We start from the raw sequence: 110,676 nt of genomic DNA, 5'->3' as shown, positions 1-110,676 counted from the left end.
CTCTTATTTAAAAACTGGCGACCGTTTCCATTTTAATCAGCAAAGGACACTTCCATGAATTGGTTTCTCCTAAGATGCAGGGGGAGTGAAAGACAGGTGGGAGATGATATACAAGAATGCAAAGAACTGCATGTAATTTTTTCCATTTGCTCTCCTCTTGTGTGTACCCCCTAGTTATTAATTTGGTTAAAAACATTAATAAGTTAGAGAGAACAGCCGGGAATCTGGCACTAGGCGGATTTAGCTTTTCTCGCTATAAATACATAACGCCGTCTCCTTGAAGTTGAGCAATTAGCTGCAATTTATTGAAAATCAGAATTACTTCAGCAAGTCTCATGTGCTGACTAAATCTCACCCGAGTTGTTTTCTTTAGTTATTGTTATATTTACTTCGGGGGTGGGGGGAAATCCACCGGACTTTAAGCAGAGCGACTAATCCGGAAAAGGATGCTTGATATCTGGGGCTGAAGGGGCTTCAACTTTACCGCCTCCCCTCCCCCCTCCTTCCCGAAGGCTTTACCCTGTCTTTTCCTCTCCTAGTAATATTCTCTCAGTGCTCTCGGAGCCTGGGGACATTTCGCTTTAAATTCCTTTAAAGGAACACTTTGTTGCTAGGGCTACAAGTTCTCATCCCAACCTACCATCTCCCTCCTTTCTTCCCTCCTCCAGACCCCTCGGACCCTGGGATACCAGGTGTGGGGGAGCTGAGGAAAATTTTGGGCCACCCTCGAGAGAGCTAGATCACCTGCTCTGCTTCAGCTCTCTCTCAGCAGTACCTTTTAGAGTACGTAGGTCCCACGACCCTCATGCTCCAACCCCTTCCACCATCCACTTTCTTCATGCCCTCCCCCAACCCCAGCCCCAATTGATACTTTTCCCGCACTCCCAGTGAATAGAGCGAAGGAGCCGCCCCGTCCAATAAAGATAAATTAAGTAGAAGAAACCCAGCCGCTGGATAGTTTGGACGCTCCGGTGGGGCATCAAACCGCCGTTTAACACATTTTTTCCACTCACTGTGCACAAACCCTAGACCTGTGTGGCTTCGAACACACACAAACACAATTAAAAAAAAGCCACCAAACTCCTAAGTTTAGAAGGGGAGAAGCTGTGGGTGTGGCGCTGTCCCAGAGTTTTTGAGGTTCCTTCTCAATTTGAAGGTCAACGATAAAACCCTTTCTTCTTCCCACTGAGAGTTCAGACCAAAGGATAGTCAAGTGTAACTTAGGTTTGCTTTGCTCCTCTTGCCTGTCTAGAGCTGCCTAGAAGGTGCATATTTCTCCTTAGGGACTAGCAGGAGTGGGGTGGAGTGCGGAGGCAGGGGACACTTTGAGAGTCCGTGTCCTCAATGACTAGTGTAATGTCAAGGAAGAAAAACTTTTAGAAGCTTGAAACTTAACCGAATTATTTGCTGCCAGCCAGGGAAAAGATTTTATTTAGACTCAGAGTTTAGACTGCTGGACACAGAACTTGTTAGGAAAGACATGCTCCCTTCTTCAGCCTGGTACAGATTATCCCGCCGCAAGGGAGCACAGAAAGTGCCCCCACACCTCCGCCTCCGTCCCCACCCCCAATGCTCTCAGTCCTAGGGCAACGTCCTGAAGGGCAATAGGAAAGTCCTATTTTGGCAAGGCTCTTCCAATGAAAATAAAAAGAGGGAATAAATTTACCTCAAACCAGCTAGTTGGGGTGTAGTAGTTTAGCAGGACTAATTGCAGACAATGGAGCTGAAATGACTTTTCCAATTAGCTGCTGGTTGGAGTTTAGTTGGAGGAACTGTCAGCTCCAACGATGGGTAATTGCTTTATTGCTCACAAAACTATCATCTATTTAGAACATATGTGCTAATTACTCTGGATGGGCGTCGAAAAAGAGACCATAAATCTATTAGCACTTTAAAAAGTCTATGGTGCTTGTAAGCAACACAACTCCCCTCCATATTATCGGATGCACAGGTTGGTGTGATGGATGGATGTCTTTCCGAAAAGCAAATATATTTTCCAACTGGAGGCAGTGAGAGGATGTAGTGGTCAAATTCCATCAAGGGAGGGGAGAGAGTCCTGCCCACTCATTTCACTCCGGCGATAAATCAGTGTCACCAAGCCCGCTTTAGTGGCATTGCGCTTTTTTTCTTTTGCAAAAGATTACTTTAGAAATCTTTTAATTGGATTACTCTGGAAAATTAATCTCTTTAGGCTTGACTAAATTTGTTGTACCCAACATTGAGAGTGAAACCCAAGGTCACCGAGGCAGTGGATACATTGATGAGCCTTCCTACACCTGCAAGGCCCGCCCTAGCCCAAACCCTTTTCTGAAGGTCAAAGAGCAGAGCTCTGCAACTCTCTTAGGGGGTCCTGACACTCGAAGTCCTCGATCCCTCCAGCAGCAGCTAATGGGGAGGGAATGGGTGTGGGTTTGCTGGATCAGGACCGTGGTTGGAAATAAGAATCGAGAAAGCTACAACAGGGGCGCTCACATCTTTTCTGGGGTGAATCCTCTTAATTTCGAGCTCCACTTTCCCCACATTCTTCCATTTACTTCTTAAGCAACTGCAGTCCTCTCAGCTTGCTCCAACCAGCACCCCCGAACCCCGTCCTACAACCCCCTTGCCTATGTCGAGTTTTTCTGGGGTCCCAGCCCTGCTTGCGGAGACTCAACTAACCTGGTAAGAAAAACAAGTTGAGGGCATAGAGTGGGCTAATATCCCAACTTCCTGTCTTTTTCACTAGTCGAATCCCCTAATTAAGGCAGCGGCAACCCTAGAGCACAGAAAGGACAAATCTGCACAACCCTTCCTCACCTAACTGCAGTTTCAAGCTCAACTTCTTGCGTAAAAACGCACAACTCTCTCGGAGTGTTCGGAGAACTTGCAGGGATATTTCCCTTTCGGGTGCCCATGGGCTCTCTGATCGGACCTTAGTCCAGTGCCTGTTTCACTAGCCTTCACAACTCAGCAGCCCCTAAAGACGTCGGCTTACTCAACCTCTCACCTCACCCAGAGTTGGTAACTGATCTCCCTGCGCACCAGTTCACTAGATCCCAGAAATTGGTTCTGAGGGAACCAGCATCCCTCCAGGGTAGTGAGTTCGGCCTGACCTCCAGTGTTTCTCTGGCTGTCTGCCGCGATTATCTGCGGGAGATTACAACATCTGTATGAAATGGGATACCTCACTTTTTAAGCTCAATTTAGCTCTTAATAGCAGCCCTGTGAGGTGTGGTTAATTGGCAGGGATAAAGGCATAATGACTTGACAAGGGAGACTACAATGATCCGTTAATGTACTTAAACAACAACAACAACAACAAACCCAAACAGTGGCGTTGTCATTTCTTGGGATGGGGTGGGGGGAGAAAGGGATCAAGCTATTCGGTGGGAAGCCAGAGCATTTGCAACTAGTACCTGATCCTGTCTTTCTGTTGGGAGTCCTGGCTCTGGTGGGCTCAGGCTCAGAGTATTCCAGTATCTTCCTGCCAAATCTTCTTCCCATAAGAAAAGGGGTTAAGGGAACCACAATGGGCTTTGGGGACAACCCTTGGGGAGTGTGGGGATGGGAAGAAGGTGATAGAGCTCAGGAAGAACAGGTGATTGTGCTGGCTGTGTGTTAGTGTGATGGGGGAAGGCGTGGGGAGCTGGAGTTTGGAGGGACAGGGCTGACTTTGGGGGAATAGCTATACTTTCAGAGGAGCTCGGATTCAACCATACTCCATTCCCTTCTTAAATCCCAAACCCTAGATTCCAAACAGATTTTATCCTTTAAATACAGAACCTCTTGAGTCGGGGTTTGGGCGGAGGAAGAAGTACGAACTTTGGATGGAAGCCTACTCTGTATTCAGATGTCACTAATTTGAAACATCGACATGGCTTTAGACCTATCACAACAGAAAGTATAGTACTTTACAGACAACCACAGAGACAAGTACGTGAATTGGTTAGAGCCCCCCCCCCCCCCCGGTGATGTGGCATAAGAGACCTTCCTGGAAACATAGAACTGTGATAAACCGCTTGAGGACGTAGACAGAGCTACACAAAGATTTCTTAGACCTCCATGAACATCGCAACTACAAAATAGTCATAAAGATTCACATTTTAAAAGTCACCTTTCCAATTCAACTCAAACTATAATTTAGGCCATCGATAATCAGGTCTCTCTCAGAGGAGATTAAAGCACTTAAGTACAGTGACTGGCACATAGTAGGTGTTTAAAATGCTTCTCTCTCTCTTTCTCTCTCTCCTCCCCTCCCTATTCTTCCTGCTTTTCTTTCTCTTCTCTTCTCCCAGTCCCCAACCCCTGTGCCCCAACTGCCCCAGAGTCACTTCCCAACCGCATGCCCTATTTTAGGTTGACATAAACACTAATTTAAAAAAATGCAACAGAATCTTACGGAAATCAGGATGTCCTTTCTGTGCGAAATGGTCAATACTCTCTGGGGTTAGGGCTGCAAGCTTCCCTTTCATGTTTTGCAGTGTCTCCTGTTGAAAATGTTTTACACTTTGGAGAATGCTAACCTTGATTTTTCAGGTTTGAGCTCCCTCTTGGAAGCGGAAAGAGAAATGACTTCACATTACTGTACATATTTTATTGCAATGATAGATCGCAGGTGTTTCAGCTGCTATTGTCTGCTTCCCTCTCAAAGCTCCCAACAAGAGAGATACAACTATAAGAAACTTAGTTTACTTGACCTTCTGAAGAGCTGAGGAGCATGAGGTATCAATGGTTCAAAAAGTTCTGGGAATCAAGAATTTTGAGATTAAAATGTTAAATTCCTCAGCTTTACCTACTTATTGATTGTCCATCCTTTAGCCTATCACTGTTACTGCCACCTCATCATTTGTTGTTTTTCAATGCTGGATCATTAAGAAATCAAGATTTAAATGATGGTTAACCCATGTGTGTTCTACCATCCCTGCAGTCTGAATTAGGAGAGGAAGGATGGCTTTAGAGGAATAGCCTACAAGGTATCTGATACATGTCAGTGCTAGATCATTCCTGTTTACAAAGGTCAGATCATCAGCACTTAGAGTTGACTCTGTTCCCTCACCTCATTCCCCCCACCCCCAACACTTAACATTTCCTGGCCATGGTTCCTTCATTAGGGCTATTCAAGAAGCCCCTTCTTATAATCAATCTGAAAAAAGCCAGAGGCAAGAAAGTCTTAAGTCTTTGATGGTCTTTAGCCTCAGAACCCCAGTATTTGTTTTCCTCTGTGTCCCAGCCCAGGCCATGAGATTGATTAGCAGGCAAGAGACCCCAAATGCCATCTTTTACTTTCATGTTTGCCTTACGAGGCATCATGGTCTAGTGGATGGAAAAAATCTCCTTGAATCCAGAAGACCTGAATTCTATTTTAGCCTCTGACACATATTGCCTGAGACTTTGCACATACAGTCACTTAATTTCCCAGAGCTCTAGGTAACGTTCTAAGACCATAAGTAGCAGAGAAGGTGCCCAAACAGCACTGGAAGAGAGCTCTTGCTCATCTGAGAGTTCTTTATCCTAATGAAATTACAGGTCTGATCTCTGTCACTCTCTCAAGTCACATACCATTGTCTTCTTCTATCTGCATAACTGAACAGGAGTTCCTTTATGAATGAATCACCAATTAACAGAAGTCTAAATCAAATCTTATTTGTAGGTTTCCCTCTGCCACTACCCTTATCTTTTTACTCTTGCTGGGGACTGAATTTTGGGAGGCAACCGTGGAGTACTTGAAACCCTAGGGGATATTAGGACTCTAGGAAGAAGGGAAAGGAGCCCCTGGGCTCTCTTTTCTGAGAAAGCATTGGTGTCATCTCCAGGATAGAAGTGTTGTGGAGTGCAAAATGGGCCATTGGTATCAGGTGAGAAGAAAATGATTAGGTCCAGCAAGAGACCACATTAGCTAGAGCAAAAAGTGGAATTTTCCTAGGATCCTGCAGCTACAGAGTGGGGGAGTAGGGACAGAAAAGACTGGGGGGTGGGGGGAGGGTGTGGAAACCTGGGTCATATTTTCTGCGAAAGGTAAGGATGGGATGAGTTTTTGGAGTAAAAACAACACGGAATCAGTGGGGTTGGTTAAGACCAAAAGGATCTTGGAAGTGGAACATGTGGGCAGAAAACTTGGGAAGTGGGCCAACTGGGCCTGGGTGAGGGGGCGAAACTCCCTTCTCATCCCTTCTCTAAGTACCATTGCCCTGAAGTAATAGCCCTATCAGTCCTAAGGTGTATGAGCTCCCAGAGCCTACTGCAACCAGCACAGGTAGACCTCTCTCTAGCTCTGGCAGTTCATCGGAGTCTCAGGGAGAGCGTCAGTCCTGCTTGACCGGTTCTGGTCCTCTCCTGTGTGCAGTTTGCCAGACGCAGTCAGGGATGCAACTTGGGATCCCCTATCTCCACCCCACCCCAGACTGCAAAGGTAGTGTGGTGAAAGATCGAAAGCGCAAAAACGGTGTCTGCATCTCCACCCTCCCCCTTCCCTATTCTCAATAGTTGAAATCTTTCTAGTGCTTCTCCGAAAAAAAAAATTTCATTTCAAAGGCCAGTAAACACCTAAGCAATCTGCTGCATGTAGTCAGCTGCAGCTTCAGCAGATGTTCATTTGGGAGTGTCGGGGAGAAGGTCCCAGAGCATGGAGCTTTCTAAGGTGATGAGCTTTTGGTTTTGAGTGGGTGCAAACTGTCGGAAAGCAACTTTGTTCGTACTCAAGTTCAAAAACATTCCTCTTCAAGGCGGTTCCAAAGCCGAGAAACTGCTGTGTGTGTGTGTTTTGCAGAAACGGGTCTTGAGAGAATACAGTCTAAGGAGTTTATCCAGAGATATTTGTAATCTCTCCAAATTATAGCGCTGGCATTGAAATCGCCACCAGATCACTGAATAGTATCTTCCTTCAGACAGGGATTGAGAAGAGGAAATACCACCACTGTGCAGCCAAACTGTGCTGAGGACTGATTGAAAGAAACTGCTGCTCCAGATGTTGCTCTAGCCAGCTTGCAAAGTGTGAGCAGGTAATTCCGGGAAGAGTGACATTGTTAACAGAAAGCATCTAATTAACAATGACTTCATTTGATTGGAAGGATGAAAAAGCCTTTTTAAATCAATCCAGATTGACTGGCCTGAACAGAGCCAATTTATGAATATGGAGGCCGAATGGGGTCTGCTTTCTTTCAAAGATGTCATTCGAGGGATAATAGCATAGGTGAAGTCATTTGGTTTACAGGGTGGGAAACTTTTATAGGGCCTTCCTTGGGAATTTAATTCAGTGCTTCTTCATTTTATTAGGAACAGACTGACTCCATCAACTGGGCTCTCCCAGTTTAGAGACAAGACTGCTTGAAGCAATTAGGTTCACCAATTAACATAGTTTTACTGACCGGGGCAACAGCAGCGCTGGCTCCTCAGATTATCCGATTCTTCAAAGTCCCGGGAAAACGGAGGAAAACATGCTTCCCAGGTGTGCCAGGCAGGAGACGATCCTACAAACAGGTTAGCCACTCTGGTTCTGACAAAGTTCGCCTCACAGTAGTGGTACTTGAGATACATGCTGCAGAAATATGTGGAGATTTCCTTCCCTTTCCTGACCAAGGACCTCATTCTAGTAGTTCCTCATTCTGATAGTCTCTTACCCCCATTCCCTTCCCCTACCCCCTCCACTTTGGTTGTTATGTTTGGGCAAAATCCTTTTCAGGAAGACACATTTCCTGTCCGTCTTCCCCCTGCCCCGATGGTTCTGTGGAAAAGGCCAGGGCCCAGGGATAATTTGCTGCCTTCCTGCTTGAAAGCATGTTAGACATCAAGGTAAGGGAGCATGTCTGGGACTGGTGGGACTTCCTGAGGCAAAGAAAGGTGGGCATGGGGGAGGGGGAGGGGGGGTTGGGTGGGGACTTAGCCCGGTTGTTACTCATTCTGATATGTCAGAAACTGTTAGTCTATGATGGTAGTCAGACCATTAGGCATTACTCTGAAGCCTAAAGGGGTTTCTGAAGGGCAGTGTACACACTAGACTGTCCTGTGGGCACCACCATGAATTCCAGAAAAAAAATCAGAAGGCCAAGTAGGCTGTCTAAAAAGCTTCATTTTAGAAGCAGTGGATATACTTTCAGTAGATCAGGAAAATTTCTGCTTCTGACCAGAATCTCCTTCAGGCAATTTTTTTTTTTTTTTTGCGGGGGCAATGGGGGTTAAGTGACTTGCCCAGGGTCACACAACTAGTACGTGTCAAGTGTCTGGGGCTGGATTTGAACTCAGGTCCTCCTGAATCCAGGGCCAATGCTTCATCCACTGTGCCACCTAGCTGCCCCCAGGCACCTTTTTAACTGAAAGGGGAGCTCATATGTTGGGATGCACTTTCTCCATTTTATATTAGTTGTTTCTCTCCCCGATGAATGCATATTCTTACCTAAGAATTTCACTAAATTAAATTTCTGACAGTTCATCAGTAGCAACTACTGTGAAATTCCCTTAACCTTATTAAATCATAAATGCCAGATCCATGCATTGAATTAAAAATGCATCAGCATGGCTAGGAATTGCAATCACATTGTGCTGGCCCATAGAATCAAATATGCTATCTAAGGAGTGTCCAGTTAGCATTATTTAGATTTCTCTTTCTTCTTTAGGCAGGACCTGGACAGCAAGAATGTCTAAAGCTTTGAAAAGTCTTTCCCTCTGATTACTATTTACATTGAACTTCACAAATGAAGTATATGTTTGACGACAGTGATACAATGTGGATCGTATATTTCTTGTCAATCACTGTTTTTTATCATGGGAATATACTGTCATTTAGAGCACATTGTTCTGTATAAAGCTAATCCTTGGGGGGTAGAATTGTACACATGTGCTCCAATAGACACACATGCAGATATTGCTATGATCTATGCTTATACACATGAATATGCACTGTATATACTTTGATGAAGCTGCATCGATAGTAATAGTTGTAACAATGTGGCAGTGTGTTCTCTCAGCAACAAAACAGATGAAAGGTTATCTATCAGTATTATTGAATGAATTAAAAAATTATAATTAAAAAAAGTTATTTGCTTATTGAGCTTAACTCCGTCAAAAGAATTTACACGGTGTATCAGGAATGACATTTTTTCAAGTCTTTAAACTTAGCACAGTACTTAGAAAGTCACACACTTTGAATTATTCTATCCTGTACATGAAAGGACATCTCAAAGGTGACTCATCAAAAGCTAGTCAGTTAAGTTGTGGTCTGGTGGGCAAATTTGCAGTTCGTCCTTACTGAAAGCTTTGAGTGTATTAAATGCTTGGAAATTGAATAGAAAAAATAACATCACATTTGTAGATATGTGCTCGTAGTTGCTAATGATGCTAATAATTTAAAAAAAATTCACACCCTATTGATGATGTCAGTCTCCAAAGCGGTACAGAATTCTGTAGATGTAGCCTTGGGTTCACAACATTATGCAAGAAAAATCTTTATTTGATGAAATAGGCAATCAACTGAAATCTATCCTCTTTAAATAAACTGATTCCCCCGTATTTTCCCAGTGTTGGTGTAAGTTGTTGTCTGTGATGTCCCTCAGGGCTCTTTCCTCTGCTCTCTGATTTGGTATATAAAAGCAGCTCTGAGTGATGGATTACTGTGCCACTGCAGCCTGTGAAGGATTAATTTGTTTCATTGATTTCTCTTTAGGCAGATTGCCAGAATTTGCTGCTTCCCACCTTTCCCCAAGACTTCCAGCAGTAATAGACAGTAATAGCCTAAGACAAATCAGCCCATTCTTATAAAAATAGAGCCACGACATCTGAGAGTCCCAGGAAAGCTATGACAAACTTCTTTATTGGTGTATTGGGAGCCCATGAGTTGCATCATTTATTATTATAAATATTTATTTTTAAACTCAAAAAAGAAACAATTTGAATTAACTTAAAAACCCCGTCATCTCCATATAACTTTAGGACATGTTTATATACGAACACTGATCATTAAGGAAAATAAAATCCCCATAATATCATCTCTCAAAATATTTAGGTTTTGGTTAGTGAAGAAAAAAGGGGGGCCACATCTGTCAGTCTTTGAATTCTCTGTTTATCTGTTTTATTGACCAAGAATCCATTTTTATGTCATATTTGAGGCCTTAAATGACATGTGAAGATAACTATTTTGAGTTAATTTGCCTCTAAGTATTTAATAGGATTTTTTATTCCAAAGGATTTTTAAGAATTCTGCACAAGCACTAGAAATGTCAGAGCAGAAAGTCCTCAATCAATCAATCAATATTTGTTAAACACCTATTGGTGCCAAGCACTGTCCTGGGGATCATTCTAATACATTCCGTGGGCACAGACTAGAGAATTCCTTTCTTCTCCTTGTGTACTAAAGCAACATTGGCTTAAAAAAAATACCGATTCTTTCAGAAGTGTTTTTCCCAACTACAGATGTGAAATAGGCCAGTATACAAATCTATTTGTTTCCCTTCTGTAGTGTTGAAAATTATATTGATTTAATGTTCTCAAGTTATACTTTTATGTAATTAGTGGTGTAGTAAAAACTAATATGTCATGTGCTAATGTCTTTTCTTCCCCCGTTGTTCTATGGAGCTGTTCCATGCAATATCAGCAAGTTTATACTTTTCTTGTGTTTTTCTGAAAGAGAAGAGGAACATCTGTTTCAATTATATATCTGCATCATAATTATAACAATTAAAGAGCTGCCTTGTAAGTATACAGTAAATATAGTTTGCTGAATGACCCATACGTTTGTACTTGGAAAACTTTAGTGATTTAGAGTCATTGAACCAAATATTTCTTCTTCTTCTTCTTCTTCTTCTCTTCTTCTTCTTCTTCTTCTTCTTCTTCTCTTCTTCTTCTTCTTCTTCTTCTTCTTCTTCTCCTTCTCCTTCTCCTTCTCCTCTCCTTCTCCTTCTCCTTCTTCTTCTTCTTCTTCTTCTTCTTCTTCTTCTTCTCCTTCTTCTTCTTCTTCTTCTTCTTCTTCTTCTTCTTCTTCTTCCTTCTCTTTCTTCTTCTTTATCATCTCCGTCATCATCATCACCACCAGCACCATCATCACCATCTTCTTCCTTCTTTCTTCTAACCTCCTCCTCCTCAATTTCATATACAGTTTTAGAAAAGTGATTCTTTGTCTTAGGAACAAGATACATAATGTTAGTTATATTCTATTTTATGTAAGACAAAGACCCAACAATGGAGATGGTATATATGCACATGTCAGATTGTTCAGTTTTATTCGTGAAAGTGTTTTTCCAAGGTAAGCACACTGAGATTCCAACTTCAATCATCAGATACATCCCCAAATTGACTTAATGATGTTAGAAGAACATAATGTTTATTAAAAAGAAAATCTAATTAATTTGATATTATGCTATTTATATAGTTTTTACATCTTGCTCAGCTGGAACATGGGAAAGACTCAGTTACATTGTTGTTTTATGATCACTTTCACTTTTTTGCTTTGTCTTAACACAACACTACTATGTTTTTGTTTTAAACAACCCAGGGCTATCTTGGAAGTCAAACAAAAGACTCTTTCCATTGATTGACTAAAATTCTGATAAACTTTAAAAAAAATTTCAGTTTTTGGCTAGGATGGTCAATTTTTCAAAGGGTCTATACATAGGACCTGAATATTGGCACTTTTAAAATAACATAGAAAATGGAATTTTAGAGCCAGCAGTGTCTCTAGTGAGTATTAGCCAGTCCATTCAGAGAAGATAAAACTGAAGCACTTGAGTTATAGCACTAGGACTAGAGCTCTGGTCTCTTGATTCTCAATCTGTTGTTCTCACTGCCTGTTTACTATAACTTTCTTGGGCTCCCTGTTATTTTTATATGCGGGTATAATAGACCCATATGATTTTGCAGCTAAGAAAGCTAGGAGAGAACTTTATCACTAACATATTTTTTCAGAAGGGACTTCCCCTTCCCCCCTTTTACACTATCACACAGGAAGTTGGTATAAAGGTCATGTAGATAAGGAATTTTATCCACATCCTGCCCATATCACATTTCCTGAGTTTTTCCTGGAAAGAATGAAAAGCTTTATCCTCTTTGGGACATTCTTGTCTTCTACTTAATTGTCTGGGGTCTTCAAACAAGCGAACCGAGGAGGTAGAGGCAGATAATATGGTAAATTAAAATGCTAGTTATTATAATAGTTTAAATACTATTATTTAGTTACTAAATAAATAGGTTATAGTTTAAAAATATTTTAATGGATCTGCAGCCTCATGAATATGGATGTTCGCCTCTTGGGGTGCAGGACACAAGTCATCCATGCCTTTTTCTTCTATGTGGATTTTTGTTTCTATTCTCATATTAATCCTCCATATACGATATTCTCAATATGCTGGAGGCTAATGTGGTAGCTCCAGGTATAAACTGTAGTTTATAATTTAATTTTGCAAACCACCTGCCCACTGCCTTTTCTGATCACAATTTCCTGGCTATCTTCTATGCCAATTTTTTTTGGTGTTCATTTAATTTTAATTTTATTTAAAAATTATCAAACATGTAATTTTTTCTCCCTCTGATCTCTTTACATTCATTCAAAAGAAAGGTCAGAAACTTGTATCACATAAGAACAGCCAAGTAAAACAAATCTCTACTGTGGTCACATCCATCACTGCATTTCTTATTCTGCATATTAAACCCTGGCCTCTCTCTTTCATAAGGTGGGTGCAAAATTATTTATACATTTTAAAAACATCAGGAAAAATGTTGGGAATCAAACAGAAATGTTTTCTGTGGACCTAGAAAAATAAGTTCTGTTTGTTATTTTCCCCAATACCCCCGATCAGAAGTGATCTCTGCATCAATAGTGCTTTGGTGCCTCTCAACTAGTTTCCCATCATGCTTTCTATATTATTTATTTGTAGAATTCGTTTGCATAATGCCAGAGTGGGAAGGGACCTTAACGGTCATTCAATCCAACCTGTATCTGTATGAGTCCCTTCCAAAACATCTCCAAAAGAGAGCTCATGCAGCTTTCACCTGAAGACCTCTAATGATGGAGAAGTCACTACTTCTAGAGACGATTCATTTAATTCTTGGATAGTTAGGGAATGTTTTCACATGTCAAACTTAACTCTACCTCTCTGAAACCCCTAGCTGGTGCTCACAGTTCTACCCTCTGGAGTACATCAAAACAAATCTAATTCCTCATCCTTCCCCCTACCCACCCCATTCCTCCTTCACATTTTAGCCCTTCAAATAAGAAATGAAAGCTATCGTATATCCCTCAGAGAGGGGATTCTTAACCATTTTTGTGCCATAGATCCCTTAGAAGTCTGATAAAAACCTATGACCCATTCTCAGTACAATGTTTTAAAATGCATAGAGTCAGATATGTAGGATTACAAAGGAAATCAATTACATTGAAATACTGTTATCAAAATATTTAAAAAAACCAAACAAGTTCACAAACCCCAGGTCAAGAACTTCTCCTCTAAGTCTTCACTCTTCCAGATGAAACATTCCTCAGCCATTCAACTGATTCTCATGTGACATTTTGGAATCTTTGACATCCTGGTCACCTTCCTCTGTAAAATCTCCAGGTTATCAATGTCCTTTTGAAAATGTAGTGCCGGGCAGCTAGGTGGCACAGTGGATAAAGCACCGGCCTTGGATTCAGGAGGACCTGCATTAAAATCTGGCCTCAGACACTTGACACTTACTAGCTCTGTGGACCTGGGCAAGTCACTTAACCCTCATTGCCCCACAAAAAAAATACAAAAAAAAAAAGAAAAAAGAGAAAATATAGTGCTTTGAATTGAACACAATATGATCAGAATACAGTTATCACCTTATAATCCTGAACACCATGTCTCTCAGTGTAATCTAAGGTTGCCCTAGCATTTTGAGGGCAGTCATATATTTGAACAAAGCTGGGGGAAGAGAGAGGCATTCCACTCTGAATTTTCCATCATTTGTTTGTTATTGTTCATCCTCAAATCTGTTAGGGTGTTAGGATTCTTGGTATCTTTTAGGATTGGTGCTAGTATGCCTACAAAACTTAATCACACAAACTACTTAGTGGGAATAATGAACACAGATCCACATATATACATATATGTACACAAGTGATTATACATGCATAAATATACATATATATGAATTATTAGCTCAGTAATGAACATACCAATTTATTACATATGGTCCCAATGTAATTAAAATAAAATCCTTAATAATAATATTATAAATATAAACCACACAATTATTTTTGTCTTTGTCTTTTTTTTTGTGGGGCAATGAGGGTTAAGTGACTTGCCCAGGATCACAGAGCTAGTAAGTGTCACATGTCTGAGGCTGGATTTGAACCCAGGTCCTCCTGAATCCAGGGCCAGTGCTTTATCCACTGTACCACCTAGCTGCCTCCCACACAATTATTTTGACAGAAATTGCAGTGTATTGTCCTCTCCTTTGCCCAGTGGGGAAAAACTTCCAATTTGACTTTTCTAGCAGAGATACTGAGAAAAAACATGAGAGAAAATTGGGAGAGCACAGCCAAATCTCCATTCCTTTGGCCAACCTGGAAGAAGGGAAAGTTGGGGCATCTTCTCTGGTTGAAATCCAGCAGGCAAGAGAGAAAGTTAGAGAGAAAAGATAGACCTTGCTGCTTCATTTTGGCTAATTAGAAGAGAAAAGAACCTTATCTCAACCTAGCAGCAATTCTGGTGATCTAGTTAGCAAGGAAGAGAAAGACAGAAGTCAAGAGTAAGACTTCCTACTACTGCAGGTCAAACAAAATGACATATTTCCAAGTCACGCATCTCTAAATCTCAGCTTCACCTTTGATGACTGCTTACATTGGAAGTTTTGACCAAAGAAGAAGGATAGTCTGACCTCATTATATGAATGGAACATCATTTCCTCCATTCTAGTTGCCATGAGTATTCAGGGGCCACATTTCTTTTTCAGGAAGATCCTATAAACGGAACAATGGAAAGTTGCTCCTTTAGCCCCATGATCTTTTCAGGAACAGTCCCATTGTTGGAGCTGAGTAGGAGGGCAGGCTATTCTATTTCTCTCACCCCCATTTAGATGGCCAAATGGTGTCGGCTGTCATATATGAAATTACTAAGTGTGGGCATAGCAGAAGGGAAAGCTATAGGATGTTGCTTCTTGGGAGTTTTTATTATGACAGCTTCAAGAAAAGTAGTGAATTAGGGGCAACTAGGTGGCACAGTGGATAGAGCACTGGCCCTGGATTCAGGAGGACCTGAGTTCAAATCCGGCCTCAGACACTTAACATTTACTAGCTGTGTGAGTCTGGGCAAGTCACTTAACCCCAATTGCCTCACCAAAAAAAAAAAAAAGAAGAAAAAAAGAAAAGTTGTGAATTGAGGATATTTGTGATAATATCACACTATTTACTAATGTTGAACTTTCAGTCCACTTAATTCCTCAAATAATTTTCAGACACCCTCCCCATCCTCCCATCTTGTATTTATGAATTTGCTTTTTGGGTTCTATTCTCATCTTCTAGATTTGGAGCTCAGGCTCCTTGAGCACACAGATAGAATCATCACAATAATGATCAGAGGAATAATTTATTCACATTGTTATAGCAATTTAATTTTACATGGGACTTTCCTCATAACAGTTCTGTAAAGTAGATCTTATTCATAGCCTTATAGCCTTCAGAATGCCTGGGACAATATATTTTTTGCACACAGTAGGTACTCAATAAACAATTTTGAATTGCATGAAATATAGATATATAAATCCAAATATATAAATCCATAATATATAACATATGTATACACATCTATCACTATGATGCAGGTTTAATTTCTGGTTAGGGAGTGTACACACACACATCCATAGTATGACGGCAAAAGAACACTGGCTTTGGAATCAGAGAACCTGGTTCACACTCCAGCCTTGCCACTGTCTAGTTCAGTGATCTTGGGTGAATCACACCATATTCCTGGGTCTCAATTTCCTGATCTGCCAAATGGAGGGGGAGTTGGACTAAATGATATTTATGGTCTCTTTCAGCTATAAGCCTGTTCAGTCTTATGTACTTACATATAACGAGTCAGGCGGGGGAAATAGTAGATTAAGTGTTGGAGTCAGAGTCAGGAAGACCTGGGTTTGAATCCTACTTATGATACTTATTAGCTGTATGACCATGTGCAAGTCATTTATCCTCTCTGAGTATCAGTTTCCTCATCTATAAAATAGGGATAATAATAACGATAGAGTTGTGAAGTTATCGAAATAGCGTGAGCAAAGACCATTTATTGTTCAGTTGTGTCTGACTTTTCATGACCCTGTGAACCATACTGTTCATGGAATTTTCTTGGCAAAGATACTGGAGTGGTTTGTCATTTCCTTCTCCAGTAGATTAAGGCAAACAGAGGTTGAGTGACTTGCCCAGGGTCACACAGCTAGTAAATTTCTGAGGCCAGATTTGAACTCAGGTCCTCCTGACTCCAGGCCCAGCACTCTATCCACTGAGTCATCTAGCTGCTTCATAAAGGGCTTTACCGACTTCAAAGAGCTTTATGTCAGTTTTTATTATATTACTCACATTTCTAGAGAGCTTTAAGATTTTGCAAAGGATCCTCTTTACAACAACCTCTATGAAGTAGATAGTATAGACATTATTCATCCTCTTCTACAGATGAGAAATTGAGGTTCTGTATGCTTAAATGATACTCCCATGTGATGGCTAGTGTGCATAAAAGCTTCAATTCAAACTATCTGATGACAAGTCCAGTGCTTTTGCCCTGTGACATGTGCATCTCTCTATGTATATCTCTATTTGTATATTTGTCAGTCAAATTAGTACCTCACCTCTTTCTCTTAAAAAAAATCCATGGTCAGATTATAAATGGCTTCTCATTGAACTAATTGTGTTTCTGTCAAATTTTATATTTAGCTACCGACTGTTATGGGAACATCCAAGTAAAGAGAATAGCTATGGAACAGTATGGCAATACATTCTTAAAAATCTCTCCAGAGAAAGGCCCCATTCTAAAAACAGCAACTTGGAATTACATGTGTGTACTTTCGCTTTCAGATTTTTACTCTGAAAAATTTAATTCATTCTTAGTCCAGATGAGTAAGCTTGAGTCATAATGTTCAAGCTGCACAATGGAGAAGGAACCCTGTCAGTGGAGGCAAGGGATTTACAAACCGCTGTAAAATCATGACTTCTCCCTAACTGATGTTTCAAGACCAGAGAATTGATTTGATAAATTAACTACTTGCGTACTTCTAAAAGCAGAGGCTTGGAAGACTATAAAGTAGAAATCCTTGTCTGCAGAAAAGATAAAGCTACTAAAGGTAACTTTATCAATGCTCTGAGTATTCTCTAGGTGCCTATATTCTAACTACCAAACCAGAGAATCAACTTTATTCTGAAGAATTCAGGCCAAATTATCTTATATGCTCAGTAGGACTAGCCTCAGGTAGAAAAATATCCATATAGTTCTAGGCAAGAAAGAAGGGCTATAAGGAAGATTAATCAGTTTCAGGGTTTCCATTCTCTCTTCATTTAGGCACATCCTTATTGGCTGACACAGTTTCCCCATTGGTTATATGTCCTTTTTCATCACTTTTCTATTTCTGTTTGGAAGGAATTCTCTCTCCCTCCCTCTCTCCCTCCCTCCCTCCCTCCCTCCCTCTCTCTTTCCCTGTCTGTCTGTCTCTCTTTCTCCCTTCCCCCACCTCTCTGTATGGAAACCTTGAAGGGAAAACTTTGCCTACTTTTCATCTTTGGAAAACATCTAAAGCCTATATATGAAGGAGTTTGTATCTTACAGAATTTTTATCATGTTCTCTGATTGGTTATATAGATGCTACTCAGTAATGTGAGTATACTTAAGACAAACTGGCCAGTGATGAATATATTTACTGCCCATTCAAAGGCTGAACAGAAAACATAATAGTGAGAAGTCAAGATCTGAACCATTAAACCAGCAGGGAAAAATAAAAGTAATTTTCAGTGGGGCTCTAGTGAGATTACATAAAGCTATTACAGGCTGTGATAGAGGTTCTTAACCCAGGATTCACAGATGCCCGAGATGTCTGTAGATAGATTCCAGGGCTTCCCTCCCCCTTGCTATGCTCTGTGATTGCCATTTCTTGAACAGAATTCTCCATATCCTGACTCTGGGCATTTTCACTGGATGTCCCTCATGGCCTGGAATGCTCTCCCTCCTCATGCTATCTTTTCTCATCTGAAATCCCACCTTCTACAGGAAACCTTTCCGAATCCTTCTTAATTCTAGTGCCTTCCCTCTGATGACTATTTCTAGTTAATCCTTTATATACTTTGTTGTATAGTGGTTTGCATGATCTCTCTGCCAATAGACTGTGACCTTTCTTTATATCCCCAGAATTTAACACAGTGCCCGGCACATAGTAGGTGCTTAATAAATGTTTATTGACTGACTAGATAAGAAAATTCCACCTTTACTTGCAATAACCTTAACAGAAATTTAGTATTTTCTTCAATTATGAATTTAAAAAAAAAAGCCATGATGCTGAGGAGTCCGTAGGTGTCATCAAATTGTCAAAAGGCATCCATGACATAGAAAAAAATTAATAAAAACTGGGCTATGTATTACCTCACTCTTCTAGTTTTCTTTTCTTTTCTTTTTTTTTTTGGGCAGGGCAACGGAGGTTAAGTGACTTGCCCAGGGACTCTTCTTGTTTTCATGACTAGCTTTTCACAAAGTTGGTACAGACTAAATAGGAATCACATTAGGATGTAGTAAAAAAAGATAATTTTCGCCACCAGATACTATCAGGATTATAACTTAAGAATCCTCATTATTTTAAATATATTTTTACTGACTTCACTTTAGACCAAGTGGGGTTTACATCATAAAAGGGGACATTGGCTTTTCATTTTCTATAGGTACAGACAGGACACAATTTTCACCTACTACTTTAGAACACATCTGCCTTTGGGTATAAGGAGAGAGTTTTTCCTCTGCCAATATTAGATTTTCACATAGTAAAAGCTTGATCATACTTTTTCTGTGTACTATTTTGAATCCCAATCTCTTCTTGTTTTGCTCATTGTGAAGAATCTATTATCAGGAGAAGCTTTTCTTCCCAGAAAATTAGGCTTATTCTTCTCTAGATGAAATAAATCAAGCAATCAATTAATATTTATTAAGTGACTATAATCACTGGACTAGATGTTATGGGGAATAGTCAAAGAAACAGTTATGTTTACTGTCAAGGACATTTAGAATGTAAGCTCCTTGATATTAAGTATTGTTTCATTCCTTGTACTTATATCCCTAATTCCTAGCATATAATAGGTGTCTAATAAATGATTGATTAATTAGCATAAACATTTAAAGCTGTACAGATATAACCATTTTAGATTGAACTAACTGGATATCTTTATCTAAATATGTGAATTCATATGCTTTTGACAATATGCCTGAATTAGGACTTTAAAAGAAAAAGAAAACACATCCAAACATCCCTTACTACACTACCAAATATTAGCACCTTCTTTCTTTCTTCATTGTATTAATTTAATTTTTCTTTTTTATCGTGAACTTAAACATCAACATGAACATTTCAATATAAAAAGAATAGAAAACAAGGACTGTATAAGAAACTATGAAATTCTGTTACATCTGTTTTGTTTTTTAAAATGTACAGTACATTGAACATGACAGTGATAGTACTGCTCCATTCATCTCTGTCCCCTTCTGAACTTTCTTGTACTTTCTTTTGTGTACTTGTTAAAAAAATAAATTACTTAAATGATGCTCTTTTTCTTTTTCTTTTTTTTTTTGGCTTCAGTATCACATAGCAATTCTCTTCCCAATTTATCTCCCTCCCCCATAGAAGACATCTATTTTAACAAATAAGTACAGGGAGCAAAATCATTCCTTAAGTTGGCTTCATCTCTATATCATCACCTCTCAGCCAAGACGTGAGAAGCATGTTCCGTTCTCAGTCTTCTGAAGTCATGTTTGGCCATAGCATTGCCTATAGCTCTTAAGTTTTTCAAGCTGTTTTCCTTTATGCTATTGTAATCATTCTTCTGCTTCTGCTCACTTCACAATGATCAATTATACTGGTCTTTTAAAGTTTCTTTGACTTTCTATGATTTAATTTCCTTTTCTCATTTCTTATATTCTATTAAATGTGCATGCTATATTTTGTTTAGCCATTCCCCAACTGATAGGACCCACTATATTTCCATTGTGTTTGTTTTTTGGGTATTTTTTTTTTTTTTGGTGAGGCAATTGGGGTTAAGTGACTTGCCCAGGGTCATGCAGCTAGTAAGTGTCAAGTGTCTGAGGCTGGATTTAAACTCAGGACCTCCTGAATCCAGAGCCGGTGCTCTACCCTCTGCATCACCTAGCTGCCCCTCCATTGTTTTGATACAACAGAAAGTGATGCTATAAATATTTTTTACATATGGTGCTTTTACTTTATCACTTAACTATCTCAAATTCTAACTGCAATGATTTTCCTTGTATGTGAACTTTTCAAATTTATGTACTCAAAACTGTCCATTTTATCTCCTGTGATCCTCTCTCCCTTGTGTGGTTAAGACCTCTTTCTCTTTTCTTAGTTGTAAAAATTATCTTCTATGATTCTTTAATTTGTTTACAATATGACCTTTTATTCTTGTACCCATTTGGAGCTTATTGTATTATATGGTATGAGATGTTGTTCTACGCCTAATTTCTGCCAAACTGCTTTCCAGTTTCCCCAACATATTGTATCTATTAGTGAGTCTGTACTCCTGTAGCAGAATTTTGGGTTTATTGAACATTACACTTCCATGTTTATTTTGTGAACATAATCTGTTCCACTGATCAACTTTTTCAGTACCAAAAAGTTTTGATTATTACTGCTTTGTAGTATATTGTTTATATTCTGGTGTTGCTAGGCCACCTTCCTTTGAACTTTTTTTTTCATTGTTACTATGAAATTCTTGAGTGGTGTTTTCCATATGAATTTTGTTTTTTTCCCCTAATTTTGTGAATTAACTTTTTGTTAGTTTGATTGGTATTATATGGAATGTGTAAATTTATTTTGATATTATTATCACTTTTATATTGGCATGATCTAATTGTGAACATGTAATATCTTTCCAATTGTTAGGGTCTGCATTTATTTCTTTAAAGTGTTTTAATAATTGCACCCATATAATTTCTGTATGTATCTTAATAACTGGATTCCCCAGTATTTCATATATTTTGTAATTTTATATATTTTATGGGAAATATCCCATGAAATAGCTTTTTCTATCCCTTTTTTGGGTTTTGTTGGTAATATATAAAGGTCAAAGAGTTTTATGGGTTTAATTTATATCTTGCTTCTTCACTGAAGATATTGTTTCAATATTTTAGTTGACTCAGTTTCTCCAAGGAAGCCATAATGCCATTTGCATTTGTTTTGCTTTTCCCTCTGTTTATTTCCTCAACTTCTTTTTCTTGTGTTATTGTGATAGCAAGCATTTCTTAGACAGTATTAAATAATAATTGTGACAATAGATACACTTTACCCTGATCTTATTGGAAAGACCTCTAACATTTTCCTACTATAATTGTAACTCTTGGTTTTAGGTAGAAAGAAAGGATAAGTCAATTAAGTGAGCATGAGACTGATGAAGAAAAAAGCAATTATTTAAACTAAACTTAAAAATGAAAATTTAGAAAATCAAAGAGGAATTAAACAAAATAGAAACAACAAAACCCTTTTTGAAACAATAAATTTAGGTGACGCTCTCAAGCACTGTCTATCTTCTGCTTCAGTGAGGCATTGACTGATTACCATCTCTAGCCCTAGAACATCTTCTGGGGACAAGACTTATTCCCGTCTCATTTTCCTCGTGGCCTTCTCCAAGGGAAGCAGGATACTCCTACCTCCTGACCAGGGTCCTATACCTTGACTTGCTCCTGCTTGCTCTGAGGTAGGTCTCCTTGGTCCAGGTTATACCTCTTGTGTTCTCTGTATGTGTTCTCCACTGGTAGGATGGTAATCTATGGGATTTTACCTCATATGTGCATGGGGGAGGGGATTTTTGTCACTTTTTTGCTATGCTGTTTGATTAAATGTTTTTTATTTTGAACAAATGCATCCTCTGATCCATAGGTAAATATATCTTTGGGAGCCTGGTAACATAGAGTGTTTTTTTTTTTGTTTTGTTTTGTTTTTTTTTGTGGGGCAATGGGGGTTAAGTGACTTTCCCAGGGTCACATAGCTAGTAAGTGTCAAGTGTCTGAGGCCAGATTTGAACTCAGGTCCTCCTGAATCCAGGGCAGGTGCTTTATCCACTGTGCTATATAGCCACCCCCAACATAGAGTTTTGAGTGGCTGACCCACAGATTATTTTTAATGTAGGGTAGTTTTTCTGATTACTCTCATGTGAGAAGGAGTATCTTGGGTGATACAGATCAATTCCAGCAAAACTTTCTGAAAACACCTCACTTGGTCTGCCTATGGTCAAGATGGAGAAATATAGGCTTTTTATTTTCAGGTTGATTTAATCAAAATTGAATAGATTGACCCAAAGAGTAGTCATTAATAAATTAATGTTAACTCCTGGTAAGATCTCCAGTGAAAGACTACAGGAAGCTATCCTTGACTCCATACTTTTCAATATTTTTACTGATGAGTAGTTTGAAGGAATACATAGTTTTCTTATTAGAGTTATGTGACTATAAAGCCAGGAGGAATAATTAACACATTATATAACAGGGTCAGGTTCCAAAATATTTTCAACAGTCTAGAATTGTGGTTTCCAATCTTTTTAGAGGCCTTAACCCACCAGTAAAAAATGATCTCATATACATGGGTATACACACACACATGCATATTTAGAAATGATATACATATACTTAACTATACTAATACATTTCATACACGTTAAAATGTACATTAAAATAAAAAAATAACAAAATTGAGACTGATATATAAAAATAAATTTTAATTTATTAATGGTACAAAGTCCTCATTAAACTATCATTATGACTTTTTTTTTGGTGAGGCAATTGGGGTTAAGTGACTTGTCCAGGGTTACACTGCTAGTAAGTGTCAAGCGTCTGAGGCTGGATTTGAACTCAGGTCCTCCTGACTCCAGGGCCAGTGCTCTATCCACTGCGCCACCTAGCTGCCCCTCATTATAACTTTTTGTTTTTGTTTTTGTTTTTTTTTTTAGTGAGGCAATTGGGGTTAAGTGACTTGCCCAGGGTCACACAGCTAATAAATGTTAAGTGTCTGAGGCTGGGTTTGAACTCAGGTACTCCTGACTCTAGGGCCGGTTCTCTATCCACTGCGCCATCTAGCTGCCCCCCTCATTTTGACTTTTTAAAAGCAAAAGCAAAGTGATTTCATTTGTTTCATTGTTTTAGAAAAACTTTGTTGAACACTTTGTGATACTGTGATTTGAAGGTCTTATTCTAAACTTATTCTCCATTGGTACTTGATTGTCATAGATGAAAAAGATACATGGATCCACTTGGAAAAAGTGTATCCCATATCTGAGTACACTTATTGGCCCATGACACTCATCTTTCTTTCTTTCTTCCTTCCTTCCTTCCTTCCTTCCTTCCTTCCTTCCTTCCTTCCTTCCTTCCTTCCTTCCTTCCTTTCTTTCTTTGTTTTTGGTGAAGCATTTGGGATTAAGTGACTTGCCCAGGGTCACACAGCTAGTAAGTGTTAAGTGTCTGAGGCTGGATTTGAACTCAGGTCCTCCTGAATCCAGGGCCGGTGCTCTATCCACTGTGCCACCTAGCTGCCCCATAACACTCATTTTTCAATCCCATCCACTACATATGCAAAGGTTTTTAACTGAAATTTGATTAGTAAGGTTCTATATTCATGGATTAGTTCTTGGAAATGAAGCAGATGGTGGGTTTTTTTATGTTTTCAACAAATGGGTTCAAAACCCACTTATTATTTTTGTTTGGAAAATTTATAAACAGGGAAAAAATTCTCTATCTACATTTTAAAGTGTGTAGATAAGAACAGTTTTATAGATGATGCACACATTTAAAAAGTTTTATTGATGTTTGTTTTTACATTATAAGCATTTACACATTATTCAGGGGGATTATACAGAGGTGCTATAGGTTATACAGAGATCTTTTTGTTACAAAGTAAAATAGTTAAGTAAAACTATTAAGCAACTTTATCTGAAAGTACTTGAACATTTCAAATGTGCAGTGCCCTCCACTGCTTTATTTAAAAATAATGAATAGAAATGTATTATTTCCCCCTCCCACTCTCTGCCCCATTGGGAAATAAGAAAACAAATTTCTTGTAACAAATATGATTAGCCAAGCAAAACAAATCCTCTCAATTGCCACTATATATATCTACATCTATATCCAAATATCATTCTGCATGCTAAATCTGTTATGTCTGTGTGGACCAACATTTCATCATTGATTCTCTGGAGTCATGAATGACATTTTATCATTCAGGTCTTACAGTTCTCAAAATTTTTTTGTTTATATATTATCGTTATTGTATAAATTTTCCTGCTCCTGTTCATTTCATTCATCAGTTTAAAAAAGCCCTCAAAATTGTTCATTTTTATGATATTGATATTAGCGCATACTTTTCTTCCAGTTCTGCTCACTTCACTGTGAATCAGTTCATATGTCTTTCCATGTTTTTTTTTTTTTTTTTTTTTTTTGTAAGGCAATTGGGGTTAAGTGACTTGCCCAGGGTCACACAGCTAGTAAGTGTCAAGTGTCTGAGATTGGACCCGAACTCAGGTCCTCCTGACTCCAGGGCTGGTGCTCTATCCACTGAGCCACCTAGCTGCCCCTCCATGTCTTTTTGTTTTTTGTTTTTTGTTTTTTTTTTAGTGAGGCAATTGGGGCCAAGTGACCTGCCTAGGGTCACACAGCTAGTAAGTGTTAAGTGTCTGAGGCCAGATTTGAACTCAGGTACTCCTGACTCCAGGGCCGGTGCTCTATCCACTGCGCCATCTAGCTGCCCCATGTCTTTTTGAAATCATTTATTTTCTCATGGTCTATAGCATAATAATACTCCATCATATTTACATATCACAATTTGTTCAGCCCTTTCTCAACTAATAGCCATCCTCTTAGTTTCTTTTTTTTTTTGCTATAACAAAGAGTTCCCATAAATTTTTTTGCATATATTTTTTCTTCTTTTTTCTTTTTTTGATGTCTTTTGGGTATCAGCCTAGATGGGTCAAAGGGCATTCAATATTTAGTAACTTTTTGTGTATACTTCCAGATTCTTTTCTAAAATTGTTGTACCCATTCACAGGCATATCAATGTGTTTGTTTTCCCATAACCCTCTCAACATTTATTATTTTCAGTTTTTGGTCATCTTTGCCATTCTGAAAGCTGTGAAGTAGAATCTCTGAATCATTTTAATTTGCATTTCTCTAATTAGTAATGATTTGGAACATTTTTTCCTATAGGTAGCCTGGGTGCTTACATTGTTTTTGGTGACAAAAACTTAGCTTTTGAATGTCATGTTAATTGTGATAGCTTCATGCTAACATTAGCTTATATCAGAATGCACAATATACATTTAGGACAAAGTTCATTGCCAATTATAGTGCATATAAATATAAACTTCAAATAATTCTCTTGATAATTTTGAATATTTTTTGTCTGTTTTCTTGTTAGATTTGATTAGGTCATAATTGGTTTTTTGTTTGTTTGTTTTGTTTTTTGGTGAGGCCATTGGGGTTAAGTGACTTGCCCAGGGTCACACAGCTAGTAAGTGTTAAGTGTCTGAGGCCGGATTTGAACTCAGGTCCTCCTGAATCCAGGGCTGGTGCTTTATCCACTGTGCCACCTAGCTGCCCTGTCATAATTATTTTTTAACAATGGCTAATGAAGGTCTTGTTTTAGGATCAGGAAGTATGTCAGCTTTCCTATTTTCTTGTTCTCTTTTGCATGCACTCTTAGTATCATATCTAATCCAAAGTTTCTTTGTAAGATTAAAAAAATTACATGTCCATTTAGGAAGGTTAGTTTGGTAAGAACTAGATGATATGATCTGTAAATACAACTAAGGACATGCACTGTCATACATTGATAGAGGAAAGCAAACACGCATTCATTAAGTGTCTAATATATACCAGACACTGTGCTAAGTGCTTTACAAATATCACCACACTTGTTCCTCAAAAGAAGCTTGTGAGGTAGGTGCTATTACTTCTGTTATATGGTTGAGGAAAGTGAGGCAGACAGAGGTTCAGTGACTTGACCAGAGTCACACAGCTAGTATGTATCTGAGGCCAGATTTGAATTGAGGTCTTCTTACCTTCATGCCCAGCCCTCTGTCCACTGTTCCACCTAGTTGGAAATTGTCTAGGTTTGTGCCACATGAGGACAGGATGAAGGAGATGGTAACATTTAGCCTGAAGGCTTAGGTTTGAGAGAATCATGGTAGCTCTCTTCTAGTATTTGAAGAATTGCCATGTGTAAAAGGGATGAGACCACAGAGAGAAAAACTAGGAGCAATGGGTAGATGCTTTAGAGTGTGATCAGATTACATATAAGGAAGAATTTCTTTTTCTTTTCTTTTTTTTTTCAGGGCAATGAGGGTTAAGTGACATTCCCAGGGTCACACAGCCAGTAAGTGTGAAGTGTCTGAGGCCAGATTTGAACTCAGGTACTCCTGAATCCAGGGCCAGTGCTCTATCCACTGCACCATCTAGCTGCCCCCCATAAAGAAGAATTTCATAAAATTAGAGCTAAAGTGGAATGAATTGCTTTGGGAAGGAGCAGATTCTCTTTTACTGGATATCTTTAACTGAAGGCTAGTTGACCAATTATTGGGGATATTGTAGAGGACATTCTAGCATCAATCACTCAATCTGCAAATACTGATTCAACTACTACTTTGGGCCAGGTACTATGCCAGATACAGAGTAAAAATAAATACATTAAGCTAGATCACCTCTGAGGTTCATCCTGTCTGAGATTTTGGTACAGGAGAAGGAACTGAGAGTTCTTAAATAGGAGATGTATGTGATCAGAGCTGTGCATTAGCAAAATTAATCTGATAATAAGGTATAGGGTGAATTGGAAGAGGAACAGCTCTCAGTAATGCTGAGGAATATACTAAATTCTCTTTCATACTGGGGCTGCCTGAAGCCAGTATAAATAAATTGGGAGAAGCAAGGCTTTCAATGATGGCTTTTGGAAACTAGCCCTTATACTGTATTGTACTTAGAAACAGAAGAGAGGTGATAGGTATGACTTTGTTACAGCAAAGTAGCATGATTTTAGGGGTTAGGTGTTCCTCTGTATTTGCTTTTTTCTATCTAGGCTAGTTCCTAATTGGGGGCAGGGATATTTCCCTGGTTCTCATGAACTTATGCCCTCAAGAAGTTTACATTCTATAAGTGTGTGTGAACAACAGTATGAACATAGATAAGCACAATTAAAACATTAAATGAGAGAGAAAACACTAGGAACTGGAGGAATCAGGGAAAGCTTTACCAAAGAGATGGTATTTGAGCTGATTCTTAGAGGAAGGATTTTGATATTGAAAAGCCAAGGAATAAATCATTTGCTGGTCTTGAAACATAGGTTTAACAGTGTCTTAATTATTGATATCTTTTCTTTTTATATCATTTTCATTTTCAAATATATCCTTTCCCCACACAGAAACCATTCTTTATAACAAAGACTAAAATGGATAGAAAAAAATTGATACAACTAACATCAATTGAGCCTGTCAGAATATGTGATGTTCTGCACCCATAGTCTACAAAGAGGTGAAGGAGGTACATTTTCTCATCTTTTCTCCAGGTTCAAATTTGCTTATAATTACAAAGCATTTTCGTATTTCATTTATTTTGTTGTAGCATTTTCCTGGTTTTGGTTAGTTCACTTTGGATCTGTCTTCTTAATCTTTTCAAGATTTTTTAATTTATTGTTTTTATGATACATTAAGTTCATGGACCACAATTCTAGGATAGTATGTTATACCTTATAGAGGCTTAATACATGTTTGGTGAATTGGCTCCTTCTGAACCCCAGCTTACTAAGCCTCAATTTCCTTTTCTGTTAAATGAAAGTATTGGACCACATGGTTTTTGAGGTCTCTTCCAGCTTTAGATCTAAGGTCTTATGACTCTATGTGGTTTCCATTTACCTAAAGGTATGTCTGTGTCAGGGTTTGGAAGAATTTGAAGCCATTCAGCTCTGAGATTATATGATCTTATGATTCCTTAGATATGGAAAACATTATGGAGGTAGAATCAATGTTAATTAATTTGACACTACCATTTATTTATTGGTCATGTGAGATGATGAAGAAGCATTGAACACGGGTGACACAGAATGCTGAGCTCAATGGAGGCCGCCATATTTTATTTTGGAAAAGTATTCTCATTCCCAAGAGAAGGGTTGGTAGAACCCTGATTTATGAATTTGCAAAATGTTCTATCTCTACCTTCGTGAACATTATTTGGGGCTTGTTCTTTAGCCAATTCTTATGGGCAGTAAAAACTCTAAGACACTACACCTCAGTTTACCATCCTTTTCTTATACTTTGGGTCAATCACAGCCTTGTATGTACAGAGTTATATATTTCTCTTACAAGATAATGGAAGTTCAATAAAGTTATGTATGAGTGTTCTCCAACATTATTGTTAAATAACTAGTTCTACTATGTGTGAATGGGTTATGGTTGGTGTGTCTAATAGGGTCAATGTGTGCAAGTAGGCTCCAAGTCTGTTCTTGGAGGAATAAAAGCTTATCTAGTATTTTTAATGGGTGCTATTCTAGTACTTAACTATTCAATATATTTTCCAATAAAAAAGGAAACAGGGATTAAAAGAAATTTATTTTATGGATGCCTAATACATGAAAAGCACTATTCTAAGTATTGGGGCAGATACAAAGATAATTAAATATAATTTCTGATCTCATGAAGTTTGTGTTATCATTGTGAGGATGTGGTACATACCTAAGTATACAGTAATGTATTTATCCTGTTTCCTTAATAGACATGGAGGACCATCATGTAGGATAAGGATGAAAAGGTTTTTGAAATTATTGAATACCAGGCAAAGAAGTTTGGATTTTATTTAGTAGACCATAGGGAGTCATTGAAGAGCTTTAAGCAGAGGATTCATATGATCATATTTGTGCTAAGGAAGATAGATTGGAGGGGGAAAATTGTAGGAAGAGAGAACAGGAGACTGTTGCAGTAATTCAGGGGGATGGCTATGAGAAGGGTCTGTCCCTGGGTAATCATGGTGGTAATGGCAAGAATGGCATAGATTTGAGAGGTATATCCAAGGTACACTTGATAAGTGATTGGACATGGAGGTGAAATAAACAGAAGAGTCAAAGACGATACTGAGGCCATAAGTAGGGGTGGTGAGGTTGACAGAAAAAAGGAATCAGAAGATTTGGGGAAAATTGTGAATTCCATTTGGGATATTTTGAGTTTTGGCCATTTTGTGGCTCCATTATTTCAATTATGTAGATATGCCTCTATATCAACATAGATGGCAATCCCTCTTAATAATTATAACATATGTATAGAGTTTTGAGGTTTATAAAGTGCTTTACTCACAACAAACTTGAGACATGTATAGTGAACATATTATTTTAATGAGGACTTTGCTCTTGTGTATACTCAGATCACTCCAAGTGGAGGCAATCATGTGGGAAATGTCAGGGATCTGCTTTTAGGAGAAGACATTAGGAATTTCCTTACTATGTGAGAGGTACTAGCCTCCAGGCTGCATCCTTAACACTATGAGACTGGAAACTTCTCACTCTCTCCCTCCATTGTCTAGACAGGGTAAAGGTACCATGAACTGAATTGGTGAGGGGGAAGGTCTACCTTCCCCTCTCCCCTTCCCCTTCTTCCCAGGAGGAGGAGCACTAACCATCTTACAGGGCTGTTGTAAGAATCAAATTAAATCTTATATACAAAGTACTTTAGTATCATAAAGTACCTGTGACCCTGAGAAACTGGTTTTTTTTTTTTTTGATCTGTGTTCTTTTCAATTATAGGTGAAGGTGGTGGAATGACCACCAGACCTGAAATCAAGGTGACCTTAGCTGCTGGATTTCAGACCAGATGCTGTGGTCAGGTCAGCCACAAAGCCCTGAGAAACCAGGTTGCCTGGGACTCTAGCCCGTGGAGGGCCTTGGGCTCAGAACTTTGTGGAACTGTGCTATATAGCAACCGAGCTAAATTGTGAACCTAAATCCCTTCCACAAAGCCTCTGTTACATTACTATCTCCATACACAGATGAGGAAACAGAGGTTCAGAAAACAGAAGCCCATGGTCACATAACTACTTAGTGTGAATTCTGGGATTTGAACTCAGGTTTCTTGTAGCTTGAAGTCCAACATTCTTCATTACACCGTACTGCTATTAGCCCTTGGCAGACAGTCTTTCTAAGTTGCCGTGGTTGAAATATTAATTACCTGTAGGCCCAATTTCTTGGGATTAGCTGCTTCAAGACTGGCCCTTGATTTTTTTTCCCCTCACATTTCTTTTATTTTTGATTTATGGAATAAAACAAGCATTTCCATAACATAGTATAATAAAAATGATAACTTTGACTTAGATTTAAAAAGAATAGCAAGTTGTACATTATATATGTATATGTATAGATATGCATATATTTCTATTATAAATGTCATATATGTGCAGTGGATAGAGCACTGGCTCTGGAGTCAGGAGGATCTGAGTTCAAATCCGGCCTCAGACACTTAACACTTACTAGCTGTGTGACCTTAGGCAAGTCACTTAACCCCAACTGCCTCGCTAAAAAAACAAACAAACAAAATAAATGTCATATATATGTGTGTATATCTATCTATCTATCTATCTATCTATCTATCTATCTATCTATCTATCTATCTATCTATCTATCTATCTATCTATCTATCTACCATCTATCCATTTGAAATTGGGTCTCTTTATCTTGCCCAGACTGGAAGTGCAGTGGCCACTCATAGCTCTGAAACTAGTACTGAATGTCATTTAATATTTCCCATTTTTCTCAACCTGTACTGGTACACCCCTTCTTAGGCAACTAATGACCCTCTTCCTCTTCATCATATTGGTTCCAGACTCAACATGTATAAACACTCATTTGGCTTTAGTCCTGTTACAGATTAGAACTTTAAAACTCAAGTGATCAACCAGCCTTCACCTCCCCCAATAGCAGGGATTATATAGTCTCATAATACCACCCTGGGCAAGGCTGGTCCTTGAAAAAACAACTCAAAGCTACCCAAGCTTCTACTTCACTGATAGCCTCTGGTCACACCTTGATAAACTTACACCATGCTAAAACATCAGAAGATTTTAGTGGAAGATGTTGAGGTATGAGAAATATTACAGTTATAAACAACTTTCATTTTCATGCATGGTTGGGCCCGTTAGGGGGCTCCATCCAGATAAAATCAAGTTTCCTTTTTTATAACTTTCTGAGCTATGAGGTGTGAACTCCTCGCTGGTGTTCCTGCTCCTGGGTTTGCACTTCATTGAAGATTACTTATTAATAAAAATAAATATATATGAGTATATTTGAGGTTTGCCCATGTATGTATGTTGAACAGTGAGGACAGAATACACTATTGTTGAATTAGATAGGTTCTTGAGGATAGTATCTTTGGAAACAAAGTTGGAAGGGGCAAAATGGAACATCCATAGAACCCTTGGCTCTGGTGGCTTGGATGTTGGTTTATGGGGTGACAGACAACTCAGTTTATGGCATTTCTTTCCTAAAGCAGTGTATTTTGGGCAAAATGACACTGTAAGGCCTGTGGAAAAGGATCTTGGGCAATAAATACATCATAGAATCAAAGAGGTTGAGATCTCAAAGGAAATGCATCATTTAGTCCAATTCTTTAATTTTTACCAATTAGTAGATACATCTAGAGATGTTAAGTGATTTGTTTAAAGACACATAGGAAGTGATTGACCAACCTAGGAATAGAACCCAAGTTGCCTGACTATTTCTCTAGTATTCTTTTTTTTTTTTTGTGGGACAATGAGGGTTAAGTGACTTGCCCGGGGTCACACAGCTAGTAAGTGTTAAGTGTCTGAGGCTGGATTTGAACTCAGGACCTCCTGAATCCAGGGTCGGTGCTTTATCCACTGTGCCACCTAGCTGCCCCTCTAGTATTCTTTCTATTGTACCATGATCATCATCTGTCCTTGTCCTGAATGAGCTTGAAATCTTATAGGGGACGGGCAGCTAGGTGGCGCAGTGGAAAGAGCACCAGCCCTGGATTCAGGAGGACCTGAGTTCAAATCTGACCTCAGACACTTGACACTTATTAGCTGTGTGACCCTGGGCAAGTCACTTAACCCCAATTGCCTCACCAAAAAAAAATCTTATAGGGGAGATAAGATTTACATACCTAAAACACTTAGAGAACCATTTGAAATAGCAAATTAAAAATGTTAAGTGAAATAATATTGAATGACAAAATGTATGATTCAAAGAATGTTCCAAGTGGTCCTTCATTCAGTCAGTACTGACAAGTTATCAAGGAAGATTTCATGAAAGGAGGTGGGATTAGGGTAGAATCTTGAAGCATGTATAGAATTTCAATGAGGAAGGAGGAAGGACCTTTTAGATTCATGAATAGCATGAACAAAATACACATATAGGAAGGAAATAGCGGACACTCAGGTTTGATATTATTGAAAGTTGAACAAAGTATCCATGCTAAGCTCCCTTAAACATTGCTTTGCAGTAAAGATGGAAGCTCTTACGGATGTAAGGCTCATTTATAGTGTGATAGAACAGGAGGTGGGAGTACTGGAAGGTCTAAATGGGCCATTCCATCCATGCCAGAGTCACGAGCGTTGTCAACTTTCTTCCTTCAGCTGTACTTGAAATTTTCTCACCATGACCTTCCAGAATGGTCTTAGGCCTAAGGTGGCGCTCCTGTGCCTAGAAGCTTCATCAGTTTTCTTGCCCATCACTCCAACAACAGCAATGGGGTTTCTAGGTTAAGAATGGGCCCAAGCCCAGAATTCAGCAGTTGGTCTTTTGGAAATTAATGCATATATGGGGAAAGAAGCAGAGCCTTCAGCTGCTCAAAAACCAGCTGAGTCTTTCTGCTCATTGCTTGTTACTTCCTTTCCATAACATAAAAACAAAACACACTCCTTCACACAATCTTCCACTGGAACTTAACCACTCCTTTAAATCTTATGTGATTAATAGTTCACATGGTGAAGTGCTTTAAGGTTTGTAAAGTGCTTTACATATTTTCTTGTTTGATTCTCCACAACCACCCGGTGAGGCAGGTACTATTGTTATGCCCCTTGCAGAAACAGGCTTAGAAAGGTGAAGAGGTTTGCTCAGGACAACATGGGTAATCAGAATGTGAGGCCATATTTGAACTCAGGGCATCTGGATTCTAAGCCTAGAATGGGACTCCAGCTGCCTCAATTAAAATGAGAGACTGATAGCATTCTGTATGGGGATCCTTTCAAAAGGTATTGTTGTGAAACCCATGCCTATATGATCAAGAACTAATAGTGTAGCAACTAACCAAAGCAGCTTTTTTTTTCATTAAAAGTAGAATAATTTTTCAGAACTACTAGAAATGTCAAAGCAGTTTTGGCTGCAGTCTCACGGCATTTCACACTATTGAGAATATTGCTACCATTAACAAAAACAGTTCTATAATTTCTTCAGTATTGCTCCTGGTGATGAGGGATGTAAAACTGCAGCATACTTTTATGTTTTGAATATTATTATTGTATGCTTCTGCCTTTACATGTCAAAAATAATCTTTGTTTTAGTTAAAAAGCTGAGCTGAACTGCATGTATCAGACTCTGATGATTTGTGTTCCATTAAAGATCTCGTAGCACTTTTCCACAAGAATTAAGAGTATTTTGGTTAATTATATGTGAATGTAGTATACAGTAGAAATATGTATGCATATATACACTGTATGTTTCTTTGACTTCAGTTGGTTATATACATTTATATATATGCACATATATAATATACATATACATATATTATATATGTGTTTCTTTGGTTTCATTTGGTTAGATATATGTATATAAATATATATGTTTATATACATATACATGCACATACAATATATGTACATGGTTATGGTATGTGCATTTCTTTGGCTTCAGTTGGTTAGAGTGGGACCAAAACAATTTGTTTTGTTTTATTTCACAGTCGTGTTTCTGTTTTGTCTCCCTCCAAGACTGTAAGATTCATAAGTTCAGAGACCTTATGTTTTATTTAAATGTTGTATGATATGCATTCAGTAAGTACTTAATCAATGTTCATTGAAGGAAAGACAGACCCATACCCTTGACAGGATAGTTTCCAGCATAACTTTGTTTTCAAGGTAGAGTATATGGAAGAGAGTGGAAAATCCATTATTGTAGCTGGGCATCCAAATTGAAGTTATCATTCACCTCTAGCTGGGGTCTAGGCTTCAGAGTTCACGTTTTGTTTGGAGAATGTCGAGAGCAGACTGGAATGGAAGGTGATTCAAATGTTATGTAACACCCATGGGGAAACTCCTTGTGAAATAGATCGGTGGTTATATAGAGAAAGAGTATTTGATACTAAGTCTGGATTCATTTAAGATAAACGAGTAAACATTTCTAGGCATCTTTTAGTTTAGTTATCTTTGGTTATAGGAAAGACGTGGCTATTGAGTCAGAAGAGGTGGGGTTTCTATTCTCTTTCTCACTTACCAACTTTGTGACTATGAGGGAATCATTTAGTGTCTTAGAATCTTAGTGTTCTCATTTGTAAAATGTAAATAATAATGTTTGCACTAGCCTCCATCCAGGGATTTGTGAAAATCCAATTAGATCATATTTGCAAAGTGCTTTGTTGCCACGAAGTACCCTAGAAATGTGAGTTCCTATATGATTGATCAACTGAGCTCATTACTGATGCCCATTGTAGCTTCTCAATGAAGAATGTCTGAAATCTGTTATGTAGGGGGCGGCTAGGTGGCGCAGTGGATAAAACATCGGCCCTGGATTCAGGAGTTCCTGAGTTCAAATCCGGCCTCAGACACTTGACACTTACTAGCTGTGTGACCTTGGGCAAGTCACTTAACCCCCATTGCCCCGCAAAAAAACCCAACAAACAAACAAACAACAAAATCTGTTATGTAAACAGGTGATGTTAGGACAAGTACTGCATTTACATAGTGGTTGGCTATACTGGTCAGCTTCATTTAGTCCACTGATGAGATAGTGCCTTAATTATATCAAGGACGTGGCTTACTTCACTAAAACCCTGCTTTGATGCCTTATCAGGATATGCAGGTGATCTGGCTTCTCAGCAGCTATGTTAGCAGAGCACAAACTTTGGTTTTGAGTATGGGTCAGAGAAAATCATTACTGGGACAGTTTCAGGATGATGTTTTTTTTTGGTGGAAACAACTCGGGAAGACCATTTACTAAGTTAGAAATGGAGTTGTCAACATATTGGTGGAGGGAATGCCTAAATTGTAAATCCTTGACATATTTAAGGTGTGAGTGACTCAATAATAATAATAATAATAATAATATATATATATATATTTTTTTTTTAGTGAGGCAATTGGGGTTAAGTGACTTGCCCAGGGTCACACAGCTAGTAAGTGTTAAGTGTCTGAGGCTGGATTTGAACTCAGGTACTCCTGACTCCAGGGATGGTGCTCTATCCACTGTGCCATCTAGCTTTCCCCATAAATATATGTTTTTGAAACAGTCCCTTTTGGGACCCTATTTACTTTGTACATCTCTATATTTACTTATTTGTATGCATAGTGTTTTCTCCCATGTGTTCTCTTGCATAGTATCTTTCCTTTAGTTGCTAGCTACTTTACTAATCATCCTTCCTATAGTCTCATTTACTCAGTCCCTAGCACAGTTTCTTAAATTTAGTAAATGTCTTTTTAATTAAATTCAATCATGCTAAAGTACACTTTTTTTGAAGCTTCATATCTTCTTCTTTTGATTTTCCTCCTCCTTTTCATTCTCCTCCTCTCCCTCTTCCTCCTCCTCTTCCTCTTTCTCCTTCTCCAAATCACATCTGTTTTAGATTGAGGGTACACCAAAACCCAATATTCCTGGGATGAGATGAAGCTTGCTTTTTCCCATGTCTCACTGCTATTCTTTTAATATTATGCTTAATGTGTTTGGGAAAAATTTTCTTTTTCAATGTGTTACTTTAAAAAGGTGTGTTGCTTTCTTTGGTGGGTTTAAAAAATACTGACTTTGCCAAAGTATTTTCAGTAGGATATTACTATTTAATGGGATATTCAGTACAACATTTGCAAAAGGTTCCAAGTAACAAAAAAGTTGATTTTTATTTAACTTTTCAGAACTACATACATTCCTATTTAAGTAAGCTCAAATTTGACTAGCTTTTACTCTGAATTGCTTTATGTTATTAATTGTCCTAAAATGTAGTAACATTGAGTTAGTAATTTTCAGTTTGTAAAGATACATATATTCATAACATCATTGATTTTGAGCCGGAAAGGACCTTCGATGCCCCTTAATCTAACCCTCCACCCATTTTGCTGATGATCAGACAAATTAAGTGACTTAAATAGGTAACCATTTGGAAGTGGAAGAGCCAAATTTCTGTAGTCTTAAACCAGATAGATGGCACAATGGATAGAGTACTCGGCCTGGAGTCAGGAGTACCTGAGTTTAAGTACAAACTCAGATACTTATTAGTTTTCTGACACTGGTAAAATCACCTAGCTTCTGTTTGCCTCAGTTTCCTCAACTATAAAATGAGAATAACAATAGTACCTATTTCTCAGGGTTGTTGTGATGATCAAATGAAATAATATTTGTTAAGCATTTAGCACAGTGCCTAGCGCATACTAGGCACTTACTCTTCTCTTCATTACTTCCTTCCCCCTCCCTCTGCACCATGTGTTGCCTATATTCACTTGCTACTGAAAATGTTTTTTGTTATAGCTGAATAATGTTTGACCCAAACTAATTTGGTGTCTTTATGTTCACACAACCTATTTCTATTCTCTGTATACATATGGCTAAGTAGAAACTTGGTGATACCTCCCTGGGAGAAATTAATGGTTCATCTAAAAAATATTATATTTTTAAACATATATTTTGCATATACTTATATGTACCTGTTGTCTCCCTTGATAAAATGTGAACTTCTTGAAATTAGGGGCTGTTTCATTTTTGTTTTTGTTTCTCTAGTACCTGGCAAATAGTATGTGTTTAACAAATACTGGTTGGTTGATTGAATAGTCATGAAGCTATATCTCCACTGCCCAATTAGCAGATTTAATCCATGAATTTGTGCGAGCTGAGATTTTGGGGCAGTGGTGTCAAGCTCAAATAGAAATGGTGCCTGCTAAACATACATAAGGATCCTCGCAGGTGCATATTAACTTAAAAAATACATTAACATCAGCTGTGTTTTATTGTATTTTTAATTAAAAAAATATTTCCCGATTACAATTTAATCTGGTTCAGACCACATTGGGGATGTTGCTGGTTGTATGTTTGACACCTCTGCTGTAAGATAGTTAAAGAGGAATTAAGAGCTAGTAGGCCAAAATGATGACATTTTGTATGTGTGGATGGAAATGTTGGTTGAAATTTTGAGAGACAGCCAGTTACACACTTTGCCTTGATTTCATGGATAACTGCAGGTTAGTCTCTGTAAGGAGAGGTACTCTTGGCTCTTAATATGACCATGGTCATCAACCAATGTGAGATGTGGGCTGCTGCCAAAGGGGACTTTAATGGGGAAAAGAAAAATCTTTTCCAGAGTAGTGAGGGTCTCAACTACAATCACACCAGCTTCTGGGAGCTGCTATTTTTTTTTTGTTTGTTTTTTGGTAATCAACAAAGAGTTACCTCCAGAAAGAAAATATGAAATACCTGAGATTTACACATAAAATTGCAATATATGAGTTTTTCATAAACATTTGATGACCACAATGAATTATAACATAGCCTGACAAATGGATCAACATTGCTTTTCCTTTTAAAAATTTTAAATTTTATTGATATCTCTTGCTTTTACATCAATTTTTTTCTGAATAAATCCCCCTCTTTTCTCCTAATCCACAAGCCGTTTCTTGAAAGAAAAAAAAATCAAAAAGAAAGAGAAGAAAATAAGGAAAGCAGCTGAGCAAAGTCAATATTACTTTCCATAAGGAGATCCATGTGTGCTCTTGTGCAATAAAGCCATAGTTGTAATCAGTCCATAAAGTTTGAAAAGCATCCTTCTGGATGAAAATCATTTTAAGGAAGTCAATCCAAGAACCTGCCTCTATATTTATTACTATGTGTAACATGCTCCAGTCATTTCAGCATATTCATTTTTTCCACCAGTGTCCTGACCAAAATGCTCATGATAGTAACTATGGTTAAAATGACAGACTCCAAGGGATCACAAAGAGATATCGTATTAAGTATCATTTTAGCAGTTCCACATTTTAAACAATATGCATATATCATATCACCCCTTCGATAGATGCAACTTAAGATTTAGGCTGCTTTTATATTTCTTTCCTTTGAAGCCAAACAAGATTGCTATAGTTGGAGGTCAGATGTCTTTTGTCTATGAGATTGTAGGGTGCTTGTAATTTTAATACTGCAAAATTAGAATACTTAAAAAAAGAAAGTTTGAGATTAGTTATTAGCTAGATTTTGCTATATGGACCATGCTATTTTTTTTAATTAATTTTTTTTTTACTTTAGTGAGGCAATTGGGGTTAAGTGACTTGCCCAGGGTCACACAGCTAGTAAGTGTTAAGTGTCTGAGGCCGGATTTGAACTCAGGTACTCCTGACTCCAGGGCCGGTGCTCCATCCACTGCGCCACCTAGCTGCCCCTGACCATGCTATTTTTATATAAGCTTATATACACATATGTGTATGTGTGCACACACATATGTATATAGCTATATATAGATATATAGCTTAAGAAAAGGGTCCCCATTAATATTATCATATTATTAGTACTAAGCACTAATGTTTCTTTAGTAATTTTTTGGGGGGTTACATCAATCCTCCCCATTATACCCAGGCTGAATGAAAGCTTAGACTTGCTCCATTTCTGACATGGACCAGTTTGGTCCTCCTTTGGTAGCCTGGTAGCCCTTCATTTTGGGGGGCGCACTGTATTGGTGCCATGCTTAGTATGGATAGATTAGCTTAGATCACTACATCTCAGATCTCTTGAGTTCAGGACATCTGCCAGCCTCAGCCTCCCCAGTAGCAGGGATTACAGGCCTGGTTTGATGTTTCTTTATTAAATATACTCCTTTATTGATTTTTTTTTTTGGTGAGGCATTTGGGGTTAAGTGACTTGCCCAGGGTCACGCAGCTAGTAAGTGAAAAATGTCTGAGGCCAGATTTGAACTCAGGTACTCCTGACTCCAGGGCCGGTGCTCTATCCACTGTACCACCTAGCTGCCCCCAGATATACTCCTTTATGAAAAGAGATTCTTGGCTGAAATTATTGTGGGATCCTTGTGCTAAAATTGCAACAACTTGGTATAGTCAAAAAAGGGAGAGAAGAGGTAATTCATCCTTTACCCCTATCTCTCAACTTTAAAGTATAAAGCTTTTAATTTTTCATCTCTTTTTTGGTGTTATATATGCTGGTCTCTATATTTGCATACATCCTTTTGCCCAGTGAACAGTCAGATATTTTTAAATAAATATGTATAATTTACTTAGTTCGGCTGAAAAAGAGACAACTATCAGAAATGGCAATAAAAGTCACGTAATGAAATAAGAATACTCGAAAATCCAAGGATTTTAGTGTGGCCCATTATTCATTCAATTCCTGGCAGCCTTTATGATTACAAATCACTTGATTGACTAACTAGACATTCTCCAAGTGAATTATGAATCAGGTTCATTTTTCCTGGTTGATAGTTGGTACATGCTGTAACTCTCTCACTTTGTGATATATCAAATTCTTGTAACAGTAATAAGAGATATAATCAACTCTTTATTTCAGGACAAATAAATTGCCTTTTCAAAAATGAAATGTGGTTGCTAACATTTTAATGGCACAATGTAATTCCCGCCTGCTCTTCTCAGGGTGGAATCCACAGTCATGACGTAGCTTTTGAGATTTTTACTCAGTAGAAGGATTTTCTGTTTGACACAGAACTCCTATTGACATGAGTTCTATAGGAGGCTTAGGCAGTTATTCCAGCCTAGGTTGCATAAGAAGTCACATTTTCTTCCCTTTGCAGTTAGTTTTGAGAGTGGAGGTTGGGGGTGGGGTAGATTTTGCCATTCTGATGTAGTCCTTTGAAATGAACTAGACTGCCCAGTAAGGTCATGATGTCCTCATCTGAAAAAATGCTGAGCATTCTAACAGTCTTTAATAGGTAAGGTCTCTGTCGGCCAAATCTCTAATTCTTCTGTACATGAAATTCAACCCAGGGGGTAAATTCTACTTTCAAACACATTTAGTTTCCATTTGCTTTAATAGGAATTCTTCACATATAACCTACACTAGCAATAAGCAGCAGATTTTTTTTTTGCACACTATTGAAATTGCTTCTTTCTTATCTATTCAAGCAAAAAGAAGTCATGGGTGCTTAATACTGTAATATTAAAATTTTGGGAATTTGGTTCCCAATTCACCCACTGTGTTAGTGAAAATGGTTCCTCCAGTGAATTGCTTAATGCACAGAAAATGTAGGGTCACCCCTCTCCACCAGAGCTATTGTGGGGCCTTTCCACTAAAAAAGCAAGTTGGGACTGTATGGCAAAGAAAAACTCTCTGATCCCTTGGAGGCAAAACATATCAATGTAATGAGAGGGCTGCTGATGTGAGGACCACAGAATCGGGTCACTTTACTTTTTCCTTCTCATAGCACATTAGAAAGGAGAATAATTAGCATTTTAGTATCCCAGAGCATTTTTACTTAGTTCTTTGGTTTGCTTCTATGAATCTAAACATATTCACAAACAGACTTTAAATTGTTTAGTAATGAGTTTCATCATCTGAAAAAGGTATATTTGAACAAAAGATTCTACTAAGCACAAGCCACACTGTTAATTTAATTATAACTGCCTATACACTAGGCATAATGATATAAACACAAATATAGGCACCTTTCAGAAGCTTTGATACTTCGTTCCAGTATTTTCTCCTCCTACCCCCTCCCTTTAAAAAAGTATAAAGTCCTTGAATTTACCCCTTGGCCACCTTGAAATCTCATTTCTAATCCCCTAACACCCTTAATTATGTGCTGAGTAGTTCAAATTGTTATTAAACAGCTTTTATAGGATTATAATTTTTATTCCTGATTAGGCAATGAATATATATTATCAACTATTACATTCATTTAAAAATTGTGATTAAAGGTTTAATCCCCCAAAGATGTTTATAACAATATAAGCTGCACTGGTGTAATTGGAATTAGGGAATTAGAAACTTGATTTTAGGAGTGGCCAAAGGATAAATAAATGTAAAAGTAAAGATATTACTTTAAAGTTTTTATAACTTTGGTTCTCTGAGATGATCACAGACCTCAAACTGGGCCCCCAATAGGTTGTATTGCAGGTTGGCCATTTGATGTGTCTTGGTGTCACATGATTATTGTACACTTAGAATAGACATATTTGTGTGCATTTATATGCAGATATAGGGTATATATATTCATATATGAACTGGTCATTTCTGAATGTATCCTTTTGCCTACTGTACAGTCAAAATATTTTCAAGTAAATATGTCTAATTTACCTAGTTCAGATGAAAAAGAGAGAACTATAAGAAATGGCAATAAAGTTCATGCCATGAAATAAGAGTAAGAGTGAATATTTAGCTACTCTTGGTGTATTCTGATTCATGTAAATAGCCAAATAATTTTTGCATGCATACTTTAGATTCTCTCTCCATTTTATTCTCCCTCCAAATCCTACATATAATTTTTCTCATAACATATAAAAATATTTGTGCATAAAATATGTGTGTATATAAAATATATGTATATAATTTGTGCAATTCAGGTCAAATCTCTTTTCCTCATTTTCTTTTTTTTTCTTCAAGAATTAGCTGGATAATCCCCTCAAAGCTCTATTCTATTCTCCCTGTGTAGACACAGATGAAAAGTTGGGCAACATCACAAGTGAGAGGTATCATTGAGATGCTATCTGGCATACAATATAAAGTAATAGATAATACACACATCATATATGTGTGTGTATATGTAAAGATAATATAGAAGTATGTATATGTAAATGTATATACACAGGAATATATACTGTTTCCCTTATAGAATATAAGCTCTTTGAAGGTAGGGACTGCTTAATTTTCATGTTTGTATCCCCAGTACCTAGTCAAATACCAGACTTGGGTTCAAATCCAGATTCAGATGCTTACTCTAGGCAAGTCACTTGACGCTGTTTCCCTAAGATTCATCATCCATAAAATATGATATCATCTACCCCCCAGAGTTGTTGTGAAGATAAAATTAGATGACATCTATAAAACAAAACTTAAAATACTATATAAATAATTTTGGGGGTATCTTTATTGCTTTGAAGCCAACAGCTTAGGAGTAGCCTAAGCACAGTTTTTTGGGGGGGTCTCTGTACATTTTCTGGGGTAGCTAGATGACACAATAGATAGCAGTGGACAGAGTGCTGAGCCTGCAGTCAAGACGACTCATTTTCCTGGGTTCAAATCCTGCCTCAGACAGTTACTATCGGTATGACACAGAACAAGTCACGTAACCCTGTTTCCCTCAATTTCCTCATCTGTAAAATGAGATGGAGAAAAAAATTCGAAACTACTTCAGTATCTTTGCCAAGAAAACCCCAAATGAGGCCACAAAGAATCAGACACTACTGAAATGACTCAACAACATAGTCATGTGGTCCTATGAAAAGAACATGTCATAGGGTTTGGATGTAAAGGAGTAGGAAAATGGAGGCAGAGTTAGAGTCTGCACACTTCAATACATTTACAATGATGGGACTAAATAGATAGTGGCAAAATCTTCACTTTAGTGTGTGCTGTACATATTCAGGAACACCAGGGGAGAGAATGACTTATTAGCTTCTGTGTGAAAATGTGTATTGGAAAGGCAGGTGAGAAAGGGGAGAGACTACATGGAGATGGCATGAAATTTAAAAGGAAAAGATCAAGAAAGAATTTCCTGGTATCTGTCTTTCTAGATAAGTGTGTTGAGGATATATAGTATAAATTAAATCTGTCAAAAGAAATAGGTAATCTATACTCTTAACTGCTGACTTAATCCTCCTTGGAGTTCCTGGTAGACAATACAACTTTGCATTTCTGAAACATCATTCAAAAATGGGCATAGGTGCAGCTAGATGGCGCAGTGGATAGAGCACTGGCCCTGGAATCAGGAGTACCTGAGTTCAAATCTGGCCTCAGACACTTAACACTTACTAGCTGTGTGACCCTGGGCAAGTCACTTAACCCCAATTGCCTCACTAAAACAACAACAACAACAACAACAACAACAACAACAACAACAAATGTGCATAAATGTTAATTCCTTAATTTATTGCATGTATATGTATGCCTTCTAGGTTCATTTTTCTAATGAAAACCATAGGACTGTGTCTACACTGGCAAGATGAAGTAAAGAACCAAGTAATCTGGTGAGTTTAATTATTTGATCAATTCAGGTCAACCCCCAATTCCTCAATTCTTTTTGCAAGAATGATCTGGATTATTCCCTCAAGTGTCTATTTCATTCTGCCTGTGGAGACACCATCTAAAAGTTAGGCAATTGGAGGAATCAAGTGACCTCAGCTCCCTTGCTTGACATATAAAATAAGCTAATAATACATCCTTATGCTAGATTTTCCTAATGCTTTTAGTACATATCATACATTTCCCACTCCTTTCCTTTACCTGTTTTTTGGGGTAGTGAGGGGATATGATGAAATTTTCTGTTGTTTAATTCTGGGGAAGGAGTGCATTATTCACAGCGCAATTAGAGGGCAGTGGATGGTGAAAATGAGAGAAGTTTTGTCAAGAATTAGTTATTTGTTGTTTGAAGTACAGGTAGAATGTGAGAAATTCATTTGAATTTAAATAGAAGCAATGAAACAAAATGCAGCAGCATTATCTATTCATTTTTTGGGGGTAGAATGTAGACCTCTATTACTAGAATGGAGAGATTCTGCCATAGAACCTTCTATCACTGATGCAGACTGGTAATTCATCCACAACTTCTATTTTTAGAGAACTATCTAGGACACTAAGAGGTTAAGTGACTTGCAAAAGACCATTCATGTATAGTGTACTGTAGTAGACAGGTGCTGTACCTAAAGTCAGGAAGAGCTGGGTTCAAATCTCCCCTCAGACACTTACTAGCTGGGTCATCCTGGGCAAGTTCCTTAACATCTCTCTGCCTCATTTTCCACATCTGTAAAATGAGAGTGTTAGACTCTCTGGCCTCCAAAGTCCTTGAAGCTCTAGATCTTTGATCCTATGAGTATGTGTTAGATACATGAACTAAACCCTTGTCTCACTGATACCAAAGTTGGCTTTCTATCCCTTAATGTCATGTCTCCTCTATGATGTGCTATATTGAGTTATGTTTAGATGTAATGGTTTAAGGCCATTCATCTCTGTGGCTTTCAGTTGTTAATATTAATGCTCTCTCTCTCCCTCCAAGATTTGATTTGTATATGTTTTTTACTTACTTATCAATGTACATGTTGCATCTCCCCTTCTTCCTCAGCTCTGTCAATGATCCCAACCCATCATGGGCTTGTACTTGAAGCCTTTGCAGTTTCATAGAAACTGTTGGGAGCTTGGAATTTTTAGAAAATCCAAGGTTATCTTTTCTTTATGTCACAATGAGGCATATCATGCATAAATATATTCATATTATGCCTATATGTAAACTATTAGAACAGGCAATATTGAACTTTTTTGTTTGTTTGTTAATTTCAGTAATGGCCAACTCTTTGTGACCTCATTTGGAGTTTTCTTGGTAAAGATACTAGAGTGGTTTGCCATTTCCTTCTCTAGTTTATTTTACAAATGAGGAAACTGAGGCAAACAGGGTTAAGTGACTTGCTCAGGGTCATACAGCTAGTAAGCGAGGCCAGATTTGAACTAAAAAAGATGAGTCTTCTTGACTCCAGGCCAAACATTCTATCTGCTGTGCTACCTAGCTGCCCCAAGATTGAACTACCCGAACAAAATGGTTACATTTCCTTAAGATCAGACCATAAAACTAAATTTCTAGGACCAGTGGGTTACCATTGTCTTCTCCTTTCTTTTGGATGAGGGCAAAGAGTACATATTATTTTTTAGTGCATCAGGCAAATTTCCTAATTTATTATGAGAACTTTTAATAGCAACAAAACATGATAATTGTATTAACTGCAATAACATGTCAAAAATATGGTCTTTACCATACTCTTCTTCAATGAAAATGATTCACTTTGCTATGATTTACTTTCCCTTTACCACAGACTTCCCTGAGAAATAAGCTGGAGGAATTATACTCACAGCCTCAATATGTGAAGCTAAATCCAACATATGAAGACTACTTCCACTGGCTCCATTGACATGACTCTTTTGTCCCTTTGCCTTACTCCCTTGGGATCATTCTCTGGCCTCCCACTTCCTAGGGTGCAGACCACTGATGTTATGCTAATGAGAATGAGGCAGAGAACTGGGCTCTGATGGTTACCTATGATCTGAAACAGTCACTCAGCCTCCTTCAACCTCGGCTTTCTCATTTTTAAATGAGGTAGTTGAACTAGATTGCTTCAGAATTTTCTTCTAGTTCCATATTTAGGAGCCCGTGATCATCAAAACTTCTCTTTGGTTTCTCTTCTACTTAGAGTTAACAGCTAGGTGCACAGTGGTTAGAGCATCTGACCTGAAGTCAGGAAGACTCATCTTTGTGAGTTCAAATCCAGTCTCTGACACATCCTAGTTGTGTGACTCTGGACAAGTTATTTTACCTTGTTTACCTCAGTTGAGCTGGAACTGGAGAAGTAAAATATAAATCATTCCAAGATCTTTACCAAGAAAACCCCCCAAAGGGGTCATGAAGAGTCAGACATGACGGAAAAAACCAATTGAACAACAACAACTACTTAGGATCACATACCTGGCCTCCTGTCCTTATTCAAGGACTCCATAAATCAGTCTTCTAAAGGATACCCTGGTATCTGTGGGTCAGCTCACTTGTCTACTAGAGCCTCCTCACCATTGACAACTATAAAAATAATACTCTATCTGGAAGATGGGAAGGAAAATGGTCTATTAATTCAGATTGTGTGGCAACAGTACTGACATAAGAGGGAGAGATCTTGCCAGTGAGAGAATGAATGGTTAGAAGCATAAAGTCATTTAAGGTTCTTCATAATCTGCCTCCAACCTACCTATATAACTTAATCTCACAGTAGTCTTCTTTATATTCTAAGACCTGGCTGAACAGGACCACTAACTATTCTTAATTTGACAATTCATCTCTTGCCTCCAGGGCTTCCCCTATGCATGGAATGCACTCTCATAACCCTTTGGGATCCTTATCTTTTTTCAAGGTTAGGTTCAGGTACTATTCCCTCCATAAAGCTCCCTGAGTTAAAAAAATCATTTTTCTTTAAGAATAAATTTACCATTTATTTTTAAGATCTATTAAAAAATTGAGCTCTGAATTCTCTCCCTCTTGCCCCCTACCTATTGAGAAAGCAAGAAATATATCAATTATACATGTGAAATCATGCAAAACATAGTTCTATATTAACCATGTTGCAAAAAAACAAGAAAATAAAGAAAGTGAAAAAATTATGCTTCAGTCTGCATTCAAACTTCATCAACTCTCTCTCTCTCTCTGTGGATGTGGATAGTATTTTTCATCATAAATCCTTCAGATTTATCTTCTACATTATATTGATCAGAGTAGCTAAGTCAGTCACAGTTGATCATCATACCATGTTGCTGTTACTGTGAACAATTTTCTCCTGGTTCTACTCATTTCACTTTGCATCAGTTCATATAAGTATTCCCAGGTTTTTCTGAAACCATCCTGCTTGTCATTTCTGATAGCATGATAGTATTCCATCACCATCATATACCACAACTTGTTCAGCTATTTCCCACTTGATGAGAATTTTCATTTTTCCTTGAAATTTATTTTGAACTTGAAAAATAAGATGAACATTTTCATGTGCAAACAGAAAAAGAAGATTCTGTATGTAATCACAACTCTTTTTTTTTCAGCAAAAGCATTCATTTACTAAAATGAACAGGAAAAGCATTAGTTACAAAGCATTCCCCCCAATGCCAGGGGTGTACTCTCCCACAAACACAACAGAGTCCAGGAAGGAAGAGAGCATGAAACTAAACCACAGTGGTAGTAAGGAACATGTTTAGGGGACACACATGGCCAAGGCAATTCACAGCCCTTATGTTCTTTTTCTCTCTAGGGTCTTCATGAAGTTTTCTATCACTGCTCCACTGTTCAGCTGGGCTGACCCTTTGCAGGACTCAATGTCTCCTCTGCATCATTGAGGACCTTGAACAGTTTAATAACCTGCCTCCCTCGAGAATCCTCTCCATAGCCACTGATATTCCTCCTAGACTAGTTTCTCAGTAGTTAGAATACTCCCAACACTGGATCTCTTCCATTAGAACATTACCATGACTTTTTCAGCTGAAGTTCTATAGCTCTTTCAGATAAGACAGTAACTCATAACTTGGGATCTACAGAAATTTCTACCCATGGGCTCCTTCTGAGCCTCAGCTCTAAGGTTAGTTTTCACCTCCAGGCAAGTGATAGGAGTAGGCTTGCTATTCCTAGCAAAATTCTTAAAATTCTTTTTTTTATTCTGAATAGAATTTTATTTTCCAAAATATATGTAAAAACAAAATTTTAACATCAGTTTTTAAAAAACTTTGTGTTCCAAATTCTCTTCCCCCCTCCATTTCCACCCCCCACCCACAAGAACTCAAGCAATTCAAAATAAGTTATACATGAGTAGTCATGGAAAAATTCCCATATTAGCTAGTTGTGAGAGAAAACAGTAAAAAAAACCCCAAAACTTGAGATTAAGGAATTGTCAAAGAGGAAAAGAACAAAAAAGTTTTAAATGTGTTTCCATCTGTTTTCAGATACTATCAGTTCTTTCTCTGCAGATGGGCTGCAATCTTCATAAGTCTTTCAGGGTTATATTGGATCATTGCCTTGCTGAAAATAACCACATGCTTCCCAGCAGATCATCCTCCACTATTGCTGTTATTTTGTATACAGTACATTTCACTCTGCTTCAGTTCATGTAGGTCTTTCCAGGTTTTCCTGATAGTATCCTGTTCATCATAACCTTTATATAGTACCTTAAGCTTGACAGAAAATTTTCTTCATAAAAGACCAGCAAAGTAGGTACCATACGTTTTGCCATTATAATCAATCATCATAACTATTTACCTCCATCCCACTCCCTTCCCATGACGTTTACTCTATCTTCTTTTTACCTATTCCTCCTCAGAGGTGTTTTACTTCTGACTAACCTCTCCCTCGCTCTGCACTCCCTTTTTTCACCCTTCCTTCCTTGTCCTCTTCCCCTCCTATTTTCCTGCAGGGTTAAATGGATTGCTCCTCCCAATTGGGTATGAAAGCTATTCCCTCCATGAGCCCACTCCAATGAGATCAGGGTCCCTGAGCTAATTCTGTGTTCTAAATTTTTCTTCCTCCCTCCCTTCTCAACCCTCCCTATGAGATCAAGGAATTCAATATGTCATACTGGTACAGTAATGAAGAACATCTTCATCTTCTTAAAAGTGTTTTGCTTTTTACTTAAAAGTGTTTTGCTTCCCCAATCTGCCCTTTCCTCCTTCCCTTCTCCCCTCCCCCCTTTTCTCCCTCCCCCTACCCAGGGCAAAAATATATTACTATACCTACTTGAGTATGTATATTAGTCCTTCTTTGAGCCAATTCTGATGATATTAAGGTTCACTCACTCCCCAACTCTTTCCCCCTCTTCTTCTTGTTTCCTTCATGTGAACTACCTCTCCCCAGACCATCTCTCCCCATCTCCTTCCCCCAGTTTATTCCTCCTACACCTCAACCATATTTTAATGATGTCATCATGGATTAGTTAGGTGGCACAGTGGACAAAGCACCAGCCCTGGACCCTGGAGGTCCCAAGCCCAAATCCAGCCCCAGACATAAGACACCCCACCCTGTCTGCCCTACAAAGAACAAAACATAAATGCTTTACAGATGTCATCCCTTCATATTTACTTCAGCCCTGTCTTCTGTGAATTTCTTGTGAAGAATTTTTGTTTTGTCTTGTTTTGTTTTTTGGTGAGGCAATTGGGGTTAAGTGACTTGCCTAGGGTCACACAGCTAGTAATTGTCAAGTGTCTGAAGTCACATTTGACTTCCAGGGCCGGCACTCTATCCACTGCGCCACCCAGCTGCCCCTGAATTTCTTACTGAGATAGTTCTTATGATTTCAAAGTATTATCTTCCCATGTAGGAATGTAAACAGTTTGATCTTTCAATATCCCTCATGAAATCTTTTTCCTGTTTACCTTTTTATGCTTCTCCAGGATCTTGTATTTGAAAGTCAAATTTTCTATTCAGCTCAGGTCTTTTCATCACAAATGCTTGAAAGACCTCTTTCTCATTGAAATCCCATTTTTTCCTCTGAAAAATTATACTCAGTTTTGCTGGGTACATGATTTTTGGCTGAAGTCCCAGTTCCTTTGCCATCTGGAATATCATATTCCATGCCCTTCGGTTCTTTAATGTAGAAGCTGCTAGATCTTCCTTTATCCTTATTGGAGCTCCACAGTACTGCTTGCAGTATTTTCTCCTTGACCTGGGAATTCTAGAATTTGGCTATAATATTCCTGGAGGTTTTCCTTTTGGGATCTCTTTCAGGAGGTGATCGGTGGATTCTTTCAATTTCTATTTTAGCTTCTGCTTCTAGAATATCAGGGCAATTTTCCCTCACAATCTCTTGGAGGACGGTGTCTAAGTTTTTGTTTTGGTCATGGTTTTCAGGTAGTCCAGTGATTTTCAAATGATCTCTCCTAGATTTATTTTCTAGGTCAGCTGTTTTTCCAAGGAGATATTTCACATTGCCCTCTATTTTTTCATTCAGTTGGATTTGCTTTACTGTGTCTTGGTTTCTCATAAGGTCACTAGCTTCCATTTGTTCAATCATAATTCTTAGGCAGTTATTTTCATCAGACAGTTTTTTAATCTCCTTTTCCATTTGGCTTTTCAAACTGTTGACTTTTTTCTCATGACTCTCCTGCATCGCTCTCATTTCCCTTTCCATTCTTTCCTCCTTTTCTCTACATCTTCTTTCTATTTCTCCTACTTTCTCTTCAAAGTCCCTTTTGAGAGCTTCCATGGCCTGAGACCAGTTCATATTTTTCTTGGAAGCTTTGGATGTTGGAGCTTTGACCCTGTTATTATCTTCTTCTTCTGAGGTTGTATTGTGGTCTACCTTATCCCCAAAGAAGTTTTCGATGGTCTTCTGCTTTCTCTGCCTACTCATCCTGGCTTATTATTTCTTGGCCTTTAACTCCTTCTTAAAGTGTGGCACTGCTTCCAGGACACACTGTTCAAGCTACAGCATGGCCTGGAAGATGGTTGGACTTCTTCTCAGCCTGCCTGGCCTCACTTTCATTTGATTTTAAACTCTCCACTGGGGGTGGGGAAGCTGCTTCTTGGCTCCACTCCTGTTCTCAGCTTCAGAGGGTCCCAGGTGTTTTGGGTTGGGGGGGGCAGGCTTTAATCTCACCTGGCCTGTTCTCAGGTCTGGAGATAACCTTAGGCCTACTTTACTAAGCAACCAACCAGCAAAGCTTTCTGTGGTGTGGTTCTTAGCTTCCAATGAGACTGCTTCCCTGCTCCTCTCCCCCACCTGGGTCTCTCACCACTCAGGATTTCTTCCTGATTCCCCGCTGGGGTAGGACAGTTGAATCCTTCCCCCCATTCCACTGGTACCCTTGCACTTACCTCCCTGGGCCAGCCGTTCAGTCCGACTGCGTGCTTGGTTCCAGAAGACACGGGTGCTGCAGCTGATTCAGAGGCACTGGGGCAAATTCCTCTGGCAGATGTCTGGTGTGTTGGCCTGATTGCAGGGTTAGGCTTTATTCGTGGCCCAGCACAGCCCCCTGAAATCTATCTATAGCTGGAGAAAACTCTCAGCCCGTATTTTTGTGTGTTTTTCTGCCCCAAGGTTTTTTTTATTGCTATTTTTGGGGTTATTGTATCAGGAGCCCTGTGGGTTTAATGTCTTTCCTCTGCCATCTTGGCTCCATCCCATAATCACAACTCTTACATATAGCTGTTTTAAGGAAAAATATATATAAATAATATAAAGTTCCAAAGCCATTCTATTGGTCTGTATCCCATTTTTAATTTTCTTAAGCTGCCTTCTGTATATTTTGAAAAAAACTTCATTTATTCCTTTTCTTTCTTTTCTTTTTTTTTTGCATCCCTATTTAATTTTTTTTTGGGGTGAGGCAATTGGGTTTAAGTGACTTGTCCAGGGTCACACAGCTAGTAAGTGTCAAGTGTCTGAGGCTGGATTTGGATTCAGGTCCTCCTGAATCCAGGGCCAGTGCTCTATCCACTGTGCCACCTAGCTGCCCCTTATTTATTTTTTTTCTTTCCTTTTTTTTTTTTTTTTTTTGCGGGACAATGGGGGTTTAGTGACTTGCCCAAGGCAACACAGCTAGTAAGTGTCTGAGGCCGGATTTGAACTCAGGTACTCCTGAATCCAGGGCCGATGCTTTATCCACTGCACCACCTAGCTGCCCCTTATTTTTAATTTTTAAAATTTAATTTAAATTTAATATTTATTTATCTATCTACCTATTTTTTTGCATCACTATTACCCGCTCCCTTGTCTTCTCCAATTCTTCGGCACAACAAAGAATTTTGCAATGAATATTTTTGTACACATCCCTTTCCTTAGTTTTTAATGATCTTTTCCTCTGCAAATCACCTTTACTTCAATGTACTGTATATGCATTATATTTCCCCCTGTAGAATATAAGCTCCTCAAGGGGAGGTATTTTTGTCTTAGGACCACGGGCTCCTAGCATAGTGCCTTGAAAATGGTAGATGCTTAATAAAAGTAGAATTGATTCCAGAGTAATAATGTCATTAAGGGGTACAAAAGTTAAGAGGAAATGGGGGCAGCTAGGTGGCATAGTGGATAGAGCACCGGTCCTGGAGTCAGGAAGAACTGAGTTCAAATTCGGCCTCAGACACTTGACACTTACTAGCTGTGTGACCCTGGGCAAGTCACTTAACCCCAATTGCCTCATAAAAAAAATTGAGGAAGAGAGGGACTGGTGCAAAAATTACAAAAGAATGAGCCCCCTATCTGGCATCTCCTTTTATGTTAATGTTGGAAGGGTAGCACACATCAGAAGGAACTTCTCCCTATCAAAAATCATCTGTTGGGCATCTTCACACTCTGATATTCTTTGTTTCTATGAGATATTTGCCACATATAGACATGTCTGGAAGAGCTTATTCCATTTTGTCTAGATTGATATAATGAGGGAAGAAGTGATAACTCAATCTTTTTCCCCATCGCCTTTCTGCTCCCACCTTTTTTTTCTTCCTATTTAACTTATAGGCTAGAAAATTAGGACCAATCTAATAAGATGAAATTTAATAAATATAAATGTAAAGTCCTAAACTGGGATTAAAAATGTCAACTGCACACACACACACACACACACACACACACACACACAGGAACACACAAATCCAGGCTGTGTGGGTGTGGCTAGACAATAGTTCTTCTGAAAAAGATGTGGGGAAATGCTCAATGTGAGTCAAGGATGAAATCAGGTCAGGGCAACTGGGACCTTACCCCAAATAAAGGGGTAGTTTGGAAGGCTCTGGTAACGTTTGTGATTATATTCATTTAAAAGAATAAGGGGGTCTAGAACTTGGTAACAGGATAGTTTGAGCAGTAAAGCTCTGGAGAGGGAAACCTGGCCCCTGCTCTTGACCTGTTGTGAGCTCAGTGCACACAGCTGAGGTCTCAGGCTCCTGAACAACCACAGAGGGAGCAAATAAGAGAAGGGGATTTTCAAACCGTTCACTGACTATACCCCAGATATTTGGGTTCAGTACAGTACATAACTATAATCAAGTTTCAGAGGGAGGGAACCAGCAGTTGTGAGCATTTGGGAAATGTTTCATGCAGAAGATTGTGCCTAAGCTGCATCTTAAAGGAAAAGATGGACTCTATGAGTGGTAGGTAAGAAGGGAGTGCATGCCAGGCATGAGGTAAAATGGCCAGTGAAAGGCCAAGAGATGGAAAATGAAATATTTACATGGAAGAAATGGGGGAAAGTCAGTTTGGCCATATCAGAATGTAGCAGTGGGAGTAATGTCCAATGAGACTGGAAAGGTACGTTGAAACCATGTTATGTAGGATTTTCAAAGCTGAACAGAGGAAATTATATTTTATTCTAGAGGTAACAGGAAGTGGAGTTAATTGAGTAGGGGAATTGCAATGCAAGATCTGTGCTTAAAGAAAATTATTTTGGGGCAGCTAGGTGGCACAGTGGATAAAGCATTGGCCCTGGATTCAGGAGGACCTGAGTTCAAATCTCACCTCAGACACTTGAAACTAGCTGTGTGACCCTGGGCAAGTCACTTAACCCTCATTGCCCCATAAAAAGGATATTATTTTGGTAGTAGTATGGAGGATGGACTAGAGCGGAGAGAGAGACTTGAGGTAGGGAGACTGACTAGGAGGCTGTTGTAATAATCTACATTAGAGGTGATGAGGGAACCAAACTACCAAAGGTTGTAGCTGTATGAGTGGAGAGAAAGGAGATATGAGATATGTTGTGAAAGTAGAAACAGCAAGATTTGGCAACTGATTGGATATTTGGAGAGTGAGTGAGGAGTTGAGGATAATGTCTAGTTTACAAATCTGGGGCACTAGACTGGGACACTAGCATTAGGATAGGGGTACCTTCAACTGAAATAGGGAAATTTGGAAGAGGGGATAATATAGTCAAAAATATCATTATCAATTTATATACAGCCCTAAACTCAGGTCTTACCTTTTGGACTTATTGAACTGAATGTGTTATTGGTATCTCAAACAAAAGATGTACAAAATAAAAATCATTATCTTTCCTCCTAAACACATCCATTTCCAAAATTTCTTATTTCTCCACTTTCTTGTTTCACCACTACCCTTTGAATCTCCCAAGTTCACAAGCTCAGTGTTGCTCACAAAGTCACTATTATTTACCCTACATAGCTAATCAGTTGCCAAAGCCTGTCATTTCTACCTCCAAAGTGTGTACCTCTATCTCTCACTCTTTCCCTTTCTTTCCACCCACTGTACTACCACTTATCTCCAAACCATTATCAACTTTCTCTTGGACTATTGCTCTCTAATTGACCTCCCTGCCCTATACATTTGCAAAATAGACTTTTCTTAAGAATCGATCTTATTGTGTCACTCTCTTCACTACTCAGTAAATTTCATTGTAAATTCCTTTGACCTCTACTATCAAATATAAAGTCCTTTGTTTGACTTTTAAAGTCCTCTACAACCTGGAACTAACTCTGTCCTTCTAGCCAACTTCTAGTCCAACTGACCTTCTTTTTGTTCTTTTTGTTCCTGATAAATCATATTCCAAGGCATCGACTGCCCCCATGCTTGGAATGTACTTCTTCCTCTCCACCTCCTAGAATCCATGATCTTCTTCTGCACTGAACTCAAGTGGATTTCCACTTCCTGCCATTCCACACTGAATGCTCCTTTGGTGCTGCTAATCCTGGGTATAGTTTGTAGTGTTTGACGAAGGCTCTAAAACTTCTATTTGTGGCTCTGGTTTGGTGGCTAAAAAGTGAATGAATGCAATCTGAGATTGCATTAAGAGAGTCATAGGATTGAGGGGTAGGAAGGTGACAGTACGGGTGATACTCTGCCCTTGTCAGACTCTATCTAGAGTATGGTATTCAGTTCTTTAAAAAAATTTTTTTAAAAATTCTATTTATTCGTTTGTTTATTGTGGGGCAATGAGGGTTAAGTGACTTGCCCAGGATCACACAGCTAGTAAGTGTCAAGTGTCTGAGACTGGATTTGAACTCAGGACCTCCTGAATCCAGGGCCGATGTTTTATCCACTGCGCCACCTAGCCCCTTTGGTGTTCAGTTCTTGACAAGCTAGAAGACCTGCAGAGGAGGGCAACCAGGATGGTGAAGGATCTCAAGATCATGCTGTCTGATTATAAGCTTAAGAAACTAGGGGCAGCTAGATGGCACAGTGGATAGGGCACCGGCCCTGGAGTCAGGAGTACCTGAGTTCAAATCCGGCCTCAGACACTTAACACTTACTAGCTGTGTGACCCTGGGCAAGTCACTTAACCCCAATTGCCTCACTAAAAAAAAAAAAAAAAAAAGAAACTAGGCATGTTTAGCCTAGGGAAGAGAAGCCTGAGGAGGGACATTTGAAAAGTTGTTGTGTAGAAGAGGAGTCAGGCTTGTTTTGCTTGATTAGGGAGGAACAAGGAGTAATAATAATAGCTAATATTTATATAGTGCACTGCAATAAGCATTTTGCAATATTATCTCATTTCATCCTCCCAACAATCTTGTGAGGCAGGTGCTATTATTATGCTCATTTTGCAGATGAGGGAACTGAGGCAAACAGAGGTTAAGTGACTTTCCCAGAGTCACACAGCTAGTAAGTGTCTGAAGCTAGATCTGAACTCAACTCTTCCTGACTCCAAGCCTGGCATTCTATCCACTGTGCCACCTCCCTGAAATGGGTGGAAATGACATTTTTTTTGCCATTACAAAAAAGATGCTATAAATATTTTTATGCTGATTTCAAATATGATTCTGGATTTTGCCCATCACCTACCATTTTCATGAAAATCAGGGGTCTTTCTTAATAAAAGTGTGCATGTTTAACCCATCTAAAGCATGACATCTAATGATTTCCTGTTGTATTTCGTTGGTAGAACATTCTTCGTGTCCAATGAAAGTCAGCTGTTATGTTTGTACTCTGCATTCGGTGGTATCATTTTTCCATTGTGTTGATATCTTGATGAAAATACACCCTGTTCTCATCACTGATAGGACCTAGGTTTTCCAGGAAGAAGTGCAAATATGAACCTAAGAAATGGATCTTGAATGACCCATTATAGACCATAATCTTATAGGCTTTATGAAGATCATGGATAATTTCTTGATAAATTTCTACATTATTGTCTCTCCTCCAAAGTTTTTGGTTACTTTTAAAAATAATGGCTATATAGTTCTGTCAACTTAATTCAACTCTTCCTCAAAATGTTTATCTTTTATCACTTTCATTAGAATTCTTTTTTGACTTTTACCTCATTGATTCTTGGAAATTTATTTTTCAGGTAAATAAATCATCATCATTTTGACTCTTCATCTTGCCAAACTATTTCAATAGACCAAGCTGAATGCTCAGTGGTGGTAAGAAAAAAATTTTGAGACTAATGAATGATTGGCACATTTTTCTTCCCAGAATAATTCCCCCCCTTTGAGGATAGTATTATTTAATGTTGAGATTTTTTTTCTGTTTCTGCTATCCCATTCACAAGGAAAACATGAATATTTGATACATCCAAGCAATCCTGAGAGACAAATGATGGAATTTAGACTCAGTATCAGGAAGGTTTGAGTTCAAATTCTGCCCCTGACACATCCTGACTATGTGATCCTGGGCAAGTTGCTTGAGCATTTGGTGCTCTAATCAATTCTCTAATATAAATATCAGAGAAGGTGCTGACCTGCATTTGTTGAGAAAGTTTTTCTCTGGGAGCCCCCACTACCAATGAAATCATATTTATTATACCTTTGTTGTAATCCTGGTAATAGAGGGAACATTTTCAGATCCCCACACATATGCCAAGAGTACTTTTCATAGGAAATGTGTCTCAAAAGAAATTTCACGTTTTTAATATATTTTGTTGCCCTTTTACAGGAAATTCCACCCTTTTAGAAGCAAAAAATTCAGCTTAATTTTTGGATAAAAATCACAAACAAGGTCATTTAGGTCTACTTGAATTGTTAAATGAAGACCTAGAGACAGAAAGTTTACTTCAAACAGGGCATTGCCACCTTGCTCTTCTTATATGTTGTCATTGAGCATCATTTATATAATCTGAATCTTCAGGCTCATCTTCATTCAGTTCTATGTTCTGGTGGTTTTAGAATCATATTGTTTGGTATGTTTAGAATTAGAGGATATCCTTTTGATTGATTTGTTAGATAAAGCTAGCAATCTGTGAAATGGGCTTTTTGTTTTCTTCAAGTCATATGACAAGATCTCTATATTCATACATTTAGTTGTGAAACAGTGATACACCATTAGTGAGGGACCCAAATCTTATCCTCATCATCTATCTTATGAACAAAATACATTCACATGATTTCTTAACTAGTGGAAAAAGGTTTTGTCTCAGATTTAAAAGTTATTGAATACTTAATGATAAGTACTTTTAATGATTGCCATACTTATGAGTCACACTGAGATTTTAAGTAGCAAATACCAACATATATATATGTATATGTATATATATATGTATATATATATGTATATATATATATATATATATACAAGACACTTGAGAAAATAGGATTAGAAACAATAACGATGTTTACCAAAATGATACCCTATACACATATTGAGATTTTCACTACAGGATTGAATACTCATTCATGAACATGTCTTAGTCTGCCCTTCCACATAACACATTAGCTGGGACTTCATACCACATGCACAAATAAGCCACCTAGTGATTTCTCACTAAATATGCCCCTAGCCTGTCCTCAGTCAAACTACATTTTATTACCATCTCATACTGAATAATTAAAAAAATACATGCCACTCAGTTATGGTAGGCAATAGAGACATTCTGTTTGCATTTTGAATCCAGCATCAAAAATACATTAAAAAAACCAAATGTGACAAACTACAAGTTGAATAATGATGGCGGTGGGGTAAATAAATTAGACTGGAAGTCTCAGATACTCCACTGTAGTTTTTTGTGTCTAGTAACACTAGTGTCACCCCTCCAGATTAAAATGGTATTAGGAAATATTTGACAAAATAAATAAAAATACAATAAGACATAGATAACATTACATTTGGATGTGGTCATCAAGGATCCTTATGTATGGATCGATGACACTCATTTCTATTTGAGTTTGACATCACTGAATTAGACCACACATCAATGATTTAATGATTTTTAGGCTACTTTAGATTTTAAATAATGATTCTTTGTTACTTTTCAAGATATTCTCTTGAAATATTCTCTTGGAAATCACGTGAAGTAGAATAACAGAATTTTAGAGTAAGAAATCTTAGAGATCATTTAGTCTAAACCTTTAATTTGACAGATTGAGAAAACTGAGGTTCATGGAGGCTAAGATTTGCCTAAAGTTGCACAGCTAGTTAGTGGTAGACTATAAGCAATTCCCCCATATAATTACTAGTGGAATGATTAACAAATTTCCTCTGAATATAATAATTGTGGAAACTAATGGCAGGTCTGTGGATGATATGAGGAGATGTCTCATTTCTTTCCAAGATAAAAATAGGCTAATGTATATTTCCAAAGTTAGTTCCTTTTGCAGCATTTAAATTACTCTTGTGAAATTGATAATAACAATAATGATGGTAGCTGGCATTTATATGACACTTTAACTTTTGCAAAGTACTTTATATACATTATCTCATTTGAGCCTCAAAAGAACCATGTATTATAACCTATGAGAACTACCGTGCTAACTCTAGGAAATTGTTCATAATCTTGAACTTCTGGAGACTTAAAGACCCATAATTTCTATAAATTTTATCTCATTTTCTCTTTTAGTAACAAAGGGGTTTCAATATTTAATAACGCCTTTATTTTTTGTTTTTAATTTACAACACCTTGGCATCATATACCGTATATATAGGAAATTAATTTACATTATATGTGAAAAGTAAATGGCAAAAAATAAAGAAATTTTTTCTAAAAGTTATTAAAATATCATCACTTTTGGCCCACCCTGTATGTAATGTTTCATATTCTAAACACAGAGATTCCTTTAAAAGAGAATGTTTTTTCATTCTTTTTGTTTGCATTTGCATTTCTAGCACTTATTACAGTACTCGACACATAGTAAATCTGTAAATGTTTCTGTCATACACACAACTACTAATACCATCATATTTTCTATAGAAAAAATTTTAAAACAATTTATCTAGACTATTAATGTGTCAATAAGCATATCTTCTCTTCGAAACAGGAAGTTCAGCATCATCTTGTCAGTTCCTGGTGACTTACTACATACATGTCAGCAGCCATCCTACACCAGGGGTTTACCCATGCTAGTGTTGCCTTGATCTTTTGCTACTATCTCAAATGAGAGGTTGTGTTACACTCTTTGGCTGTGTTCCTTGCCAATCATAACCATTTTGCTTTTTCTTCTTTTAAAAATTTTCTTCAAAAAAATTTTTATTGATATTTTCTTTCTTTTTTGTATATTTTAAAATTTATTTTAAACTTAAATACACAACAAGAAAAGAAAAAAACACATTGTCATGTACACAGTAGAACATAAAAGAAGATTCAATATGAAACATTAAATTTCCATTTCAAGAAAACATATATAATAAATACTACACATTCAAAGCTGCCTAGCTTTTCTTTGCTTCCTTGTAGGTTTTCTTTTGTTTTCTGCTATGCACTTTTTACTTTAACACTCCCTGCCCAACTTCATTTGAGGGAGAAAAAAAATCCTCTTTATTTCTGGAATGGGTTTTTCTCTTAGTTTTGGGGTGCAAATCTATCCAAATCACAACTCTTTCTTGAGGCAGTCTCAGACATAATGCTGATATGATTTCTTTGTATTATTTATATTATCAATTCAATAACTTCAAAGGGATTTTCAGTTTTTAGTAATTTGTTATAGCAAAGAGACATTGGCAATAAGAAGTAGGATAATACTGAATAAAAAGACTTTGAGGAGAAATCTTGAAATGGCATAGAGTTCAAGACAATGAAATCTATAGAATATGTTACTTGGGGAGTCCCAAAAGTCTTACGACGGTTTCAAATTATTAAAGCTTAAAATGGCACTAAAATTTTTTGGACATTTTATGCATAAATTCTTCATCGGAAGGATTCCAGGTAGGGTCAGATTCTGAAAAATCCAGTGGTTTCACAGTTCTTTCACAGAGGTAGCCCTCCAAGTAATAAAAATATTAACATATTCATAACAAAATAACATATATACACATACACACAAGAGCAGCTAGGTGATACAGTGGTAAAATACCAGGCCTGGAGTCAGAAAGATCTGAATTAAAATCTAACCTCAGACATTTTCTAGCTATGTGACCTTGGGTTAATCACTTAACTCTGTTTTCCTTTCCTTTAAAAAAATGAGCTGGAGAAGTAAATGGCAAACCTCTCCAGTATCTTTGCAAAGCAAACCCCAAATAGGGTTATGAATAGTTGGACATGACTGAAAACCGACATACATATGTATGTTTATATATGTGTGATATAAATCTCTGTAAGTTGCAAATCACTTTACCTTCATTATTTCATTTACCCAAAGAGCAAGTCAAATACTCAATGACAATTTCCAATCTTGTTTTCAACTGTGCTTTTAGGAACAGGTATCAACATTTGGGAATTAACTCTGTATATACACACAAAGGGTTGGAATTTGGATCTCCAACAGCTGCTCCTTTTAGGTCATCCAATATCTAGACAGTTAATGAATCTAGCAATCTTTCATAGTATTAGTCCCTTGGATCTCTCTGTGCATCTAACATTATTAAGCCTCACCCCTCTCTTTTCCTCTTGGTTTCTATGATCCTACATTCCCTGGGTTCTTCTCCCTTCTCTCTTAATTCTTCTTCTCTGTCTTTTCCACTGATTTCTTTTTTCACTTTTTCTTCACTAGAAGTGACCTTTATTTGGGGTTTTGTTTTTACTTCTTGTTTCTGTACTCTCTGCCTTGCAGGACCCACTTATTCCCACAGCTTCATCTGTGTATGTATAGCTTCAAAGTCTAATTTTCTAGCCCTAACTCCTCTGTGAACTCCAGATCTACATTTTCAACCCTACTGTGGACATCTCTACCTGGAGGTCCTGCCAGAACCTTAAACTCAACATATCCAGAATTGAAATAATCTTCATCCCCAAACCTCTAGATGCTCTTGTATCTGTTAGTGGTTTTATCCAGATTTGAATTTCATTTGGGATTCTATTCCCTTCTCCAATTATTCATGAAGTCTCTCTTAATCATCCTCTTATTTCCATACCCATTCTTTATTCCTACCTTAGTTCAGGCCATTCTTTTTTCCCCACCTATTACAATAGTTTCCTAACTGATCATCCCAACTCCAGTTATTTCCCCATTCTAATCCAGAACACTTTTTACAATCACAGACAGGATAATATCTCTGCCCACAGCACTCAGAGGGCCTACTGAATAAAGTCTAATATTTGCAGGCCATAATAGATAAGATCTGTGCAAGATAAGAAAAAACATTCAATTTATACCATAAATGTGTTTTTATCAAATAACATTTGATTTGACAAATTATTTTCTTGGTTCAAAATAAGGAAATCTTTTCCTGAAATTAAAAATTCCACAACTAACATTTGTGAATTTTGATGCCAAGGTACTGTAAACACATGAAAAATATACCAACAAACTTCATTTTCTATTCATTGAGCAACAAGAAATGAGACACTGTGATGGCTTGTTCCTAACCCAAGGAAATTCACGGAAGGTGTTCCCTGCTTTACACAACAAATATTTCCAGAAAGTTGTGTATGCTTAGGATTTTGGTAATCAAATCAGATTTCAAATGTATTGAAGATTTACAAAAGAAAATCTGAGATGTTATTATTTGTAAAGTGGCAAAACCTTTTGTAATATGAATGAATAACTTAATTTACCTGTATTGTGCATTGAGGCTTGCATATATTGTTTTCTTAAAGTCATATATCCACTCATGATTCCAGATGACTCTTTCCTGCCAAATGTTACCAATAATGCACAAGTCAACAGCCCTGGAGATGGTGGGTCACAAAGGTTGGAGGAAAAGGGATCAAGCAAGGAACTTCATCAAGTAAGTGGCTGACAGTTGAAAATCAAACCAAAATAAAGGTTGCATACAGTTTGGAAATAGCTAAAGAAAATTGCCTGAATTTGGTTTGTGTAGTTGTAAACTTACCAAGGTCTAGGACAGTGCATCTGTTTAAATTATTTTATTATTATTATTTTTGTTTGTTTTTTTTTGGTGGGGCAGTGGGGGTTAAGTGACTTGCCCAGGGTAACATAGCTAGTAAGTGTCAAGTGTCTGAGGCTGGATTTGAACTCAGGTACTCCTGAATCCAGGGCTGGTGCTTTATCCACTGCACCACCTACCTGCCCCAATCTGTTGAAATTATAAAATGGGGTTAAACAGGTACATGTTATTTTCTCCAGTTAGTGATGGACTCCCAAAGCCTATGATTCAAGTATAACAGTTGTTAGGTTTCACACCTTGACTTTGGTGAAGTGTGCCGGAAGCCCCAAAGTGAATCCGCTTAGTGAGAATGACTTCACAATTCAGCACTGGTTTCAACCAGTCAAAAATGCTGCCGTTTTGGCTTAACTACAGGAAGATTCTGAAGCTCATGGTTTCTGTGACAACGCAGGGTCAGGTGACCTGGATATGTCCTGCCAAGCTGTTCCTGAGGAATAAATAGGCTGTTTGTAAACAGCATTCTCTCACAAGATTTCAAGTTCACAAAGCATGAGGCAGCTGGGAGAAGGGTCAAAGGTGAAAGGTGACAAGCCATCTTGGACCCGTTCTTATGTGGAGCCTCTGGCTGCCGTTCAGACTGAGGTCCTGGAAACACGCCATTGACAGGCCTCCTGCCAAGGGATTTGTTACTGTGAGAGCTCGGCTTAGCAGGATTTTATTACAAAAATTGTCTCTATTCTTTGACGGTTTATCAAAGTGCCCCCAAAAAAGAGAATTAAAAAGAAATGTATCTGTAGCAAACCTGTAAACAAATTCATTTCCCACACAAAATATAATCAGAATAATATCTCTTTTCTAGGGACAGAAGCCCCTAAAAGTGAATTTACTATATAAAGTAATAACTGGAGATTGTTGGCAAACCACATTCCAGGGAGAAAAAAAATAAGTGCATTAAAATAACTAAGAGGATTAAAAAATACTGACAGTTAACTTGGGACTGTTGCAGATATTGTATCAGGCTATATAGCTCTACTGCCCCATAGCCATCAGAGGTAGGGTCTTTGATTTAAAAGATCTAGTGAGATATTGTAATTAATGGGCCCACTTACTCTTCTATGTCATACTTGTCTTGAGTGTTAGGACCTGGTATGTGAGATGAAGGAAAGAAAGGTAGAATTGGGCTTCCTCAAATATTTTCTATTTCCCTGTAGATTTTTGTCGTTGTTGTTGTTGTTGTTGTTGTTGTTGTTGTTGGCAGTGAAGAGTGGTGGTTGTTTCCTAGACAAAGAATGCATTCCAGGAGAACCAAACACAAAATAAATGTTAGGTTTGGCTTTTCTGGCATTAGCATTTGACACTAAAGGCCTACCTTTTCAATCCCCCTAAGTATTATATTCATTCACTTTAGCAACTTGCTGGATCTGTTCATATGCCAGGGAAACTATAGGAAACCACTTATCTTCCATAAAGATTTTTATGTTTAGCTAGTTCTCTATGATTATGGGTTATTTTAACATCACTGGGATTGGAGGGTTGATTCTATTGGAAGACTTGGAGAGCAGAGGAAATCCTTGAGGATGGGTATAGGTCAGATAAGGATAAGGTAGCTGAAATTTGAAAGGCAATGCGACATAGTTGATAGGGTGCCAAATTTGAGCCAAGAAGACTTGGATTCAAATCTAGCTTCAAATTTTCACTAGCTGTGTGACCCTGGGTAAGTTATGTAATTTCTCTGTGCTTTAGGTTTTTAAACTAGGAAATGAAGGAGGTGCACACAATGTCTTCTGAGATCCCTTCCAGCACTACAACTGTGAATGGAAGATCCAATGGATTGGATTCGTCACAAAGCATATTCTTCAAAGGTAGCTCTAGTTCAGTTACATAAACACAGTTAGACTGAAATAAGGTAGATTAAAAAAACCCTACATTTTATAAAGAAAAATTGGAGGCGACCATGGTAGAAACCATCGCATGAAGTTTGATTAGTAATAATCTTCATTATGTAATAGTAGGGATTTGGGTAGGAGAGAAAGAAGGCAATTTTCTCATATAACCTTTACACACTTTTTTTTTTTACTTGTAGAACAATGGAACACTTCTATTTTGTCTTTCAATAAAATTGTGTAAGTGGAATTATCTGAAAATTTCCCATTTCATGGACCTTTGCTAATTTGCTTCCATCCATTTTCTTCAGAAAAACTCAAGAATCATATTTATTACCTGAAGAATGGGAAGTCATTTGCCATTCTCTTCCCTTTTTAAGATCTCTTGAGAGCATGAACACACACGTATGAGACAAATTGGTAATAGATTTCTTTTCTTTCCTAATAATGAAATAGTGCATGTGGAATGTTCTGTAAATTTTGAAGTGTCATATTATTGTTAAAAATTATATAACATAACAACAATTTTCCACTTGTGCAGAAATTTATAAGTTCCTTTTCTATATTATTTTTGTTGTACTTAAACTTGGGCATTTTGATCAAGTCACCCTTTTGTTCTACATTTAAAATGTACAGGTCTGGGGTACAGAGTCATGTTTTTCATTTTTCTGTGTCCTTAAAGAGCATAACAATTTTAAAAAATAATTTTAACTTTCTTCTAATATAGTAGAAGTGAGATTATAAATCAATGATTATAATCATCATCTCAAAACTCACATTTACATAGTGTTTTAAGATTTATAAAGTTCTATGAAATAGGTAAAACAAATATTAGTATTACAGCTTTAGAAGTGAAAAAACAAAAGAAAATAAGGCAAGTCATTTTCTTAGGGTCATGCAACTGGTTGAGTGGATAGAGCCCTGGTTAGAATGACCGGAATTCAAATCCTTCCTCAGACACTTACTAGCTGTGTGACTTTGGTCAATTTCATCAACTGTTCAGAGCCTCAGTTTCTTCATCTACAAAATGGGAACAATAATAGTATCTACCTCCAATTAAAATGATAAAATAGATGATATTTGTAAAATGCTTTGCAAACATTAAATCTCTAGCTATTATTGTCATCATAGTCAATTATAAGAGGTAGTGCTTGAACCCAGATCTTCTGACTCCAAACCTCTAAAGCTCTTGACTGTCTACCACAGTCCCTCTCATCACAGAGTATGAATGTTTATAAGGAATTTAAAAAATAACCTAGTCTAACATTCTCTCTTTTTTTGTTTTTGTTTTTGTTTTTTTTAAGTGAGGCAATTGGGGTTAAGTGACTTGCCCAGGGTCACACAGCTAGTAGGTGTTAAGCGTCTGAGGCCGGATTTGAACTCAGGTACTTCTGAGTCCAGGGCCAATGCTCTATCCACTGTGTCACCTAGCTGCCCCTACATTCTCATTTTTATAGATGAAGAAACTGAAGCTCAGAGAAGTTGTGGCATTTTAGACTGGAAGGGGCCTCTGAGATCCAATCTCTTCATTCTATAGATGAGGAAACAAGGTCCAGAAGTCACATAGCTAGTTATTAGCAGAAGTGGGATGACAATTCAGATCTCTGGATTCTTAGTTGAAGGCTCTTTCTATCATTGTAAATTAAAAAAATATCCTAAGATCAATTACAATGCTTGCCAATACTTAAAACTGGGGCTCTGGGTACCCTTTGAGAGAACACTTCACCGGCTCTCCTTGCTGTGCTTGTTCTAGTTTTGGTACAGTCTCTAACTCCCCTGTACCAATTGCTGCTGCTGCTGCTACACATGACAGCTTGAAGCTGGGTTATTGGGCTTGAGAAGTCAGGATGCAGAAAGGGAAGGGGAAGTAAACTTTTGGAAAGGTGCTAGCTTGTCCATGGACACTAATAGGCTTTAAAGGCCTTGAGTACACTGTTCTCTGATTTAGTAATGAAGAAAATACTAGCTTTGATTCCTGATTATTTTAAAAGATCCTTGATTTTGTTGTTGTGGGACGTCTTTTTATCAGTGAGGATCCTAACTCTTGCTCAGCTTAGAAGACACTCTGAGTGGTTTTCTCTGGATAAAAATACCCCCACAAAAAATTAAATCTATCACCTAGTAGCTTATGTCCTGGTAATGAGCCTTTCAATCAATCAATCAACAAATATTTATTAAGCACCTACTGTGTTTCAGGGACTGTTCCTAGGTGAGGATACAAAGTGGGTGAAATGGTCTCTGCTCTCAAGGAATAAATACCATAGGGAGGGGAGATGAGATTTGGGCAGATGTCAGATAAGGAAGACATAGCTCAATACAAAATATGTACAAAAAAGAGAGATAATAGTTAAAGGATCAGGAGAGGCTTCATGTAGAAGGTGGCACCTGAGATGAGCTTTGAAGGAAGCTAAGAAATTTAGCTGGTGGAGAAGAGAGAGAGACAGAGAGACAGAGAGAAACAGACTGACAGACAGACAGAGATAGAAAGATAGAGAGACGAGAAACACAGAGACAGAAAGAGACATAGAGACACAGAGACACAGAGAAGACAGAGAGACAGATAGAGACAAAGAGATGGACAGAGAGAGACATAGAGACACAGAGACTGAGAACATTACAGGCATAGGGATAGTCAGTACAACACTATGGAAACAGTAAATGGAATGTCATGTGTGAGGTTCAATAAGAAGGGCTAGACTAAAAAGTGAATGAACAGGAGTAATACGTAATAAGGTTGGAAAGTTATGAAGGAACCAGGTATTGGAGGGCTTTAAATGTAAAACAGAGGGATTTAAATTTGATCCTAGAGATGATGGGGAGGCATTGGAGTCTACTGAACAGAAGAGAAACATGGCCGGTCCTATCTTTTAGAAAAATCACTTAGGCAGTTCTATGAAGGATAGATTGGAGAGAGGAGGGCCTTGAGACAGGGTGACCAAGGAACTATTACAATAATCTAGGTGAGAGGTGAGGAGAGACCAAGCTGGACATTCAAATGTGTTTCAGGGCCTGTAAGTCATTCAGCTTGGTAGGAATTGTCAGTTGGTGCTCCCCGGCAGAGTCTTAACCCAAGATTATCTTCGCTCCATGATGAAGCACCTACAGGACTTCAAGGGAGGTTTAATTTCTTTTTTTCTTTCTTTCTTTCTTTCTTTTTTTTTTTTTTTTTTAGTGAGGCAATTAGGGTTAAGTGACTTGCCCAGGGTCACATAGCTAGTGTTAAGTGTCTGAAGCCAGATTTGAACTCAGAGACTCCTGACTCCGGGGCCGGTACTCTATCCACTGCGCCACCTAGCTGCCCCGAGGTTTAATTTCTAACAAGTAAATTTTTAGTGTGTGTAACCCCTGTTCCAAAGCCCATTCATATAGGGCTCTTTCCTTATTGGTGGAGATGAATGCCCTGCCCTACATTAAGGGGTGGGATGAGTTGGTGAGAGTAGAAAAAGCTTCAGCCTTTAAAAGTCTCCTTTGGGACTCTTCAAGCTTCAAGTATTTTTCAAGATTCCTCAGGCAGTGAGTTGTTTTGGGTGCTTCTGGCTTCTGGCTTTGAGAGGGAAGGTAGAAGAGACCAACCCCACTTTAGGATGCTGAAGGAAAAGACTCTGGGAAGACATGAGAGGAGCTGGCAGTCTCCATCTTGTCTCCGTTCCCAGCTTGCTACAGGAGAGGCTTTGGGGAGGTGCCTTTTGGGTAAGATCTAGGGCTCCCCTCTTGGTTGAACTGAGTTCTTTAGCTCTCAATGGGAGAGCTCTTTTCACTCTGTATATATTCTCCTCCTTTCTCTGATGTTTTGCTATGATTTGGAAAAATGGGTTTCTTTGCTCTTTGCTATGTGTATTCATTGTGGAATTGGTATTTGGTGGGAAAGGGGTCAAGCCTTGGATGTAGAGCCTGAGGTCCCCTTTTCTCATTGTTGATGAGCAGAAATTAGATTGAACATGATCATATGCCCTAGATCAACAATATTTAAGGGACAAACAGAGATACTTCTAGATTGATACCCCTCTCTCTAAGGAGAGCAGTGCGGCCTCCAGCCCCAACTTCCTGCTTCCATTTCTGGCTAAAATGAGTCTCCCTTGGAGAAAGGGTGTGGGGAAGAGGCTTGTGATGTCCATTATGCTTCCCTTTGAGCACACAACCCTAACCAATACTACAGATGCTGGGCCTTGCTACATGTGCTCTTTCCTCCAATGTTCTGAATGAATTTATACAACATAGTTTAAAAAAAGAAACAAAAGCAACTACAAAAATAAACTCTTTTCACTTCCTTCTGACCAAGACCTAAGCAATTTATTATAGTATGTGTCTTTTTATGAGCTTCCTACATAAATAAGACAGGCAATTGATACAAAATTTATTAAACATCTATGTAGTAGCTACTCTGGTTAGCACTTGTTTTGTCCTTTGTTCTCAAAGAGAACCATGACATTGGGAGTGATATCATGACTTGGAGTGAATTGGATTTTTTTTAAGTGAAGGAGGGCTGTACAAAGTCATCTCCAGAGCCATCTGAGTCCTGTGGCAAGATATATATCAGGACAATTGGAGACAGCTCTGGATGTTGAAGGCAATTGGGGTTAAGTGACTTGCTCAGGGTCATACAGCTAGTAAGTCTCTGAGGTGAGATTTGAACTCAGGTCCTCCTGACTTCAGGGCTGGTGCTCTATCCACTATGCCACCTAGTTTCCCCTTGTGGTAAGCAGTAGGGATACAAAGAAAGGCAAAAGATAGTCCCTACTCTCAAAAAACTCATAATTTAAGTTAAGAAGATAATACATAAAAAATTGAAAAGCAGTCGGAAAAGGGGGAGAGGGAGAGTATTCTGAAGGGGGAAGGACTAGGGGGGCAGTGTTTGGGGTGTGATAAGTCTGGCAGCTGGTTGTGAGTGCCTTCCATAAATAGAGGGTCTGGATGAGAGGGAGGGATTCCCAAGGTAGGGGATTCCAAGGGAGTTGATGTGATGTCACAGGAAGAGGAGTTTCTGGAGATGGTGATGAAGTCCAGGAGAGCAGCCAGGTGGGAAATGATGGGATCAGAGTATGTATAGAAGTTGGGACACCAATTATATATGATAGTATCATACAAATATATATGAAGAAAGGGAGAAAGATACATTTATATGTATTCACTATCACCTAATGACTAAAAGTAACCTTGAACTTATTATCTAATTAATCTTTACAGCATCTCTACAATGTTAAGTGAATTCCAGATTAGTAGAATGAGACTGTACAGGGGAGCAATTTATCCCTCTCCTCTCAATGCTACTGCCTTTTTTCTGAGATGGCTACCCCTCTTTCCCCCAGTTTCTCCTGTGTAGAGTTTGTTTGTGCACGGTTGTTTGCATGTTGTCCTCTCCATGTTGAGTTCCTTGGAAGAAGAGACTTTTTGCCTTTCTTTGTATCCCCGTTCTTTTTTTTAGAGGGGCAATGAGGGTTAAGTGACTTGCTCAGGGTCACACAGCTAGTGTCAAGTGTCTGGATCCAGATTTGAACTCAGGTCCTCCTGAATCCAGGGCTGGTGCTTTATCCACGGCATCACCTAGATGCCCCTGTATCCCTGTTCTAAGCACCCTGTGGGACACATAGTAGGGGCTTAATAAATGCTTGTTGATTTGACTTGATCACATTGCCTATGCCTACCTAAGGAAAGGGAAAAGGAGAAATGAGATAGTTAATTTTTTTTTTTTTGATAATTCAGGCAAAAAAAAACTATTAAGGAAAAAGGAAGGTTTTTGTTTGTTTGTTTTTGCTGGTGTTATCTGAATCACCTGAATCAATGAATATAAACTCAATCTTGGGGTAATTCATTACTTAGTTCTTCACTGTGTAAGACCAATCAGCCTGAGTCAATGTTGGGCCCCAATAGAACTGATATTTCTTACTCTTTATCTTTTTATTCTGTCAAATTCAGTCATCAATTAACCCATGTCATCTTCTGAAGGTTCCGTTAGCCAAATGCCTTCTTTTAAAAGGCTGTTTCAGAATGACTCGCCTCCTTATTTCTCTAGCAGTAATAACAGAGCAGCTTTACCAACTGTCATTTGCATTATGTGAGAAATAAATAATCTTCAGCATCACCAAACCCGCATAGCCAGCATATGTCTAACAAGACTACAGTTATACATACACACACAATATATGTATACAAAATTTCCTCTTCATTACTCACATCCTATTTTGAATTGTTCTAAGCCAAAAGCATGGGTTGCCCAGACATACTGTTTATTTCACTACTGGTGTTATTTTTCAGCATTCCTCAGAGAAAGTACTTTTTTTTATTCCTTATATGTTGAATCCTGAAATAGTCGAATGAAATATATAATATAGCTAATAAGTCCTCTTTTGCTTCTTTAATCAAAACTGGCCTTAGTGAATCCTTTAATAGTGTAAAATGACAACAATGGGTGAGGATAATCTATTCCCTTATTTCTTCTTTATTTCTCCTTCTTTTGCCCCCAGATATTCTAGGATTATATTCATAGACATGACAGCCCCAGATTCACAGTTTCTCATTGAGGCCTTTCATTTAGTTATAAGGAATTGGAGATCATGGTTACTTAGACATGTTTCTTGAGAAATCTGAAGAGGTTGGTTTTCATTCCCTATTTCCATAGAAGGCTGTTGGCATATCTTCTCTGTGTGTTTCACTCATGTCCTCTTTTAGGCTTTTGCTTTTGTTGGGAGACGTGTACATGTTTGAGTTTCTCTATGGGAGAGTATACGACTTATATGGGTGTTTAATATATGAGTAAATGTCCCCTAATTTAGGTTAGTGCATTTTCTGATTAGAAAAATTCTGCTTTTCTTGTTGAACAAAGGAGTCCAGTGACAACAATGGCTTCGTTTATATCATACCTTATACTTGAGCAAATGCTTTCATCGTGCCAACCCCGTAAGGAAGTTCACATAAATATCATCATCCCTTTTAGGGGTGAGAAGACCAATGCTCAGAGTTGAAAGGTGTACCCAGTTTCACATAGCTAATAAATGTCCAAGGGAGAATTTGAACCCAGAAATCTGATTCTAAGTCCGGTATTTTTTCTGCTTATCACAATGCCCTTTTGAAACCTGGTATTGTAGAAAGAGGGATAGGCTTGAAGTTAAACACACACACAATTTGAATCCTTCTTTAGACATACACTAAATGCAACCACTCAGAAACTCAGTCTTCTCTACTGTAAAATGATAGCAACAATGGGGGTACTACCTACTGTTGAGAGACACGAAAACCAGATTTTGGAAATTCTTAGGTACCATCGGAATGAGTACTTATTCTTCCATTTGAATGATTTTTCTACTTGTCTAATAATTCCTCTAATTTGGTAGGGATATTTATGCATCATGCTAAAAAGAAGTAAGCTGTCCTGTTTTTAGCCACTTTTTGGAAGTAGTTCTTGAGGTAGTCCTAGTTCATGGGGAACAGAAAATGAAACTGACCTCAAATTAAAAGTAAAACTAAGCAAAATATTACATGGCAGAGCTAAAAATATATGAGTAAATGATCAGGTCAAGTGCAAAAGTTTAAAAATTGTAGACAATCTTTATCTCTGACCACTTATAGTTATAATAATAACAGTGACATGGCAACGTTCTCTGCTAGAATGCCTTGATGTATCATGGAAGTAACCCTGGGTTCTCAGGGGCTGGGCTTATAGGTGTAGGCCCTGAAAGGTCTTCTTTTCTTTAGAGAGATATCAGGTTTGAGCTCAGTGATCCTCTTTGTGTGTGTGTGTGTGTGTGTGTGTGTGTCTGTCTGTCTGTCTGTCTGTCTATTTGAAAACCAGCAAATAGAAGGCCATCTACCAGATGACAAAGTTTTGTGATCATAACAACTCATGAACATAATCCATTAAGAAGTTGTTGGGGCAGCTAGGTGGCTCAGTGGATAGAGCACCAGCCCTGGATTCAGGAGGACCTGAGTTCAAATCCAGCCTCAGACCCTTGACACTTACTAGCTGTGTGACCCTGGGCAAGTCACTTAACCCCCATTGCCCTGCAAAAAAAAGAAAAAAAGAAAAAAAAAAGAAGTTGTTGGGAGCTATGTTGCTGGAGGAAATAGCTACACTGAAGTAATGGTGTCTTTTGAAAATACTGACATATTGCAGGATAGTTTTTAAATAGGTAGGATTGCATTTTTCTTTTGGATACTTACTAATTCCCACAGAATTTAGTGGGAGCTATGAGGTGTTAATAAGACGATACTGGTTGTGACTAAGACCAAAAAAGCATTGCACTGAATTAAATCTTCAGACAGAGTAATGCTCAAATCGTCTTTCTATAAATAGCAAGGATCTCTCGAAACCTCTGCTCGGAAAAATGTCAACTGTATTTAGTCATCATAGATGAGTAATAACTCTAGAAATTCTCTTTTTTCGGTTCCTTTTTAGACTTTTCAAATGTTATTTTGGTCTCATTTTTTTAAAAGCAGTAAATTATATTTTGACAGGGTCAGTTTGGACAAAATGAACTTGTAGTAGCACTTGTACAGCCCCCTTGCCTCTAAAAGTTCCCATCTTCTCTTTAAATCACTTTGGACATTTTGCTTATTGAGCATTCGGAAAGCTGAAAAAAGGTAACGTAAACACATCCTGTAAAAGGTTGGAGCCACACCATTCTTGAGAGAATAGAAGGCATCATTTTGGGAGATCTTCCTTTGGAAAGTGATGTAAGCACCTATGATTGGAGTGAAGTTGTTTTTTTTTGTTGTTTTTTTTTTGGGGTTTTTTTTTTTTTGGTGGGAAGATGCTAGGAAAGACCTAACAAAAGATAATAAATAGCACAATCATTGGTAAAAATGTGAGACTGAGTCACTTTTGGACTTTTAGAATCATCTAGGGTGTAAGCAGGACACTAATAACTTATAAATTCCATTTCCAAACTGTATGGGCATGCAAGTTTGAGTATACACACACACACACACAATTGGTATTTCAGGAATTGATAGATTTTTTTTTATTTAAAAGAGAAATGTCTTAACAACCAGCCTGATTTTTTAACATTCTGTCTACCTATCTTCTGCTCTAATTCCTCATTTTGACCTGGTGGTGACCCTGAGTTCTCGTAAGACTGCTAGTGGAATTCAAGCACTGCTCGCTTCTCCTTAGCTGGAAAAAAACTTCATGTACAGGTCTGGTGGATAAACTGAATGGCTCTCACCCAAAGTCCATCTTGGCTAAGTGGGACAGTTTCATCTTCAAGCTGGGGGCAGGGTGATGAAATCTTAGGTCACATCAGCTCTCAAAGACCATCTACCAAGTCAGAGAGGGTTAGCTGTCTTTGTTGGAGGCGATCAGGACAATATTTTCAGCTTTTAATTAGAGTTCTTTTTGGCTTAGTCCAATTTCTGGTGCAAAGCTGGATGACCATGCCAATGGTATCACATGATTAGAAAGACAATCTTGTGAAATCTCTCACAAGCCACGTTTTAAAGGTCATTTTATGTACACAATGAACTCCAGAAGTCCTGTGAATAATAACACTTAAAACACAGCTAATCAATGTTTCTTTACTCTTAGAGGCAGCTAGATAGTGCTGGGTCTGGAGTTAGGAAAACGAGTTCAAATCCAACCCATGATGCTTGCTGGCTGTGTCACCCAGGGAAGTGGCTTAACCTCAGTTTCCTCATCTATAAAATGGGGATAATAATAACACCTATCTCCTAGGGTTTTGTGAGGATCAAATGAGATAACATGTATGCAGTGCTTTTCAAAACTTAAAGTGCCATATAAAAGCTAGATATTACTATGTGAACTTTTAAACCACAAATGAGGTATGTGATAGGTCATCCATACACTTCATTCTTCCCACATGAACCAGAGCTTTTCTAGTCTGTGGGATGAATGTCTTTGAGACCAATTTGTTTCATTTATCTCCTCTAAAAAGGGGGATATAAATTAGATTAGTTATCACATTTGAACTTCGTGACATGGGTGATGGCAAATTCCAGGTTACCTAATTATTATTGTTTAATTATATTTCTAATCTGTAAGAAAAATACATACCTCAAATTTCTTAAATTCGTTTCCCTTCCTGATGAGACCTCTGAGGATACACTGCAATTATAGGAGCTGTTTTCCCTTAACTAACTCATATAATGCGCTTTGAAGTAATATGGTCTCCACCCTGAAGCCCACAATCAGGCACCTAAACTAACAAGAAGGTAAAACCAAAACAGGGGAGAGTTTGGAGACGGAAGGATATAATCAGATAAACGAGGGGAAAGTTTAGAGAAGGATTGCAGAGGAGTAACAGGAGATATTACTCATGTGTTTCTTACTTCCATTGTTGTTTTCTTTCAGTAAAAGTCTCATCAGCTGGGGAGAGGGGATCTCTCCTTTGAAGCTAGCTCCTGTTTCTCTGAAATGAGATTCCGTATTCCCAGGCCTCTACTCTGCAGTCCCAGCACAAACACACACGCCAACAGCTGCACAGCACTTTAAAGAGGGAGCAAGAAGCTATCAAGCAATTACTTATTCCATTTTAGATCCACATCCATGATTTTTACTTCCAGAGGGTTAGGGAGGGGAGAAGGAGAGAGGTAAAGAATAAGATGAGGTAAATACCCATCTAGAAATGTGTGTAACATAGGAAAGTATGAATTTAATTGGAAAGATAAAATTCCATCAGTGGGGGATGTAGGGAAAAGACTATCACATTCTATAAATAAAACTATACAGAATGTGTAAACTAGTGAATCTGGCACTAACTTTCCTTTTGAGATAAGCGAGGGGCATTCTATGATTCTGGTGAGTCCATTTTCCAGTGAGGCTCATGCAATTATTCTAAATGAAGCAGTAAGATCTCTTTATAGAGCTATGCGGGAGTCAGATTAGTCTATCTTAGTATCTGGAGGACTGCTGGGGAGGACTGATGGCTTAATACTCTGTACTGAAGCTCAACTTGTCAAATAACTCCAAGTATTTTACCAGCTCAGCTCCTTCCAGACAGGCCACACAATGTTGAGGGAGTCAACAATCAAGAGACTGGTGGGTGACTTCCAGTTCTTCTACTAACTTGCCATGTGACTTTGGACTAATTACTTAGGCTTTCTGAATGTCAGTTTCCTCCTCTGAGACATGAATGGGGACCATAGAATTTCAAGATGGGAAGGGTGTTTAGAGATAATCTAATAACTCCCTCATTTTACCAAGGAGGAAGTTGAGACCCAGAGAGGTTATAATATTTTACTATTTACTTTACTGTCTTCTCATGAAGATCAAAGGAAATGCTTCTTTCAAATACTTTGTTCACCTTAAGTGTCTTACAGAAAAAATTTTACTCTACTCAGATGAAGGAATAGCCCAGTTAGGCTAAACACTTTTGCCAGTGTCCACTAATAAGCTGGGAGGTACATTAGAAACTGATCTCAGATAATGTTTATGCCCACTCATAGAATTATTAAAACTTTAATTCTTGATGTTGCTGTCTCTTATGTGTTCATCTACTTCTCGATCAATATGTAATATACTGACAGTGTGTGCATATACATATAACATATATAGTTAAGTCTATGCTGTATCTATATATCACACTCACTATTTATATCTGTCACATTCTTATCCTATATCTATTATCTATATCTCTCCTACAGATAGAGGCATAGCCCCAAAAGCCCTAGATTCAGGAAGACCTGAGTTCAAATCAGGACTCAGACACTTGACACTTACTATCTTTGCTCAGTATCCAAGAGCAAATGAGGGTAGAAGTTATAAATATATCTTAGTATATATACATATATATGCTTACACACATATATGTGTATGTATATACATATATATGGGTATATTTATGTATGTATTATAAAGAATTAATTGTTATTTGAGGTTTTTATGACCCCATCTTTTGGCTAGAATTAAAAAAAAAACAACCTTGGCGCACACTGACCTGGGGCTCTGCAAATGGTATGGTGCTCTACCCACTGGTTGTAGCCTTTGCCATGGTGCTGACACCTCACGTCATCACCACTCGCCGATGCCTACATGGGCCTGGCAAAATTATAATGATTGGAAGTCTAGTGAGGGCAGTCATATGACTGTCAGAGCGGCCAGCCAATTGGCTGGGACTGTGTGAGGTGTGCTGGGAAGAAGGGAGCTTTTCTGGCATTCTAACTGGAAGTTGGAAGGCGACAGGAGCACTGCTGTATATTCTCTGCTGATTCCTGGTGGTGGTGTTTTTCAGGTTGTATAATTTCCCTTTCCCCATTTTATTTCCTTTCCCTTGATCCTACTGATCCTGTTTGTGTTTGTTTTTTTTTAAGTTCGTTCTTGTTAAATAAATCCTGCTCTGTTTTGAGGGAGGGTGCCGGTCTCCTTCCTTGCCCCAATATTGCAGCAAGCCGCTTAGCTAACACTCCCCAATTAAAAATTGGTCCCCACAGTATGTAATGGTCCATGGGGTCACAAAGAGCCAGACATGACAACAACGAAACATCTAGATAAAGGTATCAAGTGTGGATGTTGTTTTTAAGTTGTTTTCAGTCTTGTCTGACTCTTTGTGACTCCATTTGGGTTTTTTTTTGGCAAAGATACTAGAATGATTTGCCATTTCCTTCTTCAGATCACTTTACAGATGAAGAAACCGAGGCAAACAATTAAGTGACTTGCCCAGAAAAAAACTTTTTTTGGGGTAATAAACATTTTTGTTTATAGTTTGGGGTTCCAATTTTGATCCCTCTTTTCTTCCCTCTCCTACCCCTTCCCTGAGGCAGCAAGCAATCAGATATGGATTATACATGTATGATTATATAAAATATTACCATATTTGTCATTTGTACAAGAAAACTTGATTAAAAGAAAAAAATGAAAGAAAGTGAAAAATAGCATGCTTCAGTCAGTTCCATCAATATCAGCTCTTTCTTTGGAGGTGCATAGTATGTTTCATCTATAGTCCTTGGGGATTGTCTTGGATCATTGTATTATTGAGAACAGTCAATTCATTCAGAGTTCTTCATCAAAAAATATTGCTGTCTCTGTGCACAATGTTCTCTTGGTTCTTCTCACTTCACTATACATCATTTCATACAAGTCTTGCCAGGCCCTTCTGAAGTCATCCTGCTTGTCATTTCTTTTCTTTTTTCTTTCTTTTTTTTTGCTGGGCAGTGGGGGTTAAGTGACTTGCCTAGGGTCACACAGATAGTAAGTGTCAAGTGTCTGAGTCCTGATTTGAACTCAGGTCTTCCTGAATCTAGGGCTAGTGCTTTATCCACTGTGCCACCTAACTGCCCCCTTCTTGTCATTTTTTTATACTTTATTTTTTAATTTAAATTTTGTTTTTGTTTTGCAGGGCAATTGGGGTTAAATGACTTTCCCAAGGTCACACAGCTAGTAAGTGTTAAGTGTCTGAGGCCGGATTTGAACTCAGGTCCTCCTGAATCCAGGGCCGGTGTTCTATCCACTGCGCCACCTAGCTGCCCCCTATTGTCATTTTTTTCCCCCTTTTTTTTTGCAGGCAGTGGTGGTTAAGTGACTTGCCTAGGGTCACACAGCTAGTAAGTGTCAAGTGTCTGAAGCCAGATTTGAACTCAGGTACTCCTGAATCCAGGACCAGTGCTTTAACCACTGCGCCATCTAGCTGCCCAACCCTCTTGTCATTAAAAAAAATTTTTTTTCATTTTATTTAGAATTTTCCCCAAGTTACATGTAAAAAAATTAAAAAACCCAATTTTTACATTTAAAACTTTGGTTCTAAATTTTCTTCCTCCCTCTTTCCTCAACTCTCCATATGAAATCAAGCAATTCTATATAAGTCATACAAGTGGAGTTATGCAAAACATTTTCACATTAGTCAGATTGTGAAAGAAAATAGACAAAATAACTTTGGAAAGAGGAGCTGACAAATAAAACTGTACTTCAGTCTCTATTCAGATACCATCAGTTCTTCCTCTGTTGATGGTTTTCATTTTTCATATGTCCTTCTGATAACATGCTGCTCATCACTTCTTTCACAGTTACTATTGCTAACTGTATTACCCTCCATCTTATTCCCTCCCCTTGATATTTACTCTATTTTTTATCTTCCTATACCCTATCCCTCCTCAAAAGTGTTTTGCTTTTTACTGTCTCCTTCCCCAATCTGCTCTTGCTTCCTTAGCCTCTCCCTCCCACCTTATCTCCTTCCCCTCCCACTTTATCTCAGGGCAAAATATATTACAATACCCATTTGAGTGTTTATGTTATTCCCTCTTTGAGCCAATTCTGATAAGAGTAAGGTTCACTCACTCCCCTGCTCCTTCCCCATCTTCCCCTTCACTCCATAAGCTTTTTCTTGTTTCTTTTAAGTGAGTTTCTTTTCCACAGTCCACCTCTCCCTTTCCCTTTCTTCCAGTGCATTCCTCTTACCCCTTAAGTTTATTTTAAAGTTGTCATCATGGGTCAAATAGGTGACACAGTGGACAAAGCACCAGCCCTGGACCCAGGAGGCCCTGAGCCCAAATCTGGCCCCAGAAATAAGCCACCCCACCATGCCTGCCCCACAAAAAACAAGGATAAACAAAAAATAAATGCTTGACAGATATCATCCCTTCATATTCAATTCATACCTGTGCCCTCTGTCTAAGTATATTCCTTTCAGCTGCCCTAATACTGAGAAAGTTCTTATGAGTTAGACGTATTATCTTCCCATGTAGGAATCTAAACAAGTTAATCTTGTAACATCCCTCATGATTTCCTTTTCCTATTTACCTTTTTTAGGCAATCTCTTTTTTTTCCTTTTCCTTTTTTTTTTGCGGGGCAATGGGGGTTAAGTGACTTGCCCAGGGTCACACAGCTAGTAAGTGGCAAGTGTCTGAGGTTGGATTTGAACTCAGATCCTCCTGAATCCAGGGCCAGTGCTCTATCCACTGTGCCACCTAGCTGCCCCACCTTTTTATGCTTCTCTAGGGTCTCGTATTTGAAAGTCAAATTTTCTATTCAGTTCAGGTCTTTTCATAACGAATGCCTCAAAATCCTCTTTTTCATTGAAGCCCATTTTTCCCCCTGACAGTAAATCAAATCCAAATGAATGAAAAATAGAGGGCAGTATGAAATATTTCCTTGGAAAAACAGCTGACCTGGAAAATAGATCCAGGAGAGAGAATTTGAAAATCATTGGTCTACCTGAAAACCATGATCAAAATAAGAGTTTAGATATCATCTTCCAAGAAATTGTCAGGGAAAATTGCCCTGATATTCTAGAAGCAGAAGGTAGAATAGAAATTGAAAGAATTCACCAATCACCTCCTGAAAGAGATCCCAAAAGGAAAACCCAGTTTTGCTGGGTAGGTGATTCTTGGCTATAGTCCCAGTTCCTTTGCCCTCCAGAATATCATATTCCATGCCCTCTGGTCCTTTAATATAGATGCAGCTAGATCTTGTGTTATCCTTACTGTAGCTCCATAGTATTCGAATTCTCCTTTTCTAGCTGCTTACAATATTTTCTCCTTGGCCTGGGAGTTCTGGAGTTTGGCTATAATATTCCTGGAAGTTTTCCTTTTGGGATCTCTTTCAGGAGGTGATTTGTTTAGCCATTCCCCAATAGATGGACATTCCTTTGATTTCCAGGCAAAATTTTAAAAAATGTTTGTGTTATTTAAAATTCTAAATGTGGATTCTAATTTGTCCCCCCAGTTTTGGGGGGAAACTGAATAAAAATCACTGATAAATGAATTTAGGTTTTTTAAGGTTTTTTTTTATTTTTTATTTTTTGCAGGGAAATGGGGGTTAAATGACTTGCCCAGGGTCACACAGCTAGTAAGTGTCAAGTGTCTGAGGCCAGATTTGAACTCAGGTACTCCTGAATCCAGGGCCGGTGCTTCATCCACTGTGCCACCTAGCTGCCCAAGGGTTTATTGAAAGATAGTAAAAGAAAGAGAAAGATTGAGAACAGATTTCCTATATCCTGGCAATCCTAACCTTCCTAAACTCCCACTTCTGAAGTCTTCTGCCATCATGCCAATCTCTCAAACCAAAAAGCACCAGAAGCCTCTCCCCAGTGTCCGCTTCCTGCTTCAAGTTCCCCTCCCAGAAATGGGAGGTTCTTCAAGCTGATTGGCTAGTGTCATTCAAATTCATTGGTTCACTGGACCTGATATAAAGTTCAAAGTTTTCAGCTTCTGAGAACAATTACTTTCTTAAGTACCCTTAAGTATTAGCCAGATGTGCTTACAATCTAGTAAGCAGTCAATAGTCAGTTGCCTTATCCAATTCAATCAGTTTAACTGTCTCCAGGTGGGCCCCTGATTATCTGCTAAATCTCACCTATCATATTCCATTATCTTGACACATGTTTAAATAAAACAAAGGAGGGAGGGAAGGATAGAATCTGAATTTAAAACTTTAAATAAAAATGTTTAAATGTTTAGAAAGTTACTTTCCCAGGGGCACACAGCTAGTAAATATTGGAGGCCAGATTTGAACTCAGGAAGATATATCCACTGTGCCACCTAGCTGCCCTTTAAGTGTGTATGCATACATGTATATATCTATAACTGAGAGGTAGCATTGTGTAATGAATGGAGGTTTGGCTACAGAGGTAAGAAGGACTTGTTCAAACTAAATTCTGGCACACTGGTTGGGTTACTCTGGGCATGTTAATGATCAAATTAACTTCTCAGTGCTCTAATCAAGTTAGCTAAGATTAAAAATTACAGAACAGTCACTAGTTTGCATTGATAGAGGAAGGTTCTTCACTGAGATGTCATATGACAATGGAAACACAGGTCCAGTCCTCCCTGCTTTATCTAGTTTCTATTTTATATCTATTTACATCTATATCTGTATCTATCATCTGTATCTATATTTACATCTACATCTGTATCTATATCTAATTTATACCTACATATATATGTGTGTGTGTGTGTGTGTGTGTGTGTGTGTGTGTATCATCTTCCACCAACAACCTATTTTGTGGAGGTGACCCTGGGTTCTTGAAGGCTCCAGCAGGTCCTAGAAAACTTGAAAGGCTTTGCACATAAGCCTAATGATGAATTGTTTGTCTATTGTTCAAGGACCAGTCTAGCTAAGTACAAAGGCTCATCACCAGTTTGGCCTCAAAGTGATGAATTTTTTGGCTGTAGCAACTCAGGAAGACCATCTGTTAAGTTACAGAAGGGTTGTGATGTCTGTCAGTGGTAAGAGAGAGTACCCACCCTTTACTCTTGCAGAACCTTGAGCTTCTGAAGTTGAAATCTCTATTTCTATCTATCTCAATCTGTATCACCTATATCTATCTTTTTATTGCTACGCAACTTCCACATAACAAAGTATAGGGTGTCTTGAAAGTCAATATGCAGTTGTGAGCTTAAAGTTTAAATATGCCAAGAAGAATATATAAGAGCTGATAAATTCTGCACAGCACATAGTTCTGTCAGTAAATGATAAATATATCTCTACACCACATAAAGTGTCCTTAGGTAGCAAAAGTAGGAAATTATTGACTACCTTATTTTACTAGTTTAAATTGATCATGTATAGCATGGAGACTTGGGTTTATGTTTGTTTTTCTTCTGGTCAATATATTTTTTATTCTACTTTTGGTCAACATTTCTATTTATATGCAATATTTCTAAAATGCAGAAACTTAAACTTTTCAGTGGTTATTGATATTGTTAAGGGTGTGCTAATTATCTCAAGCCTTTTATAGAAAGCTTAGGATAATAGGCACAGTAGATGGAGCACTGGCCCTGAAGTTAGGAGGATCTGAGTTAAAATCTCCCCTGATACTAGCTGTGTGACCCTGGGCAAGTCACTTAATCACAATTACCTTAAACATCCAGGGCCATTTCCAGTCATCCAGATCTATATCTTGCCACTGAATCCCGGTGGTTCTAGAGGAATGAGTGAGGTTGGTGACTTTGCACAGACCTCCCTCATTTAAATCCAATTCAGTACAAGTCATGATATCACCCTGATGTCATTGTCTCTGAGAATGAAGGCCAAACAACAGGATGATAGGATCACTGATTTGATCAGTCAGTATGCTTTTATTGTGCCTATTAAGTGCCAGACATTATGTAAGTGCTAAGGATATAAAGAAAGGTAAAAGATAATCTATAAAGTGACCCCGTGGATAGAGTGCTAGGCCTAGAGTCAGGAAGCCTCATCTTTCTGAGTTCAAATCTTTCCTCAGACACTTCCTAGCTGTGTGGCATTGGGTTAGTCATTTAACCCTGTTTGCCTCAGTTCCTCTTCTACAAAATGAGTTGGAGAAGGAGATGGCAAACCACCCCAGTATCTTTGCCAAGAAAACCTCCAATGGGGTCACAAAGAGTTATATACAACTGAACAACAACAACAAAAGACAGTCCCTGTTTTCAATGAATTCTGCATGGTCTAGTAGGGGAAACAGCATGAAAACATCTATGCACATACACAATATAGTTAGTAATGGCAGTTTGTAAATAATCAGCATAGGGAAGACATCAGAATTAAAGGAGATCAAGAAAATCTTCCTGTAGAAGGTGGGATTTTAGTAGGGATTTGAAGGAAGTCCAGAGAAGCCAGGAGGTTGAGGTGAGGAGGGAGAGTATCCCATGAATGGGGGATAGTCAGTGGAAATGCTAGGAGTCAGGTCACAGAGGGTTTTGTTCTAGGAACAGCCAGGAAACCAGTGTGACTGGATCCAGGAATATGTGATGGGGGTGTTAAGAGTAAAAAGATTGGAAGTGTGTGTGTGTGTGTGTGTGTGTGTGTGTGTGTGTGTGTGTGTGTGTGTGTCTGGGTGGGGTAGTGCTTTAGGAAGATCATTTAGAGGGAAAGGATCTCAAGCCATCTAGTCTAACCTCTTCCTTTCATATATTCAGAAACTGAGGCCTAGAGAGCTCAAGTGATTTGCCCAAGGTTGCACAGGTAGTGAGTATCAGAGGTGGGATTTGAGTGACAGTTCATGCAACTGGCAGAGTAAGCTGACAGTGGTACACATGAACAACTTTTCATCTTGAGACTTATCATCCCACTTTATGAAAGCTCTGGGTCATGGTGCCTATTCAATTTAATATTTATTGAGGGCCCCATCAGTGTAAAACTAAAAGGTAGAGAGCTATTAAAAGCAGGAGTGAGAACTAATGTCTGTTTGAATGTAACACATGGCAAGTTCTCATTTAGTTCATCCCTGTCTATCTGCCAGAACGTTTTCATTATTAGACTTCTGGTTTGCTATAGTCTACTTAATGTTTGACAGAAGCAGATAAGGCCACTAGTGCATATGATAAAAATAGGAATGAGACACAACTATTAATATCCTCTCACAATGTTAAAACTATCTTACATTTCATGCCAAAGAATGCAATTGCAAGCAGAATTCTGATTTTTAAGGATTGTAATAAAATTTTGAAGAGTGTAGTTTTCTCTGATCATCTAGACCTTTAACAGTTTTGACCTAGTAAAGAAGAAGATTATGAAAATGATGTGAAATGTCAAAATGGAGTGTTCTGGCCCGGACATTAGAAAAAATATGATTTTTCAATATAAACTAGAAATTTATAGAAGTCAGGGGTTTATTCCTAGTTGTGTCCTTTTCACATATGTTTCTTTCCCTCATATGGTGCTTCCTCTAACATCCCTGATCTGTGGCAAAACATGTTGATTAAAGCCAGAGATTAATATAATTTTAGAGTTAGGTGGGACCTAAGAAATCTAGTCCATCCCCCTTAACTTACGAGACTCAGAGACTGAAGTGACTTGCCCAAGGTCACATAACTAGAAAATGTGAGAGCTAGAATTGACATTCAGGTCTTCTGAGTCTCAGTCTAAAATTGATCAAAATCAGAGTCTTTCCCAAAGATTACTAAAAACTAAAATAAATGAAATTGAGACAGCACAGTGGCACATGAAATTGCGTGTAAAACTTTGAGTCAGGAGGACCTGAGTTCAAATCTTTCTTTAGACACCTAGAAGCTGTGTGACCTGGGCAAATTATAGAACTTCTTTCAATCTCAGTTTCCTGATTTTTAAAATAGGGATAATAGGAGAAACAAACTCTCAGGGTTGTTATGAAGATCAAATGAGATGACACATATAAGGCACTTTATAAATCCTAAAGATCTCTATAAATGCCAGCTATTAAGAAAAAATCAAATTACGTAAAATTATTGTTTTTTTTTTAATTTATTTTGGTCATTGATTATTTTACTTATTTCCTTTTGGTAGAATTCAACTTAAAGAGGGAAACAACTGGAATATTTCAATTTCTTTTCAGTTATAAATTTTATCGTGTCACATACAAGTCTAACATTTGGACTGAAAATTTTGAACTTTTGGAAGAATTTTTAATTAATTGATTTTGATTTTCTTAAAAAATGAGAAAATATCTGTCCTCTGTTAGAAGAAAAATGACAAGCCTAACATAGATTCCCAGAAGGTCTCAATAGTAGCTCTTTTTACTTTTTTTGGTGCTGACAATTCCAGAGTTTTATTTCATTTTCTCTCTCTCATTTTTAAAATTTTATTTTATTCTCAGTTCCAAAATCTCTCTCTCTCTCCCTATCTACCCAGACCCCCTCTCTTTCCTTAAGAAGGCAAGAAAAGTAAAGCCCATTAAACGTATGTCTAGTCATGCAAAACAGCAGCCATGTCCAAGAAAGAAAAAGAAAGAAGGAAAAGAAAATATGCTTTGATCCAAACTCTTAGTATATCACCTTTCTCTCTGGAGGTGGAGAGTCTGTTTCATCATGAGTTCTTTGGAATGACTGTTGGTCATTGTGTTGATCAAAGTTCCTAAATCTTTCAGAGTTGATCATCCTTATGATATTGTTGTTATTGTATACATGGTCCTCCTGGTTCTGCTCACTTCACTTTGCATCAGCCCATACAAGTCTCCCCCAGTTTTTATGAAACCATTCTCTTCATCATTTCTTATATCATAAAAATATCCTATCACATTCCCATGCCACAACTTATTTGCTAGTAGCTCTTCACAAAATTGTTCAGCATTTTCGATGGCTTTTCAGATACTATAACATGATATTAAAAACTTTTTTTTTTGCTTCTGGGCATATAACTCCTTAATGAAATATTACTGCAATGAAAAGAGTCTTTACTTTTCAGTCTTTTGTTGGAATGAACAAATATTTTAAAAATATCTGAATTCCTATTGGGTATAAATGATTGAAAACATAAAAAATACAAAATATTATCAAGGTATATTCAATATCAACTTTTCTTGGGAATAAGCAGAGACCAGGTTTACTTTGCAATAGCATTCTTCTCGTAAGTTTAGGGAAACATCTCATAGCACCCTGTACAGAATTTTTTTAATGGGTGCTGAGGGGTGAGTAAAGAGTCTTTGTTTAGTAAGTTAGAAGCAGGGGAAAGAAAAATGTGTGCCTTTGGGCAGTATATTTTAATCATGCTGGTAGGGTGGCTTGTACTCATTTTTCTCCCTTGCTGGGCCATTTCCAATTTAGATTTATCAAACAAGAAGAACAATTTATTGAGAATTTAGTATTCAGTATTGAATATTCAGTACCGGGTTATTGCAAGTACTAAGCAGAAATATATAAATATATATATATATATATGTGTATATATGTATATATTTTTTCCCTCCTTTCTTTCCTTGGGCTTTTCTGAGTTTCTTTCAAAGTGGCCCTCCCTTTTACTTTTATCCTTAAAATGATGGCTTTGTATATAGGATAAAATGTGGGAAAAAGAGTTCAGAGTCTCAAAGACTGCACAGTAAGTATATCTTCAAACACATTGTAATCTTCTCTATCACCTTTTGGGTCATGGCACTTTCCTTAAGGGTCAACAACTTCAATTAGGAATTTATAGAGATAATTTATAAAATATGCACATTCGTGTTTCCATCCTCATCCTTGAGGAGAGAACATTTTCTCCTTTCCCATCTAATATCCTTGTCCCCATATCTGACTCTTCTCATCTTGACTTTTCTCACTTTTTAATAGAATACTTATGTCATATAGGAAAAGACCTTGGGGCTTTTTTATTTGTTTTTTTAACATCTTAAATCAAGATTACAAAGTTAATTTACTGCAGAAGGAATTTCTTAGCTTGGGCTCCCTCTCGTTTGTCAAAAGCTATAGAAGCCATGGATGTCTCAAATTAATTTTTTAACATGAGAAATGCAGAGGAACATGCTACACAACTATGTCTATTGCCACAATTGATCCACTATTAAAAGTGTGGTTTGGCCCCAAAAGGTAAAAACCTATACACGACAGAAATTTTGACAGAGAATTGATATAGAATAGTCCTCATTAGACCAGAAAAAGAGTAAAAATTCTCTCTTTGGTCTGGACTGCAAATTTTTGATATTATTCCCTTTCCAAGGAAAATCATTGAAAAATTATGAGGAATGATAACATAAATGAAATTAATCCTATAAATGCTCCACTTTTCTGAAAAGTAACTCAAATATTTGAAACACTTAATACTTTTATATCTATTAAATGTACATAATTAATATGTTACCCTTATTTCATCATGATTTTTATTTATGTCATAGAAATTAGCACTGAACTACATTGTAGAAACATACATGGATTTTATATTTTTGTGTATTAAAAGTAGTCAGTCAGACAAATATGGATCTTAGTGATAGGAGAATCTATCTGTTCTTTATAACCTAAATTTCATATTATTTTGTGAAATAAACATACATATGATAACAGATTGATGATTGGATGTGTCTTTTGTGTATTATTATTACCTTTATATAATTGTTCAGAGAGCAATTCATCATAGTTGTTTAAAGGGTGATTTTTGCACTGTTATTTTGTACCTGTGTGACATTTGGAAGTTAATTTCTACTGTTTTGGGCTTTGATTTCTTCACCTGTAAAATCAAGGAATTCTTAACATTCATTTAAATTTTTAAAGTTTTCCCTCCCATTCCTCTCCAACTCATTGAAAAGGCAATAATGAAGGCAAGTAATGTGATGTCAATTAGACATGTGAAATCATGCAAAATATATTTTCATATTATCCATGTTGCAAAAAAAAGCAAGTAAAAGTGAAAAAAATATTCTTTGATCTGTACTCACACTTTGCCGGTTCTCTCTCTGGAAATGTATATCATTTTTTTTTATCATGAGTCCTTCAGAATTGTCTTAGATCATTGTATTGATCAGAATAGCTATGTCTTTACAGTGGATCATAGTTGTGATATTGCCATCATTGTGTACAATGGTCTCCTGGTTCTGTTAATTTCATTTTCATCAGTTCATGTAAGTCTTTCCAGGTTTTTCTTAACTCATCCTGCTTGTCATTTCTTGTAGTACAATAATATTCCATCATAATCATATACCACAAATTTTTGGCCATTCCCCAGTTGATAGGCATCCCCTCAATTTCCGGCTCTTTGCCACTACAAAAAGAGTTAAGTCAGGGATTTCTTAACTTGTAGTAGATGAACTTAAAACATTATAACTACCTTTCAATATAATTGGTTTCCTTTGTAATTCCATGTTTGTTATTTTGTGCATTTAAAAACATTATTCTGAAAAGGAACACATTGGCTTCACCAAATTGCCAGAGGGTTCATGGCACAAAATGCTTCTTGGAATAGATGATTTCTAGGGTCCCTTTTAGCTCTAAATCTAGGATCCAGTGATGGTTCCTTCCTTAGAAGAATCAGGATTGGAACCCAGGTCTCCTGACTCCGAATGCAATGCTCTTTCTACTATATCATTTCCTGTTACTACTACACCTTCTGAAATAAACCATCAGAGATCATTCCTTGGAGGAAGCAAACCTCTCAGCTTTGGAACTCAGGGCCTTCCCCCCCAACCTCTTCCTATCTTCCCCTCCTCTCACTTTCTTCTTATTTTGGGAACAATAATCAAATCAATATTACCATTGCTTCTGGAAAGGATGTAGGAATTGAAGTCCAATGGCTTCACTTATCATTCTTGTGACTTCTGAGACCAATTCTTCCCTGGCCACCATGTTTTCCCCCATTATATTGTATTATTATATTATATTGTATATTATATTGTAGGCTCCTTGAGTGCAGGTACTGTGTTTATTTAAAAATTTGTAACCCCAGTGCTAAGTATAGTGTATCTGGAACACAGTAAGTATTTAAAAATATTTTTCTATTTTTATGCTCATTCACTGTTTTATTTTTTAATTTTTAAAAATTATTTTATTTTATTTTATTTTACTTGTGGGGCAATGGGCTTAAGTGACTTGCTCAGGGTCACACAGTTAGTAAATGTCAAGTGTCTGGGGTCACATTTGAACTCAAGTCCTCTTGAATCCAGGGCCGGTGCTCTATCCACTGTGCCACCTAGCTGCCCCTCAAAGGCATTCTTAATAGTAATTTTACAAGCTGTAGTCATGTACAACTAAAATTATAACCTTTCTCCTCCCTCCCCAGTTCTTCGTTTTCCATCTTGCTAAGAAACATTCTTCAATCTCAAAATTGGAAAGTTTCTTTTGAGAGATTTTTCAGGCTATTCAGAATATTCTCTTCTTTTCTTCTTTTTTCTCTCTCTCTTCCCTCTTTTGCTCATAAAAAATCTAATACATGAGGACCCAGACTAATATTTATGAGGACTTGAATGGCATGTTATTGAAGGCAGTTTCAAGCTATGTAAAATGTGAATTTTGTTTCTATGATGGATTTTTAAAAAATCTAGTTTTTCATAATTTGTGGTACTAGTACAGACACTCTAAGTCTGGGGCATTTTATGAGGCTTTAAAAGTACTTCTGATCTTTTAAGTCATGGAAGAAAAAGATCTTTACTGATTTTTTCCCATATTTGGGTTACACTTGTCTCTTCCCTTTACCTGCCTCTTCCCTTCTTTTTGTTTTTTCAGGTTCTTCCTGTTTGTAGTGCAGGTGTTTCATTAAAATTGCATTTGGTTTTGGCATGCCAACTAAGGGAACATTTGTATTTCATAAATCAATGGAAACCAGATATTTTGCAGTATGTATTTTTTGTGTGGGTTTAAAAAAGTAAATGTCAGTATTCAATGGCTGGGATTATTTCTGTGACTTGGCATATTAGAAAGTTTGTGGAAGTATAAGTCATAGTTAATGTTTTTAATCTCCATTTAAATCAGCCTCTACCTTTTAGAGAACGTCTCCTCTGCAGGATAGTACATTCTCCTGTGATCTCTAAGTAAAGGTGAATGAACAGACCATGAGAAATTTTTTTATTATTATTTTGCTATTTCTGAGTCCCTGAAGTTACTATAAACATAATCTTTCAATTCCTGTTTGACTTTGTTTTACAAAATATTTGTAGTATTTATATACTACGTAACTCCATAAGAATGAAGAAGCACACTAAAGGGCTTTTTTTGTTTGTTTTTTGGTGAGGCAATTGGGGTTAAGTGCCTTTCCCAGGGTCACACAGCTAGTAATTGTCAAGGGTCTGAGGTTGGATTTGAACTCAGGTCCTCCTGAATCCAGGACTGGTGCTCTATCCACTGCACCACCTAGCTGCTCCTCACACTAATGGTTTTTTAAAAAATATTATAAATTACTTTCAGGGTACCTGATAAGCTCTAGTTAGGAAGTGGTTCATTGACCTAGTAGCTGGTGGCACAGTGGATAGAGTGCTAGGTCTGAGTCAGTAAAGCTGGCATTCAAATCTGGCCTCAGACACTTACTAGCTTTGTGACCCTATGGAAGTCACTTTATCTTTGTCTCAGTTTTTTCCACTAGAAAATGTGGATAATAATAGCACCTACCTCTTAGAGTTGTTAGGAGAATCAAGTGAGATCTTATTTGTAAAAAAAAAGGACATGCATATAGCATATGGTAGGTGCTATATAAATGCTTATTCCTGCCTTCCAATTCTCTAAAATATTTGGTTTTGGCATGTTTCGTGTTTCCCTGAAAAATACATTTTTACCTCTCCTCCATCTTCTTCACCATTTATGTGTAAGGGAAATACACACATAGATATATATTTTAGGAAATTTCTATATTTAATAAGTTAGAAAATCAAAAGTAGAACATTGGTTAGCAAATATGATACAGAATCTTTATGATAGTGAGAATTAATTTTCATTGTAGAGAATGGATTACAGGCAGTGGTGTGCTGGTAAATGTTTAACAATGGGTTCTGCAGGAAAAAAAGTACCCACTGTTAAGGGCTAAAATTCTAGCTAAACTGTCTAAAATATCTAATGAGTGGTCGCCAATAAATTATAAACTTTAGCAAGAGTTAGACTTTTAAGCATTTATTAAGGAGAATAAGAATTTGGTAAAGTGAGAGAAAAAGGCCTAGATTCCTATCTATTAAAGGGAGAGCACATTTCTAGCTCCGCTCTCCACCAGAGTCCAGAGGAAAGAGAGTGAGACCGAGCGCCCGTCTCTTCCTTCCTCCTCCCACTAGTCCGCGTCACTTCCTGACTCCTGGTCTTGCCCTCAAAGACCTTCCCTTCATGGGCAGAACTCTTCTACAGTAAGTATCCAGCAGGTGGCGTCATTCCAATCGTTACAGTCCCCCCTGTTGTTCCTCAAGAAACAAAATGTTTCCTTGACGGAACAGTAAAAAGAATATAATAACTATTGATAACTAATAATATGTGAACAACAATATAGAAAAGGAAGAGAGGAAAGTTTTGTCCAGAGGGGCGATTTTTTTTTGTCCTCATGAACCGACGCTTTGACATTAGTCTTGCAAAGGGAGGGCCTCTGCAGAGAATACATGTTACAGATGGTGTATATTATAACAGAAAGAGAAAAAAAACAACAAAAACAACAAATCAAAACTGTTCATTTAAAGTCTCTGAAAGTCTTTTCTCAGATGTCCTCTAGGTGTAGTCATAGAATCGAAGTCTTTTCAGGGGTTGATGTGTGGATGCTGGTAATCAGCCAGGAAAATTTCCTACAAAATTGAGCTTAACACAACTTTAAAATAGCTTTGTCAATAATCAAATCAAACAATGAAAGTTCTCAAAAACATGTCTAAGGGAATTCAGAATCTTAGTTGTTACACATGAAACATATAATAAAACAAAAATTGAAACATTCTTTAAAATTATAATATTACTATAGTCCCCCCTTATGGAGGGTAATTGAGAAGACAATTGCTGTGATATTAATTTTTTAAAATAATTTTTATCTTTGTTTCATCACTTTTTGCATCATCTGCCTAATTATCCTCATGCCATTATGAGAAATTAGAAAATCTAATATAATTGGTAACAGGTGTCAAGGCCAAATTCAACACTGTATTTATCATGACACCTGAGATAATTATGGGGGTTACCATAAAAGAACAGAGAAATGATGGGATATGCGCATTCCCACACTTGAGCAATATGTACTGCCCATACAGTATGCCAGGCTTAAAATAGGTGGATGGAATATACGTCCATGCCACCGAACATATTGGAGGAAACTGAGTCAGACTTAATCAGATGCATGGGATTGAGATGTCCATGGCATCAGGCATATAGGAGGGAGCATAGAAGCCAGGTGTAGAAGTGAGATGGGTGGGATGAATACTTCCAGCCATCTGTACAATATTGTGGGGAAAAGAGAATAAAATATTAAACCAAGAGAATCCAACCTCAACATTTGTCAAAAGCCGTTCCCTCGGCCATACCTTGACTTCATGCATGTCTCCCCTCATGTGACAGTTCAGTGTCTGCTCTTGCATGTATTCCTCTTGTGATTGGATGGCATCTTGGCCAACTGGCATCTGATAACTCAGAATAAAGGCAATTAGTGTCTTAAATGATAAGTTCCCATAATCCAAGTCTCATATGGATTTAAAAATTGAGGATAATAAATGATTGCAAAAAATGTGAATACATCTTGACTCAGAATATAATATATAATTATGCAACAATTTCAAATAATACCTTTTTTTTTACTTAGCATACAATTACTTTTTTGAAAAATCTGAACATATTTAAATACAAGTTAAAGCACAACACAATCTCAAAGACAACTTTTACAAATGTTCCCCTCTTTTTTTTTTTTTTTGGAATATGCTTATCAAAAATAATACTTCTAGAATCAATTTATACTTGCCATGGCAACCAATTTGCCAGGGAAATGCTTTAAAGAGTTTGATCAAATAATCAGTTGAGAAAAAATAACAAAAACAAACAACTCAGAATATGGGAGCACAATACTCCTAGAATTAACATTGTATTATGAAATCAAAACCATGTTTCAAAATTAGATAGATGAATGAATAGAAGAAAATACACGTGGAACAATAAAAGACAGTGAAATTCAAACTAAGGAAATCTAAATGAATATGAATTTAATATTAATAAGAGTATTATAAAATATAAACTTGATCACATGACTATAAAAAGCTTTTACAAATATTCTCCTTGTTTTAGAAACTAAGTATAAGACACAATCTCAAAAGCATGAAAATCTCTATGAAAATAAACCCATACCATTAATTTCAAAATGTATATATAATAGCATAGAAATACTATGTAACCTCTGAACTGACATTAATAATCTGAGTGAATTCAGAACACTCTTGATTCCAATATCTAAAATCCCCAATACTCATATCAATACCTTGCTGCTTACTTCTACATTTCTGTAAAATATATACCCTTCCATGGCAAAAGAAGCAGAATCTTGAACTATGTTGATTGTCATTCTTATTCAGCTTAAGTTTTTCTTCTTTAACCCCTCTATATTGTCTGTCGGGCTTTTCACCATACAAATGCTTTATAAGATTACTAATTAAAGACAAAAGCAGGTTAGCAAAATTATGAACAAAACGAGCATATCTGGAATTTAAAGAGTTTTCTAAGATTGTCTCAAAAGCACAGCCAGGCCAGGGAAGGGCTGAGCCTGAAGCTGCAAATGCAGGTAGAAAAAGTTGAGCATGCGCATCAGATCTCTGGACTTCCCAGGCAGGGGAAGCAATGGGCTTGGCCATGGGAGGAGTAGAGGGTGGGGTCTGGAGAGGAGGGGAGGGACCAGCACAATTTGAATCAGACTTGATTTTGAACTCAGGCCTGGATTCCTCTTCCCCCACTTTGCCTCCAGGTGCTAGGGGATTAAAAGCTTCTAGAGGGTGGGTCATTGCCTCCAGGCATGCAAAATTAAAGCAACAATTACTGTTAGAACTGGGAAAAGCAGCGGGAATCTCTTCAGGTTTCTCTGAAAAAGCATGGTTGGGAGAGGGAGAGATATTTCCTTGTGTGAGTAAGTTGCTGGCTCTTTTAACAAAAAGAAAAAGAAAAATAGAAAATCCACAAAAACAAAGCATTAACATGATCTTATCTCCCATTTGTCTGGTTAAACAGACTAAAATCAAAAATAGGCTAATTAGGGAGTTTAAAAGGTCCATTCGAAAAAATTTAAAGGGAAAACACAGCCAGTATGCCAGTACTTAGCAGTTAAAGGGAGAGGGAGGGGAAATTTCTTACCCAACCAGAAGATCAGAAGACAGGTTTAGCTTTCCTCTTCGTGGTCAGCCATCTGTTAAGGGCTAAAATTCTAGCTAAACTGTCTAAAATATCTAATGAGTGGTCGCCAATAAATTATAAACTTTAGCAAGAGTTAGACTTTTAAGCATTTATTAAGGAGAATAAGAATTTGGTAAAGTGAGAGAAAAAGGCCTAGATTCCTATCTATTAAAGGGAGAGCACATTTCTAGCTCCGCTCTCCACCAGAGTCCAGAGGAAAGAGAGTGAGACCGAGCGCCCGTCTCTTCCTTCCTCCTCCCACTAGTCCGCGTCACTTCCTGACTCCTGGTCTTGCCCTCAAAGACCTTCCCTTCATGGGCAGAACTCTTCTACAGTAAGTATCCAGCAGGTGGCGTCATTCCAATCGTTACACCACTTTACCCTTTTAAGCTGAATCTATATTCTTCACATTTTTTGCCATTGCTTTCTTCAGTGTAGAAACTAACAAAACAATCAACCAACCAATGTCAAGCCCCGATTTGTATGTTTTGCTGAACTCTGAGGTGTAAAATGCTCATACTGAAAACTGAACATCTGGCTGGCCCTTGAGCACTGGTTCCAGCTGGTTCCAGTAAGCCCTTGATTGGAGATGTTTACTGAAAACCCAAAGAATGGGAGGGACTTTTGCTGATTTTCAAGCTGTGACTTTTGCCATACCTCTTTTCTTTCTACATGTGCATTTTATCAGTTGCATCAAAGTAATATCAGTTCATATTTCATATTTTAGATCATTGTGTATCTATATGTATATAGTTAATGAGTGGTAGTATGATATAGAGGCTAGAGGAGTGACATTAGAGTCAAGAAGGACCTGGGTTCAAATCTCACCTCTAACACTTACTGGATGGGTAACAAATCACTTAACCTCCCAGTGCCCCTGGCAGTTCTCTGTTAAATTACAGATGAGCTACTGCATCAGTGAAGGGAGTTTCCATGCTGGGAGTTCCTACCCCAATGAAGTAACATGGGTGTACCCTCCTTCCCCTATCTACCAATTGTCATAGAATGTAAATCCACATGTGTATTTTTACATCAAAACCATCACACACTTATAAGTAAATCAGCAGAAATAAAAGTTTTAACAGGATGACAATCCCAGAGCCTTTGGCTTGTCATTCCTGCACATGGGGATGTAGAATTCAAAGAGGAAGGAGTATAGTATAAACACATGGGAAAAGCTCAGTTTTCCATCCAGAATGAATTTGCCAAAGCAGGATGTCTCACTCACATGCTGAAAACAGGAGCATGTCTTTTCTCACAACCTGCAAACCAGCTAGCTGAAAGATTGACAGCCGGCCCAGGGAACGCACACCTCGTTCTTCGATCTAGGCTGCCAGTGTTTTAATCACAGTCCTGGTGATGAGCGGCCTGGGAGGGCTCGCCTTTCACACACTAACTTAAACAAACACAGCAGAATGTCTCCGCTGCTATCCAAGCCCTTTCCTGCTTTAGCATTCCTGATGTACTCCCTATGTGCTGCATACTTTAAAAACTCCACCAACATGCTAGGCCTTGTGTCATCTTACATCACTTCTCCCTTATAAATAGCCTTTGGGAATGACAAGGGAATGTTACCACTAATCACAGAGGCATTTGGAAGGGTTTGGTCTCAGCAAATAAGCAAGCGATCTACCAAATGAACATGTTACAGAACTACAGGGAAGGCCTGAGTTTTAGAGGCCTATTGACTTGCTGGGTATCAGACTTGGGCAGGACATTTCAGAAAGAAGCCTGGGACTTCTTCCCATGCAATTTTTCCTACTTAGGGTTGGATTTATTGAAACTTGGCATCAATTAATGCAGATGCCTGTGTTCACAGAAAAGAGGCAGGGGAAACGAAGTAACCACTCACCAAATGACCCACGTAGCTGCATACAGTATGTCTTTCTTTCTGTCCCTGGCAAGGAAGTTGCTGCCTCTTTATCATGCACCCAGGGAGCTTCAATGCTATAAAGGGATCAGAACTAGGAGAGAAGTTTGTTGTGCTCAGAGATGCCAAATATGAATATTCAATTAACAAGAACAACAGCAAACAAAAAAAAAATCACAAAAGTCATGGTGTGTAAATTAAGGATGCCTGGGAGCAATTACTCTGCATGGCAAAGCCAGTGCGACATTAAAAATACCCTGTATTTCTTTGTTTTCAACTCATGAACAAATAAATATACGCTAAAAATATGTTTATCTGGTCTAACAGAGAAAACAAACAATTCCCATAATGCATATATTAAGAGAGAATCCATAGCTATTTCCTATCATTTGAGGCAGGGAAATTTGGTAAAGGGAGAAAGGAGTAATAAGAAAGAAGAAAGTACTTGACCAAAAGCTGTCCTGCTAGATCATGATTCTTCAAGGGCCAGGGCATGCCGTGTCCCACATACTGATTTTTTGAATAGACCTCTTGCCAAGATAAATTATCTCTGGACTCTAGAATTTATAGGATGTGCTTAGCTTGCATTAAGAACCCAGCAGTTTCTTCCCTTCACAAACAAGCCCTCTTGAGCAAGGCAAGACATAAATGGAAAGGATGCTTTGCTAATTATTTACATAAAGACACAGAGAGATGCAATCTGGCTCTTGTATTTATTTCATATTACTGCTTGGCCTACGAGTCAATGATGGAACTGAACATTTTCGTTCTGTTTGTCTCCCTCTGACTTTGCTAACTTTCAGGGCTATGCAGCAAGTTCTTTGAAAAACAATTGGATTGCAGCCTGGGAAAGGTAATTCACTCATTTATTTCCTCTTCTAATCTTTTAGCATTTACAGTTACAGAGTTTTTTCTTGATGTTTGGATCATAATCCTAATGGGCAATGATTTTGTCTTTGGATTTGAGAAAGGTGCAAGGAGCAAGAGTGACATGTCCTTTTCATCATTTCAAAGTTGTAAAACAGTGTTGGGAGAGAACAGCTTCTAGTAGGGCTGGAGGAGAGCACTTTCAGAATGTTATAACAGGAAATTAATTACATGATAAGCAGTGGTGTCAGGAAGAGTTCTGCAGATCAGCACAATGCAGGGACCTTTGAAATGAGTTTATTTTCATATTTAAAAATTATCACAAAAAGGCACCCATCATTTAGTAGGCAGCTTTGTGTGCAGAGAACAGAACATTAGGATAAGATTTTCATGGATAATAACATATTTCTATGGAGATCAGTTGAAGTCATAAATTAATTTTTCAAAATGGAAATAAGCAAGGTCAGGAGTAGCTCAATTCAGTTTCCTCTTAACATTGGTAACACCCACATTTCATATCCTGGGCCTAATTGGACTTTTACTTGGGGTCTCATTTCTCTAGGTGAAAGGCATCTGGGCCATAGTGTAGAATTAGCTGGCGTGCTATAGATAGTTTGTGACCATGTTGGAAGCACCGACTTGGGAAATGTGTGCTGTCACAAAGACATCCCCCTTCTTCCCATATGATTGACCTGATTTTTCTGAACTTTTAAAATTTATAAATCTGAAAAGTTGGTATTGCAGTAGTCTAGACTAGGGGCAATTATAATCCTACTTTCCCTTTTTCCTTAATGTAGAAGAACAAAAATGGAAAAAAGGGGAAAAATTATTGGAAAGGAGAGTAGCCTATCTTTGTAAATGTGGAATTTTCACTTTGGCTTTCATAAGTACTTCTGTGAGGTGTCCAGTAATGTATGGGGTCAACCATTCTTAGGACAGCTATGCTGTAATCCATGAGTTATCTATGCACTGTAAATACTTATTGATTGATTCCATCTGAACAGGCCTGGTTTGCCTGATATCAGGAATGAAGAGAAGAGAGTCCACGTGTCTGACAGATATCTATTGTGAAAAGGGATGTGGAGAGCAGTTAGGGCATAGTGAGTGACCCATTCTGGCATTAGACAAACTTAGCTGAAAATGCTTCCTACTTCAGATTTCCTAATATCCAGGGTGATGGGAATGATGTTTCTCAGTCAATTGGGCCAAAAAATGGTTCATTGAATGTCTACTGTGTTCAGAGGGCTGAACTACTTCAAAACAGAGGTTAGAGAACTAGCAGAATATGTGGCTCATGATCTTACATCTCGCCAGATAGGTAGAACGTGTACATATGAAAAAGACAAGAATGGTTCAATAATCATTTATAGAAACATACAAATGAATATAATGCAAAAAGAGGGAAGAACTTGAAAATGTAGGCATTTAAAATAGAAAGTTCCAGTATTTGAGGGGAGCATGTTTTTTTTTAAATTAATAAAGTATTTTATTTTTTTCCATTACATGTAAAGCTAATTCTCAACTTTTGTTTATACAAGCTTTACAATTTCAGATTTTTCTCCCTCCCTCCCCTCTCTCCCCCCTCCCCTAGACAGCAGGTAATCTGATATAGGTTATATATATATATATATACATAATAACATTAAACATATTTCTGCGTTAGTCATGTTATAAGAGAAAAAAATCAGAGCAATGATGAAAAACCTCAAAATAGAAAAAAAACAACAGCATCAAAAACAAAAGAAATAGTATGGTTCATTCAGCATCTATACTCCACAGTTCTTTTTTTTTTTCCTTGGATTTGGAGATCCTCTTCCATCACAAGTTCCCTGGAACTCTTCTGTGCCATTGCATTGGTGAGAAGAATATAGTCCATCACAGTAGATCAACACTCAATGTTGATGATACTGTGTACAATGTTCTTCTGGTTCTGCTCATCTCACTCATCATCAGCTCACGCAAGACCCTCCAGGTTTCTCTGAACTCCGAGGGGAGCGTGTTTTATAGACAGTATGGTGAAATGGGAAACTGCACCCAGAGTCAGGAGAGATCTGAATTTGAATCCTTATTTCTCATCAGTCAGCTGTGTGATAATGGGTAAGGCACTTTGATCCTATTGATTGATTTCTAAAATGGGGGTAATGATTGAGAGACAGTTAGGTGTTGCAGTGGATAGATCACTGGACCTGGAATCAGGAAGGCTCATCTTCCTGAATTCAGATCTTACTAGCTGTTTGACCCTCGGCAAGTCACCTAACCCTGTTTGCCTCAGCTTCCTCCTCTGTGAACATGAGCTGGAGAAGGAAATGGCAAACCACTCCTGTATCTTTGCCAAGAAAACCTCAAATGGGGTCACGAAGAGTCAGACATGACTGAAATGACTCAACAACAGCTTGGTACAGTAGAGTTAGAGGATCTGTGTTCAGAGGCGAAACAGAAAAGAGTCCTGAACTTGGTTATTGAACCCAAGTCTGAATCTCAGCTCTGCCATTTATTACCTTTGTGACTTTGGGCCAATTGCTTCCCTTCTCTAGGCCTCATTGTGGTGTGGAGGTGATCCTAGATTTTTGAATGCCAGTCTAATGGAGGGAAAACTGACATGTCATACCAAGTTAAAAAAGCTTCGTGTATGGATTCAGATATGTCTTTTGGCTGAATACTATCCTAGTCAAATTGAAAGAGGTGCATGGACAGGTTAGCTAGGAACAGATGGAATTGTCGGTCATAACCACTCCCAAAGGTCTTCCATCAAAGCAGAGAGGAGGAGTTTCAGTCTGTGTTGGAGGGAGTAGCTGCACCAATGAAATCCCATAATATCTAAATTCAAGTACTGCTGACAATTCACTTGATCCAAAGTAGAGCAGATGAGTTGACCAAGGCAATGGAAGTTTTTATAACAGAGGTAATAGTTGAGGAGAGTTCATCTCTTCATTTCTCCAGTGTTTGGGAGTGTGCTAACTTTGAGAACAATGAATATTTGCTCTGCATGGTTAGACTGGGTCTAATAATGCCCTCTTTTATTATTTTTTATTTTATTTTATTTCTTTTTTTTCTGGGACAATGAAGGTTAAGTGACTTGCTCAGGGTCATACAGCTAGTAAATGTCAAGTGTCGGAGGCCGGATTTGAGCTCAGGTCCTCCTGAATCCAGGGCCAGTGCTTTATCCACTGTACCACACAGGTGCCCCCTCAATGATGCCCTCTTTTTAAAAAAATATTTATTTTAATTTTTTTTTAGTGAGGCAATTGGGGTTAAGTGACTTGCCCAGGGTCACACAGCTAGTAAGTGTTAAGTGTCTGAGGTCAGATTTGAACTCAGGTACTCCTGACTCCAGGGCCGGTGCTCTATCCACTGCGCCACCTAGCTGCCCTTAAAAAAATATTTTAAATTTATGAAATAAAACAAGTATTTCCATAACAGTGAATAAAAGATGATTGTACATGAAACTGCAAATCTATTATGCACAGCTTGTTTTTTCTTTTAAATAAATAATAGTTATCATGTAAATTTCTTTTTCCCCTTGTTTTTCCTTCCCTCCCAATGCTCTCTTTTTTTTATATTTATGAGATATTTTATTTTTTCCGTTACATGTAAAGATAGTTCTCAACTTTTGTTTATACATGCTTTACAATTTCAGATTTTTCTCCCTCCCTCCCCTCCCTCCCCCCTCCCCTAGACAGCAGGTAATCTGATATAGGTTATATCTATATATCTCTATACATATACATATAGATGTATATATACACACACATATATATACACATAATAACATTAATCCTATTTCTGCATTAATCCTGTTACAAGAGAAAGAATCAGAGCAGTGATGCGAAACCTCAAAATAGAAAAAAAAAACCAACAGCACCCAAAACAAAAGAAATAATATGGTTCAATCAGCATCTATACTCCACAGTTCTTTCTTTCTTTTTTTTTTTTTTCTTGGATTTGGAGATCCTCTTCTATCATGAGTTCCCTGGAACTCTTCTGTACCATTGCATTGGTGAGAAGAATATAGTCCATCACAGTAGGTCAACACTCAATGTTGATGATACTGTGTACAATGTTCTTCTGGTTCTGCTCATCTCACTCATCATCAGCTCACGTAAGACCCTCCAGGTTTCTCTGAACTCTTCCTGCTCATCATTTCTTACAGCACAATAGTATTCCATTGTATTCATATACCACAACTTGTCCAGCCATTCCCCAATTGATGGGCACCCCCTCAACTTCCAATTCCTTGCTACCACGTAAAGAGCAGCTATAAATATTTTTGTACATGTGGGTCCCTTTCCCCCTTCCATGATTTCTTTGGGCAAAAGACCTAAAAGTGGGATTGCTGGGTCAAAGGGTATGCACAGCTTTATTGCCCTTTGGGCATAATTCCAAATTGCTCTCCAGAATGGTTGGATCAGCTCACAGCTCCACCAACAATGCATTAGTGTTCCAATTTTCCCACAGCCTCTCCAACATTTATTATCTTCCTTTTTTGTCATTTTAGCCAATCTGATAGGTGTCAGGTGGTACCTCAGAGTTGTTTTAATTTGCATCTCTCTAATCATTAGAGATTTAGAGCATTTTTTCATATGGGAATAGATAGCTTTGGTTTCTTTATCAGAAAACTGCCTGTTCATATCCTTTGACCATTTCTCAATTGGGGAATGACTTGGATTCTTATAAATTTGATTTAATTCCCTATATATTTTAGAGATGAGGCCTTTATCAGAAGCACTGGCCTCAAAAATTGTTTCCCAGCTTTCTGCCTCCCTTCTAATTTTGGATGTATTGCTTCTGTTTGTACAAAAATTTTTTAATTTAATATAATCAAAATCATCCACTTTGCATTTTATAATATACTCTATCTCATGTTTGGTCAAAAACTGTTCTCCTTTCCAAAGATCTGATAGGTACACTATTCCTTTCTCTCCTAATTTACCTATGGTATCACCTCCCCAATGCTCTCTTAAATGACTTGAAGGGAGAAGGAAAGAAACAAGCATTTTTAAACACCAGGTAGTGTGCTAAGAGTTTTAGAAATAATATCTCATTTCTTCCTTACAACAGACTTTTGAGGTAAATGCTATTTTCACCCCATTTTATAGTTGAGGAAACTGAGTCGGATTTGTCAAGTGACTTTCCCAGCGTCACATAGCTAGTAATGTTTAAGGTTGGATTAGAACAGTAGGTAGAATTTGGTGGTCATGTGATCACAGATTTCGAGTTGGAAACTATCTAGATCAATTCATTTACTAACACTTGAGTATTTATGGTTCTCTCCAAACCACCCTAGCTCCCCAAAGGACTCAGAGTCGTGGGAGGTGGAACCTCTGTCTGAATCGACTCTGAGCTGGTAAGATCACAGCCACTCACCAGGCAGGCAGAGGTGTGAGTGGAAGGTGTCAGGATCACAAACTAGAGCTGGTTAGAGAGATATCAGAGGCAGTGTGCTCCATGGGTGCCTGAAGGTAGTGGAGTTTGCTGGTAAATGTTTAACAACTCACTATCCTAAAACCAGGGCACATTTTAAAGTTTCAAGCATTATTAATGTTTTCTCCATTACTTTCTCAGGTATAGAGTCACAATTAGAACAATAAACCCAAGCCCTGATTTGTAGGTTTTGCCAATTTCTGAGCTGTAAATGATCACAATGGACTCCCCTATGCTTGGAGCTAGCTTTAGCACACTCCAGAATTTGGAGGCCATCCCCGCTTCCTTTTTTTTTTCTTTTTTTGTGAGGCAATTGGGGTTAAGTGACTTGCCCAGGGTCACACAGCTAGTAAGTGTTAAGTGTCTGAGGCCAGATTTGAACTCAGGTACTCCTGACTCCAGGGCTGGTGCTCTATCCACTGCGCCATCTAGCTGCCCCCCCCTTCCTTTTTATGGATGAAGAAGCTGAGGCCTAAAGAGGTTAAGTGAATTTCACAAAGGTAATGAGGGGACAGATCTGAGATTTTAACTCGAGTCTTATAAGTCCAAGTTCAGCATTTTTCTCACCCTACCACACTCCCTTTCTGATTTTCAAGATCCTTAGACCAAGTTAAAAATCTACATGATAATGGGGTCTTTTAAAAATTATTTGCCACTTTTGGCTCTAAGGTTATAGGACAAAACTATGCCTTGTCCTCTGGCTATCTATGTGTTTGCCATTTCTAAATGCTTTACTTCCCCCTGGGTCTAGAGGCAAGGGGCTGGGCTCATGAATGTGGACTTGGCTTTCTTGTCTCTTGTACTTGAGTGAAAAAGTGAAAATCAGCTCTTGGGAAAATGCATCAACCAAGAGATTTATTGATCATTATCGACTGTTGATTGGGGCACATTTGACAATGAACTAAGTCCAATGAAGCTAACAAAGTTTTGTGTGTAGTCTGCCCCCTGGGGGACCCATGCACTGGGTAGGTTTGGGGAACAGCATGGCTACCTCAGGCCAGGGTAGATACATTTTCAGGTTGGCAGCCCTTGTGAATCCCTTAAATATTACTATTAATCTTCAAATCGAAGGGGAAGAGTTTGTAAGAAGGCCTCCTGGATGGCACATTGGCTTTTATTCTGCCCTCTTGCCCTCCCCAAATCTGCTGAGGGCGGATCATGGACAACTGCTCCCTGGGCCGTGTGCAGCCTGCAGGCAGTATGTCATGTAGTTCTCTTGTAGACAATGCTCTTTGAATTGGCCCCAAAAGTTATTGCATTGGACTCTCTCCCATTTCAAAAAGCTGAGTACATGCTGTGACTGCAGCACTTCCACTCTATGCCAGCCTGCGGAGCAAGAGCCTAGGATTGGAAACCAAACTGGAGGCTCCACATGGCAATGAACAGCACAACATTTTGGCTAGAGGCACTGATCATGTTGGGAATTTGAAGAAGAGGTGATTTTTTTTCAAAGAATGGTTAATATGCATTTACTCCTTCTGGAAATGCATTAGAATGTACTTTCTTTTTAGAGACTGGATAAAAATGATTTTCATTAAGGCTCTTGAGGACCATTCTGCAAAGTAGAGTAAAGGTCGTTTGGAATGCTTTCTTGCAAAAGGTAGCTCCTGAAGTTCATTCCAATGTGGCTACTCTGTGCATAATATATGTACATTCAAAATCCCACAGGTGGGGCCATTAAATTTTATCCTTTTAAAATTCAAATCATAAACATAAGCAGGAAAAAAATCTTAAATGACTTTTCCTTCTTTCCTGATAGATGTTAAAACCCAACAATCCAATTTTGGTGAAATTAAGTAAAACAATTCTCTCCTTGTATAAACAGTCAAATTTTATGGTTGAATTATAAACCCCTGGAAATGGGGGTTTATAATGAAACTCCTGTCAAAATATTAACTATAGCTATATGAAAAAAGCTGTTATTAAATAGCATCTTGATGGCTTAAAAACTTTCTTTAAAAATCTCTGTTTATTCATTATAATTAAAATGCCTAAATTATAATGATCCACTAAAAACAAATAGTTTTAATCTTTTCCATAGTTCTCCATATGATGTTAATGCTCTGTACATTAGTATTGATGCCTGAGTTTAATATTGCTTTCTCTATCATTAAAATTGCTAACACCATCGCTTTGGAAATGTAAATTTGAATACTTAATTATGTTGCTATAAACAGCCACTCTAATGCCATCGACAATGATGGTCCTTCTTCCAGTGCTGGCATCTCAAGCAATCATGCTGTCTGCTTTCCTGTTGTATACACAAGGAAAAACATTCCCACCTGAGATCTCCCCCAAAGTTTCGCTTGGGAAACAGGACATGATTAGAAAGATGTTTCCAGTTGCCCATTGCTCAAATCCAGTTTTGCCTTTACTTGGGCTAAATGATGCAAACATAGTCCAGCCTCCTTTCCAGGAGTGTGCAATTACCTTGAAGGCCCCTAGTAAAAAAAAAAAAAGCCCTGGCTAATTGAGAACACTTGCTTTTGCTTGCAATTAGCAAGGATAGCCTCTTATTAAGAAATGTCCCTATTTTTTCCTGCAAAAAAGGTGGGTTTATCTTTAATGAACTAAGAGTTTGGAAGCCCTGCAAATTAAAGCATGCATATGCAGGTTATCTTCTTGCTCAAGGGGACATACACCACTGCTGTGTTCGTGTGAAGTAATAATGAGATACCATAAGCAAACAGTAGAAGATTCATGTCAGATGGTTCTCCAATAACATTAGAAAAAAAAAGCAGCTGATGTATGGGATATTGAAGGCAGATTAAGTTGTTAATGTATATTAGTATATTCTTAATTTCCTTTTAATTGAAAAAGACATATTGACTTTAATTAGAACCATTTCACAGGAACTGTCAATTAGCACATGTCAAACTAGTTAATTCAGAACAGAATTCTTTTAATTAGGGTCTGCTTTCCTTTAACTGTAGGGCCAATGAAATCAGCCTTTCCTTATCAAGATTTTAAATGTCTCTAAGACATACAATACAAATGTAGTCTCTTATCTATTATTAGAAGCCCATATGGATAGCATTAAAATGATGATGCTGGCATTGTTCATGCAGCACAAATCAGAGTCCCTTTATGACTGTTTGAAAAAAAATGGCTTTGAACAAAGACTATTTTAAATACACAGATTTATCCTACTTTAAAGAGACTACAAAATTTATGACATGCATGTTCACATTTAAAGTATTATTTAATATGTCTGCTCAAATAAATGGGCCTATTCAAACGTTTTGTGTGTTCTATCAGCCAAAGACACATAAAACATTGTCAAACCATACAGCAACATTTTTCCCTTAAATGAACTGTAATCAAAAAGGGAAAACAGTCTGAATGATTTTTTTTTTGCACAACATAAAAACAGCATTGTTAACTTTCATTGCTTCTAAAGATTTAATACCAATAGTTGATACAGTGGCTGAAACCACCAGTGAGCTAATGTGATATTGGTAATCAGACAGTGTAAAATCTGAATCTTGGCTCTTGCCTAATGTAGTGATGTGAAATTACAGGGTTTTAGCCATGACTGGCATGAGGAAGGAATTGCCCTGCAGCCTACATGTTGGATAAGGCCTAGGGTTTCACCTGCAGTGTGGGTGTGCTCCAGTAAGAGAACAGCATTAAGAGAGATATCACTGGGAAAAAAAAAAAAGAATTAATGGGAAATCTAGCTTCGTTTTATCATGTGAGCTTTAGTCACTGTTTTACTGACCTATATCAAGTGAGGATTACAGAGATTAGTGAAAGGAATACTTAATAGCTCAACTGTGGATTCGAAAGAGGATTATCTAGTAAGATATTTTATGTATCCTGATACTTTGTTCTTCCTCCGATAGGGCTGATTAACTCAACTCAAATGATAGCATCCTTTTCTAGAGTGGGATATGCCACTAATGTGGTGGTAGCTGTGTAAATACCAATAAAGTGAAATGGAGAATTGTATGCCTTGAGTGAATTTGATCCACAAAAGTATTTGCATTGGCTGTTTCATCTAACTCCCAAAGTAATTCAGGGAGGTCCAAAAATCTTAACAAGGAAGGCAGATTTCATTGACAACTGACCCTTCCAACTCTATCTTTCCCCTCAATAGTAGGTTCCTTCATTGCTTCCCTCTCTTACAGCTATCTACATATGTATCCAACTATATATCTATATCTTACAACTATCTATGTTTTAATTTTCTACTTCATTTAGTGTAAACACAACCCAATTTCAGCTAACTCTTCAGGAAACGTTGAGGACTCAGGGGAGTTATTGAATAGAAGAATTTTGTATTGTAAACCATAAATGCTATTATTTTAAATCAAGAGACCCTGGGGCGGCTAGGTGGCGCAGTGGATAAAGCACCAGCCCTGGATTCAGGAGTTCCTGAGTTCAAATCCGGCCTCAGACACTTGACACTTACTAGCTGTGTGACCGTGGGCAAGTCACTTAACCCCCACTGCCCCGCAAAAAACAAAAACAAAACAAATCAAGAGACCCTTGGCTTAGGATGCAGGTGATTTCCATTATTCAAATAAATTGGAATGCAACACTGTCCAAAAAAATCGTATTGGATTTGTTATTAAAAATACACAATAAATCTTCTCCAAAAAAAAAAAAGTTTCAGCCACCTCTGTAGAAGGGAATAAGTCTTTTTCACATTAACTAAATGTGTCAACAAGTCCAATTAAATAATTTGAACTTTATTATAGGATTCCATTTCTTATGGCCATTATAATAGATCTTGAAAGTACCTGAGCAATCTAATAGTAGGAAGCTTTTCCCATATATTATTCTATTGTTTTATCTCTCCCAGTGGCTAATATGGCTACATTTTGATCCACACTTATTCACAAATCTTGTACAAGTCTGTAGCAGTGACAAGATTAGTAATCTTGTACAACATTGGCCTTTGAAGAAGCCATTTATTGAGATATTAGTATAGTTCATCCTGCCTACTGTGACAATAAGTTAACAACTTAATATGTTCCATATGACCTATTCACAACTCTATTTTGGCATAATCCTGTCATGTATATTCATAAATAATATTATTGTGGTCTCTTTTGAAGTTTTGCTCATAAGTTTAAATATCACCACTTGCAAATATTTTTACAGAAGATACAAGGAGCACTGATACAAAACTTCCTAATCCCCTATCTTTATGCTGTAAAAGAAATAATGCTTATGGTTTCAGATAACTTTTTAAAAAAGTTTATCCATGATTAATTATGACATTATTAAATTAAGTATCATTACAAAATATTAGGAATTCACTAGTAAATATATTATTTATATAGTATCTTACAGTTCCAATACATGAATTTTACATCCACTCTATCACTGAAACCTTACCAAGAACCCTATAAGATTGGTAGTACAAGCGTTATTATCATCTTTATTTTGTAGGTGAGGGAACTGGAACTCAGTTAAGTGACTTGCCCAGGGTCATTCAGGTAATCAGAGGGGAAGCTGAAAATCAAACCTAGATTCCTCTGAATGTGGGTTGGCTGTTTTAAAAATGTATCTATTTTTATTTATTTATATTTATAAAATATATATTATATAAATATACCTACATATTTATAAAATGTATATTATATTAAAATATAATACACATATTATATATGTCTATAACATTATACCACCTCTTCACCTCACATGCTGTATTGCTTTCTTGAGATTTAACTTTGTAAATCTTTAAGCTCACTCTGGAAAAGGACTGTGATTGAACCTTCTCTCAAACCTCTGTTGACTAAGCAGGGTGAACATGAGCAGAGGGATAGGAGAAGAAATCCCAACAGCTTTCTCAAGCCTCCCAAGTGGGCCTTCACAGTTTGGCTTCATTATTTCATTTTAAAGCATTGTGAATTCACAGCTGCCAGATAAATGCTTACTGAAATGTAAGTACAAAGCACATTTCAAAGCCAAATGTAAATATTCTTCATATTCTCCATTTGCAGATTTTTGTGCCAGTTTCAATTTAAATATTTTGATATTTTGTATCTTTTGGGCAGGTCCTTCTTTCCCCAAATATTAGCCAAATTCCAGTGGTTCTCAGTTTACCATTATACCTTTAATTTCTATGAGTCTTGAAAGCATTTGGTCTGAAAGAGTCCTCTACTCAAAGTATCCCCTCACACCACCCTAAGTAATGCTTCAGTAACCTGTTAATTGTTTGGCAGAGATGAACAGGAATAGCTACCAGGATTTGCACCTGGGACAAGGGTATTTGCCTAGGGTGCCAGGGGGAAAGGAGCATTGATAGGGGAAGATAGGAGAGCTCCAAAGACAAACACCATCTACTTCACAATTTGTCCCCAGGGCTGTCTGGATGATTAAGATTTGACTGGACTGCAAGTATTTGATTTTTCAGCAAACACTTGAAAATAGATCAAACATTTTAGAATTATTCTCTGATGCCTGAGAAGGATATGTTAAAGCTGAAGTCCAAACAGAGACTGGTGTCTTCAGGAAGGATGAAAAATTAATACATTCAGGAATTGGGTTTGCTTATAGTTCTTTCATGAAGGAGAAGAATTTGTTAACTGAAATCAAGGTAGAAGGTTTCATTTAATCTGTCATTACATGATGATATTGATTGAACCTAGATCCCTGCTGCAACAGGACGATATCACGTTTAAAAGGTGTTATAGCTATGCAGTAGCTGATGGTCCTAATTACTGTAGGTGTAAAGGGAGCATGAACTATGTGGTCTGGTGCACAGGCCTATGTACTATGCAGACACATGCTAAATACTCTTGATGAAGCCAAGACTTTTTTGTTAAACAAAAGTTTTTCATTGACAATGTAAGTATAAACAGTACTCTGGTGCTAGTTTTTAGAGAGCGCTAGAGAAGGGAATCAGGAAGACGTGTTCAAATCCTGCTTCCAGCACTTACTGGTTGTATGTTCCTTGGCCTCTCTTGACCTCAGTTTCCTCATCTGTAAAACAAGAAGGCCAGCTTCAGTAACCTCTAAAGTCCCCTTTAGCTCTGTATCTATCATCCTAATTTTGTTGCCTGTTGTAGACATAAGTGTTTGTTACATAATGATGCCACACTCTCCCCTAACTCTTACAAGTAACATGCACTAGATAAAACAAATTACGATAGCAACACATATAAAGAAGAAAGTCTAAGTTTTATTTACTATTCAGCACTAGGGCTCCATAAATAATAGGTGTGAACTTTTTTTTTTTTTTGGCAGGGCAATGAGGGTTAAGTGACTTGCCCAGGGTCACACAGCTGGTAAGTGTCAAGTGTCTGAGGTTGGATTTGAACTCAGGTTCCCCTGAATCCAGGGCTGGTGCTCTATCCACTGCACCACCTAGCTGCCCTTGGTGTGAACTCTTAAAAATGATTTCAAATTTATTTTAGATAAGAAAATTTTTTCAGATCAATATTTTTATAATATGATTAGGGACTTTGGCAATATTAACTCATTACTGAATGTCAAAGGCATGTGCATTAACAATACTGGGATCACCAGAATCAGCTCCATAAAATTTTAGCTCCTTGATATTTTGTAGGAATGCTGAGGTCCTTGCCCACTTTAGTCTATGAAAAGTTGACCCCCAAGGCATGACTATTTTAAAAAATGTTTAAGGCGGGGCAGCTAGGTGGTGCAGTGGATAGAGCACCGGCCCTGGATTCAGGAGTACCTGAGTTCAAAACCAGCCTCAGACACTAACACTTACTAGCTATGTGACCCTGGGCAAGTCACTTAACCCCAATTGCCTCACCAAAAAAAAAATGTTCAAGGCAACAAGACACATGGATTTAACTTAGCTGGATATTCTTTTATGGTTGAGGTTCTTAATAAAAATTGCAATTAAATCCTGTGCTGATCATGCATTGTTCATGAATCAAACTGAGTCATTTTTAAATGGTTAGTATTCGGGGAACTTAATAGCTTTTTTTTTTTTAGCAGATTACTTAAATCACTGTAGATACGATTTAAAATTTTATATCTATATATCTATATCTATATATGTCCAAACAAAAAGACTCAAATAAGCCATGGAAGACAACCTTGAAAGGAAAGTAAAATTTAGTTTAAAACTCATTCTATTCCTGAGAGTTGTTGAAGAATTTTTAAAATGGAGAAGTGCTCTTTCATCCTCTCCTGTCTTTTATGTGAATGGTGTTATTGGGCAATGTAAAATTATGTGTGTGAGCACATGTACTTTTAATCTATCCTATGTATGTGTATGTGTATGTGATTATACAAACATGTTTCTTAGGTAATGTTCAACAACAGGCTAAATGCCCAACATTTCATGACTATATATTGTGAGATTGACTTGGTAAATTAAACTCTCCCCATTTCAAGAATGAATATGTGGAGGGAGATTCTTTTGTTTTGTTTCTCATTGAATATTAGCCAGACATTCAGGTTAATGTCCAACACCAGTCTGCTGCCCAACAATTAACTATACTGTGTAACTTCTAAGAATGTTAGAGTGGTAAAAGACTTTGGGATCATCTAATATAACCCCTTAATCTTATTGATGAAGATAAAAAGGCAGGGAGAGTTGAAATGATTTTACACAAGGTCTCATTGCTATTTAGGGGCAGATCCTCTATCTATCTTCCTGGTTTCTGTAGGTCTGAATGCCCATCTGTCTAACTTTTGTAAACCACTAGTGTCCACTAGCAACATTAAGAATGAATTTTAGCTTCTACAGTATAAAGTAATGAACAATTGGCACATTTAATCAGACTTCTGAATTCTCCTGAAGTATGTAATTTCTGAAGATGGCAACAGATCTTGAGAATACCTTAAAAGTAGTTTACTAATTAGCAGGTTGTATGTATTGACACATATGTTGACAATCTAGTTCTTTTCTGACTTAACTGATTCCAGGATCTACATTATAGACCCATAGCACATCAAAAGGCTGTTTAAATTAACCATGGGATCAAAAGATTAAATATGATTATAATTTATCACTTTGTTCATTTAAACACTGTTTTTATGAGCCAACAATACCATGTCAGGTAAGACTCCATCTGTTAAGTAAACATCTCTCTTAGTTGAGAATAAAAATGTCAACACAGGCAAAATATACTTTGCAAATGCTTGATGCATATTTACAGATTCATGATATTATTGTCCTGCATGCTTGAAGATGACCCTT

The 110,676-nt window shown here is 37.8% G+C and overlaps 1 long non-coding RNA gene across 2 annotated transcripts; it reads left to right on the top strand.

The window, feature by feature from the left end:
• The first annotated feature begins 6,860 nt into the window (after positions 1-6,860).
• On the top strand, positions 6,861-75,416 carry LOC122730833. Of its 2 annotated transcripts, XR_006353549.1 has the most exons (8): positions 6,861-6,977; positions 7,252-7,455; positions 43,461-43,532; positions 56,290-56,365; positions 61,930-62,036; positions 63,900-64,018; positions 64,351-64,459; positions 74,340-75,416. It is a non-coding gene; the product is annotated as an uncharacterized LOC122730833 (long non-coding RNA). The 2 variants fall into 2 exon arrangements; XR_006353550.1 differs by lacking the exon at positions 56,290-56,365.
• Positions 75,417-110,676: the final 35,260 nt, after the last annotated feature.

Source organism: Dromiciops gliroides, chromosome 1, assembly GCF_019393635.1.
Source record: "Dromiciops gliroides isolate mDroGli1 chromosome 1, mDroGli1.pri, whole genome shotgun sequence".
In the NCBI taxonomy this organism is placed as follows: Eukaryota; Metazoa; Chordata; class Mammalia; order Microbiotheria; family Microbiotheriidae; genus Dromiciops; species Dromiciops gliroides.
The sequence above is the reverse complement of the archived record's forward strand: the minus strand, read 5'-3'. Positions and strand labels throughout refer to the sequence as shown.